This window comes from Bolinopsis microptera, chromosome 8, assembly GCF_026151205.1.
Source record: "Bolinopsis microptera isolate Bmic1 chromosome 8, MBARI_Bmic_1.0, whole genome shotgun sequence".
In the NCBI taxonomy this organism is placed as follows: Eukaryota; Metazoa; Ctenophora; class Tentaculata; order Lobata; family Bolinopsidae; genus Bolinopsis; species Bolinopsis microptera.
In genome coordinates this window covers 6,847,085-6,991,263 of record NC_087079.1, presented here as the reverse complement: position 1 = coordinate 6,991,263, position 144,179 = coordinate 6,847,085, and the positions used below count along the sequence as shown (strand labels likewise).

The 144,179-nt window shown below is 39.1% G+C and overlaps 5 protein-coding genes across 7 annotated transcripts in view; 2 read left to right on the top strand and 3 right to left on the bottom strand.

Moving 5' to 3' along the window:
- The window catches only part of LOC134819132 (ras guanine nucleotide exchange factor Y-like), a 55,801-nt gene extending 8,192 nt beyond the window's left edge, over positions 1-47,609 (top strand). Inside the window, exons 3-30 of one of the 2 annotated variants that reach the window (XM_063828906.1) lie at positions 10,421-10,510; positions 11,616-11,803; positions 13,054-13,204; positions 17,942-18,104; positions 27,168-27,278; positions 29,071-29,142; positions 34,837-34,896; positions 35,042-35,176; positions 35,311-35,396; positions 35,622-35,685; positions 36,141-36,256; positions 36,661-36,799; positions 37,317-37,468; positions 37,677-37,827; positions 38,694-38,798; positions 38,959-39,068; positions 39,231-39,332; positions 39,568-39,992; positions 40,112-40,287; positions 40,964-41,059; positions 41,887-42,052; positions 42,663-42,826; positions 43,121-43,331; positions 43,501-43,670; positions 44,166-44,258; positions 45,848-45,997; positions 46,208-46,326; positions 46,536-47,609. In XM_063828906.1, coding sequence (XP_063684976.1) covers positions 10,421-10,510; positions 11,616-11,803; positions 13,054-13,204; positions 17,942-18,104; positions 27,168-27,278; positions 29,071-29,142; positions 34,837-34,896; positions 35,042-35,176; positions 35,311-35,396; positions 35,622-35,685; positions 36,141-36,256; positions 36,661-36,799; positions 37,317-37,468; positions 37,677-37,827; positions 38,694-38,798; positions 38,959-39,068; positions 39,231-39,332; positions 39,568-39,992; positions 40,112-40,287; positions 40,964-41,059; positions 41,887-42,052; positions 42,663-42,826; positions 43,121-43,331; positions 43,501-43,670; positions 44,166-44,258; positions 45,848-45,997; positions 46,208-46,326; positions 46,536-46,539 — 3,769 coding nt within the window. In that variant the 3' untranslated portion in view covers positions 46,540-47,609. Of the gene's footprint in view, positions 1-10,420; positions 10,511-11,615; positions 11,804-13,053; positions 13,205-17,941; positions 18,105-25,722; positions 25,913-27,167; positions 27,279-29,070; positions 29,143-34,836; positions 34,897-35,041; positions 35,177-35,310; positions 35,397-35,621; positions 35,686-36,140; positions 36,257-36,660; positions 36,800-37,316; positions 37,469-37,676; positions 37,828-38,693; positions 38,799-38,958; positions 39,069-39,230; positions 39,333-39,567; positions 39,993-40,111; positions 40,288-40,963; positions 41,060-41,886; positions 42,053-42,662; positions 42,827-43,120; positions 43,332-43,500; positions 43,671-44,165; positions 44,259-45,847; positions 45,998-46,207; positions 46,327-46,535 lie in introns of those variants that run through there. The other variant, XM_063828907.1, reaches the window with a different exon arrangement.
- Positions 47,610-58,814: 11,205 nt separating this feature from the next.
- On the bottom strand, positions 58,815-64,813 carry LOC134819428 (homeobox protein ceh-9-like). The gene is made up of 5 exons (XM_063829376.1): positions 64,651-64,813; positions 62,674-62,779; positions 60,693-60,771; positions 60,321-60,553; positions 58,815-60,049 (listed from the first exon to the last, which is right to left on the bottom strand). Exons 1-4 carry the CDS (start codon positions 64,805-64,807, stop codon positions 60,413-60,415), a joined length of 483 nt encoding a protein of 160 aa, XP_063685446.1. The 5' UTR covers positions 64,808-64,813; the 3' UTR covers positions 58,815-60,049; positions 60,321-60,412.
- A 15,017-nt stretch (positions 64,814-79,830) lies between these two features.
- LOC134820121 (zinc finger protein 771-like) lies at positions 79,831-89,223 on the bottom strand. The gene is made up of 2 exons (XM_063830342.1): positions 86,475-89,223; positions 79,831-79,952 (listed from the first exon to the last, which is right to left on the bottom strand). Exons 1-2 carry the CDS (start codon positions 87,382-87,384, stop codon positions 79,831-79,833), a joined length of 1,032 nt encoding a protein of 343 aa, XP_063686412.1. The 5' UTR covers positions 87,385-89,223.
- Positions 89,224-89,412: 189 nt separating this feature from the next.
- On the bottom strand, positions 89,413-140,409 carry LOC134820243 (glucose-6-phosphate 1-dehydrogenase-like). Of its 2 annotated transcripts, XM_063830468.1 has the most exons (14): positions 140,315-140,409; positions 100,720-100,866; positions 99,506-99,642; positions 95,951-96,037; positions 95,085-95,117; positions 94,582-94,674; positions 94,343-94,411; positions 93,990-94,115; positions 93,582-93,675; positions 92,400-92,499; positions 92,027-92,140; positions 91,680-91,798; positions 91,403-91,572; positions 89,414-91,211 (listed from the first exon to the last, which is right to left on the bottom strand). In XM_063830468.1, exons 1-14 carry the CDS (start codon positions 140,405-140,407, stop codon positions 91,031-91,033), a joined length of 1,563 nt encoding a protein of 520 aa, XP_063686538.1. In that variant the 5' UTR covers positions 140,408-140,409; the 3' UTR covers positions 89,414-91,030. The 2 variants fall into 2 exon arrangements, with proteins under 2 accessions (XP_063686539.1, XP_063686538.1); XM_063830469.1 differs by lacking the exon at positions 95,085-95,117 and having other exon boundaries at positions 89,413-91,211.
- LOC134820245 (keratinocyte proline-rich protein-like) lies at positions 97,329-99,279 on the top strand. Its single transcript, XM_063830470.1, has 4 exons — positions 97,329-97,439; positions 98,207-98,313; positions 98,644-98,770; positions 99,052-99,279. The coding sequence occupies exons 1-4, from the start codon at positions 97,370-97,372 to the stop codon at positions 99,153-99,155; spliced, it is 408 nt and encodes a 135-aa protein (XP_063686540.1). The 5' UTR covers positions 97,329-97,369; the 3' UTR covers positions 99,156-99,279.
- Positions 140,410-144,179: the final 3,770 nt, after the last annotated feature.

The window sequence follows — 144,179 nt, the reverse complement described above, 5'->3', positions numbered from 1 at the left end:
ATACAAAACCCATTTTTAATAGACTAAAGATTCTAACGGCTCAAAACTTGTACAAATATCACTGCATTTTAGAATTCTCTAAGATTATCAAGTACCACTGCCCCTACTCCCTTTATGAGGCCATCAACATTTCAAACCGTGCAACGAGTCTAACTGTTATTCTTCTAAATAAATCAAATACCTTTTTGTTTAATGCAGCCAAGCTTTGGAACACAGTTCATAAAAAATTTTAACTTCAAGCAATTGCCTAGAAACTTCCATTAACTTGATAAAATTGAGAACCAAAGCACTATTAGTACAATCACAGGCAGCTGACTTAAAAGATACCTGGACTCCAACCAATTTTAAATTGCAGTAATTAAATTGCACAATGTGCAATTTAATTACTGCAATTTAAAATTTGTAGTAATATTAGGTGTGTGCTGCTGCATGTGCAATGCACATGCAGCAGCACACACCTAATATTACTATCATGATTGAACTATAAGCTGATAAGCTTTCAGATCCATTTTTAACCACTTGATGTAATGTTTTTAATAATTAAATATTTTATTTTACAAATTTATATCAGATCGAACCTATATTTGATAATCGAACCTATATTCGATAATCAAACCTGTATTCGATAGTTAAATTTATGCGATAAATTGATATTGATATTATTATTGTTGAATGAAGTTAACTCCTGAGATAAATTTTATTAATTTTTAACAAAGGGACTTGGAGTATAAACGACCAAGTTCGCATAAATGCCTACCCAACCAAGAATTTAGGAGGCAAGGGTGGGTGCGTAAACTTTACGGTCTGCACTCTCCGATCCTGTATCACCCTGGATTCTTTTTGACGTATTTTTGTATTAGGTATATACCTTCTATCCATTCTCTTGCTACTCCAAGTCCCCTAAGATATCTGGTAAAAAGGTCCTGCTACTTGCTAGTTATATATAAAATATATTTATGTTTGCTTTAATTGATACTAAATAAAATTGCTGTTTTCTTGAAATTGTTGTTTTCTTGGTATAGTATCCCCTAGTTACCTCTAGTTACCCCCAGTTACCCCTAGTTACCCCTAGTTACCCCTAGTTACCCGGTATAGTATCCCCTAGTTACCCCTAGTTACCCCTAGTTACCTCTAGTATCCCCTAGTTACCTCTAGTTACCTCTAGTTACCCAGTATAGTATCCCCTAGTTACCTCTAGTTACCCCCAGTTACCCCTAGTTACCCCTAGTTACCCGGTATAGTATCCCCTAGTTACCCCTAGTTACCTCTAGTATCCCCTAGTTACCTCTAGTTACCTCTAGTTACCCGGTATAGAATCCCCTAGTTACCCCTAGTTACCTCTAGTTACCCCCAGTTACCCCTAGTTACCCCTAGTTACCCCTAGTTACCAGGTATAGTATCCCCTAGTTACCCCTAGTTACCCCTAGTTACCTCTAGTATCCCCTAGCTACCTCTAGTTACCTCTAGTTACCCGGTATAGTATCCCCTAGTTACCTCTAGTATCCCCTAGTTACCTCTAGTTACCTCTAGTTACCCGGTATAGTATCCCCTAGTTACCTCTAGTTACCCCCAGTTACCCCTAGTTACCCCTAGTTACCCCTAGTTACCCGGTATAGTATCCCCTAGTTACCCCTAGTTACCTCTAGTATCCCCTAGTTACCTCTAGTTACCTTTAGTTACCCGGTATAGTATCCCCTAGTTACCCCGAGTTACCTCTAGTTACCCGGTATAGTATCCCCTAGTTACCTCTAGTTACCCCTAGTTACCTCTAGTTACCCCTTGTTACCCCTAGTTACCCCTAGTTACCCCTAGTTACCTCTAGTTACCCCTAGTTACCCCTAGTTACCCCTAGTTACCTCTAGTTACCCCTAGTTACCCCTAGTTACCCCTAGTTACCTCTAGTTACCCCTAGTTACCCCTAGTTACCTCTAGTTACCTCTAGTTACCCCTAGTTACCTCTAGTTGCCCCTAGTTACCCCTAGTTACCTCTAGTTACCCCTAGTTACCCCTAGTTACCCGTAGTTACCCGTAGTTACCCGTAGTTACCCCTATAATACCAGTTATTGTGCAAGGTTGATCATTCCTCTCAAACTTTTTTTAACAATTCCTCCATTCATTCAACACTTAGGTGCGGGATAGAATATATATATGGGAGGGGCGAGGTTTAATAAATATAAAACATTGCGCCCCTCTAAACCTCTAAACGTGAATATCATTAACTATCATAATATTACTGTTAACAATTTACAAGTTGTCAGTGTTATGACCGTGTGACGTCGGTTACAGTTGAGATCCTGCACGACACTGTCACTTGTTACTGTTACTATTTATCACTCTTCAGACTAATATTAAACTACTCAGTATAATTAGTATATTATAATATAATATAATATGTATAATATATTATATTATAATATAGTGTCTAGTCAATATAAGTTATAGTTAGAGATACAGTGACTAGACTATTTAACAGTTAACACGACCAGTATAACTGTAAGTATAACTGCACTGTAAGTATAACTGCACTGTAAGTACATTGTAAGTACTTGTATCTGCTCCTTTATAAATAACATTAATAATACAACTTGTAATCTTGTTTATTACCCTCCACGTGGAATATCACGCCGGAAAGTCTGCTCAACCAATCAAAACGCTGGAATCGCCCACGTGCTCGCGAGGTAGCCAATCAGAATGGAGTAGTGCTTCACACATGATGCCCACGTGCCAGTCAGTGACTGATTTAATGAATAACTCTAAAAGCGAGTGAGCTATAATTAGCTCGCTAAAACTAAATAACTAACATTCTGAACAGAGGCTTTATGTTGGTATTTGGCATTCTAACAGATTAGTAGGTTGTTTTCTCCAAGTTTTTGTAGATTTGGATAGGGGTGGGGTGGTGAACCATATTTGTTGTGACACGTGACGTCATTATGAGTTTTGATTGGTCAATATTTACTGAAAGCTGATTGGTTAACTGCTGTCAAGCGGCCACTTAAAGAGTGGCCTCTTGTTTTCTCCCTTAATGTTTGTACTGCGTTCAATTTCTTTGGTTCCAAATTTCTAATAAACTATACAGAAGCCCGTGAACTAGTAGATATATTTTACCGTTTGAACTTTGAGTGACTAACCAATCACCATTAAGAGCACTGAGCAGTGCGTCTATTTACTTTAAACCTCTCAGACCTCTTTTGTGTCGAGATTCTCCGTTTTTCGTAATAATATGGTTTTGGTGTCTCGATCGTGCGGGAATCCCGGGATTAAAGTTCTCACAGTACAGTTTATATTGTCGTCAGTATTTTATTTTGTGTGCGTCACCAACCAGTATCCTTTAGATTTAGTTAAGGAGATCAAAACGTTTGTAGCTTAGCAATTAGGGAAGATAAAGACTGTGATGCACGGCTGAGCGGTTAAATTCATCGCTTTGGGCAAGAGTCGGCAGGCTTGTTCCAGTACCTTATATGGTTTTGGTTGAAACGTCTCTTGCGAAATATAACTGTAATATGTCAACGAGGTGTCACTTTAAGGAACTGCTTTAGGGGTGAAATCTTCATTTGATGCGTGATATCCGTGATGCTCGGGTTTGTTCAATCGAGCTGGGAGCTGACCCACGAAGCGGCCGATCTACTGCACTGACCACTTGAATACTTGAGCTGTGTAGTTTGCTGTGCTTTTAGTTGTTGTAAGAGAGTGTTGCTCCCCAGAGTTCACAAGATGTTACGTTCTGTCGTTTAAATTTAGATTCTGCGTGCTTTATGGTATCCCAAGTATTCCAGTGGTGGTTATTCTTGATATTTTGTGGGCATTTACCTGAATTGTCATGTTAGGTATTTTGATATTAATTTATTTACCGGAATTGTCCAAGGAAATCTTGATAATTTATGGCAGCTTGCGAGCTACTTGAGCTGATTTGAACTGAGTGGACCAGTCCTGCACAGCTTCTTGAAAATTAAATGGCTCTATTTTTTAGTTTATATAAAACTATGACACTGAGTATTGACCACCGGTAAACTCGAATAAAAATAATCTAACAAAGGCTTCTATCCTAGCGATTGTTATAAATTAATAGTGAACACTAGTGTTGGCATCGAGATAAAGAATCGTGGTAACATTAGCTTATTATCGGACTATTATGCAATGCATGATATTGAGAATCATACTCAGTCACCGTACGAAGTAGATTTATTAAAAAATCTCAGTAGAATTCAGCTCTAGAATACACCACCATTCCATTGTGCCATGACATCAATAATTGTGGTTCATTAGGGGCTAGGGCTCATAAAGTACCTAATAAAATGGTCATTATTTGCACATGTCAACGTAAAATATAGGGTGTCAAGTACTTAGTATACGGGGTGAGCAGTAAAATGTTAGGTGCCTGTCAACATGACGTGTTCTCCCTGCTTTTATTGACAAAACCTGGGAGGGGTGCCCCAAAGGGGGGGGGGGGGGGGGGGGGGGGGGGGTCCACCAAAGCTGGGATGGGTGCCCCAAAGGGGGGGGGGGGGGGGGCCACCAAATAATGACTAGGGAGTTGAGAATGTAACGGGTCCCCCGACTTAACGTTACGCAGTCTTGCTGGCGTCAACAGGTCTGTCAGGTGGTTGTAGCGTATCTCATTGAGATGGTACTGTGTCCCTCACTTTATGAGATATATCCAAAAATATCTTAAAGTAAGGCAGATGAAATGTTATGCTCTATTTTATAGTATTGACTTTGAGGTTTCGTTGTTAAATATTTACTACTGAGCCTATAAAGCCTTAACGCTTAGAATTCCACACTACTTCAGTATTATGGTAGTAATTTGCATTAGCGATAAGTTATTAACATTACTGTAACTTTCTAACTTATACATGTATCATGGAACTATCCAATTAACTGAATAATGAATTTCCTTAAGGAAATTCTCCTTTTCTCTACTCAAAGACAGGATTACACCATGTAAAGCACCACAAAGGCAAACCACAAAGCTAATAGTCTGCGTTTGAGACATGAACTTGTGTCCCGTTTTTGTAGCCCTACCAGCGCTCAAAGAGTCTGTCTACTTGTGTTCTCCGTACCTAGGTCTATCTAGCTTAGAACTGATTCCAACTGTACTCTATCTGTAGATCTATCTGTACTCCCGCTGCATTGTGGTCACGTGGTAGGTTTCATCCAATATTAGAGCTGTCACGTGGTAGGTTTCAGCCGATAGGGGACAGCTGAAAGTCAGTAGGGACGGAGTCTTCCGCGGCTTCGGCACTTCTTTCAGACTGTTCCGTGTCCGTTTATACGCGATCATAGCCGATCATTATACGTAATGTATACGTAATGTATACGTAATGTATACGTAATGTATACGTAATGTATACGTAATGTATACGTAATGTATACGTAATGTATACGTAATGGCTGGAGATGGTTAGTGTGCAGGTTTTATTGCTGCACGATTCCAGCAATAATAAGATGTAAGATGTAACACTAGCAGATGACGTGGTTGGCACGTTCTTTGAAGTAATTTGGAGCAGCTACCAGGCTCTATGTGGCTTCAAATACTTGGTCACTTGGTGTAATCAGGTCGGAATACTTGGTGTAATCAGGTCGGAATTAAAACCATAGTAAAACCCTCGGAGCTTTCAACAGAGTTTGTACTCTAACTTGCAAGTTACCAGATCTCTGCCAGGGTTTAAAGGTAAAGTATGATGTTTGCACTCAACACATTCGCTTTTGCCAACAACATTACAACACTGTCTTCTTCAATCGTAATATTGATCGGACCTACTACCTAGTAACCTAGCGACCTACAGAAATATGTATGTCAATACTATAACTATTCCAAATAACCTAATTATGTATAAACTTGGCGTTTATTCAACGGTAATTTCGGCATCTTCCTCAGAAAAGTAGAACAGATTAGCTAGAAACAGCTGATATTATTTTAACACTGTGTTTGCGACTTGGTCTTCTGATACACATGCCATGTGAACAATATGGGCGTGGCATGTGATCTTCCCCGGTGGAATTGGAACTTGAAAGTTTGTGTGGTTATTATTTAGCCTTTGAATGAACGTCAGATAAGCTTTGTTCAAAAATTATTTGGATATGTTTTGGTTTTATGAACCTACCTACGGTACACATGCTATCCTCAATGGAACTGTTAGTGGTAATTATACACCTATTATAGACAGCATGAGAGTAGGCCCTGCCATCTCGAAGTGATAATAATAATCAAAATGTTTCGCAGATTGGCAATTGATCGGTGTAGTTGGTGTTGTACACACTGCACTGATAATGATATCACGTTGAACGTGTAATGTAAATATAGTGTGGATATATGCGAATATATATTCTAAATAACTGTTAGTGGTACTTGTGTTAGAAGTAGGGTGATACTATTAAGGGGGAGGGGGGGGGGGGGGCCAAGTGGATATTTGTAGATATTTGGATAATGTCATCCACTTTTTTCGTAAATTATCCATTACAATAATCTACAAATATCTACATTTATCTACAAAAAATGTATATCTCAAATATGTGCCCAGAAATTCTACTGAATTTTTGGAGATAAATGTATAAATTTGTAGAATTTGTAGAATTTTCGTGAATTATCCATTGACAATAATCTACAAATATCTACATTTATCTACAAAAAATGTAATCTCAAATATGTGCCCAGAAATTCTACTGAATTTTTGGAGATAAATGTATAAATTTGTAGAATGTCATCCACTTTTTTCGTGGATTATCCATTCTACATTAATCTACAAATATCTACAAATATTCACTTGCCCCCCCCCCCCCTATTAATGGTTATTATTAGTTTAAACAAATAAATGTTGTAGTTCCCTTTCAAGAGTATGTTGTAGTTGCCTTTCAATCTGATAGGGATACGTTGGAGTAAGAGCCACATTAATTAAACCAAGCTGGTGACTTCCTCTATAAAAAGTAAAACATTCATAATTTGCTATTTTAGAAATCTTCATATTTTAAGCTACTAAAAGGAAGTTTTGATTGTAACTAAACCGCATTAGCTTTGATCCCAACATATATCAAATATCTTATCATTGGTCAGAAGAAAGCTGTTACACCCCCAGCAGCTGCAGTACCTCTAGCTGCAGTACCTCTAGCTGCAGTACCTCTAGCTGCAGTACCTCTAGCTGCAGTACCTCTAGCTGCAGTACCTCTAGCTGCAGTACCTCTAGCTGCAGTACCTCTAGCTGCAGTACCTCTAGCTGCAGTACCTCTAGCTGCAGTACCTCTAGCTGCAGTACCTCTAGCTGCAGTACCTCTAGCTGCAGTACCTCTAGCTGCAGTACCTCTAGCTGCAGTACCTCTAGCTGCAGTACCTCTAGCTGCAGTACCTCTAGCTGCAGTACCTCTAGCTGCAGTACCTCTAGCTGCAGTACCTCTAGCTGCAGTACCTCTAGCTGCAGTACCTCTAGCTGCAGTACCTCTAGCTGCAGTACCTCTAGCTGCAGTACCTCTAGCTGCAGTACCTCTAGCTGCAGTACCTCTAGCTGCAGTACCTCTAGCTGCAGTACCTCTAGCTGCAGTACCTCTAGCTGCAGTACCTCTAGCTGCAGTACCTCTAGCTGCAGTACCTCTAGCTGCAGTACCTCTAGCTGCAGTACCTCTAGCTGCAGTACCTCTAGCTGCAGTACCTCTAGCTGCAGGCTCTGTTAGTAATGGAGATTGTATGTAATATCGTAGTAGTGCCCGTCTTTTCGAAACCGTGATATTATAGTACTTTTCCTCGGAAATTGTATTTTCAGTTCTAGTGCTGATCGTATATAAACAGCAAAACCTGCCATTTCACACGTCTTTACTTTGAATTTGTCCCCTGAAAAGGCATGATTGCTCGGATTGGAAGCATCAAATTTAATAAAAATAAGTTTCAACCGGCGCAACTTGTCAAAAATATATTTAGCTGACAACTTGGATTCATCATCCCCCACAGCAATCCCGGAAATAGATTTCAACAAATCTCACTTCGGTCCTGCCCCACCCTCTGCCCCCTCCGCCCCCTCCACCCTGGGATGAGCTGTAGTAAAATGTAGAACAAGTCCGCGAATCTTCTCTTTTTTCTAACATCACGTGATCAGCTGTGCAGCTTTCTTTATATTATGTGTGCGACCTCGGGTTGATTATGCCTTGTAAAGCAAAGATCCGGGATACCAGCCCTGTGATTGGCTGGTTGGTGTCACGTGGTGTCACAATGCTCTGCATTGATTGGGGGATGCGAACTGGGACACCTTACCTGCTCTAGAAACTTACAAACACTGCAGTTTTAATACGCTTATACCCCCGTCGTACTGTGTAGCTATTTTACTCAGTCACAGTTTTAATGTGCTTTTCTATTCAAGTCTATTTTCAGCAAACACAAATTTCCTTATCTCAGTTTTTGGAGGAGACTGATAATTTTTCTAACCACAATTTTAAATTTGTACGGTCTTTCTGTTGGACTTATGTTATCTGCAGGGTAGACAGGGCGGACAGCATCATTCGAAATATGTAATCTTATGATCATGCAATCTCTCTAGGGTGCACACTAATTATTTTGACATGATGTGATGACATGACGTTTCAGTACGGGACTGTGGTTATTTTGAGATCCAATCTTTCTCGCCCCGCCCTCATACCTTGATGATATCATCATTATTATAATTTCATTCCCCAAGTTTCAAACAGCACGAATTAAGAAGGGATGAGGGGACAATAGTCCAGATGCATGTCGCTCCAACATAATTCCAATTTAGAAAATCTGAACATCTGTTTCAACCACGCACTGAATCTAATTTAGAATAGAATTGCCAATTTTTGTCGTTTATCCGTGAGATGTTGGAGTTTAGCCACTGAGGGAGTGGCTAAAGTGGGGAACGATAGAACCAGAAAATAATTGCTTAACCTGATCCGAACTAAACTCAATTTTTGGTTATCCAAAATGCATGTTTTGTATCCTATAAAATATGTAAAATCCAGAATTTTGCAAGAAAATTTAGATAGTGAAAATGGCAATTTCATCAACGGTAAAAATGGCATATATTATATATTATGCTATTTTTGCCGTTGATACCATGCAATTGCCATATTTAGTACATGTACAATATATTTGTTTCACTCTTGCCATTTATTGCCGTCAAAGTATTCGGTAAAAAACGTCATAATTTTCGTGACGGCACAACGACAGCTGGTCCGTCATAATTTAAACAATTAAATCTATTAAAAAACACAACAAAAAACAAAATAGTAGACACGTCACCATCTCCGTTATATATACAGTGTTCCTTACTTACATTATAACTAATAGACAATTCCTGAACCAAGAAACTTGATGGGGGATATGTCAACCGGTAATATTAAAGTATTAATAACTCTCCCCCATTTCTTCTAGTTCAATTACTGTGGTTGCTTTAAATAAGTGACAGGAAATTTTGACATTTTGATGAAGTTCTGAGTTGACAATTTTGATCTCAATTTATTTCCTCGAGGTTGTTGGCACTTGCGTGTGTCCTCTCGTCGTTTGTGCATACTGTTTCATCAGAGAACTATGTATATTGTATAGTTGTATATTATATATAATTTTTTAATTAAATAAGCACTTCCAGGGTTCTAGTTCCATAAAACTTTGAGGTAATCCTTGACAACCAATTCGTTATTCTTAGCCTAGATCGACCTATCAAACGTATTAAACATCAAGCCCCGATAATATTCTAACATCTTTCCTACGAATGAACACATTCTAAAAAACCGTTCTCACGTCCTGTACACAGTGTTTAAACAATAATGTTAAACTTGATAACAACAGTATAGAATATAGATGTATAGCAGTATAGATGAGGGTTAATTACAGGGGTATTAAACGTATTGTCTCACGGTCCATATTTTACAACTACAACTTCTTCTTGGCACAGGCAGAAACTGTCTGTAGCAAGGCTTGAGTCATGTTGTAACAACAAAAATAGTTACCTGTCACCTGAGAATCGATATAATAGGATTACGAAAACTGTGTCAGTTTTTTTTCGCTCTTTCGTAATGGTGCCAAACGTTGGTAGCCCAAGTTCAGGAATAAAGCGACTGTTTTGTCTATATCATCATGAACCAACACCAAGACGTCTGGCGTAATACGCTTTAAATTTGATAATCGCATAACATCGTCATAATCGTTAGATAATTTACTTATGTTAAGCCAGGATCATTAGTGTAATGATAAATGACTTATAATTTTTATTTTGTTTTATCAATTATTAACACGAGTCATGTCTCCAAGGAATTCGATAATCAAAATTCATGGCATAAAATGGCACAAATGGAGAATTACTCAAGGGTTTTTCAATTTTCTCCATAGAAAAAGTCTCCATTTTATGCCGTTTTATGCCATTTTATACCATTGCCCCCCCCCCCCCCCCCCCCCCCCCCCCCCATTATTAACACTCATGTCTCCAAGGTCTACATGGAAGAAGAAGTACCCTTTCATCGCTCGATCGGAGAATAATCTACTCGACCTTTCCTCTCACAAACTCCGAAATGCTTTCCGGTAAATAATCATTAATGTTATATATTTTAATGTAATATTTAATGAACGTTAATGTAATACTGTAGCACTATCTCTCTCTTACTTTCACAGGGATTCTGCATTTATTGAGTGCCAGAATTCACACCTTTGTAGAATGAATATATAATATTTCATCAACGGTCTTCATCTTTACCTCGGCATATTCACTTCCCTCATGTGGATATATTATTAGGACCGGCCTTAATTCACACAGTAGACCCTCTCTCTACCCCCTCTCACGGGTTTCCTTGATCTAGTCCTGTGAAGTCCTCAGTCCTCACCCAGTTGGTTTAGTTCACGGGTCCAGGATAAGAAGTCCACGTTGCTTTAATCTACTGTCTAGTGAAGTCCACACTCAGTTTAGGAGATGGGGGTCTGCTTGTCTGAGCAAGGGCTTCTGTGATGATATTCTGGGCTTGAGTAATGGAATGTTCTGGGCTAGAGTGGGGGATTGTTCTGGGCTAGGGTGGGGGATTGTTCTGGGCTAGGGTGGGGAATTGTTTATTATTTGTTCATTATTACTGTACGTCGTCTAACTGCCCTTCTTCTTCTGCTTGTGTTTCAGGGTGGGAAGATCTTGACCCGTATCCACCAGAATTGTCCAATTCCCGCCAATGAACTGCACAGCGTCGGGAATTTTGATTAAAATTAATTGATTTGTGCTTAAATTGTGTTACTATGCCAGTTAAACTGCCGTTTGCAATTTTTGAATTACCATGCCAGTTGAAATGATAATTCATAAATTATATCAACAAGTTCTACAGTAAGTCGGCACGAAATCGTATTATTTTGTAATTATTCGTATGTTTTTATACAATATGTGCTTAAAAATATAACGTTTAACTCGAAATTCTAACAAAATCTTTCAACGTTCACTACAAAATGAATGGAACGGACGTTCAATACGTCAGAATTAAACGTTCACTACAGTGTACAACTCTCAAGTATCTAAGTATCTAAGTATCTGAGTGTATCTAAGTATCTAAGTATCTAGAAGTATCTAAATATCTAAGTATCTAAGTATCTAAGTATCTAAGTATCTAGAAGTATCTAAGTATCTAGAAGTATCTAAGTATCTTTGTTTCAGGAGAACGATCAGGCTGAACAGTATCACGGGTAAAACATCAGGACGGGGAACAGGAAGTTTCAGTGTTCACAACATGAACGGTAACGAGAAGAAGGCACCTAACAGGCAGTTCCACAGTCTAGATGGGCTGGATACCATTGGGGACCTGATGAGTGAGAGTAAGACTGTCACCGCTGTCGTTTCCAAAGGTAAGACTGTTACCGCTGTCGTTTCCAAAGGTGGGTTTCACAGTTTTTAGATGTTTCACAATTGAGTTTGATACTCGCAAATATTAGAAAAATACGTATAATGATACCTGTTTGGATGGAGTTAATGCTAAAGTTTCCTCTGATGTCCATGATATCTCACCCTACACCCCCACTTAACTCCTTGTCTCCCCAGGTGTTCCAGATCACAACACCCCTTGCACCAGGGACAAAAGGATTTCGCGATTATTTTGGCCAAAAATCGCGGTACCGCGAAATTTAACAGGCTATACATTAAACTATACATAAAATTTGTCGCGGAGAATGGAAAATTTCGTGATTTCGTACATGCCGCGAAATCCTTTTGTCCCTGCCTTGCACCCCTCTCTCCTACTGCACCACCAACTCTCTCCACTTAACTCCTTGTCTCCCCAGGTGTTCCAGATCACAACACCCCTTGCACCCCTCTCTCCTACTGCACCACCAACTCTCTCCACTTAACTCCTTGTCTCCCCAGGTGTTCCAGATCACAACACCCCTTGCACCCCTCTCTCCTACTGCACCACCAACTCTCTCCACTTAACTCCTTGTCTCCCCAGGTGTTCCAGATCACAACACCCCTTGCACCCCTCTCTCCTACTGCACCACCAACTCTCTCCACTTAACTCCTTGTCTCCCCAGGTGTTCCAGATCACAACACCCCTTGCACCCCTCTCTCCTACTGCACCACCAACTCTCTCCACTTAACTCCTTGTCTCCCCAGGTGTTCCAGATCACAACACCCCTTGCACCCCTCTCTCCTACTGCACCACCAACTCTCTCCACTTAACTCCTTGTCTCCCCAGGTGTTCCAGATCACAACACCCCTTGCACCCCTCTCTCCTACTGCACCACCAACTCTCTCCACTTAACTCCTTGTCTCCCCAGGTGTTCCAGATCACAACACCCCTTGCACCCCTCTCTCCTACTGCACCACCAACTCTCTCCACTTAACTCCTTGTCTCCCCAGGTGTTCCAGATCACAACACCCCTTGCACCCCTCTCTCCTACTGCACCACCAACTCTCCACTTAACTCCTTGTCTCCCCAGGTGTTCCAGATCACAACACCCCTTGCACCCCTCTCTCCTACTGCACCACCAACTCTCTCCACTTAACTCCTTGTCTCCCCAGGTGTTCCAGATCACAACACCCCTTGCACCCCTCTCTCCTACTGCACCACCAACTCTCTCCACTTAACTCCTTGTCTCCCCAGGTGTTCCAGATCACAACACCCCTTGCACCCCTCTCTCCTACTGCACCACCAACTCTCTCCACTACCCTGAGAGTCTGACATCCTCCTCCGACTCTCTCTTCATCGGACACAAACAGGACTTCAGATCTATCTGCTGGTCCCAGCAGCGCAGGTAATATTAAAACACTTTCTCGGGAGTTTCTGATGTTGTTTAACCGTTAGTTAGTCTCTTAAGTGTACTACTATCTGCTTATTTCCACCACCTACGGTACTATTGGCTGTGTGAATATTGTCTCTCGGCATGTGAAGGTGTTTAATGTCAAACATATCGCAAAGATAAGGATATGTTTTCCTCAAAACAGTTTCCTCCAGAAATAACAAAACAGCTTGTCAGACATTGTTATTTCTGCTGCAGGATGCGTCGTGATGATTATGATCTAACTATCAACGCTATTAATTTGCAATGTTTGTGTTGTTAAAACCAACAATGTTTTGTTTGTTACAATCCTGTAGTTCTGCACAAACAAACAGATACTGTAAATTTAAGCAACTCCTCTCACTTAAGCTTAGTAACATCAGATACAATCTCGCTCTGATAATGTCGTAGAATAAACAGAGTATTTTAGGAAGGGGGATTGGTTCGCAAATAAATGTAACGAGTTAACTGCAATCCCAGACATGAGATGAGTTATAAAGCCTCTCCAAATTTTGGAGATGGTCTGGCTGAGAGTCCTGATCGATTACACAACGCGTCACAAACCAACCTGTGGAAAACTGTAATTTTAACTGAGTTGCATCATTTCCCAACATTTAACCACTTCCTTTTCGTCATGATGTTGCAATGGTTACCATGGTGTTGCAATGCAATGGTTACCATGGTGTTGCAATGGTTACCACATTTCTTGAGTTACTCGAGTTCTTCCCAGGACCAACTTTATGACGAAACTTACAATATTTCCCCTGTTTTAATGGCTCCTCGTTCAAGGTTCCAAAGTTCATGAAGCTACAAAAATGTCCATATATGGTCACAAACTCCTTGAGTTTTAAAGCAATATTTTTTAATGTCATCAATATCAAATAGCCACAATCGATTTCATAATGAATTGCAATATTTGATGACCTACCTAATTAACGATTTTCTGCCTAGTTTTGTGGGAAAATTCCTAATTTGGTGTGATACTATAGCTTCATTAAATGGGCTTAAGTGGACCTCCATTTTCGAGATCAGGTTCTCAACATTGGATTTTAATATTGGATTTTAATACCCGATAACCTAGATTGGATATGGAGGACTAGCTTGAATTAAGTTACAATCTCATCTATTCAACTTCTTTTCCACCATTTCAAGATATTTATTGAAAAGATTTAAATTGTAATCCAATTTGTATTTATGTAGATATCTAGAATCTAGATGACTCAGGTACACGAGAACACAATTCCCACCATAAATAGAACACAAATATAACCTATGTGCCTTTAACATTTCATTAAAATCTTGATTATGGTACCAGAGTTATTCAGTTCTCATACTAGTTCTCGTACTAGCAAGATCGTTTTATGTCAAAAAAGATTTTTCCATTTTAGACTCCTTTCATAACGACACAATTGATGACGTCAGCAAACTGTCTACCTCCGTCAGCAACCGTTTCCACAGCAACCGTTTCCAATACTCTACCTAAAATATAGTAACCGTTTCCAATACTCTACCTAAAATATAGTAACCGTTTCCAATACTCTACCTAAAATAATGTTTTAATGAAAGGTTACGTCATTACTGAACCTATAATTGCAATCTTCGACGCTGCTGCGATTAAAAATTGTAATAAATATTGCTGCATAATTTTGACCTTGGAGATATTAGTCAATAAATTCTTGATTAAGCTACTGAAGGCCGAATATATCTACTTGCTATAAGGTTGCATGCCTTAATAACCTAATACTTTTCTATTAGTAATCCAAGTCACAAGAAAACAGAATTGTTCGAAGTGAAATATAAAGCAACTTTTTTAAGATGCTAAAATTATATCTCATTTACCAACAGTTAACAAATACTTCATATTATAACACTTCCCCCTTAAGGGTTCCTTCCATTTCAGACCTCAAGATCTAAAATAATTGCTGAAAATTGAGATGATAGCATGTAACTAAGCTTATACAATATCTTGTAAATAAAAGTTGAAACTTATGTTGAAATTGTTAAAATTGAGATGATATCTTGTAACTATCCTACAAAAGGATAACTTGTTGGAAGTAACGGTGTAGTTTGGAAGCCATGGCAATGTACCAATCACACCTCCAGATCTCTACATTACATTGTATTATTATCAGTGTGCATTATAACACAGTCAACAGTACCTGTACACTGTATTGGTACATTGTACCACACAACTATAATAATATAAGTGGGTATATGAGGTTTTGTTAGGACAGTTTCCGGGGGTCGGAGCAGGATGTGTATTGTTCTCCGGCTGCACGTGCTGGGGTGGTATGTTGTGCGAGCGCACGTGCAACATACCTCCCCATCTTGCACGTGCAACATGTAGCAAGATCTTAGACGTAGTGCAGTCCCAAATGCTTCATGTAATAATTTAAAAAGGTTTTTCAAATCCTTCAAATGGGAATTACTCTGCACCCAGCTTGTCACGCAAAACATTTTATCAAGCAATTATTAATTCCGATAAGGAAGCGACATTGCCAATGGAATTACCAGTGATCAGCATAGAATCCGTTGAAGTAGAATGAAGAATTGAAGTCTTCTTAAAAGTCAATCTACTCTCAGAAATGTTTGACTAGTTGTATCCCGTATGTACGTTCATAAACTACATTTCTAAGAGCGATGTACTGCATATTTCATCCGAGATCTCTATACATTTTTAGGGAAACTTCTTCCAAAGAATCCCCAAACTAAAAATAGAGTAGTTGGCTTCTCTGGAGTCGGCTGAATCCGCATTTAGTTGTAATTTTAGGAATCTCAATACGATCCGTAATATCTGTAATCTGTTAAGCAATACTTAATAGCATTTCAAGCGTTAAAATTCAAACGCAATCCATAAAATCAGCTGCTTCGCAAGTTCGCAATGATTTTCAACAATTATCATCATGAATGACCTTATGATAATATCATCTGGATAATATGCAAATTTTATAAAGCAGTGGTTTTAAGTGCACTGAGCATATCGCACATAATAACCATTAAGCACGTTACGCGAGAAGGCGTGTCAATGTAGGATATCTATTTTCTATAAATAATTTATCCTCAATTTTTAAACCCATGATCTGAAAAATATTTTTAATGCATGATCAGAGAAGTCTTAAGAATACATTCAGCTTGAAATCTGAACTTGCAATCAACAGTTATGTCGTTGAGACGAGCTATGGCCAAGAGACTCAAGATTGATGATTAATCACGATACTATGGTATAATCGGCATGATTAGAGCTGCTAATTAGTTAATTAATTGGTCTTATAATTAGAGCGCTGGGAGGGAGATTGTTCTAGAATGCTCTATTTTCATTGTCAATTAACGTATCGTATTGAAGTTCTGACCATGAATGAGTCTAAGTAATCATTAGTTGTGGGACACAATAATACCACAGCTGTGCAGACAGAGAACCTTTTTAAATACTTGCTGGGAGAGGAGCAGCCTAAAATTGGTTCAGCTCCAGCCGTCCGCATTGTCTGAAAAACAGTCCTCTGTCGTCACCAATCCCACTTCTAGACCCCGTACTCGCCCTCCCAATTCTCCAGAATAAAGGTGTACACTATTATACACCACTGATACTGAATACAACACTGATACTATTACTGTTACTGTGGAGAAAGCTTTAAAAGGTTCTTCGGAACTGGACTCCGAAATTATTTGATCGAAAAGAGATCATTCACGGTGTTTTAAAGGACAAGTATAGAGTGTTTGAGAGAGGGCTTCTTAAACGTGTACTAATCAAAAATTCAAACAGTTTTGTAACTGGTATGGGTATGTAAACTGTAAAGTGGATACTAACACTCATAATAATACTAGTATAACACTCATAATATTATGTAAAGACTAAACAGTTGTCCTGCCAATCAATCCTACGAACTGAATACGATAATATATTGCGAGATATTTGATAATTCTATTATGATGTTCCAACAATTGCACAACAATTTATGTGGTGGTACGTGGTTATTCGAGTGAACAGACATATTATATAATATATAATATATGTATACTAGTTCGTGATATCAAATATCGTATCCAATATTTTGAATACATACCCAATTACTAGTCTGTTTAATCCTGGACCCCAAGAAATTAGAATTTCCCAGATAATGAGCACTCTCAAATCGAACATGGGTTCGGTAAATTCAATAATACTTTTTAGATAGCTATAAACCTGTTCATAACTAAATCCGGCGGCTTTTCAACAGTTCAATAAAAAACATAAAAACATCTTTATAAAAACAACAGGTTTTGTTTGACTGCCATCTTTTATAGATAAGAAGATATTAATATTGTGAAGTAAATAAGAGTTTCGAGTATTTAAATAGAGTCAGTTTAATAAATTATTGCATGTAATCAGTCACGTTGAGTGTAGTGAGTCAAGTCACGTGATGCCCAAATAAGGAGATGTAGAGTCACGTGATGCCCAAATAAGGAGATGTCACGTTGAGTGAGTCGAGACAAGGGTATTTGGAATATTCAATATGTGCAGTGTGGTGTCCACGAAGCTGTCGGTTCTCCATTAATGGCAGAATTGACTAACAGATTACAAGTTAATCTCGACAGAAGCGAAGATTGAGCTGGAGCATTGAACTTTTGCACGAACAACATGAACTTTAACAGATGATACAGACCATCAAAAAGTCAATCTTGCAGGCGAGCATTAGATCTAGATGTTTAAATATTGACTAACCGTTTATCTGGCAGGAAGAGCGGGGCATCCTACGTGACCGGCACTACAGACGAACTGCATCTGTCTGGTACAGCGGAGGAGCTGCGGTTTGAGGAGACGGAGCAGGTTCACATGATGAGGAACCGTACCGGGAGGAGACTCAGCGACATTGGGCTCTTCAAGGAGGTCACAGTCAAGGTATGGTTGCGAGAATGTTTCCAGTTTTATGGGTGTTAAATTAGTGTTAATCAGTGTTAAATTAACACTGTTGATAGGTGGTACGTGGTCCGAATTTGTAACTGTTTGTAGTGGTAAGTGTTAAGGTAAATGTTGATCGTTTACTATTCATGAAGTTGAGCTCTGAAAGTTCTTCAGAGCTTGTCTATTAATAGTATTTGTGGTTCTGTAGAAAAAACCGTCCAGATCAAACTTCAGTTGATAGTTCTACTGTGATTGTCCAGTAATGTCCTGATATTGAAACTCAGTTGGAACTGGGCGTCTACTTCCACAACAACAAGTTGGCGCACAATAGATCTTCAATTCTCTAGAAATCGACATTTACCACAAAGGAAATATGATCAAAGCTTCACGCACGTTTAAAGCTTTTAATGACCTATTGCGACATCAGTCGTCAGAAAGGTTTTTAAAAACATCAAGTTTTATTGTTTTTCCCCAAACCACCTCTGTCAAAAATCGATTTATCAATTTGGCAGTTGCTGATAACACTTATTATCCTCTGATATCCTATTGTGAACCAATCTAAACACACTCTGAAAGCCGATATAATTGAATCAACTTGCCACATTTGAAGGAATACGTGTCTCAGAGATAACTTTAAAAGATATTGCGAGTGTATCTGGGAAGATCTGGCGACGCGGACGGCTACATCGTCCATTCAAAGACACAACATCTCGCTCCTAGATATTGTTATATCATTATTAAAGTCACTATTGTGACGGTACATTAGAACTATATCATTAACTGTCAACCTGAGTATTTTATAATATGATGTCTGGGATAGTGCTTTGTTGAAGCTAACTTTTAAATTTAAACCTCTCTCGACGTTAAACCCCACGCTATGTTGTTTTAAATACAGGTGAGGTTCTGGGAATGAGTTAGCCGGTATCTGATATGGACATATGGTTGAGAATAGTGTTATGTTTTGGTTAGATTTAGTTTTAAACCAGGGTAAATAAGAGGTGAAGAGAGGAGGATATTATAAAGTTATGCACTATTTGTTGACAGCTATAAAACTTTATTATCCCTGCATAGTTGGCAGTATCTGACACGGAATTTTATAGCTTACAAAGCTTAGTAGGTTTAACAGAACTATTTAAAATACCGCTGTATTTTCAGTAAGTCCAATGAGAAACTATTCTGCTGAGGATTCTAATGAGTTTACCTTATCATGTTTCCTCTTGATCACGAGCTTGATAAGCGATACAAAGATTGAAATATTTCCTTGATGGTCACTATCTCCTCCTATCACCGACCTAACCTAGTAACCAGGAGCATGTAACCTAGTAACCAGGAGTATGTAACCTAGTAACCTAAGGAGTATGGGTTTCTCTTAAAAGAAGCTCTCTCTCCTCCCGTATTGGGCGTTTCATTTCCTTCAGCTGAACTAAAATAAGACACACACTTCCCACTGTATCGTATTACAACAAGCACTCTCTTAAAAACGCCATCAACTGATAAGAAAACTTGTTGCACGGCCTGATAAGAAAACTACGTCAACAGCACTTTAAGTGTAGGGTAAAGAAGTGAGCGTGAGGTCGTGAGAGTGGGGAATGTGACACCATGTCACATGTGACACCATGTGACCACATGTGGGAAAGTAACGTGAGAGTTACTGACAATATCAGGGACTAATTTAGAATGAGGGTGGGTTGGGAAACCTGTTCTAATGTGAAACACATGGGGATGACAGTGCCAGAGTATCGGGAATTAAAAACATGGTATCCTGAAGTGGAGTGTAAGTTGTACAACCTATCTTGCAGCACAAGGTTCAATCTAATGTATTTATTGTGTTGTTTTAGACTGAAGCTCCAAGTTTCTAGAGACTGTACCAAATTCTTATTCTGCCGTCTGTCAAGGTCAGATGTCACTGAACCATGTCCCATTATTATCTGATTACTGGCAGTACTGAATTGTCTGTCATCCTTTATCTCGTCTGTAATAATGTACAATAATATGTGAAAATGGTTGATATGGGTCATCCTTTAAATTTCGAGCTAAAAATATCAAAAATTTGAGATAGCCACACCGCAGTTTTAACGATTTAACTCATGAAAAATTTTGTATCGTACACTCGGCTGATATGATCCACATTCCTTTAAGATTCTGATTAAATTTGATGAAATATAGAAATATAATGAAATTAGAATCCGTACAAATAAAATGTATAATCCATTCAGTATCAACATAAGAATGCACAGTTCACATACAGAATATACAAATACAATATGTACACACTACATAATATATACGAGACAATATGTACGACATAATATGTACGACACAATATGTACGACGTACATTGTACATCACCACCTGGTCTCCATACAATGTACACACATACTCCTAATAACATAACATATCCGGTGAGATATGCACATTTGATGCATGTCGAGGAATTCAGTGAATGTAAACAGATTTTCTCTCCCTGCTGGCTGCGCCACAATAATATTACAATGTATACAGTAGCTTCTCACTCCCGGTGTCTCATCAACTGATGCATGCTAAAGTTGGAGAGTTACCTGGGTGGTGGGAGAGTGGTCTCTCTTGTGCAGGGGTATGTCTGTTATAAATGGACCTGTAGTGGGACCTGTAAAGGGACCTGTAGTGGGACCTGTAGTGGGGACCTGTAGCTGCTTACATGAGAGTGGAGGGTGAATGTCTCAGCCTGCTTGAGAAAAAACGTGGTTCTTTAAGTGGGTACGTGATGGGTACTGTAGGGTATCTGCCGCGGCCTACATTAGAAAAGTTATTGTCCACCACACTCGCGTACAGAGTTTTTACTTTGAAAACTACATGTATGTTACTTTGACGTTTGACAGTAGCGCAGATTTCTAAAGAATTGCACATAAGCGACCAGGCCACTACTTTTACCGTAGAAAGAAGCTCGGTACTGAATACTAGGGAGATATTCATCAGTCTGCCGAGCTCCTGACTTGGAACCCACCGTTCTGCTATAATGCGCCCACATGTGCAGAAGCAGCTAGCAGAGACCTACATTTCATGCTATAATGTTCTGCTATAATGCGCCCACATGTGCAGAAGCAGCTAGCAGAGACCTACATTTCATAAATCTAATGAAACCCTGGTATCAGCAGGGATCCTGGTAACCCTGGTAACCCTGGTAACCCTGGTATCAGCAGGGATTGCCTATAACTACTTGATCTGTCAAAGCTAGCTTTGCCAACTAAGGCTGCAGCATTCTACTGCAGGGTCTGAAACTACCCAACTAAGGTTTCTCTTTGACAGCCAAGTTAGACATTGAGTTAGAATGAAGGCTCGAGTTAAATGCTGACAAGGGTTGTAGTGCTTTGTGCTGAGCAGCCAGCATGCAGGGGAAAGAAAGGAATTTGTTATTAATTATGCTTAATTATATGAGTGATTATGCGTGGTATGTGATTATGCGTGTATGTGATTACATGTGGTAGCGGGTTAATCTTCCTTCTCAGCCTATTAATACCTCGTTAATGTTCATGGCTCCATTGTCCAAACAATTCACTTGGACCACTGCCAAGTAGAGCACTAATACGGTCGAGTAATCTAGAGCTCATCACTGCAGCTCTGTTTAAATAACAAAAGCTGCCAGAAGCTCAGGATTTCATTATCAAACTGCAGCACACACACGCTGATCTGACGTCATCATCGCCACCACTATATGAAATTAAGCTTGTCACTGACACTACCAATTTAGGTGTTGTCACTGGTGAAGCGGCCGACTGGCTGGCGGTACACAGTGCTCAGTGGTTAGAACGGTTAAAACACAGTGGTTATTGGTTAGAACGGTGCAGGACTATTGATATAATTTGAAGGTTTATAACCGCTTGGTTTCTGATATTATGTCGTCAGAGTCTGTGCCCTAGAAAACCTTGCCGACTAATGAAGGTTAAAATATTGGATACTACAGTATGGTAGCTTCACAGTTTTACGGCGTCAACACAACAAATTTAAACTTCCGTTTCTGACAATTGTGTGAATTTGACAAATTAACACTTCCAATCTCAGATTCAACCTACTAAAACTCTAACTTTTATTGTAAGCTGAGATTATTTTTGTGTCAAAGCCAACTGACCAAACACAGGGGGAACATTCTGAAGAATCCGAAGAATTTAGCAGGAATTGACACCCGTGTGGCTGACGTGAACTTTGCGGTTTCCCAGTGAGTTCTGACTTTGCACAGACTACAAGTGCAGTGTTACAACTATCAATTGGGCAAATTTTAAAGTATTTGTTAATCGGACAACACACAGTCTGCAGTTATCCTGCCTCACTACTAGTGACATTAGCTGCTGAGTGAGCTGTTATCCTGTCTCACTACTAGTGACATTAGCTGCTTAGTGAGCTGTTATCCTGCCTCACTACTAGTGACATTAGCTGCTGAGTGAGCTGTTATCCTGCCTCACTACTAGTGACATTAGCTGCTGAGTGAGCTGTTATCCTGCCTCACTACTAGTGACATTAGCTGCTTAGTGAGCTTTTATCCTGTCTCACTACTAGTGACATTAGTTGCTGAGTGAGCTGTTATCCTGCCTCACTACTAGTGACATTAGCTGCTGAGTGAGCTGTTATCCTGCCTCACTACTAGTGACATTAGCTGCTGAGTGAGCTGTTATCCTGCCTCACTACTAGTGACATTAGCTGCTGAGTGAGCTGTTATCCTGTCTCACTACTAGTGACATTAGCTGCTGAGTGAGCTGTTATCCTGCCTCACTACTAGTGACATTAGCTGCTGAGTGAGCTGTTATCCTGCCTCACTACTAGTGACATTAGCTGCTGAGTGAGCTGTTATCCTGTCTCACTACTAGTGACATTAGCTGCTGAGTGAGCTGTTATCCTGCCTCACTACTAGTGACATTAGCTGCTGAGTGAGCTGTTATCCTGCCTCACTACTAGTGACATTAGCTGCTGAGTGAGCTGTTATCCTGTCTCACTACTAGTGACATTAGCTGCTGAGTGAGCTGTTATCCTGCCTCACTACTAGTGACATTAGAAAAAAAAATACTAGTGTACGGTATATAGGATAAATCTTTGTCATAATAATATGCAAAATGCATTATATAATAGTCCCAGTGGAATAATACCTGCCTCCCCACTTCTAGCTAATCAAACTACCTGTCAGTAATGACATGGGATAGCACTTACTTTGACCTGTAGTAGTAGTAGTGAGTAGTTGTGACATCTGCCAGATACCATCACGTGCCTTGTGCCCATGGTAATCTCTCTAATTGATATTGGTAACCATGGTAACCTCTCTAATTGATATTGGTAACCATGGTAAGCTCTCTAATTGATATTCCTTAATTTGGTTTTACTGAGCATTACATTCAGGATGGAATTAGATTCTAAAGTAATGTGGGGTAGATAGAGGGAACGAGAGGTTCAGTTAAATACCTTAAATAGTTTGGAGTATGTTGGACAGCTCCAATATAATATAGTTATTAGAGGGGCCGAATCATTCAAATAACCAATATAGCTCTTCTGTAACATTGTGCAGGAACTGACGTACATATTGTGTGAATGTTTGGAACCCATAGACTGGCAGAGAAGCGCTCAAAATCTTGTGATGAAGTACTCTGTGATGTGATAGTATCTTGTAATGCAGCTGGTACTAGAGATACAGTGTAGTAATGTGTGAGACATGATTAAGGACGGAAGTTGCAAAAACATACGAGGTACCAGGGTTACAGAGGTGAAGTTACTATTTGCCACTTTATGTAGGGCTACATACGAGGTACCAGGGTTACAGGGGTGAAGTTACTATTTGCCACTTTATGTAGGGCTACATACGAGGTACCAGGGTTACAGAGGTGAAGTTACTATTTGCCACTTTATGTAGGGCTACATACGAGGTACCAGGGTTACAGATGTGAAGTTACTATTCGCCACTTTATGTAGGGCTACATACGAGGTACCAGGGTTACAGGGGTGAAGTTACTATTTGCCACTTTATGTAGGGCTACATACGAGGTACCAGGGTTACAGAGGTGAAGTTACTATTTGCCACTTTATGTAGGGCTACATACGAGGTACCAGGGTTACAGGGGTGAAGTTACTATTTGCCACTTTATGTAGGGCTACATACGAGGTACCAGGGTTACAGGGGTGAAGTTACTATTTTCCACTTTATGTAGGGCTACATACGAGGTACCAGGGTTACAGAGGTGAAGTTACTATTTGCCACTTTATGTAGGGCTACATACGAGGTACCAGGGTTACAGGGGTGAAGTTACTATTTGCCACTTTATGTAGGGCTACATACGAGGTACCAGGGTTACAGGGGTGAAGTTACTATTTGCCACTTTATGTAGGGCTTGGTCGGTGGTGCTGTTTAAAGTGTTTGTGGAGTATTTGTGGTGAAATGTTTGAGGTATATATAATATAGTGTTTTAACCGAGTGTGAGGCGTGTAGAATCTCCAGTGAAGATTATCTTACACGTGTACTGAAGGTGAAATGTTGGTGATGTTGGTGGTAATTTGATGAAACTAAGAGAGGGTTGTTTGAGAGGTAGCGCCAGTTTCAGACAAGTCAGGGCGTGTTTATCACAGTTTGCAGACTAGCAGTCAGGGCGTGTTTATCACAGTTTGCAATATCTTCAATGCGCTGATGGTTTCTGCCAGACAGTGGGAAAAATTAATGGTTTTAATATCTTTATATAATATATTATATTATATATCAATTAATAGGATCTGTAAACTGGAATAACTCCTGTAAATTTCTTTAAACGATGATAACAAAATTAACAATTGGGCGTAAATTCCATACTGAAATCATCGCGTTGGCTTGTTTCAGTGCACTTTAAATTTAAAAATAACACGTATTTTTAAAACACAGAACCAAAATACAGACTTGAAGCACGCGCGGCAGCAGTCTGTTAAAGATTAGACAAGTCATTACCCTGCCAATAGATAACAGTAGTTATCACCGCCCACGTGCGATATAGTTAACACTCTCATTACAGCAGCCTACAAAGTAATCTGTATCCCCGGCTCTATTGATAACCACTCTCTCAGTCTCTCTCAGTTCCCTCTATTACACCCTGTTATAGTAATATCAAGTTAGCTTCTCCACCACATCCCTGATATTTACCTGTAAACCACCTTTCAACACGCCCCAACCACTACCCTCAATCACCTGTAATGTAAGCGATGATGCCAATCTCCATATTCCTACCAATCAGATGGTAGATTGGTTGTCACGTGACTAATTAGAGCTGTATCACGTGGTATCGTGTCACGTGGTAACAGGACTCGTTGCTATGGTAACTATGGTACTCGTTGTAATCAAGATTTGACGAGATGTCAGGTTAAACCTGGTTATGTAAACAATAGTACTCATACAGTCACCTGGCAGATGTTACGTCTGGCACGGTGTGAAGTCTTACAAGACTTCTGGCGGCAAGTACCACGTGGTATGAGATAATCAACATCACGTGACACTATAAACCCTGTCACGTGGTGTGCAAAAACCGCCCACGTGCAAAACCACCCACGTGCTCGGAGATATCAAACAAGGTGGTAAAAGTTCTGACTTTTGGGTAGCCGGGATCCACAGGACTTTCTGGCTAGGTAAAGTGAGTGGGTTAATTAGGGTGGTTAGGTTAAGTGTCAAGTGTGTACGTTTACTGGGTCCTGTGGAGAAGAGTCTGTCAGTGTTTAGCAGTACTTTACCTGTGCAGTAGTAGTGTGTTCTGTTTTGTTAGTGCGGAAGTTTGTTGGCACGCTGCCAAATAGCGCTTTTTGTTGACCAGATGAAAATGTATAAGTGTATAAATGTATGTCGTGTCTTGACTCTTTGAAATTTGACATGATCATTTCGCTTCCCCCTTTTTGGGATTTCTAATATCCGAATTTCTCTGTCTGACATGAAACTTGAAAGTAGCTACTATGAACCAAAAAACTACCACAGTTTGAAATCACTGCTAGCAAAATAACAACCATAATTATTTACTAAACCATAACGAGACGGAAAGTAAAATGTTTTCCTCTTTCAGGTGAAAGTTCCCCTCAGTAAAATGATTTCTTCTTTCAGGTGAAAGTGCCGGCCTCAGTAAAATGTTTTCTTCTTTCAGGTGAAAGTGCCGGCCTCAGTAAAATGTTTTCTTCTTTCAGGTGAAAGTGCCGGCCTCAGTAAAATGTTTTCTTCTTTCAGGTGAAAGTGCCGGCCTCAGTAAAATGTTTTCCTCTTTCAGGTGAAAGTGCCGGCCTCAGTAAAATGTTTTCCTCTTTCAGGTGAAAGTGCCGGCCTCAGTAAAATGTTTTCTTCTTTCAGGTGAAAGTGCCGGCCTCAGTAAAATGTTTTCTTCTTTCAGGTGAAAGTGCCGGCCTCAGTAAAATGTTTTCCTCTTTCAGGTGAAAGTGCCGGCCTCAGTAAAATGTTTTCTTCTTTCAGGTGAAAGTGCCGGCCTCAGTAAAATGTTTTCTTCTTTCAGGTGAAAGTGCCGGCCTCAGTAAAATGTTTTCTTCTTTCAGTTGAAAGTGCCAGCCTCAGTATAATGTTTTCCTCTTTCAGGTGAAAGTGCCAGCCTCAGTAAAATGTTTTCCTCTTTCAGGTGAAAGTTCCCCTCAGTAAAATGTTTTCCTCTTTCAGGTGAAAGTGCCGGCCTCAGTAAAATGATTTCTTCTTTCAGGTGAAAGTGCCGGCCTCAGTAAAATGTTTTCTTCTTTCAGGTGAAAGTGCCGGCCTCAGTAAAATGTTTTCCTCTTTCAGGTGAAAGTGCCGGCCTCAGTAAAATGTTTTCTTCTTTCAGGTGAAAGTGCCGGCCTCAGTAAAATGTTTTCTTCTTTCAGGTGAAAGTGCCGGCCTCAGTAAAATGTTTTCTTCTTTCAGGTGAAAGTGCCGGCCTCAGTAAAATGTTTTCCTCTTTCAGGTGTAAGTGCCGGCCTCAGTAAAATGTTTTCTTCTTTCAGGTGAAAGTGCCGGCCTCAGTAAAATGTTTTCTTCTTTCAGGTGAAAGTGCCGGCCTCAGTAAAATGTTTTCCTCTTTCAGTTGAAAGTGCCGGCCTCAGTAAAATGTTTTCCTCTTTCAGGTGAAAGTGCCGGCCTCAGTGCTGTGCTCGAAAAAGGGTTTCGGAAAGGAGATCTTGTTCACATTAGCACCAACAGTAAAGCTTTATCATCTTATCGCTGAGATTGAAAAGGTTAGTTTCACATTAGCACCCACAGTAAAGCTCTATCATCTTATCGCTGAGATTGAAAAGGTTAGTTTTATTTTTAACATGATAATTTTAATAACAATAACATGTAGAGTAATGATGTCATTTTTACTGTGACCACTTTATAAATTTATAAAAGGCATAAGTATTATTAATACATTAGATACACTTTTAAAATGGAATAACTATTATTATTAATACATTAGATACACTTTTAAAATGGTATAATCAAGAATATCTCGCGGTACCGCTTACTAAGTACCTATGTTAAAATGGATTTGTTCAAAGCACTAGCTCGCTATTTCTAGTCAAACCGTCACCTGATATATATATGAAATGTATATATATATACATTTCATAGACCGATTTAACCGGGCCATATTGATTAACACATTAGATTAGTCCACATTATATCTCGTGAGTATGTGGGCGGAAGTAACCATAGTAACCACATCTTATTAACACTAAGTTGTCTTCTTTAATTGGTTAGCGGAAAAAACGGTCTGAAGAACTTGGCAACCGTTTGTGGAGCCGACTAAAATATGTAAACAGGAAAAATCAGCTGAAAAGAGCGATAATATGTGATATTACACGTGATATTACTCGTGTTACTGTTCACAATAATTGGAATCCTCACAAATACCAGTAACTAACTATAATTTCACCGGATGTAAATTGCAATTAATGAATTAGTTGCCCCAGTTACTGTTACGTTCTAACTTTTCTTGTTAACCATGAAAACTGTACAACATTCTCCCGCCGCGGCACTCGGGATAATTTATATAATATCATAAAGTAACTTCGTTAGTATCTCTGGAATTTGCTAGATCAAGCTGAAATATGACACATTTACTAATTGGGTATGAAAAACAAGTTGCAACTTATCGTACGAGAGGGTTTGACACACAACGCTTACATTGCATGCGGAGCTGAGTGTATCTTGATATACTCACCTCCGCATGCAATATTAATATACTAGGTCCTTGATTCTGGAGATCCAAGCTTAAGAAATGTTGTGGAATCTTTAAGACTTAGAAACTTTGCCACGAAAGGAACAAGTAGCGAGTACTTGCTAATTGCGAGTTTCAATTAAACTTTATTAAATGATTATTTAATGTAAGTGCATAGTTACTTTTAAATCATTATATTATTTATGATGATAAAATATAAATACTCTGTGGAATTAAGAAGTAACGGTAATTGTGGTGTTCAGTATAAATTATGAACTTGTCCTTATATGGTATCATATTCTTCATATTCTTCATATTCTTCATATTCTTCAGAAGGACTGATGTAATCCTGAAAATAGGTCACTTTCTCATACAAATAACTATTTTTACACGAATCAGCTGATAGACCACGGTGCATTAGACTTGCGAAAAACCTTTCGGCTTTCAAAGCCAACAAATCATTTGCAGTATCTAAAAACAGCTTTGAATGAACTTGATATAGACTGAATGTGATGGATCGAGAGGTCCACTATCTCGCAACTTGTACTCTTTGTTTAATGGTAGAAATATTCCGCGGAGTTACTTAGAAATGATGAGGTATTTAGAAAGTTAGAAATCCAACAGCTTCGCTTAATACCAGATACGGTCTTAAAGTTCGATCAACATATTTCTCGGAATTTCATAAACATCTTCTATTTTAGTTCAGTTATTCTAATTCATTCATTATGTTATACTGAAATATTTCTAAAGATTTCTAAATATTTCTAAAGATTTGTAAGTATTTCTAAAGATTTCTAAATATTTCTAAAGATTTCTAAATCTTGCAGTTTACGAACATGCCTCTGATGAGGTACAAGCTGTGTCCGGGGCTGGTTCTGCAGGACTGTCTTGATTTCTGGGTAAGATTAAATTAAGATTAGATCTAACCTTTAACCTCTTTTCCTCATCTTTAATTTCTCTACGTTTTGGTATGCGCCGGACTAAATTTTGCTCCGTCCTGAAAATTTACAATTTCGCGGGGTTTCGTACTTCCCTTCATGAGTCGCGCCTGTCTTGCTCTTTAAACCGCAAAATACTTTTAATTACCTTAACTTAAAACTTCGTAACTTACTACTTAGTCCCTACTCCTTACACCCATATATGATGGTAAATACTTGCGGCTATTTTACGACTAATACGCTAACTTGCTCGGACTGCACATATATTAGCATGATATCTTAATTAGATAACCAAAATAGAGACTTCCTCAGTCCTTTAACAACATAGACTGACATAATTTGTCAGTCAAATCGTTTAAAGCTACAGATTGGGAGTGGTAGCGAAGTTTAAAGCTTAAGTTGTAGCGAATTATTCTGCGGTGCAAAAATATAATTATATTTTTTCTCAACTGCTCCCACTTCCCAGTCAGCTGGTATCTTAGAGGGTCTGGATTGTGACATTGAGGACGCTGTTGAAACGTGGACTGGTTGTGATGTAAGCAGGTGGTGACTTTTTGTCAGCCACCCGTTGAAAATGGCGTGCCAGTTCTGCAGCAAAAATCAGTAAAACTGCGCGAACTTTAGCTTTCTGCAGATAATATAATTTAGGTCATTACATAGCAAGTTTTGTAAACTGATATTACTGTGTTAATTTTATAGTCGAATGTTAATATGATAAGTCAGGACGAGGGTGTTTCTGAATTCTGACGAATTATTGCACTCCCGTGTTCATTGATTGCCATGCACGATCCACCATTAAACCACAGCCAGAATAAGCTCAGTCGAGGAACATGGGATACTCTTATCTAATAAGTAATAGCTACAGTCTCAATACTGCATCTCTTATCTAATAAGTAATAGCTACAGTTTCAATACTGCAGGTTGCAGACTGACCCAGCAGAGTAATTAACTTTAAGTCCTTTCGTATGCTGCACAGAACTCTATTTTAGGATCAAATATAACCTACTTCCTCTACCAAAGCAACATTTGATTGATAAACGGCTCTAAGCGGTCATTCCAAAGACCCTCTATATGGATTACAACTTTCGAAAATTACTGTTCGTAAATTGTACCCATAATCCGGATTTTACACGTCCCCTTTATTGATTGTCAAAATTGTAATTATGCGGATTTTGGAATAATATTCAAAGTAAAGTCTCTCAGACGGGCATCCACTTTCTAGGTGTGTATTAGGTTGGATTATGTGGATGTAGTAAGATATAGTATTATTTGAACAGTTTTAAGTGCAAAATATGTCATCCCGGCATTATAACTAGTAGCATTCTGGCTCTGAAATTTCTTTAAAATCGTGAACTCTATTTTTGGATCAAATGTAAATTTTAGAATAGGAATTATGAATGGTAAAGTGGTATATTCCGTCATTATGCTACTCAAAATAATATCCACTCAGACTAGCTGCATCATTACATGGTGTTAACTGTTAATGCGGCTACATTCTGCCGTATTGGTAGTAAAACTACTGAAATATCTGATTTGAAGAATGTATTTTGGATATTTTGAGAGGTTGCATTCTAAATTCAGCAGTGCAATTGTATTAGGATACTAAATTGATGCACATTTTTTTGAGGTACTAAGTGCTTACATCCATATTCATTATTCATGCACTTCAAATATTTTGAATTCTTATGAATATTATTCGAATATTTTTATTATTACTGAGGTATGTCGATCTATTTCTTGGCCACGATTGGTTGGACAGTTATCACGCTCCCCTGATGTGCGTTAATTGACGTTGGACATCTAGCAAATTCTCGCTATTTGTACAATATGGTCTTGTGATACAGTGTGTGAAAGGTAAATTGTACTATTAACTATAATATTTATAAAGGAGCTATAATAATAATCTACTCGTTATCCAACTCCCTATCTTATAATAATATATTTTGTTGATGCTCATATATTATGTGCAACTATACATTTGTATTTCATATACACATTTTACAATGCAATGCTCCTATGGGTTCCCAAAATAAACTGCTTTTCTCAAACTAGACCTTTCCTTTACTTTTCAGTAAACTCGTGGCCTGGCAATCAAATATCAGCAACATTTCTCACCATTTTACCAATCTAATCAAATTGTTCTTGTGACAAAAGCTCTCCTCAGAATAATATTCCCCACGCGCCACGTCATGTAATTTAGATACACGAAAACATCATGATCACGTTGTATGTAATATTATGTAACATAAGAACTTGTACTGTAATATCACCTTCACTCTTACTACTCCTTCTCTCAAAGAAGAAATCAGCCGTTTTCTGTGGAAAATCAAAAGTTTTCACTAGAGAAGAATTCATACGTCATGACCATGTATTTTGTATATTGTGACGTAATAAGACGTACTACTCCTCCTCTCATATAACAGAAACTCTACTGTATACAATAATCTCCTCAGTAACTACTACTGTTACTACTACTGTTACTACTACTGTTACTACTACTGTTACTACTACTGTTACTACTGTTACTACTACTGTTACTACTACTGTTACTACTACTGTTACTACTACTGTTACTACTACTGTTACTACTACTGTTACTACTACTGTTACTACTACTGTTACTACTACTGTTACTACTACTGTTACTACTACTGTTTCTACTACTGTTACTACTAAGTACTACTCCTCACTCTACAGGCAACTATCGCCACTCCAAAGAATGAGCTAAAGTGTAAAATAGTTTTAATTTTTACATAAAATCATACAGTGTCACGCGATATCACGTGATATCGTACTCATCACTCAGTTTAACAAGACAGAAGTGTATGTCTGCTAACACTAACAGTAGTAGGTAGTACTGTAGTAACACCGCACCTACTGTCTTTACAATAATACGTGTCGACAACATGTCTACTACAGAACATGTCTAGTGTCAGAGGCAAAGTCCACTATTATTACATCTCACTTTCCTAGCTCCTATAGTTCCATCTACAGAACATGTCTAGTGAACAACACGGTAGAATACTGTTTACTAGTAGAGTAATGTCTAATAAAGTAGTGAACTGAGAGAGAGTTACTGTTAACTGAGAGACATACTGTCTAGTAAACAGCATGAGAGAGAGAGTTTACTTGTTCCTACTGTCAGCTGTACTTGTAGGTCTGCTACAGAGATACAGAAACTAGTTACCGTCAGACGTATAATACTGTCAGTATACACTATACAGGTGGTATCAAGGTGGGTATTATTACTGCTCTAACTGTGTAGCTGTGTGTTTACGTCTGGTAGCAGGAGATATGGTGCTTTAGTTAGCATGTCATATTATAATAGATACCACTATAGTTATATTATAAGCATGGGTGGGGCGGCGGTCACCAGAGCATGCCACTGCAAAGCGAAAGTAGTTACTGCTAGACATATTGACGATTACGGTAGTGTATTACAAGTCATGGTCGTCTGACTGTACCGTGGTACAAGTGGTGCAGTGTGCAGTGTGCAGTGTGCAGTGTGCAGTGTGCAGTGTGCAGTGTGCAGTGTGCAGTGTGCAGTGTGCAGTGTGCAGTGTGCAGTGTGCAGTGTGCAGTGTGCAGCACAAGTGGTGCAGTGTGTAGTGTGCACTGTAGTGTCCCAGTTAGCACAATATGGCTGCAGTGTTTACTGATGTGGCCACTAGACCATTTCATGGTTGATACTGCTCAGTATCAGACATCTACTTCAGTTTACAGTAGTATTAAGTCTCGCTGTGACTTATTAACGTCTGGTAACGGAAAAGGCGCTGTGTAGTGAGCTCACGATAACATGCACCATAAGACGTGGGGGGGGGGGCGGGGGTATTGGTCACCAGAGAGCATGTCATTGTGCTCATAGTATGACTGTTTAAGTCTGACTGCACGTAAATAGTGCTGTACTGTTGCTGGGTAGGATCCAAGAAGCCCGACACACAGCTGAACCATTAAATACTGTATAGTGGTCGACAAATCATGTCATGGCCGCACTTGCATATAATGCTTTAATGCAGCAGTACAAATAGTATAGTACTACTGCTACTACAAGAGTTTTAGTATGGAGTTATGCGGAGTAGAGTTATGCGGAATAGATTGAGCGTGCAATAGGTGACGTGAGGGTCAGGAATAGTACGAGAGAGGGGGGAGCTGGTTTAAAACAGAGTGTGGTTAGTAAATAGTGAGAGTGACTTATTGTGTGTTACTAACTGAATGTGTGTGAGTTATTTTTGAGGGGGTGTAATGTTTAGTGACCATTATTTTAGATTAAGTTAACTAAGAGGACAAAATCTATCTTTGGAGAATGCTTGATAATTTTTAAATGTCGACAGTGTCAAGTTGTGAATACTTTTAAAATTTAAATGTATGTATGTCAGAAGCAAAGTCCACTATTATTACATCTCACTTTCCTAGCTCCTATAGTTCCATCTCTGGTAATGTATAATCGGTTTTTTGATTGTATTACCCTCTCAAACTCCTTGGTAGAATCCAGCCTGCAACACGATTGGTCAGTTCATCACTCGTGACCCCAGCAACTCACCCTGATTGGCTGAACACGTGGATGATTGCCACGTGTGTGCTGCTGACGCGATAATTTATAAAGGCGAGGTTTCACAATGCCGATTAATGAGTATTTAATTTTAGTGAGCCGATATCAGACACTCTGCCTGGATGCTGGCTAAATTCATTAGTTATCTTGTGGTTCATTAGCAGCAAAAAGGTCTCACCCGCACATAGCAATAGTGCAAAGATTTCGGTGCAGTGGCTGCTATTGATGTGTAACCGAATTGGTACAAAGTGCAATATATATATATATAGTGCACTTTCTGTTTCATTGCAACCACGTGAGGAACCAGATTAAACAGAGATATAATTCAAGCTTTCAAGATAAATAAGGACTCGATTGATTCATCACTAAATTTCACTGTCAGTTTATCTTTAGCTTTCTTATCATCTTGATATTGTCTTATAACCACAGTCGTTTAGGGTTCAGTCTCTCATGACAGGATATGCTGAAAATAGCCTTGCTTCCTTTTGTCTGTTATTGCACTTGACTCGTGTTTTATAACTTTGAAGTCAAAATAAGGTCCATAATTTGCACCCAATCTTCGGTACCAAATATTCATCAATCGGTCAGTATTATGCTACTGCAAAACGTATAACTCTAAGTTCTAACCATTATTATGAACAAAGTGAAATAAATTTGCTATGTTCGGATATTATACCATGCTATATCCTGAGCCCAAACTGCCACACTTTGAAAACTCCCTAGATGGAATCGTGAGATATTGTACATCCGGTGTTGGAGTGACTATAAGAAGTGTTAGTGTAGAAGTTCGGAGGCTGCAGACGTCGGTTTAACCAAGTTACCGGAAGCCACAAACCATACAAAATTATGGTGATTTGACCGCTCGGAAGGACTTGGGACAAGGAAACGTCTTCTGTGTTTTTATGCGGCACGCGCGGATGATATAAAACTAATATTTGTAGCGCAAAATACGCGCGCAGTAGGGCGCGCGCCATGTGCTTTATCTCCAAAGGATGCAAAACAAAGCCAGTAGCGGTAAATGACCCAGCTGTTTGCAATCAGTCCCTAATTAACTCGTTAAGGGTGGCCATTTACCACTTAGCGCCCTAATCATTCGATTATCTCAGCGAAGTGAAGAAGATCTAAATCTAAACAAAGAGCTCCAACTCTGCACAGCAATGGAGGAGGTACGTTTTAACCACAAATTAAGTCACTTGTCATCAATCACCACTGACCCTACCCTAATGATACTGTCACCGTTTACGGAGAATCGCATGATTCTAAATATATAATGACTTATTTATTCATGTGATATTAAAAACATAATCGCAGGCTCCGACGTTGCATTTCCGAGTGATCTCGAAAGAAACGAGTGAGATGGAGGTTAAGGTAGCCATAGCATTGCCTCCTATGGTTATAACTGCAAATTACAAGACTGATAGCACCACAGCAGATCTATTGTCTACCGTAAGAAATTACTTTTCTTATTTAAAGTATTTATTATTCCTACTATGACTGTTGATTTCGCACTGATGTACCGTAAAGTCACCAGCTGGCAGGGTTTTTTGATAATTATCCGTTTACAAAATAGTTTATTACAGATTATCAACTCGCCCAAACTCAAAGAGACGCACATAAAAAGAAATATGCAAAAGTTTGGTCTATATCATCCTAAATACAAAGTTTTGTAAGTACATATTTTTCTTCACAATTTTATGAAACGTTTTCTGTGTTTCAGTTGATAATTTTTGCAGTTTTAAACTAGTCATTAGCTTTAGTGATAAAGAACTGGGTTACTATTTTTAACACCAATATAATTTGATTTTCATAACTTGATGAACACGCAGCAAATATACTGCATTATCACATAATATATGAGTGTTAAATTGTAACCTTTACGCTTACTTCACAGCTTGAGAACGGATGAGTTGGTGTCATTTTACAATATAACGAATTATGACGTCTTGGAGCTAAAGGTAGGAAGTGTTACTGTCTTCATTATTCTAAAGTCCATAATATTAGTTATTGAGCGCAACTTATTAACAGATGAAGTTCAGGTCGTAGGTCCTTCTTTTGGGAGAAGTCATGATATATGTAGTTAGATTGTGAAAATAGTTCAAGATGTCCCGAGGCTGTCGGCACCAGACCCTATCAAATAGGGCTCAGTTTCCTTAGGGCCAAGGTTTGGTATTGCATCCTTACTGGACAGAATCAACTCAGTCGAGTTACTTCCGTGGCAAGGTGCGTTATTTTTGATCAATGAAGAATCTGTAAAATGGGGTACAATGGATACAAATATGATATTTCCTTGTGTTTGAAATTTAACATAGATCATCTGTCCAAATGCCCAACAAATATTTTCTTTTGTCCACATTAAATAACTACTCTCACATCTAATCAATAACTAACCCACACGGCCCTCTTTTTGCAGACGCGTACGCAAGGAGTAGGCGGACAGTCCCTCTACCTGCATGTTATGATTCCAGATGAGAACAGAACTGTGCTAGTCGTTATCAACAGTGACGCTAGTGTTGCAGACCTTATCAGGTTTGTACTGTTTCAAATTAGGGAACTAGATAAAAGATAAGGTAGTTCTCTGGTGGGAATTTGAACCGGGAAGTGGTTTGGAAATGTGGCTATTTTGGTGTTTCACATACCGGAAGTTGGAAAAGTGACATGTCGTTAGTATGATATGAGTCCAGTCACCTGTAAAATATCAACCTCAATACATTAACTCGATCGATATTCAAACAGTGATGAATAAATTTGTCAATAAGTAATAATTGATTTGTAAATTAATATTTAATTAATTATATTTTTAAAACTTATTTAAATATTTGATAAATAACTTTTTAAAATATTTGATAAATATTTAATTAATTTGTAAATCAATATTCAATTAATCAATCAAATATTTAATTATTCAATTAAATTAATCCCTTGTATTACAGTAAGATATTGCTGGAGGTAGAGTCACGCGATGACTCCAAATGGAACTACTACGGAGTGTACCTCCCCTCTAACGAGGAGAGACAAGGAGGCTGGATGGACGACTACAAGATGCTGCACTCTTACTCTCTCAACTCTGTGGTATGTGTAGTACAGTTACACATATTACACATTCTACACATTTTACACATTTTACACATTTTACACATTTTACACATTTTACACATTTTACACATTTTACATATTTTACACAGTTACACATTTTGTTACAGCTGTTTAGAATCTCTCCTCGTATATGGATTCGGAAATATGGATTATGGTGTGGAGGTGAAGCATATATCTTCTATCGCGTGATAGTGATTCTTGGGTTCGATTGGTCAATAGTGGAAGCTGACTGGTTATTGGTTTATTGCTGTCACGTGACAAAAACATGCTTCACTTCCAGAATCGACATCTATTGCTCGATAAGAGGCTCAGATGATGGCCATCATCTACTGCATTATTTAACAACTTCAACAACTATTCTGTCCGAGTCAAAACATATTATGAATACATAATTGAAATTTTTGAACCTATTATTCCTGTTTTAATCCAACTATCATATCTTTCTGTAACTCTTATCTCACTCTTATCTCACTTATCCCCCCCTTTTCTTCAGGACAAAGTAGAGCTGCGAGCCCGGTTCCGGATGTTTATATTCGACCTACAAGTGTACAGTACATCCCAACAGTACACCAGACACTTTGTAAACATGTACATCTCAGATAAGATAACAGCTGGGGAAGTACTCCGCATTATTACCAGTACCAAGTGAGTGAACAATGTGTGGATTTGTTGCATTTTTAGTTGATGTCCAGTTGTCCATTATTAATTATCAGATATTAGCAATCCATGAGAAATTCCCGGAAAAAATATGTTTTCTATCCGTTACATTATTTTGTTTTTAGAAAAGGGACCACATTGTACCTCATACATTTTCATTATTACTACCTATCTAAAATATTTCCTTGTGTTTCAGTTGTCTGGACTACCCTACCTCATGGTACGGTATCTACCTGCACGATAACGAGCGTATCCAGGACAACATGAAGTTGTGTGCTGCTCTGGAGGATAAGGGGACTAGTAAACAGGACTCACTGGTCGTTCACATGATACATCAGCCGATACATGTGAGTACACTTTACATTTTACACGTGTTTACATTGTTACACGTGGTGCGCTTTACACTTACTTAACTGTTCATAGTTTACACTTGCTTACTTGTACTTGATAAGGTCTCCTCCTAGTCGTTAGAGGGGCCTGCACCACACAGTAACTCCTTATTTCGATGTATGAGACCTCTCCAATGTACCCTGTTTGTTGCTTGTTTGTTACTTTACATTGTTAACTGTAAATTGAGAATGTTAGCTGTTCATAGCTAACTGTTGTTAACTCATTAACTGTTACATTTTAATTGATTAATGATGAATCTCCTATCGTTTGATCATTATCCTCTACGAGCCTTCAAGTCTAGATAATATTTGTTTGATCTTGTATGCGGTAAAGTTGTTTGGATGTACGAGTTTGTATCTTTAATAAATCCTACTTTGAAACACTGTATTAATACTGTGGTTGTTTTAACAAGGTCAACAAGCAAATCAATGGAATTAAAAGGCTTTTAACTTTTAACATCTGTTGAATGTTATTTAACAACAGCAATCGGTTTGTCGCAAAAAGTAACAAAATGAATTTTAGCGACTGACAGCATTGTAGCAATTTGTGGATCTTTGTCATCAATTGTTCAATAAAAGTTCTAAACTAGGGATAGAAAATGAAGGAAGAAAATGTTGTTATCAATATAAACAATAATCACGTAACTGCTTACATGAATTGCAGATAAAATCTTCAGCAGAAAGTAAAAAAATCAACAGAAAGTAAAGATTAGAACTTCACCATAAACTAAATTTACTGGTTACTAGGTTACTGGGTTACTAGGTTACTGGTTACTATTTACTGGTAGCGCCTGAATATGAACTAAGGAAACTTTCTCTTTCAGGTTTCTTTACACGGTGAAGAGGAAACATCTCACACGTTTATGGTTGACTTCAGCATGCCTTTACAGCAACTCCACGCCATCTTCTGTAGATACTACGGAATCAGGGTCAGTCTGTTACATTGCAATATGTGTTTGATAACCAATAACAAATAAGCTAAACCTTAGGTACTTATTGACATGAATGTAGCCGTTCTTCTGAGATGACGTGATAGTGTATTCAAGTATTACATTAAGGATATCTAAATGTAACACCTCCTCTCTACAGGTTCCAGCAGCCTCCACTTTAGAACACAATGAAACCACACTGGATCTCACAATGTGTGCTATCAAAAACAAGATCAGTCCTAATTCATCCATCGCTATCAAATTCAAAAGGTAAGAGACACATTTTGATGAAATTGTGATCAATTTCATCGCAAATCAGCTGCTACTAGGATGAAAATAACTTAAATTTTAATAACAAACTCAGTAAATCTCTCTCTTAAAAGTATAATTACTTTTTTTCAATCACCTCTAACAATAATAACCTTGTTGCAGGATCTTAAGTTCGAGTCCCTGCAATGACAACAGAAATTCTGTCATGATGGGACGTGGTAGAGCAAAGAAACGGCACGAAAGCACTGATAGCACTGATTTGAAGTAAGTCAGCCTAGTTTAGGTATAGTGTACAATGTATAACTATAATGTATAATCAGTGTTATAGTTGAATGCTATTGGTTGAGCACTTCATCATGGCTTGAACCAGTGAAACACATATTTAATGGTGCTACAAAAACCCAGATACATAACTCCGCAAACTAAATCGAAGTTATAAAAGATAACCGCTAACTTTGTACCCCCTTCAGCTCAGTTCACTAACTTTGTACCACTTCAGCTCAGTTCGAAGCTTCAGCGACTGTTCTGGCTCAGAAAACAACACCCCCATCATGTCCCCATTCTCTCCTCGTCCTAACGACTGTCTTACTCCAACACTAAACCTGATAGACAAGATCCTTGCGGAGACAGCCACACGAGGGGAGGTCACCTCGTATGAATCTACTAACGGGGTAGAAACAAACGGGGGTGAGCCGGATATAGGTGGTCTGGTTATCAGGGACGATACTGGTTCTCCAACTTCACCGGTATCGGCGCCCATGTTAGCTGATATTAGCCCCATGTTGGTATCGTGTCCCACATCTCCTACCTCTCCTACCTCTCCCACCTCTCCTACCTCTCCCACCTCTCCTACCTCTCCCACCTCTCCTACCTCTCCAACCTCTCCTACCTCTCCAACGTCCCCAATACCAATCCTGTCAACTCGTGAGTTTTACAGTCGATAGGATTGTGCCTTATTTGAACAATTGCATGGTGGTATTTTTCAGAGAAGTGAATTTTAACCATTCTAGGCAAAGTTTTAAAAGTTATTTACTTTTTTTCAGGACGAATTGAGCCATCAAATAGATTTGACCCAAAAGGGCCAGAGGCTGTTATCCTTCGAAAACCATTAGAAAGGGTAAAACGAGCGCAGAGTAAGATATATGAGGAAGATGATATTAATATTTGGGACGACGACTCCAAGATAGAGGCCACCCTTATCAAGGAGCAAAACGGACAGGTTCGTCTTGGGATTTTCTCCTGGTTAAGCAGGAATGTTTGGTTTATCTGCATGTTTTCTCTTTCACAGTTTGACAGAATTAAACCATTGAGTTGAACAGTATACCCGAAATGCAAAGACAAGCATGCTTGATTCATACGTGCTTTCCTTATAAATTGTATCTCTGTTCCGCGGAACTTCAACGCATCCAGTTTCTTACCGACTTGATTAATATCTGAGCCACTAAGACAGAAGTGGTCTAGACTCTTGCAATTTATCCTTCCCTTTCGCTAAGTATTACGAACTTACTTTCAATAAGTTTCTGCCATATTAATATTAGTGAAGCTTACACATGATCTAACCATGTTTTTGAGTGGTTTGGTTAGGATTTCGGCAACATTAAACCCACTAAAATGAAGAAGGGATTGACAGATAATAGTCTAGACTAGTGGATATTTATAGTACGGTGGAATTACTCCTTACTTAACTTATAAACCATGTGGACTCGGGTGTGCCATGAGACTTCCGAGCAACTGTTTTAATGATATTTTATCGTTTGGATGGGGATTACCTTATCGTTTGAATTTTGAGCTAAATTCCACCATTTAAAATATAGAGTAAAGAGGAGCAATCCTTTAAATAACCAGACATTATGTTATCTTTAACGGCTGACAGGTTCTAATAACTGCTATTTCAGATCAAGAGTGGGACGTTTAACCGGTTCGTTGAGCTGCTCACTGATACGCGGAGTTATCGGATAAACTTTGTTAAAGTCTTCCTCCTTACCTACCAGGTAATACTGATAAATGATCACCCCTAACTTATAGATTTGTTAGCTTTATCGCTATAATCACTACTGTGAGATTATAATGAAGTCATGTTAAATGAATCAAATAAAACTTGACTAACAAACAGTTTAACTAAGCGGGACCTGTCTCACTTTGGTTACCGTCCCGACCGTTTAGACCGCACGAAATGATTTTGTCTATTTGCAAAATGTCTAGTCAGACAGTTTGTGTGGAAAAACGCAGTGTTTTAAAAAGGGTAAAGTGTTTAAAGAGAGTTGGGTGCCGGCTTAATACTCGTGAATAAGTTTACTCATTAATATATTATTAAAGTATGGACCAGACCAGCGTTGTGCAGCCTCGCAACCCACTGTTTGCACCGCAAACCTCAAATTGTTGCCATTTCTAAATGTAACAATTTGTGCGCTATTATGATCGTTAAGAATGGGATTGTGAAAAGTGTTAATATGTCCAGGACGTGTCTGTCACCGTTTTTCACGATATTTTAGACTTTAAAATGCTTTTAATTATGCATGCTTAATTTTGATGATTGTCATGATCGAAATTATTCAAGCTAAACGAAATTTAGAGAGATTCCCAGCGCTCAATGCCCCCAAAAAATGCGAAGTTATAGGATCTACTTTACAAGTTGACAGGCTAACTGCTTATTAAATCAGCCTTTGACGACAAATCAACAGAAAAGATTACTTAAACACCGAGTATTTATAAGAAGGAAAATAAATACCGTAAAAAAAGGTAAACGGGAAATTACTAAAATACTTTATAAAAATAAGTTTTTGCCCCCATAAAACTGGAATCTAACCGCTCGTTTCAGGCGTTCACAACTCCGAAGCAGTTGTTACGGAAACTGGTACAACGGTACAATGTACCACGTGATCCGAACATGACTATGGAGGAGTTTGTCAAGTACCGGATAGGAATCCAGAACGGTGTTATCAACTGCCTCAAGTTGTGGGTCACGGACGGAGACGATTTCGAGAGTAAGTTCGGAGATGAAAGTGACACAAAAAAGCGCACGTCAACCTTTTTAGTGTCCTGACGGGGGGGGGGGGGGGGGGGCCAATGACTACTTTTGGGGACTTGGGAAATTACGTCAACGATTTTACCCCGAGTCCCCATGATTTTTAGTCCCCATTAGTCCCCAAAAGTCTCCATTAGTCCCCATTTAGATGATTTTTAGTCCCCAAAAGTCTCCATTAGTCCCCATTTAGATTTATCCTACTCTTATCTTGGACAAAACATCTCGATCGTATCGTTATTAAACTAACTTGAAAACCATAAATAACTGTCAAAAATTCTGGGGACTTATGGGGACAAATGGTGAATTACGTCAACGAGTTGACCTCTAGTCCCCATGATTTTTAGTCTCCAAAAGTCTCCATTGGTAGTCATTGGCCCCCCCCCCCCCCCCCCCCCGTCCTGACTCTTGCTTCCTCCTCCTCATCTTCTCACCCTTTACTTAGTCTCATCTTCCTACTGTATCTACAAATTCCACTAATAATAATACTCCTGAAACCTCCGTTCTAACACCTCCTTTCTAACACCTTTCTAACACCTTTCTAACACCTTTCTAACACCTCCCTGTTTCAGATAACCCGCACCTCCAGAAGGAGTTTATGTCCTTTATACACACGTGTGTGTCACATGACAACCCCCAACAGTACCGGATATTACGGCAGAAGTTACTGGTTGTGAGGGGGATGGTGCAGGTTCCAGTTTCTAAGAAGGAAGATAACCGTACCCCGCCTCTTAAAGTAAGCTGCACTAAGGTGTTACTAACACCATTTAAACACCGTGTACAAGGTGTTACTAAAACCATTTAAATGAGACTTATTGGGGGTCTAGTTATGTTAGCAGTTAGGTGTTACTAACACTCTTACAAAGGTTGCATTAACACTACCTTTGGAGGTGTTAGTCGTGAGGTATACCGATAAGTAGAGTTTTACAACTTCCTATTACATTGGTCTCACTGGAGAATGGAGATAACATAGCCTGTATTTCTCGGAATTTCCATTATATTCTTGTTAATAACCATCCTCTCCTCTCAGCTGCCTCCCAACCTCTCTGCTAACGCCACCTTGTTCGACCACGGTCCCCCAGAGATCGCAAGACAATTAACCATGCTGGATTTCGCTTTGTTTGCCAAGATAAAGCCAATAGAGCTGGTTAACCAAGCGTGGGTCAAGCCAAAGTACTCCCACCAAGCCAAGAACATTCTTCACTTCGCAGAGAGAATGAATACCCTTACTAGATGGGCTGGTAAGAGAGCTGATTTTTGATATTTGTGTTTAGATTGAGACCATTTTCGGGCCAATATTTTAATAATCACTACTTCAAGGTAAGATTATTTCCATAACTGAGTATAGATACACATCAATCGAATTTAAGGACCCCTCACCCAATACTCTAATACTTGCTACTATTTCAGCCACGTCAATCTTAGCCCAGAAAGACAAAGCCAACAGAGCGAAGCTGATCACAGACTTCATTTCAATCGCGGACGAACTGTACAAGCTGAACAACTTCAGCTCCTTTATAGCTATTATAAACGCTCTGGAGGGAAGCGCCATCAGCCGGCTACATGCTAGCTGGAATAAGGTGGGGTTATCTTTTAGCAGGGTAATTAGGGTAATTAGGGGATTAGATCTGGATACTGGGTTATCCTGATCTTTAGTAATCTTACTACTGCGCTTTACATTAGTTTACAATTTCTCTGCTATTAGAATCCACGTGCGTCTAGAGGGTCCGAACTATCGGATTAATTAATCAACATTTAGCGAGTTGATGTTAATTGCATTGCTATAGTTCAGCGACTGATAACTGTATGGAGGTGCTAATTAAGCCATGTGTGTCGGTTGCTATAGTTTAATAATTAATCACACGGTAATCCTTTTGTTTACAGATTTATTGATTAATAATTATCTAATGCAAGTAATTTGATTGTTAACAAATTTATAGATTAATAATCATCTAATACAAGTAGTTTGATTGTTAACAAATTTATAGATTAAATTTAATAATCATCTAATACAAGTAGTTTGATTGTTTACAAATTTATAGATTAGTACTCATCTAATTTTCGTCCACCACCAGGTCGAGAGGAAGGTATGTCAGAGGAATGACGAGCTGTACGAGATTATCCTGCCCAACAGTAACTTCAGGAACCTCCGCAAGAAAGTCTCCCAGGTGACAGATAAACACTCACAGACTTTTTAAGATTTAAAGAAATTCTTCAAGCTTATTTGTTCCCATGAAGAGCGCGAAGATCCATTAGTGCAGACCAAGACCAGACGTTTAGAAGACACCTAACTCGCTGTCTGGCCCACAAAACCTCAATTTGTTGCCATTTCTGAATGTATCAATTTGTGCGCGATCACGATCGCTTAGAAATAGATATCCACATGTCTGTCAGAGTTTTTCACAATCTATCAAACTTTAGACTTCTTTCAATTATGCATGCTTAATTTTCACGACGGTCTAATTATAATATACTCAAGTTAAACGAAATTTAACGATATTAGACTCTCTATATTTTTTAGAGTTTCTAAAAGTATGGAAAATCACGAACTGGTTTACAGATAAAGGAACCCTTTACTGATTGAACTAATTTAACCCATTCCGATAAAAAACTACTAATTGATTACTAATAATTTATAATTAACAACCCATTAATTAATAATTAAACTAATAATTAAACTAATAATTAAACTAATAATTAAACCAATAATGAAACTAACAATACCCTCCCCCCTCAGTCTAACCCACCCTGTATCCCCTACGTTAACTAACAATACCCACCCCCTCAGTCTAACCCACCCTGTATCCCCTACGTTAACTAACAATACCCTCCCCCTCAGTCTAACCCACCCTGTATCCCCTACGTTAACTAACAATACCCTCCCCCTCAGTCTAACCCACCCTGTATCCCCTACGTTAACTAACAATACCCTCCCCCTCAGTCTAACCCACCCTGTATCCCCTACGTTAACTAACAATACCCTCCCCCTCAGTCTAACCCACCCTGTATCCCCTACGTTAACTAACAATACCCTCCCCCTCAGTCTAACCCACCCTGTATCCCCTACGTTAACTAACAATACCCTCCCCCTCAGTCTAACCCACCCTGTATCCCCTACGTTAACTAACAATACCCTCCCCCTCAGTCTAACCCACCCTGTATCCCCTACGTTAACTAACAATACCCTCCCCCTCAGTCTAACCCACCCTGTATCCCCTACGTTAACTAACAATACCCTCCCCCTCAGTCTAACCCACCCTGTATCCCCTACGTTAACTAACAATACCTTCCCCCTCAGTCTAACCCACCCTGTATCCCCTACGTTAACTAACAATACCCTCCCCCTCAGTCTAACCCACCCTGTATCCCCTACGTTAACTAACAATACCCTCCCCCTCAGTCTAACCCACCCTGTATCCCCTACGTTAACTAACAATACCCTCCCCCTCAGTCTAACCCACCCTGTATCCCCTACGTTAACTAACAATACCTTCCCCCTCAGTCTAACCCACCCTGTATCCCCTACGTTAACTAACAATACCCTCCCCCTCAGTCTAACCCACCCTGTATCCCCTACGTTAACTAACAATACCCTCCCCCTCAGTCTAACCCACCCTGTATCCCCTACGTTAACTAACAATACCCTCCCCCTCAGTCTAACCCACCCTGTATCCCCTACGTTAACTAACAATACCCTCCCCCTCAGTCTAACCCACCCTGTATCCCCTACGTTAACTAACAATACCCTCCCCCTCAGTCTAACCCACCCTGTATCCCCTACGTTGGACTCTTCATGTCAGACCTCACTTTCGCTACGGAGTGTAACCCTACAGTAGTTAATGGCATGATCAACTTCATGAAGTGTACCTACATTAATGACATTATTAACCGTCTCCGACTTTACCAGGTAAAATATAGTTAGGTAAATTTTTATTTAGGTTAATAATAAATTATAATTGTATTAGGTCCAGATCCCTTCCCGGTACTGTTCAGTGTTCGTGTGGTTTTATAACAAACTTTACCCAACAAAAGTCTTATTATTTATTTTAAAGTCCTGAGTTAACATTTAAAGAAGTAAATAACACATGAACAGTTTATTCTAATTTGTCACCCCCAGCACACGCCCTACCATTTCGAAGTTGTCCCCTCAATAGTAGCTCCTCTACAACAACTAAACGCACTGGACGAGGAGACCCTCTACGAGATGTCCTTACAGATCGAGCCCAAGAAACCCAAGTTAGTTTAATGATAGCAATAATTTATAAGATCCCTGAACATGTGAAGAGGCATTTAAGTGTTAGTTGGCATGTTGCCACAACAATGTTGGCATGTTGCCACAACATGCCCACTAACAACATGATGTTCTGCAAAGTCGATTGAATACCATTGAAATTTGAGTTCTATAACCCTGACCTTCTGTATAAACTAATTCCCGGTTCCCCCAGATAAAGAACATACAACCAAAAATATCAGACTTCAGACTATCTTCCTACACCAGAGTGATTTGAGCGGACTAAACCCCACAGTCTGACGAGACTTATCACTTCAGATTATTATTATCATAACTACCGAAGAACAATAATTACCCCTGTTATGTAGGATACAGAACATCATAATCTGACAGATAGGGCGTACTAGAAGATACCTATCGGGCGTACTTGAAGATACATATCGTGCGTACTAGAAGATACCTATGGGGCGTACTAGAAGATACCTAGGAACTGAAGACGCCAGACACTGATAATCAGAACTCTGTTTTTAGATTTTACTGTCCGTACTGTAGACGTTATCTGAATAATAATATAGGAAGCAATCGTTATTTTGTTGGTTATTTTTGTATATGCGATTATGAATAAGATAGTATATTGTAACACACCACCGCAACCGTGGTAACCATGGCAACCGTGGTAACCATGGCAACCGTGGACACGTTTATGGAGATGATAACTCGCTTTTTACCACCGCCCACCTTAATTAAAGTGTTTTGGCAGTGTTCAAGAAGTCTGACCAGCGAATCCGCTTGAACCATAACCTTACCCCACCCCTGCACGTAACCCTAACCCTAGCCCTAACCCTAACCATATCCCACTTCGAGATGTTCCTGTGGAATTCCGCTGGTCGGTCTTCTTGGATAGTGTTTTTGTTTTATACTGACAGATTAGTCAACTCCCCCTTTTGATATGTCTAAATTCTAATTTGTATATCTAAATTCGATGTTGTAACTTTTCTTAGGTCTAGGTGTTATTTTAGATTACAATTAGGTGTAATGATAGTCTAGGAATTAAAACAGTAATAGTATAATCTACCACAATTTGTTCACTGATAAAGTTTCTGTCGTTTCAAGGAGAGTAATTGAATACCCTAGTTTGTGTCAAAATTTTAAAATTGTTTGTAAGAATGTAAGAGCTCAGCTTCTCGATCACCCTTAGCATTATAAATGGACAGAGAAAAATGTTTTGCGTAGTTTCGTGAACCATATAATATGTGAATATCTACATTATGTCTTGAAAATATCTTAATCAGTGTTCTCATTTGTTGTAAAAAATCAAAAATTAAAATATTTCTCAGACACAAACGCTTCACATCTCCTACTTCCAAAGTAACTGCTACGGGCTACCGATCATTTGTGTAAATGTATAACGGTTACAATTTATCATCCCATAATCCGATAATCATCCCAGTCCATCGTAACTGGATGATGAAATTGACCCTGACAACATCCCTTCCTTTGATTCTGACACTGACATCTACAGTACTCACTACTGCTACACACTGTAGAACTAGTTGTAGTCCCTGTCCTACACTCATCCACACTCTTAGTCTTACTTCTAGACCGATTTGGTTTAGAGGGAGCAAGATTACTCATGACGTCACCAATGTTTGTGACGTCATAGCATGACGTGACAGACCTACTGAGGCTGGTAAGGGAAGATGTGCTGCTGGAATGGAGTGTATTTTCGCGCGGTCCTCCCTTGGTTATGGTGCAGGATTCTGAGCCAGACTCGTGGTCTGATCCTGAGGTTGAGTTGTGGCTGAATTTACGTCTCCTTTTCAAACCAAACTTTTTCACAAAGTTCTTAATCGTCTTTCCAATCGTCTGCTTCTTGTCTGGCTTATCTTCATCGTCGCCCGACGAATCACGGACCTTATCGTAGATATTTGAGGGTTTCTTCTGTCGCTTTGTAAAGAATGACGGTGCCCTAACTCTCGCTTTTGGTTTGGTTGAATGAACACTAAAATCAAGGCAGATTGATCTAGGGTTAGATTTAGGTCCCTGGTATATAGGCTCAGGAGAAACTGTTTTGATCTGATCAAGGTTGGAAACAGTTCTCATTATTTCATATTCACTCTCGAACACTACTCCTGGGTATCTCTCCTTGACCACCTGATCGTGATGACACACATCCCGGTCTCTTAACATGGTGTATGATTCCAGGATATTGTTGTTGTTAATGGTAATCTTAACCTGCTCTACCTCCAGCGATTCCCCAAGAGTTGTGACGTCATCACCCTGTGTGATGACGTCATTACTCGAATTATCACTGTTCTTTAGCTTGTCTGTTCTTGACGCTGCGGGAGTTATAATATGATCGATAATGAGTTTAATAGATTGATTTGAGATGTTTAAACATATGGTTGGCAGTTGGATTATCTAAGTGACCCACATGCTTGAGTGTGTGATCATTGTTTGAACTTTAAAACTGCTCCGATTGATATATTATGTGGCACTACAATTTTATAATTTACTTGAAGTGCTCCACGATCACAGCTTTAAAATAAAAGGGAGGGTAGCTCCCACGATAACAAATAATGGATATAACTGCCATTTAATGAGTGTGCTAAATCACTCTGCACAGTTGCACACGAATGTCATGTCGAGATTATTCTAAAACTCTAAAGCCGAAATCAACTTGAATATCGATGTATTTTTGGACGCAAATTTTGAATCATTCTAAACTTCCTATTATTATAATAAGGTTAAAATGGCAAAATGCTCCCCTGTCGAGTTATCGGCGAAAAACTGTTTCGATCACGTGACAAGATGAAGACTGTCGGGGCCGTCTAAAGAACGTGTTTAAATAAGTCACGTGATAGTCACGTGTAGTATAAAGTGATTACTATCATCATCCTTCATTTAATCGGTGAGATCTGTCGAGATCTAAATTTACAACATGAACTTGAAGTAGATATGTAGCGAGGTGATCAAAAGTGAAAGGTGAAAGTCTTGTCAAAAATGCAAAAATTAAATACCTCCTTGCAGTTGCACTTGCAAAGTTAAGATTAAATACTTTAAATTTAATCAAAAATCAAAACCAACTTTGCGCTTCGAGGGAATAGCACCTCGTGAGATTTTTTAATTTGTAGGTAAATTCCCACCAAGTTTTTGACATGAACTAATCATTTCCGTACATAAAGTTAAATACTTAACGTGCTAGAGCTCTCGAGAGATTGATTGCTTTTTGACTACGACTACGAGGACACTCTTTACGTTTAGTTTAAACGGGAATTAATTTTTAGACGAAAGAAATCAACTTTTCCCTAACACAAACAGTAAGTGTAACTATTGAAAGGAGTTTAAAGGCATTTCTTTTCCAACTTCGACAGAGACTGACTTTATTAAGCTTCGTAAAGAAATAATGTAAACTTACCCATGAGATTGAGATCACTTTGGCACTCCTCTTCATTTTCTGAGGTTGCAATACAATCACATTCATATCCCGCCATGCATTGGTGGACACATTTTTCCTCTGCCTCTAACCCATCAAAACCATTCTTCAGCGTTATCTGTCTACACACAGATAGGCTTATCTCCTCTGAATGTTCATGTAAATATTCCGGTATGGCATGACGTAGATTATTATGAAAATGCAAAAGCAAATCATCTTCAGGACAGTCATCATCAGAAATATAATCGAACGCCTGTGTAGGGTCGATATCAGTACATTTGTTATCTTCCACTATCTCTGAATCCGAGTTACACTCGCATAGTTGTAGACCAGTTATTCGCTGCTTTGGTTCCAGGAAGAAGTCGATCGGGTAATCTTGATCAGATTCGTTGTCAACTGGTTTAAAGTGATGCAAGGATGGTAAGTCAGTCTTTTCCGGGACCTCTTTTTTGGGAATTGGATTGCTGCAAAATGTTGATAATCTCTGCTGAGCCATCACATCACAAGAAGTTCTCACAGCATCGCGATCTGTATCTGGTAATGTTACAATGGGGTGAGTTGAATGTGATGGTGAAATAACCCCAAATGATGGTGTGATAACATCTAAAGAAGCTATCGGATCCTTATATGCTTGAACAGTTGTAGTTTTAGGGCCCAGCGAAGATGTTGTCCACGCTATGGGCTGAGCGCCGCAACCTATGACTGAGTGATGATGTCTCATCATGTCATCGTATCTCAATCTGATTTCATCCTCCTGGCTGGCTACCCTTTTCCTGTCCACAGCTGTGTTGTTGTGACGTTTTGAGTTGATAACTTCACACGATTCACTTATCAAGACTCTCTTCTTGAGCGTGTCCTTGGTGTTGAACCTCAAGGTGTCTGCTGAGTGGGCGGGACCGGATAATTTATTGAGAGCCTTTACAAATGAGTCAGTGTTGGAATTTTCTGTAGTGTTATCGGTTGATGTGATTGAAGAACTGTTTGAAGTCTCATCTATCTCGTCTAGGACTGGAGCTCGAATATTCAGGATTGGATAATTTGGTTTGTTATTTACAGGGTCCGCCGACAGAGCGAAAGTAACTTCATCCCTTTGGTGCAAACCTACCGCAAATCCAGTTCTGCTAAAGTCTGCTTCACTCGACCTCTCACCAATACACGAGCAGTTAAATCCGGCCTGATCACAAGAACAAATTAAACATCCGCCTGAAGTACCAGGAAGTGTTGCTTTGTTGTCTTCCCACTCTGAAGGGTCTCCAGGTTCAGTCACTTCATTTTCTTTGCTTGATGGTGAGCGCCTTCCTTTGTCCGAAGAAGAACTTTTTTCGTGTTTTCTAAACGGTTTGTTGATCACAAGAACAGGAGACTTAGCTTTAAGTTTCTCAGCTGATGGTAACCTCAGTCTTGTTCTTGAGCTCGGTCGTTTCGGTTGCATTTCACACACATGACAACAGTTTCCTTGTGGCATCGTAGCACAATGAATACATAGCTCACCAGTAAAGCTAACAGGTTTGTTGACCTGATTTTTGTCTAATGATAAGATTGGTGCTCTGGGTCTGAGATATTGGGTGTTAATATTAACATCTGGGGTTTTGGGTCTAAGTGGTTTAGCATTGTAATCCAATTCGATACAAATGTTTGGATTGTATGGTATTTCTTCCTGGCACCTAGTAGCAGGTAAATTAGGTTCAGACAAACCACCACGTGGCTCACTCCACCTCTTTTGTCCTGAAGTAGCCCTGATTAAGGATGGTGTTTGCTTGTGTCTGTTGTTGCCCTGGTAACGGTGTCTGTTGCACGGTAATGAGCGTGAGGGTGATGTCATGATTGTGGTGCACAGAGGAACGGTATAAGCTGGCTGTTCCCGGTGAAGCTCTGCTGTATTCCTGAAAAAGGGACAGGTGGTTGGGTCGCACACGCTCACTGCTGGGTTGCACACACTTATTTTAGGCTGTGTATCTTTTTCCAAACTGGGAGTTGTTAGCGAATCTAATGACTCAGCGGGATCAACCGGACCAAACGACCTGGACATTCGTGGATCAACAGGAGGATCTGTTTTGTCTTGGCTAGGATATTTATTGAATAGCCTTCCGACTGAATCCTGGGTATTTATTTTACAGCCGAACATAAGTGTCGAATCCGGAAAAGGCGATAGTGGGCGGCAAGGTCGTGGTTCTTTATTAATTGGTTTAATCAGACATGAGGATGATTCCTGGGGCGTGGGACATGACAATTTTGTTATATCGGATGATGGTATTGTATGTAGTTGACCTGGCAATTCCTGTTGACTTGGAAATGCCTGTTGACTTGGACATGGTCGTTGATCTGGATACTGCGCTGGCAATGGTTGAGGCCCTGACGATGGCTGTTGACCTGGCAATTGTTGTTGAACTGGTTGTTGTCCTGGAAATGGATGGTGCCCTGGTTGTTGGCCTGGCAATGGTTGTTGGCCTGGATACTGCGCTGACAATGGTTGTTGCCCTGGTTGTTGATCTGGAAATGGCTGTTGCCCTGGATGTTGACTTGTACATGGCTGTTGCCCTGGTTGTTCACCTGACAATGGTTGATAATCTGGCCGTGGTTGTTGCTGTGGTTGTTGCCTTGGACATGGTTGTTGGCCTGGATTCTGCGCTGACAATGGTTGTTGCCCTGGTTGCTGTCCTGGCAATGGATGTTGCCCTGATTGTTGACCTGGCAATGGATGTTGCCCTGGTTGTTGACCTGGCAATGGATGTTGCCCTGGTTGTTGTCCTGGCACTGGATGTTGCCCTGTTTGTTGTCCTGGCAATGGATGTTGCCCTGGTTGTTGTCCTGGCAAAGGATGTTGCCCTGGTTGTTGTCCTGGCAATGGATGTTGCCCTGGTTGTTGTCCTGGCAATGGATGTTGCCCTGGTTGTTTTCCTGGCAATGGATGTTGCCCCGGATGATGTCCTGGCAATGGATGTTGCCATGGTTGTTGAACTGGCAATAGATGTTGCCCTGTTTGTTGTCCTGGCAAAGGATGTTGCCCTGGTTGTTGTCCTGGCAATGGATGTTGCCCTGGTTGTTGTCCTGGCAATGGATGTTGCCCTGGTTGTTGTCCTGGCAATGGATGTTGCCCCGGATGATGTCCTGGCAATGGATGTTGCCCTGGTTGTTGTCCTGGCAATGGATGTTGCCCTGGTTGTTTTCCTGGCAATGGATGTTGTCCTGGTTGTTGTCCTGGGAATGGTTGTTGCTGTGGTTGTTGAACTGGCAATAAATGTTGCCCTGTTTGTTGTCCTGGCAAAGGATGTTGCCCTGGTTGTGGTCCTGGCAAAGGATGTTGCCCTGGTTGTTGTTCTGGCAATGGATGTTGCCCTGGTTGTTGTCCTGGCAATGGATGTTGCCCCGGATGATGTCCTGGCAATGGATGTTGCCCTGGTTGTTGAACTGGCAATGGATGTTGCCTTGGTTGTTGTCCTGGCAATGGATGTTGCCCTGGTTGTTGTCCTGGCAAAGGATGTTGCCCTGGTTGTTGTTCTGGCAATGGATGTTGCCCTGGTTGTTGTCCTGGCAATGGATGTTCTCCTGGTTGTTGAACTGGCCATGGTTGTTGTCCTGGTTGTTGACCTGGCAATGGTTGTTGTCCTGGTTGTTGTCCTGGCAAAGGATGTTGCCCTGGTTGTTGTTCTGGCAATGGATGTTGCCCTGGTTGTTGTCCTGACAATGGTTGATAATCTGGCCGTGGTTGCTGCTGTGGTTGTTGCCTTGGACATGGTTGTTGGCCTGGATTCTGCGCTGACAATGGTTGTTGCCCTGGTTGCTGTCCTGGCAATGGATGTTGCCCTGATTGTTGACCTGGCAATGGATGTTGCCCTGGTTGTTGACCTGGCAATGGATGTTGCCCTGGTTGTTGTCCTGGCACTGGATGTTGCCCTGTTTGTTGTCCTGGCAATGGATGTTGCCCTGGTTGTTGTCCTGGCAAAGGATGTTGCCCTGGTTGTTGTCCTGGCAATGGATGTTGCCCTGGTTGTTGTCCTGGCAATGGATGTTGCCCTGGTTGTTTTCCTGGCAATGGATGTTGCCCCGGATGATGTCCTGGCAATGGATGTTGCCATGGTTGTTGAACTGGCAATAGATGTTGCCCTGTTTGTTGTCCTGGCAAAGGATGTTGCCCTGGTTGTTGTCCTGGCAATGGATGTTGCCCTGGTTGTTGTCCTGGCAATGGATGTTGCCCTGGTTGTTGTCCTGGCAATGGATGTTGCCCCGGATGATGTCCTGGCAATGGATGTTGCCCTGGTTGTTGTCCTGGCAATGGATGTTGCCCCGGATGATGTCCTGGCAATGGATGTTGTCCTGGTTGTTGTCCTGGGAATGGTTGTTGCTGTGGTTGTTGAACTGGCAATAAATGTTGCCCTGTTTGTTGTCCTGGCAAAGGATGTTGCCCTGGTTGTGGTCCTGGCAAAGGATGTTGCCCTGGTTGTGGTCCTGGCAAAGGATGTTGCCCTGGTTGTTGTTCTGGCAATGGATGTTGCCCTGGTTGTTGTCCTGGCAATGGATGTTGCCCCGGATGATGTCCTGGCAATGGATGTTGCCCTGGTTGTTGAACTGGCAATGGATGTTGCCTTGGTTGTTGTCCTGGCAATGGATGTTGCCCTGGTTGTTGTCCTGGCAAAGGATGTTGCCCTGGTTGTTGTTCTGGCAATGGATGTTGCCCTGGTTGTTGTCCTGGCAATGGATGTTCTCCTGGTTGTTGAACTGGCCATGGTTGTTGTCCTGGTTGTTGACCTGGCAATGGTTGTTGTCCTGGTTGTTGTCCTGGCAAAGGATGTTGCCCTGGTTGTTGTTCTGGCAATGGATGTTGCCCTGGTTGTTGTCCTGGCAATGGATGTTGCCCTGGTTGTTGAACTGGCAATGGATGTTGCCCTGTTTGTTGACTTGGACATGGCTGTTGGTATGGACATGGCTGTTGACTTGGACATGGCTGTTGGTCTGGATGCTGACCTGGAAATGCTTGTTGTGCTGGCCATGGTTGCTGCTGTGGTTGTTGACTTGGACATGGTTGTTGGCCTGGATACTGCGCTGACAATGGTTGTTGCCCTGGTTGTTTACCTGGCAATGGATGTTGCCCTGGTTGTTGTCTTGGCAATAGATGTTGCCCTGGTTGTTGATCTGGCAATGGATGTTGCCCTGTTTGTTGACTTGGACATGATTGTTGGTCTGGATATGGCTGTTGACTTGGACATGGCTGTTGGTCTGGATGCTGACCTGGCAATGGTTGTTCATCTGGCCGTGGTTGCTGCTGTGGTTGTTGCATTGGACATGGTTGTTGGCCTGGATACTGTGCTGACAATGGTTGAGGCCCTGGTTGTTTACCTGGCCATGATTGTTGGTCTGGACATGGCTGTTGACTTTGACATGATTGTTGGTCTGGACATGGCTGTTGACTTTGACATGGTTGTTGGTCTGGATGCTGACCTGGTAATGGTTGATAATCTGGCCGTGGTTGCTGCTGTGGTTGTTGACTTGGACAAGGTCGTTGATCTGGATACTGCGCTGGCAATGGTTGATGCCCTGACGATGGCTGTTGACCTGGCAATGGTTGTTGAATTGGCCGTAGTTGCTGCCCTGGCAATGGCTGTTGACTTGAACGTTGACCCGTCGATTTTAAAGAATGGCCATCATCTGACAGTTCACAATAAGGTGGTAGCATTGAATCCGGTGACGATCCATTAATAGTTGATTGTGCTGAAGAAAGTGTAGATTCTGGATATTGATGAGGTGAATCTTCAGGAACTTGATTAAGTCCAGGAAAGATATGATGTTGTGGATTGTGATGAGGTGATTCTTCAGGAACTTGATTAAGTCTAGAGGTAAAAAGATGTGGTAGATCTTGCAGATAAGGCGATGCTTGTTCATAATTGTCAGTCCCAGGATGTGATTGAGAACCGGAGATTGAGGACCCGTGTTTATCACTGCAGCTGTTGGAATGATTGTTCTCTACGGGGATATTTGGTCTACTCTGCTCTGATACACAAGTGAGCAATGGGTTTGCTGGTGAAGGTGTGCGAGGCTTGGTGACTGCAGGGTTTGGAGACCCTGGTGTTGCTGGTGAAGGTGTGCGAGGTTTGGTGACTGCAGGGTTTGGAGACCCTGAGAGGAGTCTTCCTTGTCCTCTGTAGACTTTCAGACTAAGAAACTTATTTGCCTGATCGTTACTGTGAAGACTATCGGAGATGTCTACCCTTGGGTCTGTCAGCTCGTCTTTAAGTGAATTATATTGAAGTTTTTCAGTTACTTTCTCGTTATCTGAGCTCTGATCAATCATTGTGCGATTCTTTGCTAGCGGGTCATTTTCTCGTTTCATTGCAGTTCCATGTGTGATGCAGTCATATCCAAGTTTATTTTCCCATCGGTTATTCCACCATATGTAAGCATTCCAGTTGCAATTGCAAAACGTTTCCTTGCAGTCACATTTGCAGTCGCAGAACTTTTTGTCTTTGCATTCGCATCTAAATTTAGACCATTTCTTGGTCTTGGAATTGCATTCGCATTTGCACTGACAAAATTCTTTGTTTATGCATTCGCATTTGCACTGACAAAATTCTTTGTTCTTGCATTCGCATTTGCACTGACAAAATTCTTTGACTTTGCACTTGCAGGTGCAATGACTGTTCCCTTTCACTTCACTCAGACAGGACCCCAACTGACCTGCACGCTGGAAGTGTTGGAGCTGTGAGTTACTGTGTTGGAGCTGATACCAGTTCAGAAACTGGGCGCTTTGCTTGCCAGACTGGGAGCTTGGTTTGCCAGACTGGGCGCTTTGATTGCCAGACTGGGCGCTTTGTTTGCCAGACTGGGCGCTTTGTTTGCCAGACTGGGCGCTTTGTTTGTCAGACTGGGCGCTTTGTTTGTCAGACTGGGCGCTTTGTTTGCCAGACTGGGCGCTTTGTTTGCCAGACTGGGCGCTTTGTTTTCCTGACTGGGCGCTTTGTTTGCCAGACTGGGCGCTTTGTTTTCCTGACTGGGCGCTTTGTTTGCCAGACTGGGCGCTTTGTTTGCCAGACTGGGCGCTTTGTTTGCCAGACTGGGCGCTTTGTTTGCCAGACTGGGCGCTTTGTTTGCCAGACTGGGCGCTTTGTTTGCCAGACTGGGCGCTTTGTTTGCCAGACTGGGCGCTTTGATTGCTTGACTCAGCTTTATTTGTCCTTGTGTAATTGCTGTCACGTTCCCGGCCAATTCTCTTAGGTTTTACTTTCCCAGAGGGAGCCCTTTTTCTAGTCCTTTGGGTGACTTGATATCCTGACTTCGTTTTACTATCACACTGATTCTGGTCATACTTTACTTTTTGTGGTTTGACTGGGCGAGCTTTTGTTTTGTCTTTAGTTTGTTTGACATTTACTTTTAAGGTTTTCTGAAGCTTTCTCCGTACATTTTCTCTGATTCGATGTTTCAAGTTTACTGACTTTTTAGGACGTTTACTTCCCGTTCCAGACAAACTGCTTTCGGACTGAGTTTTTCGAACAATAGGTTTTGCTTTCGGGATGATTATCTGATCATAGTGTGGTTTACATAGGCAAGTAGTGGAGATATTAGCTCCTGAGGTGGTTCTCATCACATCATTAGTATTACTGGTGGAGGTTTACCGTTTATTGCATGCTATTCATGAGTCGGAATAATGATAATGAGCGGTTAATGGCGGCAAAAGAGGCAGCAAAATATGAACAAGCAATAGCTGAATGGATATTTTTAGCTCAATTACCGTTCACTTCTCATTTTAATTAGGATAATGGACAAAACCCGAGTTAGCTTACACTTTTTTTTTTCAATCCAGCTGCAATTATGCAAACCTTCGAGCCTATTACAAGCACGCGTCATTTATAATGTGTGTGTGTTATTTCTGCTAAAAACTGTACAGCTATATTGTGAATGTGATCATCACCTCTTTAACACCTTTAGTTGTTCCAGTGTTCAGAATACAATAAGGTCCTTAATATCAAACATGTAAATTGATATTCATAAGTGTCACAGTATATCTGAAAGAATGAAAAATATTAAAACAAATAGATGTACACGTAAGATTACGACATGCTTGACGCTGGTCTTGTCGTGTTATTGTATTTATATTCAAAGAAATGGATTCTTAAAACATTTGAATCTGAACTCTCCAACGTGGGCATTAATGCCTCTATGATGTCTATGCTGTAGGTGTCAAATAACCAGTTTAGTGGGAATTTTTGTATCCCTTTGAATCGATCAAGCTAGATAATTTGTTGTAAATACTGCTATCAAACTATCAATTTACAGGCTATCGTCAAACGTGTTGCAAGGCGTCATCTTCAGTGCGACATAAGCCCTCAAATTATTTGTTATATAGTAGTGTTGAAAGTATTGAAAATGGGGATATTCTAGACTACTAATTCTGTATCCTAGTTGAGGTTTCTCCTTATCACTTGTCTGCTCACATGATATGCTGTAGTACTAGTAAGATATTGTGATTTCATCAGTGACAGTATCACAACAAGAATGATGAAGTAAACTGACACACTAGCGAAATCAACCCAGGCTACGTCTTCTTCTATTTTTGTTAAGGTAGAGCTAAGTAATTACGTAACTCAACCAGTTCAGAGCCCATTGTTTCCGTTTGCGTAATATTTATTTGCCATTAAATTATTGGTTACGTCTTACTTCAATAATAGATACCGTCCCCGATCTCCTATCAGAGAATAATCCAACTCAATTCTGAATGCGAATACGGGTGGTTACAAATAACACTTCCTGCAGGGGTGTTTAACAAGCATTTAGAGTTCTTCAAAACTGCAGCCAAAATATTCACTTTCAGTAACCCGGGTCGATATCAAAATAGTGGTACTTGTACCCAAACCTCACGATTTACTTTAACTTTAAGGGTTCTGTAAATAAAGAACATTGCCATGATATGTCATAATATTGATTTAATTTATCTAAATGCTCAATTCCAAATTTGATACTTTTAAGAAATAGTGGCCGAGAACACACCCCCACATTTCCGCGATTTATAGTTCACATTTTTTAGCAATTATGCAATGAAGGTTTCTGACAAATGAAAAAGGCAAATTTATTGAATTCAACATAAAACATGTCACCATTGCATATAACATTTTGTACAAATAAACAAATATAATATACTCAGAATATCGAATTTATTTCGGGCCACAAAGCTCGTATGTTGGGACTAATTTAAAATATTTCAATAACTCAGTGTAATTCATTGCCACGTACTTCGAATTTAACTTCAGTTTATACATTATGAAGATCCATTCAATTCTCTCAACTTAGAATTCCTTAAATGCTAAATTTGAAATATTTTTTAGTTGTACTTCTGTTCTAATATAACAGACAGTTTAATGTTGTACAGATCCAAAAGGCTGATCAAAAAGTTTCCAGAATCTTAATAATCGTAGAATACACTAGAATAAGTTTCAGAAAATATTATTTTTATGGGAATTAAGATTACAATTCACTGCAGTGAATTGTAATGATAGCAAAGTAAATTTCGAAATAACAATAACTAAGGTTCGTTAAAATGTACAGGATTTATAGACCAAAGGTCACCTCCTAACATTCTTACATTAAAATAAATTTTATCCATGCCAAAGTAACAGATCCAATACAGCTACACATATTCTTATCAATACAGTCTTATTCCTGAGTTCATGCTTCAACATATAAGAAGGTTCTACATTACGGGATGCAATATGGCCCAAAATATTCACATCAAACAGTCCAGACTGACTACGATTAAAAAATAAGAATTTTATAAGAGATAAATACACAGCATAGTAACTCAAACCGTATTTTTCAAAAACTCCAAGCTCAACAATCAAATCAGAGAGCTCAAATCAAATCATAACAGCGAAACGATATATGGTCGAAACAAATTTCAACAGGATTCCCTCCCTTTCATCTGCGTGATGTCAGATGATCAATGGAGAACCTGTGGATTGCACTGTTTCTAAGTTTGTCCGTCTGATTGTCCAGTGGTTTAGTTGAGACAGGAGTGGTGAGGACTCTATTAGCGACGGAGGAGGGAGAGATGATGTCACCACCCACTGAACTGCACATAGAGACCAGTCTCATAACAGGTGAGATGAGAGGAGCTGAGGATATCAGTGAGGTAGGGGAGATGAGTGAGGTAGAGATAAGGGGCGAGGTGGACACAAAGGGAGAGGTGGGGATAAGAGGAGATCTCGAGATGAGGGGAGAAGTTGTAGATATGAGGGGAGTGGGGGGAGGTGAGGATACTAGGGAGGTCCCGACTGGAGAGAGCCTAGTGCCGGCTGTCGGGGATTCTTCTGAGGAAATTCAGGCATGTTAGCAAACGTATAGAGTAAAAATTAGGCATTCCATTACATTTTAAAACCTTTTGTTTTGGTCTTGGTTTTAACTCTCCAAGTTTAAAAACTTTGCGGTCAACATGGAGTATAATATAAAATTAAATGGAAAATAAGCAAACGATCAAATCCGACCACAAATTCCAACTCTAAAGATTCATGGTCACACAAATAAATATTTATGAAATATTAAAAATTTGTAAGATCCTATTTAGGTTTTTAAAGTACCGACCTCCACGCGGAGACTGGAGTCTGGAGGGAGACAGAGGACTACCGGTCAGAGTATTATCAGAGAGCATTCCATATCCGGAAGAGGTGGGTGTGTCAGCATCTACTTCGAAAGATCCCCCAGGGGATGAGGATGAAGGAGGTGGGGAGGAGCCGATGGATTTGCCCACTTGTTTCTTCTTTTTCTCTCTCCTCTCGCTTTGCTTTAGCTCGGCGGTTCTGAAACCACGTTTGAACCTGAAGAGATATCGATCAGGAATAGTTATCTTGGATTATATAGAGGGGCTAACCTAACTTATGAATGAAAATAAAAAGCAAGATTTGGTCTTGTAATTTGTTACACACTGCAAGTGAAAATGCTAAATTATAAACTAACCTGTTGTTGAGTCAACTGGAGTGAGTGAGCAATCAGAGCTTTTTCGTACGAGGACAGGTACTTCTGATCGTGGAATCTCCTGAAAAATAAACCTGGTTAGTGGTTAATAAACAGACTAAACAAGCCCGGTTAAAACCAGACTAAACAAGCTGCCACGCATCTGAACCACTGTCACTGTGTGACTGTAGTGGCTAGGGTTTTTCCGGGGCTGCACGCCGATGGCACGCTGTCCGGCCCGGAGAGGGACACTCCCATGACTCTTACATCACCTCAGCCTGGATACGAGCTCTCTTTTAGACAACAGCATAGACTGGAATTTGTCAAGCCCAGCGCCAGGAAGTCTGTGGCGACACGGCGACGGGGACAGAAGTTTTAACTCTTCAATCGTGCCGGTATCTACTTCCCATGTTGTTCCGGACCGGTTGTGTGATCGAAGTGAAGCTTAAACGTTGACGTGTAGCGGTGAAATTAATCGGTACTAAATTATAAATTATGTTAGTAGGTCGCTTTACCGGTTCACCGCGACTCACTTATTCAGAGGATTGGTAACCGCCGAGGCATATTATGCAAACTTTAGAAAAGTCGTTACATTGTAGCGTGTTTTAATTAAATGTTGCAATTTGTCAAGCAAGGGAAAGTGAATATAATCGACGCGGTGCCTAGCTCCTAGCCGTACAGAATACTTTATTATTCAATCAGAGGCATTGGGATAATATTTAATTTAGCAATCCCAGTAAGAGCTTAATATGGCAAACAAGCAACTGTATCGCTCATTTCCAGTAGTTAAGGTAATTAATTTGTCAGTAAAGCTTGTCTAGAAGCGAGAGGGGTGAGTATATCAGCAATCTGGTGATCGGTTGAATGCCCAATTTGTCACCTGCGGTTATCACCCCCACAAACTGAGAGGTAGAGAAGGAATTGGACACATCGCTATATATTCAGGCAAAAATCTACATAGAATCTCCGTCTAAATGAAGGTTCAGTCAGGCCATGCCGTCAGATTGCAGGCTGACTTCAGGTCTGACCGAGGGTAAGACCGTCTACCCAGCTGACAAATATGTTTGCCGACTATTTTGACCGTTATAGAGGACTAAGCTTGCGTTTCAGTGACCGTCCCCCGGTGGTCATGTGACGAGTCTGTGACGAGTCTGGGCCGTGGGAGGCGTTGACACAGTACTTTGACTAGACGGGACCAATCAAGACGTTGCAAGCCAGCTGACGACGTGCTCTCAAATTAACTTTTAATGCTCCCCGAATTAGCCCACCCTTGCTTGTTATCAGAGTCCGGGATACCTTCTCTCTGAGTAGGAACCTCTGCCTCGTCTCGTATAAATTGTGTGACAGTAACCACATTTTCACGCTCTCTAGTGTGATGGTGCGGTCTAATCGGCTTGTTTCTGTCAAGGGAAGTGGAGGAGGTGAGTAGGAGTTGACAGGGAGAAAAGGAGTGAGAAGAGGAGAGAGTGATGGTGACAAGGTAAATAGCCTGTGGGGTAATCAGACGTGATGACGCTGATTTACTGTAGATTACCTCCGGGTACTCAACAGTCAAACAGTTGCAGAAAAGGAGGAGCTGAGTAGCCTGATTACATGTGATAGTGTGATGTCACGTGATAGTGTGATGCTGATACAATCAGACCTGGCCTCTACTACCCTGTTGACAGAGTCATCATGTGAAGTACGGTTCCAAAGTAATGCCAAATTAGTATGAACTCAATGACTATGACTCGCTCTGGAATGCATGTTTCATAGACAAGAATGCCTACTTGATAATCTAGCTAGGCACAGATGGGGCACAGCTGGGGCACAAAATTGAAATTCCCGGGGCACACCTGGGGCACAGTGGGAGCGACTTATGGTCTTACTTCCTGGTTATGAATCACGTGATCGGGGCTAAACCGGAAACAAAGAATGAGGATATAGAAATTCGGAGAAATATTGATGATTTCAGGATTTTTGGCCGACTGAAGATGGAACTCACCTTTCTAAGCGGAAGAGCTGTATCTTGCTGAATATGGTTCTGTCTTTTCTCGGTCCTCTGATACGTTTTCCATCTAGCCGCATTTTGTCGTAACAGTTTACTTCACCTGAAAAAGATATTTGTTAAATTCAGTGGAACGTTTATTGACCTCCAACGGAACTTTGATCAATCATCAAACTTATGATGCCCCATTGTGATGATTGTAATGACTGGGCAGCCATACTGATACTTGTAACAACATTTTAAACAAATTCTGTAACGACTTGCATGTTCACAATTCACTTCGCAAGTTCAATTTGTCAATTATTTGTGTAAAACTCGCAAAAAAACTCTCATCCATTCTGTTGCTGGCTGAAACAAAAGCCTTGATCGCGTGACATATCACAACCAATCAGAACACCCCATTTCTAGACAATTCCAGCTCAATTTCATCTCACTTTCTTCTCAATTTTCACGCAAGGGTTCACTAACACTACAGTCTGCCCTAATCTAAACAGCATCTTTAGAGCCGAATAATCGCATGCTGGCCTCTACACCTCTGCTCCTTTATAAAATACTCTGCTCTAATTTAATTAAGATTTAACAAGCACTTTTCCCGTGTGCTTTGGCGAAATTAATGTAAAGAATGGACCGGGCTCAAGAGTGTTTAACAAGTTATTAAATGTAACAATTGTTGAGTGCAGGATATTATTAAAATGGTTACAGTGTTTGAACTGAGATCTGTTGATTAAAACATACAGAATGGGAAAGTTTAAGAAGGAGCATGTGGTTATAAGGCAGATGGAACTGGTTGCATATTGATTTGTAATCAGACTTTTAAAAGCACATAAACTGTTTAATTCATAAAAATCGGTTTTCAACCACCAAGGCCATAATATGTTGGTTCCATTTTTCCACAAGTTCTAAAAGTTTGATTGCAGGCAGTGATCCACTGATCCTCTCCCACCATGAAATTTAAATTGACGAAGTGATGAGAAAAGTTTTTAACAGAGCACTCCAACACTTCTCCAAGTACCTCTACAGAATTAGGGTACTTTTTATTATATACTGGTTACCATGACTACAGTAGTACTCATATATTGGTACTTGTGCTACTATTTAAACTGATGAGGTAATCAATAACGTCTTACTACAGAAGTAGTATTCTACTGTAGGTGTGAAAATACATGGATTTGTGTGAAAGTACCCCTATTTTCCCAGAACTAGCAGCGCCAGGGGCTGGTTTTCAGACGTATCTAGTTGCCCCTGTAACTCAACCCAAATAGCGTAATAATTGAAGGTGAGGAATCCAGGGTCGTGTTTCAAAACGATTTCTGATAAGATCAATTAGATTTTTACACCTACCAATTTTCAAATCAGACGTGACACTGACACAAGACTGGGAGAGCTAATTTTAGCGGTACAATAAAAGATAAACCCAAAACCCTGAACCTTTTGAGACCTGTTCTGATCTAAACGATAGAGATCAAGTCTTAGCAAATATGAAATTTTAATCCCCCTAAAACCCTGGTGTCTCAAGCAACCGCCGGATCAGCACCTTGTTTACAGTGAAAGGCGGGCCTGATAACGTAACAACACGCTCTCCCCCTCCAGCAACAACACCGCCTCGTCCCATAAGTATCAGATTTGGAGATCTAATTGAGTGACAATCGACCAGATAGGAAGGGTGCGAAAAACTGCCTTATAAGGGCAAAGAGACGATTAGATGAGCAGGATTGGTGTTATGTTGCCACTAAATTATAGGATGGTGGTTTAGTGTACACGATCTAAGATCTTCAAGAGTTGTGGACTTGTCATCAATCAAGTGCGAATTGCGGATCAAAGATCGTAGAGAATAGTAAGCAATAAAAGAAGTCCAATAACACCCATATTTTACACAAACATCCACCAGGCTTAACTCAATATTTTAACTAACAGGAGTCGCTCAAAGAAAAGAAAGAAAGAGCTTAAAATTAGACGAACAGAGCGCTAACTTACATTCAGCCCTGACCCCGGTGTAGATCTGGTCTTGTTGGTCCCGGATGTCCAGGATGTCCTCTATTCGGAAGCTCTTGGTCTTAGTCTGCATCTTCTGGAGGCTGGCAAGGTTTGTTCCAAGGTAACTCGCGTAGTCGGACATTGTTGGAATCATCATATGTTGTAACCTATAACAAGTGGTCGTTAAAATTATTTAAACTTTTCGCTATTGTATAAATACGTGTAACACTAACTTTAAAGATTTTTTAGGCTTGGTCACGCTAATGCAAAGTTACGAGAGATTATAAAGTACACAACGCGAATTTATTAGGTAACAAAATCAAAATCAAAATTGGTCGAGGTGACAGTTGAAACATTCTTATAGGATCCCAAATTAATTGCTTTGCAATCAAACAAATTGCTTTGCAATCAAAGATTTATAAAATGGTTTTTGACGTTCCCAACAAATGAGTTATTTCTCTCAATATCGTTTGCAACAATATTTGACAAATGACTTAACTGCTCCCATCATCCCAAAACAACGCATGCTATAATTAAATGTTTAAATATTCGATCAATATTTACTACATCCATGATAAGCAGGCACATCACCTTACTACTGCACTACACCTCTGCTCCTTTATAAAATACTCTGTAGCAGTAGCACTTCAACGAAAGCCTCTGAAAAGCAATGGGAACGTTTCACTAACTTCCTCCTGTATTTATAAGCCCCCTAGTCAGGTGCCAGCTGTAATGGGACGTCCCGTGAACCAGCAAATGAGGAGGAAGACTTACTGAAGGAGACTGTCGCAGACCCCCCAGTTCACCTCTACTTTACACCGACCAGTGAGGTGCAGGACAACATGGCCTCCACCAATCAGAGCGCAGTATTGCAGTCACGTGACCCCAAAATGAGGAGAGAATTTGATAACTATAAACGACCTCTATATTGACTGCTGACGGGTACTAAGCAGGTTCTAATGCGGGGTCTCGAGTATGAAAATAATTGGGGGAGTCTGGGATTATTTGGGCATAGTCTGACTGGGCACGTGGGCCCTGTTTTTGGGTAATTGCACGTGCGCCAGGTAATTGCACGTGCGCCAGGTAATTGCACGTGCGCCATGTTTATGCTCTGCCCATTCGTACAGGTATCAGGATTGCAGCAATGCTACAAGTACAATTGGCTTAACTCCGGAAAGTGTTTTTACAAGATTAATTTTCATATAATACCGGGCTAACGAACGATACTGGTAAATGTTCCTGAAAATCAGTGTTGAACTAATACTATAGGGGGTTATATGTGTTGAATTATACGGGGTATAAACACAGCATTATATGTGATTATGTTGAACAACATCATACTGCAGCGTAAAAATGATCAAGATAATGATTTACCTGAGGATCTCAGCAAGATAATGATAAGCTCTATACCCTAACTGTACGATTAATATAACGGCAGATTTATTACGTTATACCTCCCCGCGTGAGATGTTAAGATATTAACGGGAGGGCAACTTAACTGGGCACTTATTGGACATTTTCACCTTCCCATATGTGATTATAAAGTACGGGTTAAACAGTTAGAACTTGTCATTTTTTACGGCAAAATCTGTTCAATTGCCACTGGACACTGGTACAAGATAGAAATCATGGACCGTAGAAAACAAAATATCGTTAATTTTTCATCTTGGTAAGTTTATACTTTATAAATGACTAGTTGGTAAACCCGCAGTCTTAAATCGCCCATTTTTGATTTTAATAAGAACGGGTTAACGTTTATGAATCCATCCAAGTCAAGAACAGTTTAAGTGATGATAACATGATGAATGACCGAAATATAAAAGTTCCCGAAAACAATTTCCGGCATAGGATTGGAGTTTTGACCCCCACCCCTACCCAGCCTTCAGCAGTATTAAACCAAACTACGAGGTAAATGAGGTAAAATGAGGTTGACTAAAAATAGTCTTTCACAAGACCCGAGTTCGACCATAACCTCTTTAATCTATCTAATCGATGGAGATGGTTATACTTTTGAAAACGCGTGATAAAACCGACGGTTAAGATAGAAAATCACTCCCAATGATTACTGGAGAGTGGATAATGAGAACTGACCAGATCACCACAAAACTAGTATCAATGTTCATGTTGTGACAACCGAGATAAACTGGGACCCGATCAAGTGGCTTGCGTAAATCAATCAGTAATAATCCCGGCAGCCAATCATAGGACGTAAATATAAACTAATTTACGGCTGGTTACTTCTTGTCAGGAAGTATCGCATATAAACTCTTAGCATATAGTAAGGATACTAAGCTGATGATTTAAATCGGCGAAAGAACCCCATATCTTCATCAGACGGTCTCATCTCACCGTATAAATAAGTATGATTAAAAGATAACCAGACTACTTACAAACTGACGGGAAGTTTAGAGTTTATATGTCAGGTGATATACTGTAATATACTGTCCACAGCTAACATACTAATCGTCCTTTTAGTAAATATAATGTGATTGTCGGCGAAGTTATCAAAATTATTATAAAGGTATGAACTCCACGGATGAACTCAACGAAGTAACGAAGTAAGTATACAAATATTATAATATCCATGTAAACGTCGGAGAAGTTATCAAGACCCAGCTAACCCCAAAATGGTGTTTTGAGACAACAATATTTAATTATTTCGTGATTTTGACACCACTTGCGGGTCCAAATTTCGGGACCTAAAGTTCTTATTCCTTGGCCAATTTTTAATTTCTTCATACTGGTCAAAAAGGCAATAAGTCATCCAACTCAGCCAAAAAGGTTTCAATTATATATCTCTCGCGGTTTCCGCAGAAAAATTCGTTTTACAGTTCATGTCGTTGTGTCAGTAAAATAGCAACAGATATGTGTCGTCTCGCTTTATATATATACCAAGATATCAAGGTAGTATAATTTGCTAGGAATATTATTTAAAGATCGTAGAATTAGTGATAGTTTTAGTAATAAGCTTCATTATCTTGGCTTTTATATTGTTACATGTTGCAGAACGAATAAGGGCACGTTTTATCTATTTCCCTCGTGTAAACCTTATATTAGGAAATTGTTAAAAACATTGCAATTAAGCAACTTAAAAATTCGGTAAAATTTTAAAAGTTCGTTTAATTCGTAGTAAATACAACACTTCAAAATATCACCATTTTCGGAGTGGTGGATCGGAAACTAACGGTAACAAATTACAAATAACTAAATCAGATGTGCGCTTAAAGTCGCCACGTAAATGCCGATATCTTCAGACGATACTGGACGAAGCTGCAACGAATCACAAGTTGTAGACCCGGATAAAAGTCTGCTAAGAGTCAATGATAGAAGGGACGGGATTATCTCAACTCACAAGTCCCTGCATCAGTTCAGTCTGCACTATGTTTTTAGACTTCACAATAGAGAACAATAGGGTTCATGGGGCAAAATACAGGCTCTGGATCAAGCCAAAGCAGATATGATCGGTCACGTGACCGCGCATAACACCCAATGAAACCGCAGGAAACAGGTCAGCCGAGAGTCAAGTAGCTGACGACATGGTTGGCAAGCAAGTGCTGAGTAGAGCTAACAGGATTTTGATTGAGAGGGCTTGTCAGAACTTTATAACTGTTATTGATTTAGTGGCCTGGTCATTCGTGGGACCTGGCTAGACTCGAGCTCTGAAATTCCGACCTCAGCCCAGTGGTGCTCTCTGGTTGGTTGGAATGGAGAACTGGGTGATTTTATTGGTTAAAGTATCGTGACGTATGGATAGACCTGTAATTGACAGACCGTTGAGACTGTAAATTGAGAGAGGTGCTGGGCTGACACCTTGGGCTAAGGGAGATCAGACACCAATACAGCTGTAAAATCTAGAGCGCTTATCAAATCGGATCTATCTATTCATAAGGATTGGGTAATGGGTTTTGGGATTGGTTTATTGAGTTGGTTAAAGTATTAACGTATTTAAACACAATACAATTAGTTGAGACTTAAGATAGATGGTATTTACTGTTTCCCTACTTTTAGACGTAAAAACGGACTCGTCTTACTTTTAGATGAAACATCGCTCACAGAATAGTGAGATTAGGTAGTGTAACTTGTCACCCACAATAATCTGGAAACTTTGTTGATGCTGGCAGTCAATTTGAACATGAGCTCACTCAAAAAGCACTCAACAAGCACTCCCAAAATAACCAGTCAGTCCCGGAGTGCCATCCCAAGTAATTTTACCGACCTCCCCGGCAAAGGCAAATAATTATCGACAGTGGGAAAATGCATGGCCATCGCACACTCTGCCACACTTCGCACTTCTATTGTTAATTTTTCATTACTTCCCATTTGATTAACGTATTATCTATAATTGATACAAGCTGAGAGGCAAATGGGAACTTCCCTTCATTTTGCAAGAAAGGGAAGTAACGTTGTCGTCAGGAAACTTTCCGAGAAACAGATATGTGGAAACCAGTATCGACATGAGTTGAAAATAATGCATATTTGACGACAATCATCTGGCTAATTTAAATTAGTGTGATATCGAAGGGGGTTTACGGTATTGTTTTTCCTGGTAAAGTCGCGGAGGTTCAAAGTGATAATTAACCCTTGTTATATTAATAAATTCTTGCTCCAACTTTCCAGTTAAAATTCTCGCTGTAACGACAAGACAATTAAAATGTTGGATAATAATTGCTGAATTATATTAAATATTATAAATCGAGCAGGGAAACTACTGATTAACTGGTTCACTAATTACTGGGGATACAACGGAGGAGAAAGCACGTGGTCCTGTGGAAAAAGCAAGTGACACCACAAGTTCTCGGTATTCACGGTATTCACTGTTTATAACCAAGACAATGTTTATGATTTATGGTGCTCAACTACGGATTGAATAAGCTGATTTTCTCGTGAGATCAAAGCCATTGGAACGTCAAACATTTTAAATAGCTTGTGCCAATAAACGAGTGAAACCTTAATTTCTTGTTAATTGTTGAAGTGTGCTTAGAATTACAGAAAGTAAACGGAAAAGCAATTATAGATAGGCAAATTATTTCTCACTTGAGCCACGTGGAGATGCTGTGTCACGCTGGATTTTCCTTGGAACATTCAAAAGTGTTGATCAGTTTCAAATTAAGAAACAAACGGACGGAATGGCTTGAAACGGTTTATTTCCCAAACCAATGGCTTGAAAAATCAAACCCTGTACTCTGTAGGCAAGGGTACGCTTTCACCTCGATATAAGTACCATTACCAGCGCTTCATCAAGTGTTGCCAAACAAATATTGGAGTTTTTGACGGAGGACACGGAAAGTATGGCAATATATAAGTGGCTAGTTTTCATTGCTTTTATACGTGCAGTTCAAAATGTACGACCCGAACTACGTTCCCAAGACACTAAACTGTTAGCAAAAGCAGAAAATCAGACGGTTTTTCTTGAAATAGAACCTAAGTCAGGTGGTCCACACTGCTGATTTTATTGAATACGATTGAGTTGAATTAAATACAATTGTCTTAATCGCCGCACTGTCATGCAGTTGATCTGAGGGAAGGTGTCCGCCAGAAGGTAGACCTCAAGAAATTAAATTAAGAAGGCCTCGAAATTAACAAAAACAAACTCTCATAGCATGGAATAAGGAAATGCATAGAAAGACTGTAACTAATTGGACTACGCAGCAACAACAGAAGGGTGGGCGATCCTGGAGAGTCTGAAATCAGTAAAACCCTTATTATTTTCGGAATATATTGCCCTAGGTTTCCATTCAATCAAGCTGATTAAACAGCTCAGCCAATAGCAAACCAGATACGAAACCACGTGATAGTTGAACAAATTGCTTGACCAAGTGCAGTTGTATGGCATCAAGAAGGTGGCCGCATCATTCCCTCTGATCTAACTATCTGCTGTCTGGGTGGGTAAGGTTTCTGTCCTCCATCTCTGCTTATTGCTTATCTGATACACTCACTGTTATACAATCGGCTTCTTAACTGAGTGAAGTTTGAAATTCTACTCGGAAGTGATGTGAGAACGTAAGGGGAATTGAGCTAAATTGCGAGGTAATGAGGTGTCTTTTATATGGAGAAGCAAGGTTTCAGTAAAACTATTAACAAGTACTACAATATGTTGGCAGGCTTAGTTTGACTGTTACAATTTATACCGAAGTAGGCTGAAAACCGAACCACACAAAAACAGTTAGAACCCAACGGCATTGCTTGATAAGTAGAAGATGTCAAAAATATCACAAGGTCAAATATCAAGCACTGAATCGTTAAACTAAACAATAAACATGTATTTCATCTGAATTTTGAGGCTTTTAATCAAACAAAGTAACTCAACATCATGGGCTTGGTGAAGCAAAACGGAGCACAAATCCTACTCAAGAACCACAGAAACAAGTTGGGCTATCTCAGCTGAGTTGCGAGCTAGCGCGCGCTGCTCCCGCGGTCACGTGACGTCACATTATGAGATCACGTGGTCTAGGCAACGCCGCGCTCGTACTCGTAATGGGCACGTGTCGCCGGGTTTCAGAGGTAGTGGGGTAGTCTGGGAAAGTCCAGACCTGACAATTGGGCCAGACCGCCCCGGACTGTGGGGTGATAGTCGCTATAAGCAGCCAAATATTCCTACTGACAAGTCGCACCAGATAAGAGACGACTGGGGGAAATCAATGATCGAAATTGATTTTCAATGGAATTAAGATGAGCTGACCGGTGGAGTCTAGATGGCTGAGATTCACAAGTCATTGAGGGGTCAATACTTCAATACCGATCAGGGAAAAAATGCAAGCACCAAGTTGAACAAGACAATTCGGTCGGAGATAATGAATAATCCCACTCCCAGAAAGTCAAGTTCAACGAATAAAACATTTAACTGACTACACGGCAATAATCCAACTGAATTTAACGGAACTGTGAGAATAGTTATGCAAATTTGACGATCATCTAATAGACCATCAGGAGCTTATCAATCATCTAGTCAACAGTGTTCCGCTACAAAACCAATCAATCTCTCTCAAAGTACCTCCAGGCCCATTAAGTAATTACTTCTTAATTAATGGGCTGATTGGGGTGAGAAGAAGAAACCCGTGCTGTTTGTAAGAGTAACAGGTAGTTGGGATCACGTGATCCAATAGAAGAAGATTACGTGGTATTGGTTGATTACCGTGTCCATGATAACCAGAAATCCATCTGACCCGAAGCCCGACATAAAGCAGGGAATAACTGATAGTTATAGCTGTAATCAGAGATAATACTTATCAACTGCATCAAGATTTGTTACTCAATATTCAGATTCATAATTCGGCTACCAATCACCTGCTTCCCATACATCATGTTAACGATTGAAAGCTAATTGAAACCATTTGTCCTACCATAATAGAGTCACCGTCTAATCACTTAACTAATCGGTTTCTAGGACTCCTCTGGAAAATGATTTGCCGATTTACACCAGCTGCGACAATAATAGAAAGAACTGGATGAAAAATTATGAAATAAGTAGTCTGCTGATAGTAAAGAAACCAGGACAAATTATTACAATTATAGGAAAAACAGCTGCCTATAATAATAATCAGTGCTACCAAATTCGTACTTGAAATCAGAATTAATCGCGATACTCCCAAGAGCAAATATGACAGTTTTTGGACAGTTAAAATTAAATCTAATAAGCTCCTTGATCAATTTAACTGTTGGGGTTCATACCAAAAACTAATGACAGGTGCATGACCTAGGTCAATTTAACCTTCACCTAAACTCCCGAGACTTCACCTAAACTACCGAGACATTTCATATACGAAATGACAGCGTCGTCCTGGACGGCAGTTAACTGTCAGTTTTGTCTGTGAAAATATTGAAACTACGTAGGTAAGTCACCCGAAACAAGCATAAACAGCAATACTCTATAAACAAGATAAATAGCGGTACTCAATAAACAAGATAATTAAAATAGCGGTGGTTAATAAATAAAATAAATATCAAACAGCAAAACTTAGTAAATCAGTTGAGCGATTTATAACTACCAGAAAGTTGATACTTGAAATGATAAAGTTTTAAAAGCTCGGTCAATCAATTATAATCAAGAGTAAGCAAACTTGTTTCAAAATCTAATGACTTCAGACGATTATTCGATAAAACGTCTCAGACTTCAGACGACCAAATTCACGAGGACGGTCCCGTAAGCGATGCGCCAGTAGAATGAGTGATTGAAGCTCAATTCTGGAATTAATTATGTGCTTCGAACCCTGGTGATAAAGTGATAGTGATCATTCACCCTGACAGATTGGGGAACACAGGATCATACCACGTGACCCACAAGGACCAATGGTGTTCCCGGATGCTACAACTACTGAAAATATGCCTAATCAAAGGGGCAATGCGGTAATGGTGGACCGGAGATAGATCTATTGGGGAATAAGAATCAAACGAGCTCAGCGGCCCGTAATCGACTCAATTTGTCACTTTGTAGGAACTTAGCGAGTTCGTAATCTCAAAAGGCTTTGTAGTTGGACGGGCGCAAATTTAAAAAACGTTAAGTAAATAATTGGAACTGAAGCTCTTCTGAGAGCACCCTGCTCTTTGAGGGAGATCTCTGATCTGGGAATCAGTTCCAGTCTTATCCTAATAATGTCGGAGTATAAGAGTATAAGTATAGTAGTACAGATCAAATTCAGCTAATAAGTTTGAGTAATGGCGAGATGCCTGAGGTGGGAACTCGCACTCTGAAGCCTAGCCCTCCCCTATATTTATATTACTTATCAACAAATATAATCAATCTTGGAGAACAATGGTCAATGGCATTCAATCCGGTTTTCTAGACAAAACGGCCAATCTGCTCAATGGCCACATGATAGACACAGGGTGTTTTAAAGCAAATGACCTGCCCATCGGCAGTCAAGAGTTCCCAATTTTTGTAGACAATTGTCAAAATCTCATTCCTCCTAATGGGTAGCCGTGCAGCCTATTGAGACCTGTTTAGCGGCTTATTATGCCTACAGAATGGCGGTAAACGATGAGATTGATTACAGTAACAAACGGTTGATAATGTGCAGCCACCTTCCGTCAAAAGGTCTATGATCAGTTGGTGTCGACGCATGATATTCACAATTTACAACTGCAACTATATTATTCTATTGGTGGTTTGGGGCGGGATCACACATAGGCGAGAGTGTTTAACTTCAAATTTGCTAAACGGTTGGCTAAAAGTCCATAGCGGGTCCGTACTCAACCAACAATCGCCATGCGGCGCAATAAGTCCGTTATGCTTTAACTATAACTACAAATCAATTTGGCCACCCGCACGATCATTGCTCTGCAACTATTCGCAAGTTTATACGAGGTTATCATGCCCCCTAACACTGTGTTTATATACGGATAATAATTTGAACAGCGAATTACAACGATGAGTGAAGAACAGAAGAAGTGGGAGCCTATAATTTATTGGTCCTTCGTGTTGAGTCATGAGTCGTTACAAGCCGCCAGCTTGTAGCAGAGATACGATCAGCTGCTGTGTTGTATCGTATTATCAGGGCTTACTATTTGATGGTCATGGTTCCTTGTCATGCAATGTATTACAAGGCACTGATCTCAGTGAGTAGGATATCCTGGTTATGCTGCAGTGGATCAGAAACTAATCTAAGCACGATTTAACCTGAAGGAAACCTCATCTGGTACGTTGTAACAGGAATCCAATTAAAATCAGGATCAGGAAATCATCCGATAACATCAGGCCTCAAGCTGACTTTCCCAGAGACATAAATAAGCTGATTAGAAGCTGATCACCCTCCCTTGATAAGGAAGTTGTCAACGTAAGCTCGGTCAATCACCACGAAGGGCGGACAAACCTAAAAACATGTTCAGGAAACCAGTAAACTGTAAAATTCCGGCAAAGATCGACAAGCAACGGACAATAAGTAATTGAATATTAATAAGTGTAATAGATCGTAGCCGATGAGATCTCATCGTCATTTGCGGATGATGCGGGGGCAGTTGATTGAAATGGTTTTCAATGAAAAAGTAAAACCGCAACTTAATTGTTAAACTGAATTACTGAATAGATTTAATTCAAATATTTCAAGCAAACTTTAAACCGTAATGAGATTCAGGCCACTTTAAACAATTCCCCAGTCAAGTATCTCATTAAACCGGACCACATCAACTAAACCTTGCTTACTCAATACTCACTGAATACATACGACTTCTAGATCGACCATTTGTAGAGGCAGAGTCGAGTTAAAACTAACAAATAAAACTAAAATAGCAGTGGTTACACAGTTGGAAGCACAGCACGGTAACTGGTAAGCTATCTGGAGAATGGTTAGCAGGTTCCATTTCTAACGGTTTCCTATAACCGAGCCTAACAATCTAATGGTATTGTTATCTGCAGGAATGTCAAGCAGATAGGATACTACTTGTACTATACCGGAAAACTTAGCCAATAAAATCACATTATGGAGCCTATAAAACATTAAACATTAAAGCAGGGTTCGAATGGTGAAGGGTATAAAGTTGTAACTATAGAGTATACTATCTAAGGTACTCTGATATGGTAAGGATCTGTTGTGGTACTCTGGTTGTAAGATGTAATCAGTATGGTAAGGATCTGCGTTGAGTAGCATACCTGTGGTTAAGAAGTGCAAGAGAACTGCGGTCAGTAAGATATGAGACTGCAGGACTCCGATCCCAAAGGCGTCAAGACGGGACACTTCTTGACAAATATATCTTTAATTCCTGTTCTAATATTTATTACTCCAGGGGATTGGATATGGAATATTTGTTCGAAAAGTTGACAGGACTGAGAGTTTTTCTAGCTTAAGTTGATATTACGAGATTCATTGTTTTGTGGGTCGGAGTTCTCACTTTAACTCCCCTATTGCTACAAAAGGGCCAAAAGGCAACATCCGCTATGCCTATAGCTAGTAGTACAGTAAAACCCCGATTTACCGCAAACCCTGATTTATCGCGGCTGTTTCCTTTCCCCCAAACTCCGCGGTAAATCGGGGTTTTACTGTAGTAAGCTAATGGGACGTTCACGAGGATGGGTATCTGATAAAACTGATTACTTAATCTAGATTACTATTAGAACTGCTAATAACACAATATGTCCGACAAGGCAAACAATATCCTTTCAAGATAAGAGTTTCATTTCCTTGTACGCACGTGCATTTCCTTGCGCACACGTGCATTTGTACGCACGTGAAGGTCGGATGTGCGGAGCAGTTCCCCGCACAAATATTGCGATTAATAAGGTATGTTCTATCAGAAAACTAAACGAAATACAAAGAGTGCCTGCATAATTTTGATGACAAATTCGTATTGTCGTGATTGTACGAACTTTTCCCGGATTCAGCTGTAGTCACAGCACTCCAATTTTACGATTGGAAATTGAAAATACACAATATTCATGTGTGAACATTGTCGTTATTTTATTGTGGTTACTGGGCGGAGCTCAGCCTGTCATTCCGCCGAATCTCTATGTTTATGAACATTATAGCCAGGGGTCCCAGGTAATATTGTGCATGAGTCATGTTGGGCAATTTTTCCTTGCAATTGATCTTCTGGTAGACTATCTAAACTGTAACAATATTTAATCGTCTATTCCAGTAGACTACAACGACATAACATTATTTATGAAGGAGCAATTCATATGACAAAGTATGATGATGCTGTCTCCATTCATGGATCACAAGAGTGCTACAGTCAGTTTACCATATACAAGCAGCATAGTTCTAAAACTCTAATTCCACGACTCAAGCTCATTAAATTCTACGATCGAACTCAGCGACAGAGCAAATGCAGGAATCATACCGTTTTTTCGCTGATACAAACTGGCAAAGAACTGCATTTTGGCAGGGTACCAAGTAGTATATATCATGCTGAATATCAATAAATTACCAATTAATATTTGACCAAAACCCATAATCACGGGCTAAGATGGCAAGTACGTACGGTACGTACCTTTAAAAATAGCTGTACGGTACGTACTTTTAAACTTGGGCTGAAAGGTACAATGCTTGCAATTGCAAAAAGATGCACAAAAACCACGTTCACACGACAACTTTCATGGAAGCTGAATTCGCTCATCGCTGCATTTCAATTTATACCATTAGATTTAGAGCAGTTGTACAAAAATGTTCCAGAAGCAAGAAGGGTTGGGCCATGTTACATTGGATTTGGCGCTTTGAATAATGTTGGTTGAAAAAGTTGGCAGATGTTGTTTACGCGATTTTTAGCGCATCCTCATTAATGTGTGAAACAAACTTTATATGAATAAAAGAAGGCTGAGGCTGAAGCCTCAGCTTGCTGAAAAACTAGTGTTTATATACTCCAATAAGCACATTAAAATGTGATACTGATTTTATCTGTCACTGTCCATTCACTGTTAATTTACTATCTTAATAATTCATGTTCCTCTTCGACTACTACCTCAAATAAAATTATGATAATACTAAAGGAACATTGCAAGTACTCCACTAACTTTGAAAAAGTTTCATTTTTTTCCCAAAAAAGTCTGTACCCTATAGGGCCTGTACGGTACGTACCTTTAAAAGTAGCTGTACCGTACGTACTTAAAGCCCTGTACCGTACGTACTTACCATCTTAGATCACGGGTAGTCGAGTGGACCGCAACAGTGTCTCTCTTTCTATCTTCCAAACAAAAGGAAATGATATTAATTTGAATAACCGTCCGCAAATGCAAATTGATACCGATAATGAAATAGGTCGCTCGCTTTTCCCATTCATTTACAATTGTAATAGATTAATTAAGAAGAACTACCCGAAGGCAACTGTACTCGGCAATAAAGATTAATGAATAAACAACAGCTAATTGGACACTAACTACCACCCTTATCCCGAAATACTGGCTGCACGACTTCCAGGCCCCCTCTATTATTAGGGGTCAGATCATATGACGTATAATTAGTGATGTGACGTATAATTAGTGATGTGATCCACCAACTACGATTTACAGAACATGTGAACTCTACCCTATCTAGGGATGTGATACGTACGTGCCAAAGGCATGCAACGGGAGTGAGCCGATCAAGTGTTCTTAGGTATATATACGGGAAGATGATAGACAATAACATAAACCCGCCACGCAAAGGGTTTATATAACAGATCATCCCGCGCTAGCGGGATGATCTGATAAACACATACGAGTGCGCGCAGCGCACAAGTTTTGTGTTAATATGTAATCCCGAAGCGCCAGCTGAGGGATTACATTTATTTAGCCCTGAGCGTGAAGTGTTTATGGATTATAATTATCTCCGGCGATTTCGACAAGGGATTTATACTTACCGATCTGTCATAGTGGAGCAATAGCTTGAACGTTAGCAGGAACAAGAGCTGGAAGGAGAGCAAGCAAAACAATACTATTTTTAGGGCACGGACAAGGGTAGCTGGCTAGTCGCCAACTTCTCACGCCACGCGTTGGAGAAATTCCAAGAATTAGCTGCTTTGGCAACGTTCCCAGGAATTTGCGTGTAAAAGCAGTGGACGGTTACGATGTTTCATATCACGTGGTGCGCTTTCGTGTCACGTGGTATAGACTCGGCGTATGCTATTGGTGGCACGTGGTACGCACGTGACGCGCTCACGTGATCGCGCGTCTAACTGTTCTACTATTATCGAGTTCTAATCAGCAGTATCATTGATTATTGTAAGTCGGAGAATTGAATGATAAACATCAGTTACGACTAAAAAGCGGGCCGGGTTTATACAAATTTCCGGGGCGGGATGATATCAGCTTGAGATGTTTATCTAACAGCGGGCCGGGCTGAGTGATAATATGATCCCGCGTCGAAATCCCGGAGATATTTATAATAGTATCACATTCTATCAAAGGCATCATGTAGCCGGTGGGCCGGACATGATACGACATATCTCGACACGTCGGGGTTTGTCGGGGTTTGTCAGGGTTCGTCGGGGTTTGTCGGGGTTTGTCGGGGTTTGTCAGGGTTTGTCGGCTGTGTCGGGGTTTGTCGGGGTTTGTCGAGCCTGGAGGCTTTTTTTTTTCTTTTTTTTTGAGTCTCCCAACAAAAAGCCGATACGGAGTCATCAAGCTTTACGTGGAAAAACACTACACAAGAAGGCCTCATGTAGCCGTCTGTCGGGGTTTGTCGGGGTTTGTCGGGGTTTGTCGAGCCTGGAGGCTACATGATGCCTTATCAACATGCCTACCTTCTCCAAATGCTTTTTTGAAGAGTTTGCCAGGGTGGGATGTTAGCAATTGCTTCTTCCACCTCTGTCAAGCTGTTCAAAAGAACATCCAGAAAAATTTTAAGAAGATTTATTTTGCAGATAAATTGTTTGCCAACTGGTATAACTGTTTAGAAAACTATAATTGATGTATTCAGTATTCAGTATTCAGTATTCAGTATTCAGTATTCAGTATTCAGTATTCAGTATTCAGTATTCAGTATTCAGTATTCAGTATTCAGTATTCAGTATTCAGTATTCTCAAATCTTAAAGATCATGTTTACTTCTTAATGAACTGCTATGATGTACATGTGAACTCTAGCCCATTTCTAGGTCAGTTAAATCCTACTGATGGATCACATCACTAATTATACGTCACTAATTAGTGATATGATCTGATCTCCCTGGGTCCCCTAGTAATGAGGGGGCCTGGCCGTCGGCCTCCCGAAATACTAGGTATCGACCCGAAAGCAACCCAGAGAAATTTTAACTTTATTACAATTGGTAGGATTTCATTCTCGGTATCAATATGCATTTGCGGACGGTTATTCAAATTGATATTACTTCCTTTTGTTTGGGAGAGAGAGAGAGAGACACTGTTGCGGTCCACTCTACCCATGATTATGGGTTTTGGTCAAATATCATCTCTTTTTGATTATCATGTCAGGATAATAATAAGTCGAAGTGTAAGGAAAATGGTTGAGAATATTAGTAATAAGGTTCTCAATTCAACAAGATCACTGTTACGCAAAGTTCAGACTCCTGAGGACCAGACATCTTTACACCTTCCAATCAGGGTCATATCTACTTATGGTAGTGATGATGATCTGGTGTCTGTGACTAAGAAGTATGAAGAACACCTCTAAAGAACAAGGAGTTTCAGTGAAAGTGACACTGTTGAAACATCCCAAGAGACCTCCTCAACACCTTCCGCGCCTAGGAAGAAAATATTCAGTTACACCAAGAAAACAGGGCCAAGCCTAAAATCTCGCCTCGTCAAATTGAAAGAACTTGCTTTAGGAGCTAAACATGGTCCAACCAGCAAATGCCATATGCCAAGATGCAAATGCTGCGAACTTGTCAAAGGCAGCCATGAATTCAAAGTGAACGGCAAGAAGGTTAAAGCTTCCCCTGGAAACTGCCTGAGTTACAACATCATTTAACTGTTCCGATGTAGTTTCTGTGGAAAGGCTTACGTCGGTCGCACTACTCGCTCTCTACGGGTTAGGACTGGAGAACATAGAGTCAAATATTATAAACTTTTAAATGGTGATAAGGTAGATGAAACAAGTGATGAATATAGTTTGGGCTTACATTTGTTGGATCATGGTTTTAGACAAAGGTCAAAGGGAGAATTTTAACAAAATTTTTAATGTGTCAATTATTGATAATTATAGTCCTAAAACTTTAGAAGTTCGTGAACATAAATATATTCAACAACTCAAGACTTTAAAACCTTTGGGAATAAACACTATAAATCTTTTTGGCCTTCCCTTATCCCTAACATTTTAATTTTAATTATATAACCGTTTTAAGAGTGTTCAGATTTTTAAAGGAATTTTGGGTTTACTAACTTTTTACAATTTGTAGGCTTATGTCACTGAAGATGACGCCTTGCAACCTAAGATGGCAAGTACGTACGGTACGTACCTTTAAAAATAGCTGTACGGTACGTACTTTTAAACTTGGGCTGAAAGGTACAATGCTTGCAATTGCAAAAAGATGCACAAAAACCACGTTCACACGACAACTTTCATGGAAGCTGAATTCGCTCATCGCTGCATTTCAATTTATACCATTAGATTTAGAGCAGTTGTACAAAAATGTTCCAGAAGCAAGAAGGGTTGGGCCATGTTACATTGGATTTGGCGCTTTGAATAATGTTGGTTGAAAAAGTTGGCAGATGTTGTTTACGCGATTTTTAGCGCATCCTCATTAATGTGTGAAACAAACTTTATATGAATAAAAGAAGGCTGAGGCTGAAGCCTCAGCTTGCTGAAAAACTAGTGTTTATATACTCCAATAAGCACATTAAAATGTGATACTGATTTTATCTGTCACTGTCCATTCACTGTTAATTTACTATCTTAATAATTCATGTTCCTCTTCGACTACTACCTCAAATAAAATTATGATAATACTAAAGGAACATTGCAAGTACTCCACTAACTTTGAAAAAGTTTCATTTTTTTCCCAAAAAAGTCTGTACCCTATAGGGCCTGTACGGTACGTACCTTTAAAAGTAGCTGTACCGTACGTACTTAAAGCCCTGTACCGTACGTACTTACCATCTTAGCTTGCAACATGTTTGACGATAGCCTGTAAATTGATAGTTTGATCTCAGTATTTACAACAAATCATCTAGCTTGATTGATTCAAAAGGAGAATTAAATTCCTCTGTCGAAGTGTAAACTCATAACTTCATTAATAAGGAGGTAATTTCAACGATTTCGAAACTTTACTTTTGAAAAAATTTCCTTGTGTTTAGGTAGGCATATCTGTCGATAACTGACTAAATATGGCACTTTTTACTCAGTATCATCATTCATCTATCTGAACTGAAGCATCTAAAAAACCTATTCGAATTAGCTTCTGGTGAAAGACTGGCTCTACGACGAAATATTTCAATATTTACCATATAAAATTGAGTCTGTCAATCTTCTAAAGAGCTCTTTAATCAAGTCGAATGTTTGGTAGCGGCACTGGAACCACTCAAAGGAGTGCAATGTAAATGAGTCTCAGTAATAACAACTTATTAATATTAATATCTTATCTTTACGTCAAAGCTTAAACGCTCTATAAAGTGGCAAACTAGCGAGTTGGTTAAATAAGTGAAATCATGAGGTATAAAGATGTTCAATACTGCTTTTTCGTCGTGGCAATACAAGAGACAAGATTGGATAGTCGGTCTCGATGCGACCCTTAAACTAAATACGTGATAAGAAACTCCCAGAAGTAGCTACTTAACATGTTAATCATATATCTTACCAAGTAATACTGATCCACGAATAATCAGCAAGTAACCAATCAAAACTATCAAAACTATCTTACCATGATCCATAATACAAGAGCAGTTAAGCACAATATGATTTAAAACACGGAGTCAAGTACAGGTTCATTATTTCAACGCTCGTCAGTGCATTTAATTAGAATTGAACTCATGCTAGGCTAACTTGCGTATCAAAGCGCATTTCATTGCACTCCTTTGAGCTTATGAAAAAGGTTTAAATGTAGGACACATGGCTTGGACCTTTTTATTCGTTTGACAGATCACAGATGATGCGTTAATAACCACAAACCGATTTAAACACAAACTTTTGCTTTAAAAACTATAATTGAAACTTACGAGATTCCACACACCTCCTCCTCCTTTTTATCAAATTCCAGTCTCCTCACGTTTCGGTTTAAACCGGGTGTTAATACTACTGCACAGCTTTAGATCATCTTGTATCTGTTGGTTAAGCATGCTGGATGCTTGACTTTTAGTGACTTTTACCTGCCCCTGAATAGTGCATAATTGATCGTTTTAAACGAATATTTATTCAAATTCAATTATATACTGTTTTTGGAAGAACACGCTGGATTATTGTGATGCACTCTAAATCTCCAACGAAGGTTTTAAATGAAGCTGATTCTGAGTGTGGTTGTTGTTATATTTATTGGTAAGCAACCGACACGACAGCCGGGATATCAAAAAGCGATTATATTCAATTCCAGATCACTTACTATGACTAGACGCTACAATTGTAATAAAAAGATACATGTTACTTTCTCTAACTCGTTACATTTAATTAAATTCACCTCCCCGACCAACCACACAGAGGTCGCGGTATCACGTGACGGAGCACTAACCCATAGTAGCTCAAGGAGCTGGCACGTGACTGTCACGTGACGCGCAGAGAACTAATTGCACGTGGGCAGGCGTGCTTGTGATGCAGGGGGACGGGCCGGCCACCTCATCGCACGTTGTCTAGTTCTATTCAATTACAGGACTGATGCATTCCAAGAAGTTTGATTTTCATAGTTCATCAAAAGAGGCAAAATATAGTGATCTCAGCTATCTTGTGTTGCGGCGGATACAGAATATGATATCTGATTCCGATCAGGGCGCATTAGGGTGGTGTTTACGCTTTCCTGCCTAATTGGGTTCGTTTGCTGACGCCTGCATAATTAATCATTCATAATAACAGGGTGCTTAATTTATAAAACTATCGATGGGATTAACCTCATCACGAAGTTACATTTGGACACTTCTTCTTACTTATAATTCAGAGAATTCTTTCTGTACACTGTACACTGTACGACCGCCCACGTGCAAATTAAATGAAAAATAGGAATTTAGGTAACAACCAAAACGTTCCATAGCAACGGTGTTTTAATGCACACATGCACGTGCCAAGATTGTTTTAACGTCATTTTGATCGGTTTTGTGGTAATTACGTTGTGTTTAAAGTGTTTTATATTTAAATCGGCTGTATCTTCGGTTGGGGTGGATATTTTTTGATGCGATCATTAAAACTTTCTTTCCAAGAATACTACTAGCTTCGTTCCTGTTACCACGGGCTTTCTAGTAGTATTATATAATCTGTAACGACTCAATCATCAAAAATAATATTCAGCCGACCAAAAGTTTGCCGATATGGTATAGAAAAGTAGTTTTAAAATCGATACATTTGATGAAGTCGAGCTCTGGTAGCCATTACTGATTTAATACTGTTCTATTTATACGATAATTTATTTTATAAATCCAGTTTAATCAAATCTTAATGTAAATTTTGCAATTAATGCCAAAAATATCAATTTAAATCTGAATGTATCTAAATTATCCTATTTTACTAAATCTCACAGTATCGGTATAATTCGAGAATATCGTGATAAGTAAGACAACCATAACACCCAATTTGATGAAATAAAGAAGTCCTACTTTTAAATACTATTACTCATATAACGAATTGCTTAATGATATTTACTCATTAAGCCTCAGGGACAAAAAAAGGTATTTCATAGCGTGTAAGGAACTAAATATCCTTCCACTCTTATCTCGGTAAGGGTTGATTACAATGATATATTATATTTTCATAATATTTTTTATGACATGTCAGTTGTGACATTTCCACCTTACTTACGACGTTTCATGGGAAGTAGGTTAAGGCGATCACATCTAGACGATCTCAGTATGATTAGTGATATTTCTCCTCAAGTTCCACAAAACCTTACGTCAAGCCAGACCAGATGTTCAGGCATATCCAAGTCTTACTTTTACAGAGCACACATTCTTTGGAATAAACTCCCTTATGAATTAAGAGAAATCTCACGACCATCTGTGTTTAAAACCCATTTATTAAAGTACCTCTGGACAGTTCTAAACGACCATATAACATCTTCTGACAGTTAAACAATTTACCTAAACTTTCACGATGATCAGACACACAAGCTTTGATAACAATAACGAAACAATACTTTACTATCAAGACGAATTATGAATAACCTCGAGCAGTTTTACAATACTATTACTAAACACCTTAGTACAATTTCACTGTCATTTTACCGATTAAAGATCTGTGCGCATTCCCGACATTAATCTCACGAATTTATCTTTTTGTACTTTACAACCCCGTACAAATGCTGCAAATCCTTAATCAGTAATTATAATCTCTTGTTATAGATCACGATATTATATATTTTGATAATTTGAAAGTTTTCGTTATCTTTAATGTAACTATATTATCTAAATATAAATTGATAAAAAGTATAATTAATAAAATATGTTCAATAAAGTGTGTTTATAATTATGATTCATGGTACGGGTAAATGCCTCACAGAATGGCTAGCCTCACAGAATGGCCAAATTTGTAAATGTTTTTGTAACTAATTTTTTATAAAAGACTGGTAGGTTTTGTGGATACCATATGAAACAAAAGTCTTCTGGCAACACTTCCTGTGGTGAAATCATTAACTAGGACCACATTTTCTGGCATAAATATGACTGTTTATGTAGAAATTTTGAGCACTGAAAAATTTGTTTTCAAATTTTTGAACTAAGTTTACATTTTGGTGAGAACTTCTGGCACCAGTATGACAGAAGATGTTCAAAGAATAGTATTCATCAAAAAAAACGAACATTGTTCAATATAGGAAGAAAAAAATGCTAAAATGGCTACACGCCTCACAAAATGGCCAAAATATGCCTCACAAAATCTGTTTTCAAATTTTTGAACTAAGTTTGCATTTTGGTGAGAACTTCTGGCACCAGTATGACAGAAGATGTTTAAAGAATAGTATTCATCAAACAAAACGAACATTGTTCAATTTAGGAAGAAACAAAATGTTAAAATGGCTAAACGCCTCACAAAATGGCCAAAACATGCCTCACAAAATGGCCAAAATTTAAAACTCCTTTTATTCAATGAAACCATAAGTCTAAAGTATTCACAAGCTATTTATTATACAATAACACCCCAGATGGAGTGTTTTTACAGCTCCGAATGAAGGTTATAAATCATGAAATCAGGGAATATGAACAACGCCACACAAAATGGCCATTTTTGGTGTAGGAAATTATGCCCTTTTTATTCAGTTCTAAGAAATTTTACCTATATGGGGGTGTTAACAAGGCATATTAATACCAGCAGCATGCCTGAAACAAGAGCCAAAGGTTTTAGAAAAATAAAATTTTCTCGTTTTCTTTTTTTTTTGCCATTTTGTCAGGCATTTTTTCTTTTTTTGTGAAATAATTTTTCACAGCTCAGTTTTTTTCGTGAGTTTTAGGTTATTACCCCATTCCTTAATAGGTTTTCTAAGAACGTGTGGTGATAGAAATTTAAAAAGTATCTCCATCAACAAAATTATAGAAATTCAGATTTGGCCATTCTGTGAGGCATGTTTTTTTCGAGGAAGATTTTCCGGCCAATTTTTCTCAAAGAAAAAATGGTTATGAGATTAAATGAACCCCCGGGAAGAAAAATATGAGTGTCAACTTAGCTTCTTATGAGATAAAAACTGGAATAAAGTGTGTTTTGTGACTTTGAGAGACCTTCCTTTTTTTTGGCCATTCTGTGAGGCAAATACCCGTACATTGTTATTTATCATATTTATATTTTTGGCTGTAACCTTATTAGTTCAATGGAATAAACCTAGCATGCCTTGGTTGCAGCATCGCTTCACTTATAGGTGCATATAGGGCCCGATGTAATTGCTATGACCAGTTTACTGGTCAAATGGTGTTTCGGTGTCCCTAATTTTGTTTACACTCGGTCACTTGTCAAGGCATGTAAGGTCATTCGGCGATATTTTCTTTGAAATAAAATGATGTATTTGTGTAACAATTTGAAAGTTTATTGATAAAAAATAGTCGACTATTCGTAAAGTGTTCGATCAACAACTCTATCTTAAATCTATCATTTACATGCTTTTAATAATAATTCCTATCAATAAATTAACCAACAAAGTTCTATCATATATGGCCCATTCCAGACATTTCTTTGGATTTAATTGTATTAATGATTATGACCTTTGTTTAGGTGAGGTAGAATATGCCTCGATCTTATATGTTTTAACAAAGCGTCCTTTGACCTAGGATTACAGTCACAATATTCACAGCTATACTGCCTTCTATGAGTCAACATATGCTTTTTCAAATTTCCAGCTGTCCTCGTTTTACAGTCGCAGACAGTACAGTGGTGAGGTCTCTCTCCGGTGTGTGACAGTTTGTGTCTAGCAAGATTGCTCGATTGATTCGATTTAAAATCACACAAACTGCATGAATATGGTTTTTCTCCAGTATGTGTCCGTTTGTGAGTAGCAAGATGGCTCGATCTCTTTGATTTAAAATCACACAAACTGCATGAATATGGTTTTTCTCCAGTATGTGTCCGTTTGTGAGTAGCAAGATTGCTCGATTGACTCGATTTAAAATCACACAAACTGCATGCATATGGTTTTTCTCCTGTGTGTGTCCGTTTGTGTCTAGCAAGATGGCTCGATCTCTTTGATTCAAAATCACACAAACTGCATGAATATGGTTTCTCTCCAGTGTGTGTCCGTTTGTGTCTTTTCAACATTGCAGTAGTATTAGTCATGTAGTCACACATTTCACATTTCTGCCGTTTGTTAGCAAGCTTGGCAGACTTTTTAGCGGACGGAGTGGCTTCTCCAATAGTGTCACACACATTGCCACGATCAGGCTCGGTATGTACAGGAACAGAAGAGGACTTTCCTGTAACAGGCCTTGTGTTCGATGGAGTGAGCGGAAGATTGCAATTATCACACTGAAATTCTTTGCAGTCCAAAGGTTCAGCATTAGTCAGGGCACCACAGAAAATATTGACATCTTCCATTTTTACAACGTTACCGTTTGCAACTTGGTTTTTTAGGTGTTCTGAATTAAATTCATCCTGATCAGCCGGTACTCCTTCAAGTTCAGCCTTCAGATTGTTATTTTCGGCATCCTTCCCACATTTACAAGTGCATACTGATGATAACCAGGTTGAAATAGTGCTAACTTGCTGGTCGTCTGTCATCTCCTCTTTGATATCAACCTCCTCAAACTTTTCTGTTTTTTGAACTGACATTGCTGATTGAAAGTTTCAAATGAATGTTGTTTACGTTTTTAGCAAGCACAATAACAAATATTTTTGCAGCTCGAAAGGAATGTGAAGCTATTAGTATTACTATTAATTACTGTTGTGATGCCTGAACGACACTTGATGAAATAATGTATTATGCACAATGCACATTGAAACAATAAAACTATAGTATTACAATCTGTAACAACTCAATCATCAAAAATAGTGAACATTCAATCGCAAACAAATTTTATTTAGCAATTAACGGGAAATCAAGTTTACTCGTCTACACTGATCCGTAATAAACTTTTAACAACGAAAACTATGGGTAAGAACGTAGTCGTTATAGCGCTCATAATATTCTAGCCGACCAAAAGTTTGCCGATATGGAATAGAAAAATATACTAATTAAAAATTGATAAACTGGATTAGTTCGAGCTCTGGTAGCCATTACTGATTTAATACTGTTTTATTTATACGATAATTTATTTTATAAATCCAGTTCAATCAAATCTTAATGTAAATTTTGCAATTAATGCCAAAAATATCAATTTAAATCTGAATGTATCTAAATTATCATATTCTACTAAATCTCACGGTATCGGTATAATACGAAAATATCATCATAAGTAAGACAACCATACCACCTAATTTGATGAAATAAAGAAGTCCTACTTTTAAATATTATTACTCATATAACGAATAGTCGACTATTCGAAAAGTGTTCGATCAACAACTCTATCTTAAATCTATCAGTTACATGCTTTTAATAATAATTCCTATCAATAAATTAACCAACAAAGTTCTATCATATATGGCCCATTCCAGACATTTCTTTGGATTTAATTGTATTAATGATTATGACCTTTGTTTAGGTGAGGTAGAATATGCCTCGATCTTATATGTTTTAACAAAGCGTCCTTTGACCTAGGATTACAGTCACAATATTCACAGCTATACTGCCTATTATGTGTCAACATATGCTTTTTCAAATTTCCAGCTGTCCTCGTTTTATAGTCGCAGACAGTACAGTGGTGAGGTTTCTCTCCGGTGTGTGACAGTTTGTGAGTTGCAAGATGGCTCGATTGATTCGATTTAAAATCACACAAACTGCATGAATATGGTTTTTCTCCTGTGTGTGTCCGTTTGTGAGTTGCAAGATCGCTCGATGTACTTGATTTGTAATCACACAAACTGCAAGAATAAGGTCTCTCTCCAGTGTGTGTCCGTTTGTGTCTAGCAAGATCACTCGATCTCTTCGATTTAAAATCACACAAACCGCATGAATATGGTTTCTCTCCAGTGTGTGTCCGTTTGTGTCTTTTCAACATTGCAGTAGTATTAGTCATGTAGTCACACATTTCACATTTCTGCCGTTTGTTAGCAAGCTTGGCAGACTTTTTAACGGACGGAGTACTGGCTTCTCCAATAGTGTCACACACATTGCCACGATCAGGCTCGGTATGTACAGGAACAGAAGAGGACTTTCCTGTAACAGGCCTTGTGTTCGATGGAGTGAGCGGAAGATTGCAATTATCACACTGAAATTCTTTGCAGTCCAAAGGTTCAGTATTAGTCAGGGCACCACAGAAAATATTGACATCTTCCATTTTTACAACGTACTTACCGTTTGCAACTTGGTTTTTTAGGTGTTCTGAATTAAATTCATCCTGATCAGCCGGTCCTCCTTCAAGTTTAGCCTTCAGATTGTTATTTTCGGCATCCTTCTCAAATTTACAAGTGCATACTGATGATAACCAGGTTGAAGTAGTGCTAACTTGCTGGTCGTCTGTCATCTCCTCTTTGATATCAACCTCCTCAAACGTTTCTGTTTTTTGAACTGACATTGCTGATTGAAAGTTTCAAATGAATGTTGTTTACGTTTTTAGCAAGCACAATAACAAATATTTTTGCAGCTCGAAAGGAATGTGAAGCTATTAGTATTACTATTAATTACTGTTGTGATGCCTGAACGACACTTGATGAAATAATGTATTATGCACAATGCACATTGGAACAATAAAACTATAGTATTATAATCTGTAACGACTCAATCATCAGAAATACTGAACATTCAATCGCAAACAAATTTTATTTAGCAATTAACGGGAAATCAAGTTTACTCGTCTACACTGATCCGTAATAAACTTTTAACAACGAAAACTATGGGTAAGAACGTAGTCGTTATAGCGCTCATAATATTCTAGCCGACCAAAAGTTTGCCGACATGGTATAGAAAAATATACTAATTAAAAATTGATAAACTGGATTAATTCGAGCTCTGGGAGCCATTACTGATTTAATACGGTTTTATTAATATGATCTGTTATTTTATAAATCATGTTTAATCAAATCTTAACGTAGATCTTGCAATTAATCATGCTAAAAATATCAATTTAAATTTGAATGTGTCTAAATTATCCTATTTTACTAAATCTCACAGTATCGGTATAATACGAAAATATCGTGATAAGTAAGACAACCATACCACCCAATAAAATGAAATAGAGAAGTCCAACTTTTAAATATTATTACTCATATAACGAATAATCGACTTTTCGCATAGTGTTCGTTCAACAACTCTATCTTAAATCTATCAAACATGCTTTTAATGATAATTCCTATCAATAAATTAACTATTATGAGTCAACATAATTTGCTTTTTCAAAATTCCAGCTGACCTCGTTTTAAAGTCGCAGACAGTACAGTGGCGAGGTAGCTCTCTACGGTGTGTGACAGTTTGTGAATAGCAAGACTGCTCGATGTACTTGATTTGTAATCACAAAAACTGCACGAATAAGGTTTCTCTCCAGTATGTGTCCGTTTGTGAATAGCTAGTTATATTATAATTGCGATGGCAAATTTCATCAAACCTAATTGTTGTAGTAATGATGACAAATTATTCTTGGAATTTGTTCAAATATTATCATATTTATAGGTATTACATTTACATCATAATCATAACACCAAATAAACATTTAAATTTCTTAAAAGGCTTGGTGTCCCTAACTCTAACTTATGATACAATTCCTAAAATATCCTGTTCCAATACATGAAATAAGTCAAATAAATCTATTGAATTTAAAAACATAATCGTCAAAGTGGTAAAATAAACTAATAACAATAACAATGTTAAATATTGATTGATCAAGTTTATGAGATCAATTATCATGGCCCTTCAATCGCCATCCAACTGGGTCAGATTGGATAACATTTTGTTCAAAATCAGATTTCTATATTCGTCTAACAAGTTTTAGGTAGCAGAAAAAAACTGCATCAATGAAGAGTATAAATATTTTATAATATCAAAGTTATCTAAACTCATAGAGTAAAACTTTACAAATAAAATCAACATTCCACATACTACTAAGTTAACAAACATTCCAACTCTTGATCTAATTCTATTGTTCCTATACATCATGGTTCAACAAACGTAGGCTTAAAGGTTTCACCAAACATCTAAAACCACCATAACATTACACTACTCCCACTCCAGATTCCTGAGCCCAGACTTTGAATTACTACCGCACTTGGAATCTAGGCTCAATCCCCAGAGTCAAGATTCAAGAGTCTGAACCCCAGAATCCTCAGACTCCAGAACCCCACACGTGCCGGAGTGCGCGCACAGGAGAGTTCAAATACCAGAAACCCATTACTTCTTCTCTGCTTTCCACTTGTAAGTGCCGGAGAACTTGAAGCCACTGGCCCTGATGAACTCATCAGCTGCAGCTACTCCACGACTACCGTAGGGATAGTCCACCGGGCACTTGGCTCCTGCGTCCAGTTTGTGGAGAAGGGGAGTGAAGATACGCCACGCCTCAGCTAACTCGTCACTGAAAATATAAGACGTTATTTAGGATCACAGTACTCCTTATAACATTTAAATGTTAGGTTTAGGAAAGAGGAAAGGGTAAAGGTTAAATCGGGATCAATGCTTGGGTTAGCTTTAGACTTAACATATGTAATGCTTACACTGCACAATACACAATACACGTGCACAACAAAACAACAAAAAGTAACCCACGTTCTGACGAAGTTAGTTTGGGTTCCCAGGATAAAGTCGAGGATGAGCCGCTCGTAAGCATCAGGGAGGTCTATATCCTCGAATCTCTCGTGATAGGTCAGGTTCAACTCAGACTCCTCCGCCGCAAATGTCATGCCCGGGGACTTGACGTTCATCTTACAGTAGACTGCCTGTAGGAATTTGAGAATTGGAATACTGATCATAGATTTTGAAATTATATTAATTATTATAGATAACACGATAACGACTATATTGCTGGAAACATAAAATAGTTAACCTCATTTGGCTGAACCCTAATAACAAGCTCGTTCCTCTGACAGTTCCCCCCGAATATATCACTGGGAGTGTCCCTGAACTGAATTCTTATCTCCGCCTTCCTCTCGTTCATTGCTTTACCTGGGATACACGTGTTATTTGCCGGATAGAATAACTAATTACAACATGTAGAGTAGTCAATCAGGGCTAAAAACGTGACGGAAATGTTATAATGCGCATACGACACACAGTAACCACCTCATCCTCCGTCCCCACTAGTGACCACTATTAAAGAAGAAGGAGTTTATTATAACATCTAATTCCTATAACAAAGAAAGAGTTAGTAAGAGAAGTAATTTATCAATTTACCGCATTTCATGATGAAAGGAACGCCCGCCCATCTGTCGTTATCTATCTGCAACTTAGCGCAGGCGTAGGTAGCCGTCTTGGAGTCGTTAGGAACACCTGGATCATCTCGGTAACCTGCAGCGAAAAGGAAAATTAGGGAAATCTGTTTAGGTGAATGTGAAATTACAGACTTTAATAATTTCTTCTATTCTGATTCTCTTACGACTCCTGTTTCCATTCTGCTCAATCATATACGGAATGTTTTGATCAGCCCCTTTTCTGAACTAATCGTAAAGAATTTAATTAGCTTAATGGATGGAATTGAATAGTTGAATAAAATAAATGTCTCGAGAAAAGCAGTAACAGAGCTTGATCTGTGTACTCAGGTACATACCAAGCTTGGAATCCTCTGTTTTACCGTCAGGGTTACCAACATACTGTCCCAGAACAACATCGTCCAAATCTAATGGCTTGATGAACTTCAGTACTTTCACCTGCAGAATTAGTCAGTCTTAAATAATTGTGTGTAATAAAGATGTAAATCGTCGTAGAGTACTGTATCTCACTTTAATGAGAATCCAATTTGAGCATTGCTCAGTTATATATGGAGACCGGTCACAAAATCCCAGATAAGCAAGCTGGAGGGCCTCCAAAAGCGTGCTATTAAGTGGATTCTTCACGAGGAGTTTATGAGTTATCCACCATCCACATACATTCAAAAATGCAGACAGCTTAAGATTATGCCCATAGAAGACCGCTTCGACTTTCTTGACCTTATTTTCTTCTTTAAAATTGTGAAGCAACATATACCTCTCACTTTACCCTCATATTTGCAACCATTTCAAGGCCACTCAAGGTTAAGAAATAGCCACATGGACCCCTTATGTTTTGTAAGCTCAATCTTACCACGAGCAAGCTCTAACGCTTTTGCTAAGAACTTTTATTTTAGGACCCATTCCAAATGGAATCATATTCCTCTAGCTATACGTGAGATAGAGACTATTTCTGAGTTCAAAAGCAAATTGACCTCCTACATGTGGGATAAAATTCTGCCGGAGGACTTTGATTATGATCTACATTATTCCCTCGAGACAGAGATGTGAGGCAGTCTACCTAAAGCTAACAATATGTTCATAAAAGCTTAAATCCCTGTTGTCTGTATTTCTCATTTCTCATTTTAGTGCATATCATCACATCATGGATTTCACTTTATTATATGATTTGATTGCTTTTGATATTTTTGTGTGATTCTATTTGAAATTCTATTTAAAATTTAAGATTTTCGTGGGCCCATACTTGTGCAGGAGGTGCATTTTGCTCTCAACATCTGTGTTTTGGTGACCCTCAGGTCCTTTGATTACATACATTTTGTCCTAGAAAATCTGATTTTATCGGAGTCTTATACTTTTTAGAAAATTTAATGTTGTTCATTCATTGTGTAAATGTGTATGTAATTGATCGATTTGAAAGATTTCAATAAAAAAAATTGGAATCAATTTTAATTTTTATGATCGATTCGTTAACGAGTTGATAGCTGACACTTATTTTATTATTGTCAATGTTCCAATAAGTTTACCTTCTCGTCCCTGATATCAGAAGCATCAACACTGACAGGTCGCTCCATAGCAACCAAACATAGGATCTGCAGCAGGTGATTCTGCATCACATCCCTGGAAAATTAATGTTATTGAGGGAAATGTACACCGAGACTAATGAGTAATGACATGTAGGACGAAAGCCATTCATATACAATTTATAGAGCACAATGTGATATCAACAATTCCACACGCCATGTGATGAGAACTGTCGTGCGCGGGAATCCCGGTCTCATGATAATAGCTTTAATGTCGTTTGGCGACCGCGCGCAAGGTAAACAAAAATATGGGAATATGTCCCCAGAACCACGCCGTAGTCTTACTAGTCATCCATGATAACTCTCGAAACAAGGAAGTGCAATTTCCTTCGAAGAAAGTTTACGACAAACCTGACAATTCCGTTGGTATCAAAGTATCCACCTCTACCATATGTCCCGAAAGGTTCTTTAAATGTTATAACCACGCATGCAATACGTTCACGATTCCAAACAGAACGGAATAGCTCATTTCCAAATCTGAAAATAATTCAATTGTACAAAACGTACGATGCAAGTATTATACAAAGACCTTCCAACAAGCATGAAATAACATAATATTATTTCTTGCACACTAAAATTAAAGCAGTTTAGTGGACTGATAGAAGAATAACATCCGCAAGCAGCTTGTCGTCGCCACTCCGCTATGTTTGCCACATCGTGTAAAAACTAAAAATAACATTGCACAACGTTGCTAATATGCGAACCTCAGAATCATGAGATTTAGCACCATCTCCTTTCCAAGGTAGTGGTCAATTCGGTAGATTTCCATTTCACTGAAACAGAAGTCTTTAGTTATTCAAAGTATTTTCATATATAGATATTCCAAATTAATTGAATTGAGTCAATTAAAAACAGTCAAATTTAATAGCTGTCTAAGCAAAGTTTGAGAAGTTCAGCAACCATTTGCCGATCAATAGGAAACAAGGGTGCAAAATTATCATACTTGAATAAGGCAGTAATAGCTTGAGACAGTTCGTTTGATGTGTCCAAGTCCCTCCCAAATGGTTTCTCAACGATGACTCTGCATTCGGAATTGCTGGGGTAGAACAATTATAAATTGACAATTATCGTTTCACCTCGATATAAACTCAGCAAGGTATGATCTCAAGAATGTTAAGTCTAAAATTCAATCTAAAACAGTTTGGCATCTCCTGATCTTGTAGGTTTAAACAATATTAACTAATAAATAAAACTTGTTTTATATAAAAATATGTTTAAGATATGTTTAAAACAGCTTGAATATTGAAGTAGAGGCCCCTTCGTTAAAAGGTTAAACATAGACAGCAACCAAAACATTCAACACTCCAAACTTCTAGCTTAAAAAGTTTTTTTAAACAGTCTTAAAACTGTTTAAAGCTAATAGTAATATATAAACTGCCACTCCACATTTCATATAATAAGCGAAAACATAACATACGTCATTATAAACACAAATTCCAAGCTTACAATAAGTTAGTGAATTTCCCGAGTGACTTGTTCCTAGAAATAGTAAGTCTAAGAATGTAATTCTTAAGTTAAATAGCTCACAATTACCTGGACGTATACAGACGAAGCTATTAGAACAATTTTTGAGTCAAGAAATATTTCTGCACAAATTTTTTTCCAAAGAACCATTTGGTTGAGTTTGTAGGAGTTTCATAATAAGTTTTGTCTTTCTGTCACGTGTCCATTTTATCCACACAAAATGGAGTAGTAAGACATACTGAGCAAACTATTTCTAAATATCTCATATTTTCCGTGATTAGTTCACATTTTCTATTTATGCCTTCCAGCAGAACATTTCTGAAGATAATACGACTAACAGTGTGTATTTTAACAAGACAACTCTCGTCAGAAAATAGTAGTTTAAGATTTATAATGGCAGTGTTTACGCTATTTACAAAGTCATATATCTAATTACCAACGGCGCATACCGGCGCTTGTAACCAAATAATTATAGTTTCACAAGTTAGACATTTCCGGCTTATAAGGCACCTTTTGAACAAAAACAACCGCAAACACTGTTCATGATATTACGGATGTTTATCTAGATATCTAATTTGTTTAAATACTAGTGCGGACTGCGGACAGAGCCATTAACTAACCAGCCTCCAGCTGTTTAAATAAATCTCACTGTCTTGAGCTTACCGCCTCCCTAGTTACCATAGTTACACTACTAGTTACCATAGTTACCTCCTCCCGGCATGAGAGTCTACTTATTTACCAACTAATTACCATACCAATTAATGAGACTAAGGTGTAATTGTTTATATTAACAACTCAAATTAGAATTATTATTTTCCAAACACAAAATCAAAGAGAGTGTCACTAACTTGGACGCGAGCCAGCAGTTGTGTTTCAGTTGGGTGCAGACAGGGATAAAGACGGAGGGTGGCAGAGCCAGATAGAATAATCGGAACCTGGGGAGAAGCATGTTAGTTTTTAATTAATTAATTAATTAATTAATTAATTAATTAATTAATTAATTAATTAATTAATTAAATAATTAATTAATTAGTTTCAGAAACAATTGTTTGGGTAACCACAGCACTGCAGAGTGCTTAACTGGAGTACATTCATTAATAGTAACATAGAGATATCCGGACAGAAAATGTTTTTTTCAAGCAATTTGTATCCTATAAATGGATTTTAACAAAATTTTTAATGTTTCAATTATTGATAATTCTAGTCCTAAAACTTTAGAAGTTCGTGAACATAAATATATTCAACAACTCAAGACCTTAAAACCTTTGGGAATAAACACTATAAATCCTTTTGGCCTTCCGTTACTCCTAACCTCTTAATTTTAATTATTATATAACCGTTTTAGGAGTGTTCAGATTTTTAAAGGAATTTTGGGTTTTACTAACTTTTTACAATTTTTAGGCTTATGTCACTGAAGATGACGCCTTGCAACATGTTTGACGATAGCCTGTAAATTGATAGTTTGATCTCAGTATTTACAACAAATCATCTAGCTTGATTGATTCAAAGGGAGAATTAAATTCCTCTATATCCTATAAAGCCAGTTCGAAACCATGGTCAGTGTTTTGTGCCAGAGTCACCCGGCACCCCATAATGTAAGGTAAACAACCTGGACACTGTGGACAATGAGTTTCTTTATAGTTTTAACTTTTAGCTGATAGTTTTAACTTTTAACTGATTACTGAGACACAGCTATTTGACATATTTTGTCTATGTTACTGAAGATAGATGGATTATCTGGCCTACATTAGACTTACTGTAGTTCCGAACTTGTTGTAGTTTAACTTTGTTTTGCAGTTCTAAGAAAAGTTAAGTTAAAAGAAAGAATTTTGTATTCCAATTACAAACCCCTCAACTGCTTTCATGTAATAACAGCTCACTGCAAACCACACGTCATATTGAACCAGTGCAGAACTAACTAGCTCAGAATAGACTGGGAATTAGTACGGTTGTCCAAGAGGGCGTTTTCCCCTGTCATTACAGTGGAAGTCTGATCACGTGACCCCTCTGAACCAATCATGATGAGGTATATAATGGGTTTAACCAATCACATGGCAACATACATCAAAGTAAAAACACCTCTTTGTAATGGTTGTAATAAAACAAATCAACAGTTGAAAGGTTTAGTTCCCCAGCTGGTGACTAACAACGCAAGCCCCCCAATTGACACACTGTCTACTGGTCACTTTTCAGTCTCACAACGTTAGCCCCAATAGACATACTTAGTCTACTACTATTGGTCACTTTTCACTTTTCTACCGGCAGTCATGTTAACCGTTTATCTTCTTCTGACGTTCCTTCTCCCATTGAGCACTGCCTTCACATGCCCTCGAGACGGTACGTAACTTAGTAACTAGTATTAGTAACCTAGTAACGGTACGTGTACGTCAACTACTTGGAATGTTGCCTTTTACTGACTATTCTAGGATTCCCAATGTGAGTTGTTTACTATAAGCAGGGAAACAGCTAAACGGGAACGACACTGTTAATATCACATCTCCAACTTTAAAATAATTGTTATGAGGGAGGTCAGACGGTGGGGACGTGATCATATGACATACCGATAATATTCAATATTCATATCAAATATAATCATATTGTGGGAATGTGTTATCTTCCAAATCATTCAACCATGAAATGAGAAGCCATCTGAATAATAATGTCAGCTTTATCACCGACAATTTCATTAGTCATTCAACCAATAAATCGAATTTTTGTAAATCACAAAAAAAAGTTTCTGCAGAAAATTTGTCTGAGAGACGTTGCTATTTTCTCAAAGAACACATCCGGCTTCTTGAGTAATTTGTGGCGTGACGTCATAACACGTGTAATGACGTCATGTCACGTGTAATGACGTCATGTCACGTGTTTTGACGTCGCTATTTTCTCAAAGAACACATCTGGCTTCTTGAGTAATTTGCAGACTTTCCAGTACCTGACAGTGCAGATATCGTGCCGTCCTTACAATATTACTACAAAGATTCCAGTCAAGGTGCATAGGATTCTTATAATTTAAAATTCCAACTGTGAAAATGTTTCGCACAGAATTCTCCAGAAGTCAAAAGGTCATTATCTTGCAAAATATGCAACATCACATATTTCAGGAACGTTCAAGGACCCAGCAAACTGTGCAAAGTTCTACACTTGTTTATATGGACAAGTTTGGCACAAAACCTGTTCTCCGGGCACACTTTACAACCCCAAAAATATGGTGGGTACTGAGTATTGAAACCTTATAAATTATGAAACTCTCTGACTTCTGTAGTGTTGCATTATGTTATAGTTAATAACTACGCGTACGCCAGATTTGGGAATGACGGCCGCACCGGTCGTTCTGAAAAAAAATTTCCGTACCTGGTCAACAAGGATCTAAATGCTTATAATTATAATTATCCTTTATATCAAGGCCCTAAATGCTTATATCCTTTATATCATTCGTCTTCTGGAGAGTTTCCCTAAATTAGTCTTACAATAATTCTGTCGTTAACTTGATAACCGCGTTATGACGTCAGAGTAAATACTTTAATACTTTTTCCGACAGATATGTGACTGGCCGCATAATGTAAAGTGTAAACCAACTCCTAAACCTGATCCTAAACCTACTCCTAAACCGGATCCTAAACCTACTCCTAAACCTACTCCCAAACCCGCCCCTGAGCCTACTCAAGGTACGCAATAATTTTAATTATATATTTTATTCTTACCAAAAGAAAGTTAAGTGATGCTCATTGTGTATGTTATTGTAACACGGTTATAGTTCAATAGTTTAACAGCTTCAAGCTGGGATTATATATTGTGTATTTTACAATAAATTATCATCCTCTACCTTGATTAAACTTGTATTTTTATGGGTAAACAAAAAAGGATGGGGCTGGCTCTATATAAAAACATGGGTTTGCCCCGACATGGCAGCGTTCTTATTCCTATTACAATGATCGCCTCCCCCCAGACCCCGACTGTGTGGACGAGTGGCCGGAGTGTGTAGACTACAACCCCTGTGACGACGAGGAGATAGCTACATTGTTCTGTCAGCGCACGTGCAACACATGCTGATAGTGCCCACGTGCGGTCATTGTAAACACGTGATCATTATTAACACGTGACAAGGCGAAGATATAAATCATACAATTGTAACTAGAATATTGTTGTGATTGTTATATTATTATCATATTTTGAATTACAGTGTTTTCAATTGAAGCTGGTTGACTAAATATAAGTGGTTGCCATGACAATAAATAAAGCCATTCCTATGAACAGATGGTGAAATTGCACTATTTGAAAAATCAGCCAACAACGTAAACAGTTGGCAATAACTCACCTGTGGCCGGGGGGGGGGGGGGGGGGGGGGGGGGGGGGGGAGGAGCAGGGCCCAGGGGGCAGGGGGGTTGGCAATAATAACTCACCTTTTCTCACTACCATGTGCCTTCTCCAACTCCTCTATCTTCTCGTTCAGCTTGATGAAGCCGTCAGGAGTGTCGTACGTTCCACTTACGTAGCTCACGTGACTCCAGAAAGACGATAACACGTCCTTGTTCTTCGCCTGTAGTAGTTACCAGGGTTACCAAGGTTACCAGGGTTACCAAGGTTACCAAGGTTACCAGGGTTACCAAGGTTACCAGGGTTACCAGGGTTACCAGGGTTACCAAGGTTACCAGGGTTACCAAGGTTACCAAGGTTACCAGGGTTACCAAGGTTACCAGGGTTACCAGGGTTACCAGGGTTACCAGGGTTACCAAGGTTACCAGGGTTACCAGGGTTACCAGAGTTACCAGGGTTACCAAGGTTACCAGGGTTACCAAGGTTACCAAGGTTACCAAGGTTACCAGGGTTACCAGGGTTACCAGGGTTAACAGGGTTACCAGGGTTACCAAGGTTACCAGGGTTACCAGGGTTACCAGGGTTACCAAGGTTACCAAGGTTAACAGGGTTACCAAGGTTACCAGGGTTACCAGGGTTACCAGGGTTACCAAGGTTACCAGGGTTACCAGGGTTACCAGGGTTAACAGGGTTACCAGTGTTAACAGGGTTACCAGTGTTGCACTTTTCTTTATGGTATAAAAATACGAATTTTCAGCTAAAGTTTATCCTAATATTTAGCTACAAACTGACAGTCAGATTTAACAGCTTACTACATGCATTCAAACTGTTCGATTTAGTGACCACGACTTGATAAGAAGGCGTGGCTCGGTAGATAATTATTTGTGCATTACATTATAAAATCGACCACCACACTAAAATTACATGATACAAATAATATAATATAACTTATAACTGTACACACCACAACTCATAAGTGTTATCATTTCTTTTCAAGTTTCTTAACACGCTTCAAACTTTCAAACACACCAACTTCAAACACTCGCTCATAATATGTGTGTATTATTGTGAAATGTTGTACCTTCATAAAGGTACGACATTTTACAAATAGTACACAAGTTATTTGTTATATATAATAATATGTTGAAAGTATTAAAAATGTTGAAAGTATTAAAACTATATAAACTTGTATAATGTATAATGTATAGTGTATAAAGGTATAATGTATAATAGTATAATGTATAGCACTATTGTGAAATGTATAATGTATAATGTATAGCACTATTGTGAAATGTCATACCTTCATGAAGGGGTTAGATTTATCAGCAAGTTGTTTGGTAGTGAGGGAGGACCGGGCATATCCTATGATCTGACAGGTTGGGGGCAGGATCTTCTTTTCGAACAGGTTGCAGAGGGAGGGGAATATCTTCTTCTTCGCTAAATCGCCCTGAGATGGGGAATGTTTAGAAATTTAGAATTTCAGAGGTTGTGTGGCATTTATTTAAGGTTTGTCAGGAACCTTGGATGGAAGAGTTTGAAGACTTGTTGTCCTCATTACATATAATTTACATTGACATTAAATTTACATTGAGATTGTTTCTAAAATTTACATTTACGATAATTTTCTACTGCTGGAAGAAATTTCAATCCTACAGTTCAATATTGTTCAAAACCACAAAAGAATAGACAATATTAGAGAAAAATTGTCTTCTAGACATTGGAAGAATTGGTAACAATAAAGATGTACATTTCGAAACATTATTTTTGTCAATTGAGGTCTGACATTCATTAAATATAAAATAACATTAAAATTATCGACATACTATATATATATTATTACAATTTTCTGTAAGATATCAGATTTTGTCTTTTCTGAACGTCATGTATTCTACATACCGTTCACAAATTACGTAATCAGCCGAGGGGGAGGGGGGGGGAGTTTCCAAATGATTGAGCTATTGTAACTTTAACATAAAATGACGTAAACGACCTATATAGTATATACCGGATATATTTACCGGATATTATAGTCTAATAAGCAAAGGTGCAAAAAGTGTAAAAATCAGGGACCACCATTAAGATAATGCTCGACGGGACACCCTGTGAAGAAGGGATCTTGAGGACATCCAGTACTTAAAACAAAGTATTTCCTCAGACAGACATCCTGTGGACATCCAGTGGCTGCGCCTTTAGCATCCAGACGTAGGAGTCTGCATTTCTTCTTTTTAGCCAATGATAGAGAGCACATTTGTTCGGAGGTAGGTTGAGTTTGTCCACAAGTGAGTTCTCGGCAGGCTCTAGCGAGAGAGCCATCACCGTAGATTTCAAATTCAGCACACTGAGGGGCGGCTTCTTCACATTCTGGGATGACTGGAGAAATGGCGCAGTCCTGATTTCTCCTGTATTGATTTCCGATCTGCCAGTTTAATCGTCTACCTCGGCTGTTCGCAAAACAGAGCCCAACATTAAGTTCTGATCGTTCGAACAGTTCAATGTGAGCCAGCATGTATCCGTCATAGTGGATAACAAACGGGAAACCTCCAGGCCTGCAGTCCACTGTCACATGAAGATTTTTAAGGAGTACCACACAGCCCGTATCTGCTATACTCACTTCCTTGCCTTCCATATATTTTATCTTCTGTCCTCTGTAGTTTATCAGCCATCCCCGTTGTACTTCGAGAGCCCCAGACGCTACAAATACTGTTACGGCTCCGCAGGATACTTTACCGTCAGATTGATCGAATGCCCCATAGATAAACCAAGAGGGAGAGCCCAAACTAGCGGCTAGCACGTGATAGCACTTGAGATCGTAGTGTTCAGATTTCTTGTCAAAAGTGTCAATAACACCATTGGGGTAGACACTGCAAATCTCTCCGGTGCTAGCAGCAGGTGCCTCTGTTGCTTCAATAACAAGATTATTAACCCAAGTAGGTGTAGCCGAGGAAGTGTCTTCTGGTGTTGTCGTCGGCGGGACAGTTGTCGTCAGCGGGACAGTTGTTGTCGGTGGCACAGTTGTCGCAATATATTTACTTATCATTCTGTATTCAATATTCATTTGTCCGGAGGCTTTCTTATTGGTGTCAAAGAGAGCAATCTCTGCGGTCGTAATTCTTTCAATTTCGAGCATTTTCCTCCAATGGTCGCAATACTTTTGTTCAGCAAATGTTGGTGAAGTTGAGTTGTTGATGAGGTATACGCTCGGATCAGCTAGGTCTAGAAGTAAAGTATCAGGGACTTCTCCATTTAGCGTCTTCTTATCATAGCAATGATCGTAAGAAGAATGCCCCTTTCTAGTACTAATTTTAAGGAAGTTTTTGATGACCTTTTTGCCTTTCATCTGGAACCGAAAGGAAGTCATGGCTATCATTTTGTCGGATTCATCAAAAAACCTAGTCATTAGGTTTATATTCAGGCTAGCCAGTGCCTTCTTGGGTATAATCCTGAATTCCACGGTCATGAACTTGGGGTCCAACTCAAATGTATCAGTAGTTCCCAGTTTTATGGGCATCCACACTTCAGCCTCAGGAGTGAGAAATAGGACTGAACAAATTGCAAGCACCAACCATTTCATCCTAATATTTTAAGTTTCAAATTTAAGTCCAAGTTTTACCAACATCATGGAGTCGTAAGGAAATATCAAATAAATATTGTCGAAAAATATTGAGAAATGAAAATTAAAAAGTACGGGTATCGGCCTTACAAAATGACACGAAAAAGGAGATGGCTCTGAAATGCACAAAAATGAGTTTTGTTCATGTTTTATTATCCAGATAGGTAGTTCAACAAGTATATTTTTCTTCCCAGGGGTTGATTTGATTGAAAAACCGTAAATTTTGCGATAAAAATTGTCATCTTTGAAATCTTCCAAAAAAACATGCCTTACAAAATGACAATTTCGTCACGGCTGTCATTTTTTAACAGCAGCCTATAGAAATTTGATTTCACCTAGGACAGTTAGATAAATATAATAGATTGAAGATTAGAATAGCTTTTACAGGAAAAAGGATGGGTAAAAAAAGTTGGGCAACTTCGCGTGAGATAGTGCCTTACAAAATGACAACCCAAAACGGCATCACTCCAAATCCGATTTGGGAAAAAGTTTCATTATTCTTTCACGTGTCTTACTGTTAGATATATATGTTGTTTATATTATACCAGTTCTGTTTTTACCAGAATATATTAAAAAAGGAACATTTTTTATACTTTTTTTATACAAAAATGTCATTTTGTGAGGCGTAAAAATCATTTTTTGTTTTCATACTTGAACACAGTATTTGGTTATATTTGATATCTTCTATGCCTTTTTCAGTGTTTAGTTAACGTTTGACATGTTTTAGGAGTTGTTATTACTCTCTGCTTTCACAAAATAGAAGCTTTATTTCGTTGAGTTTTGAAATCAGAGTTTGAAATCAAAGATTTTGAAATCAAAGTTTTGATATCAGAGCTGCACTTTTGTAATGCTACTTGATTGTTAACTGTCAGATTATGATTATTTTTAACTCCTTCTTTTATTGACTGTTTCTGATCCATTTTAGATGATGAAAGTAATTCAATCTGAAACATTGTCATTTTGTAAGGCTTTTCGGTGTCATTTTGTGAGGCATTTTGATCAAAATTGATGATCAAACAAACACATTTAGGTTCATCATAAGCTTACTGGGTTTTAGAATACCAATAATAAGGCAAGGGGCATCCAATATAAATATGCCATCTTTGTATCATAAAATAAAACTGTCATTTTGTGAGGCATAACACTGTCATTTTGTGAGGCTAGGTCATTTTTTTGTCATTTTTTCTACCAAAGTCACTAAATCAGTTTTTTAATTTGACCAGAGTAGTCTTTGATTGACATAAGTCGTGGTAGTACCTGGTTTCCTGGGGTTAAATTCTAAACTTTGATCTCCATTCTGGGTAACAGTTAGGCGGGGCAATGACTGAACAGCAAAAACGTCCATATTTAAGTAAGAAATATAGATTCTATGTCATTATCATTCCTTGGGAAGTGTTAATTAATGCTTTTTCTTTCATACAGTAAAAGGAATAGGGTTCAATGTATAGGGAACCTAAGCTACAGCATGGTCTATGTGGACTGTCATTTTGTGAGGCCTGTCATTTTGTAAGGCCGATACCCGTAGCAGAACTGTACTAAATAGACGATAGGTATTCAAAAATACCAAAAACGTGTGTTAAAACAAATTGGAAGTGTTGTAACGGAAAAGCGAAAAGTTATTACTTTATTATTAATTTTTGACAAAATGAGTAATACAAATGGCACGAATATAATTATAATAATATAATGATCTAATCAAGGATCTACTACAAATATGTAGTTAATTTACAAAGGCTGCTCTCCTAAGTAATCATTGACTCCGATTTACGAACGATAATAAATGCTATAAATAATATTATTAATTTAATTATTGATACGTGTACGTGCTTAGGTGCTTTCAGAAAGAATGTTTAATCCTGTTTATAAAATATCAATTATAACTTATTAATTATTTATTAATTACAGTTACACCAATTTACCAGAAGAGTGCAAAGAAGCTAAAGATATTTCCGGGAATAACTACTATACCGGGGTACAGTGAATACTACGATTCAGGTTATTCATTAACCCACTTCTTGGTGATTTTATTTATCTTTTTCTAGTAGTTGAAACGACAGTTACTTCCATAATTTATCGTATGGATACTGACTTTTGGCCCCCCTGTAATATTTACGAAAAATAAGACGACTGGAAGTCCCTGTTCTCTTTCTTTAACCCGACGGGATTGCACCAGGGGCGGTGGTAACAGAGCTTCAAGACTTCAGGAGTCTGTTGTCGATATCTATGTTTAATATATTTATGATATTATATACTTTGTTACTTTGTAACTCTCTAACAGCAGGAGTAGGAGACATATGGACGTGTTGTGAAAGCCGCCGAAAGGAAGGCTGACAGTCAACGCTGACCAATCAGAGGACGACTTTATGACACACCAACAAACGAATATTACATTTTTATCGTATAAAAAGTTCTTGAACTGACTCATGATCTTTAATAAAGCTGTCACTGGTAAATATAAACAATAAACATGACCATCTTGATGATGACCTGATAAAGCTTCACTGATTAGATGCAAAGAAAAGGATTGTCTCAATAAAAGTTTAAACGTGTTCAATCAATTCATCAGACCGAACTCTTTCAGAATTCGAAGAGAAGAGGGAAATTTGTTCGCTAATTGAGGGATAATGAGGCTAACAAGTCATTACTAAGTTATGAATTATGTTTGAATAATAACGTCTATCAAAGTATCCTCTGACCTAAAATACATGAGATGGATGCTCTAGGTCGAAGGCTGGCCCAGCCGACCCCTTTTTTCCTTCTAATAGAGGGTAAAGTGAGGCTAACAAATCTTTTCTAATTTTTGAGTTATGTTTGAACAATAACGTCCTTTAAACTATCCTTTGCCCTGGTATACATTATATGGATACTTTTTTTGGGTTTTGAGGTTTTTTTTCCCTTTTTTTGGGTTTAAAAAAAAATTTCTTTTTTTTGTAACTTTTTATTTTATTCGACTACATTGAAAAAAAAACCCCTACTAAATAGTGGGTATAATTTGCCCATTTCCCAATGTTTAATGAGCTGTTTAAAGCAATTTATGGGTGGGTATCATATTTTATATACCAAGACACAGTTAGTACCGTGATTTCTCAACAGTTAGTACCTCAAAAGCCGGCAAAAGGGGGTGGGTGTCCTAAATATTATCCGAAAAAGCAGTTAGTACCGTGAAGGGGGTGACTCTTGGGCCATGATGTTACTAATACTGGGACAACATCTCTAGGGCCCAAGATCGTTGGCGTGATGTTTGAAACCTATTTCGGTAGTATTGCACATTTTTTGAAGAAACTGCATTCCCTTCCAGTAAAATTCCACAGCAAACCCCCATTTCCCGCTGAGTTTGGGGGAAATTAAACAGGTAAAGTAAGGCGGGGTTTTACTGCATAAGTATTGTATTACGACAATAACTGTATTTTTGCTCTTTGAATTTATCAAAATCTGGATTGGTCTTAACCGAATAATTCAAGACTTCATGACGATAAATTTGTGTTAAAAGTGAAGATACCACCTAGGTTTAACATTTGCAGATCTTAGGTCGTATTTCCACACGATGGTCTAAAAGAATAGTATGGGGTGCAATTTGTGCAGACTGCAGGGTAATTGTTGTAAGGAATCAATAGCATTATGTTGACTTTAAAACTTGATATTCAACGTCATTACAATGAATGTTAGTGATTGGAGACAGCTAGAGACTGTATGGCTGAATCCCGATTTATTTTGTAACTGAATTAGTTAGGTGCTGTGAGCATGATCTAGCATAAGACAGGATAAACTTTCTTGAAATATACATAAATATAAAAGACAATAAAAACGATTCGTTTGTAAGAGTTAAAAAGAATTAAATATTGAATACATAAATTGTATTCTTCGATAGAGTGTATTGCTGTCAATTGAGGTTAGACTATCATAGATTGAAAGTACAATAATAAAATATTCAGCTGAATTTCACAAATCAAGAGAATATTGATAAACAACTATTTTGTGGGAAACGAACTACGAAGTTCGGTGTCATTGCACGCGTCGTGCCGACTGGCCGAATGAACTTAGATAATGTAAAATAATTTACCTATAGAATATATTGGATATTTATTAATCACATACCATTATCATAATAATATTTATATTATTATTTCAAAAGACTTATAAGTCTTTTGAAATACCATGTACCAAGCTCGACAGGAAAGAATGATCCGATTGTCCAAACATATGGTACCGTTCACATATTACGTAATCAGCCGAGGGGGAGGACGGGGGAGGTTTCCAAATGATTAAGCTAGTGTAGCTTTGCCATAATATGTGAACGACCCCTATAGTATTATATACCGGGTACCCTCTTATAAGCAAAGGTGCAAAAATTGTAAAAATCAGGGACCATTATTAAGATAATTCTCGACAGGACACTCAGTGAAGAAGGGATCTTGAGGACTTCCAGCATTTAGAACAAAGTATTTCCTCAGACAGACATCCTGCGGACATCCAGTTAGGGCGCCTTGGACATTGGAGCCTCGGAGGTGGCATTTCTTCTTTTTAGCCATTGACAGAGAGCAGATTTGTTCAGAGGTAGGTTTGTTTTGTCCACACGAGAGTTCTCGGCAGGCTCGAGCAAGAGAGCCATCACAGGCATTTTCAAATTCAGTACACTGAGGGGCAGCTTCAGCACAGTTGGAGATAGCTGGAGAAATATCACAATTCTGATTTTGATTGCTTTGGTTCCTGATCTGCCAGTTTACCCTACTCTTGCTATTCTCAAAACAGAGTCCAATCTCATTCTGTGATCGCTCGAACAGTTCAATGTGAGCCAGCATGTATCCGTCATAATGGACAACGAACGGGAAACCTCCAGGCCTGCAGTCCACAGTCAGATGGAGATTTGTGAGAGACATCACACATCCCGTATCTCCAATCGCCTTTTCCTCGCCTTCTGTATATTCATACTTTTGTCCTCCGTAATTAACTAGCCACCCTCGTGCTACTTCAAAAGCTTTTGAGCCAACATAGACCGCTAAGGACCTGCAGGACCCTTTACCATCGCTTGCATCGTATGCCCCGTAGATAAACCAGGAGGGAGAAGCGCGACTAGCAGCTAGCACGTGGTAGCACTTGAGGTCGTAGTGTTCAGATTTCCTGTCAAACGTGTCGATGACACCGTCAGGGTAGACGCTGCAGATCTCACCGGTGCTAGCAGCAGGTGCCTTCGTGGCTCGAGATTCTAGGTTAGCAAGTCCCGAGGATGTCGGGGTGGTGGAAGATTCAAGTGGTAAGAAAGTAGTGGGAACAGTCTCCGTACTTATCACCCTGTACTTTATATCAAGGTGTTGAAGGGTGTTCCTACCGTTATCCCAAAGAGCAACATCTGCGGACACAATTCCGTTTTTTACCAACATGTCCCTCCAATGGTCACAAAATCGTTGTCCAGCAAAGTTGGGTGATTTGGAGTTGTTGATGAGGTACACGTCTGGATCTGTTAGGTCTACAAACATATTTTCGGGAACTATTCCTCCGATAATCTTCCTATCGTAGCAATGATCATAAGAAGTTTGCCCCTTTTTAGTGCTCAGTCTAAGGAATTCCTTGGTCACTTTTTTTCCCTTCATTTGGAAGCGGAAGGAAGTCATGGCCACCATTTTGTTGGATCTGTCTAATAACCTAGTCACAAGGTTGAAATTTAAGTATTCCAGCGCCTTCTTGGGTACCATCTCGTATTCCACAGCCATGGACTCGGGATCAAAATCGAATGAGTCGGATATTCCAACTTTAATGGGTATCCATTCTTTAGCCACGGAGGTGAGAGATATGATTGACCAAACTGCGACCACCAACAACTTCATTCTAAGATTTTGAATTTAGACTATTAGTGTTATTAACAGCATAAATTAAATGTAATGTTAGCGTACAGAATTAAATATTTTCAAAGAAATAGTGAAGAATTAGATTTAAAAAAGCAGTATAAAATCTTAACCTAATGAACAATGCATCGGTGAAAATGTATCAAGAAACTGACTACTCGAAGAAGGGCCTTCCGTAGGGTGGATAATTGTTATGCCTGAAATCATCCATGGTTCATTACAGATGTCATGTTTGTGGAACTGGTAATTGAATATATTTAAAATTTAATTCAGTTGGACGTATAGGTTCTAGAAAACAACTGGGTGGAGCTGAAAATTTACAGAACTTCAAAATTTCATAATGACTTTAATGTAAGTCCTGACAGACATCCAGTGCCTGTTAGAATTGGATATATTAATATGTCCGCTAGATTCTGGGACTTTCTCGCGCGGGGTTTTCATTTAGACTCATATCTTCCAGAGGAAGATAAAACGGTATATAAATATATAAATATAAGTCAAACCTGCCCAAGCATGGCAGGGCCAGTAGGTAAAGACCAGACCAAAACACACTGAACCGACTAGGTATATAAATTAACAATATGTAAATAATAGAAAATATAATAAAGGTATATAGATAATACGGTAATACAATTGTCATTGGGTATTTCAGGGCTATATTATGTCAGTAAATTAATCGGGATTTCTTCAAAAATCTTATCTCGAGCAAGAGATGCCTTTTAAGTGTAGGTGAAATATTGCAAAAATGAGTATGCAAAAATAATAAGGTCTCTCTAAAGGAAGGATATATTCTGTAGACAGTAATTTTTAATAATGTGGCAGCACTGCGTGAAAATCGTCTTATAAATAGGGGTGGGCACGGATAGCAATATTTTTGGGTGATGTCATGAATTTTTAAACGGCCCTGTTTTTTGGGTAAAGGGACCTCCAAAATGAAAAAATAACTTGGTTTGGGGTCAAAAAAGCCCAAAATAAATATTTCCCGCCCCGTTTTCGGTTAGCGGGAGGGTCATTTTTGACGTTTTTGACTAAAATTGGCTTTATTTAATTCATTTTCACCTTTTACACCTCATTGTTACCCATGATTGTGAATCATTATTGACAAACCAGGTAGGGTGAATGATTTCAGCCATCTAAAAATTTTCTGAAGACCCCCAGGGTGCCCGTATCCATGGAAACGGGTCGTTTTGAAAAAAAATTAAGCGAAATCAGCCAAAATGTTTGTTTTTACCCCTTTTTGCCATTCCAAGACTTTTAACATGGCCAAAGTATCCAGAAAGACCATAATTGTACATTGTAACTTGTATGTCAACTATAAAAGGTATAAAAACATGATGTTAGGTGTTTTAGTGGTATTTTTGGGCCTTAGCAACGCCTAGCAACGGGGCGTTTTAGGCATTTTAGAGGTTAATACATGTCATTTTAATATCTTACACTCTATTGTTACTAATGAATGTTGATTATTATTAACATACCAGGTAGGGTTGATGATTTCAAGCTTCCAGAGCTCATCTGGAGGCATATTGGGTGCCCGTAACCATGAAAACTCGTCTTTTTTACGAAAAATTGAGATTTCGGTGTAAATTAGGGTTTTTTACAACTTTATCCATAAATATTATACTAGTTATCCTTTATAAACCCTATGACAGTTGTGTATTGGGAGATAAAATGGTAACTAATGTCTAACACTTCAGGGAGATAAGTTTTCCCACTATTTAGGCCCCTAGCAACCCATAGCAACGACGATTTACATGCAAAATAAGGCATAAAATACCACTATTTGACCCAAAACTGCTGAAAATTGACCTGGGTCATGGTAACAACGGTTTAAAACAGTAAAGTGATTACAATTAAACTATTGATGTTAGGGTTCCTCACTATGTAGGCCCCTAGCAACCCATAGCAACACCTAGTTACGTGAGTCTTGGTCGTACCTTCATATCAATACCGATTGTCTGTAAGGTGTGAGTGCCTTTCCTAACTTGCCAAATCCTTGCAAATCCAGTAACGTGTAGATCCTTTAACAGAACTCATGAAAGTTATGGTTGCAATTAAACTATTGATGTTAGGGTTCCTCACTATGTAGGCCCCTAGCAACCCATAGCAACACCTAGTTACGTGAGTCTTGGTCGTACCTTCAATACCGATTGTCTGTAAGGTGTGAGTGCCTTTCCTAACTTGCCAAATCCTGGCAAATCCAGTAACGTGTAGATCCTTTAACAGAACTCATGAAAGTTATGGTTGCAATTAAACTATTGATGTTAGGGTTCCTCACTATGTAGGCCCCTAGCAACCCATAGCAACACCTAGTTACGTGAGTCTTGGTCGTACCTTCAATACCGATTGTCTGTAAGGTGTGAGTGCCTTTCCTAACTTGCCAAATCCTGGCAAATCCAGTAACGTGTAGATCCTTTAACAGAACTCATGAAAGTTATGGTTGCAATTAAACTATTGATGTTAGGGTTCCTCACTATGTAGGCCCCTAGCAACCCATAGCAACACCTAGTTACGTGAGTCTTGGTCGTACCTTCAATACCGATTGTCTGTAAGGTGTGAGTGCCTTTCCTAACTTGCCAAATCCTGGCAAATCCAGTAACGTGTAGATCCTTTAACAGAACTCATGAAAGTTATGGTTGCAATTGAACTATTGATGTTAGGGTTCCTCACTATGTAGGGCATAGGCCCATAGCAACCAATAGCAGCACCTAGTTACGTGACACGAGTAAAAACTAGAATGTCAAATTTTCAACAATTGTTAAATTTTATGTTACAATATCAAATTTAAAACTATTTTAGAACTTGACTTTAATTGCTTTCAATCGAAATTTGAAATTAAAAGTTTTAACTTTTGACCATTTTTGAACATAGTCATGGTTAACAAAATCAAATATGACAAAATGGACCGTATTCATTTGTGAGACCTCCAGTCTTGGTCGTACCTTCAATACTGATTGTCTCTGTAAGGTCTACGTCTGGGTGCCTTTCCTAGCTGGCCAAATCCTGGCAAATCCAGTAACGTGTAGATCCTTAAACATAACTCATGAAAGTTATGGTTGCAGAATCCCCATTCACACTGAGGACCTCCCCTGGGTAAGATGTATCCTCAAACAGCCCTATTACACAGTTGTTCTTCTTACATGGCAAACTCTCATCAGTATTACCAAACTGAACTTGATCTGGATTACCATGACCAATAGAATGGGGCTGTAAGGGTTCTCACTGCTCTTCGACAACTCTGGGGCTTTTCTGATACCGGTTTAGCTAGCCAATTGTTTAAACAAGATCTTGTAGAACGTGTGAAGCTTTACATTTTGTAATAACTTCCACCACCTTGGTTTCTTCACACAGCAAGTCAGCTTTCTGCTGGAACACACTCTTGAGTGACTGCTTCTGTTCCCCTTCAAATTTGAATGTCTTAAAATGTAACTTACAAACATCGACCTCGTAAGGATGGTCTTCTGATCGAATTGATACAGCCAGTATGACTGGAGGAAAGGAGGGCACGAACGAAAATCAAGCGATGTCAAATCCTTTGGGTAAGTTAATAGGACATGATATAGGCCAGGAAGGATATGAAGTAGACGATCTGGAGGCTGCTATCATTGGCTATCAGGGTAAAAGAATTGCCCCAGTAAATGTAGAGGATCTCCCAGTTACCAAGTCAAGCCCCAGAGTTGTTGAAGAGCAGTTAGAACCCTTACAGACCCATTCTATTGGTCATAGTTATCCAGATCAAGTTTAGTGTGGTGAAACTGATGAGAGTTCGCCTCCTAAGAAGAACAACTGTGTAATAGGGCTGTTTGAGGATACATCTTACCCAAGGGAGGTCCTCAGTGTGAATGGGGATTCTGCAACCATAACTTTCATGAGTTTTGTTAAAGGATCTACACGTTACTGGATTTGCAAGGATTTGGCAAGTTAGGAAAGGCACTCACACCTTACAGACAATCGGTATTGATATGAAGGTACGACCAAGACTCACGTAACTAGGTGTTGCTATGGGTTGCTAGGGGCCTACATAGTGAGGAACCCTAACATCAATAGTTTAATTGTAATCACTTTACTGTTTTAAACCGTTGTTACCATGACCCAGGTCAATTTTCAGCAGTTTTGGGTCAAATAGTGGTATTTTATGCCTTATTTTGCATGTAAATCGTCGTTGCTATGGGTTGCTAGGGGCCTAAATAGTGGGAAAACTTATCTCCCTGAAGTGTTAGACATTAGTTACCATTTTATCTCCCAATACACAACTGTCATAGGGTTTATAAAGGATAACTAGTATAATATTTATGGATAAAGTTATAAAAAACCCTAATTTTCACCGAAATCTCAATTTTTCGTAAAAAAGACGAGTTTTCATGGTTACGGGCACCCAATATGCCTCCAGATGAGCTCTGGAAGCTTGAAATCATCAACCCTACCTGGTATGTTAATAATAATCAACATTCATTAGTAACAATAGAGTGTAAGATATTAAAATGACATGTATTAACCTCTAAAATGCCTAAAACGCCCCGTTGCTAGGCGTTGCTAAGGCCCAAAAATACCACTAAAACACCTAACATCATGTTTTTATACCTTTTATAGTTGACATACAAGTTACAATATACAATAATGGTCTTTCTGGATACTTTGGCCATGTTAAAAGTCTTTGAATGGCAAAAAGGGGTAAAAACAAACATTTTGGCTGATTTCGCTTAATTTTTTTTCAAAACGACCCGTTTCCATGGATACGGGCACCCTGGGGATCTTCAGAAAATTTTTAGATGGCTGAAATCATTCACCCTACCTGGTTTGTCAATAATGATTCACAATCATGGGTAACAATGAGGTGTAAAAGGTGAAAATGAATTAAATAAAGCTAATTTTAGTCAAAAACGTCTAAAATGACCCTCCCGCTAACCGAAAACGGGGCGGGAAATATTTATTTTGGGCTTTTTTGACCCTAAACCAAGTTATTTTTTCATTTTGGAGGTCCCTTTACCCAAAAAAACAGGGCCGTTTAAAAATTTGGAAAATTTGCATTTTCGTGCCCACCCCTATTATAAACGAATTCGGAGATGATTTTCCAAGGCCGGTGTTTATGTGTAAAAGTGTGAAGACTAAAGATAACAACGTATTTGTGTGACAAGGTGTATCAATTGTTCACAACTGACAAAGAATCTGAAGGTAGAACTAGAAGTTCGACCAAAGAATCGACGAAGAAAGATAAAGCTTAAAACGAAAAGGATACAACAGGAAGTGCCCCGCCCGCAGTGCCCCACCTGCTGGAATGCAGGGTGTATCACTATAAAAGTGTTTGTGGAGGTCATGGACGGTCGTCATGATCATAATTACAATGATCTAAACTAAATTTAGCACCATACTAGACGATATAGCGCTAATGGTAACCAGAAATGCATAGGAAAACAGATTACATTGTTTAGTTTACTATCATACAGTTTTATTTGATTTCGAATGAATGCTCGAAAAATCCCAGCCAAATGTGATTAGTGGTTCGTAGTATATGTGTAACCTACTAATGATAAGTCCTGAGAACATGCACAATCTGCTCAATTTGGTTGCTGACCTCATTTATTTGAAACATCTTTATTGCTTTAAATCAATTTATCAATTTCAAACTTCACTCTTGATTTCATTTGTGAATTGCGCCTGGTACGCTCCAATGAATCGGGACCGATTGCAGGGTTATAAAAGCGACTTTTTTATAGTCGCGAATTATTTCTAAATTTTGCGCAATTCTATTATAATTTGTTGTCGGCTGATGTCTTACAGAATCACAATTTCCCTGCCTCAGACCACGGCGAGATAATAGTAATAGTATTATAGATAACCAATTCAGGAACTTAACGAGACTTTATAATGCATTAGATACTAACTTTCAATAACATTAAAATATGAGCGGCTTATAGTAGCTATCTATGCGGCTAGCTCACCCCTCAATAATTGAGTACACCTGACTGGGGAAAAAGTTAAAAGTTAGTAAATGTTTGTACTTAACCTACTAGATTAACTCTTTATGCAAATTTTAAACTGTTCGTGGTTTTGAGAATTGATTGATTCATCAGGTTGAAGTTTAAGTCTTGTATATCTTGTCTTTGCGTCTTGGGCATAATATCGAATTTGACGGCCATGGTCTCAGGGTCCCCTTTGACAGATACCGATTCTTTGGCCTCGGAAGTGAAATTCACTGATGCTTTATAAAGCATGGACTATTTCATGCACGAAAACCCTTTTGATGAAGATGATATGTGATATTAGACACTGATCATGTACACATATTTTAACATTTTTACTGCTTAACGACTGCTTTTCTTATTTACTGTATAAAAATAGATTTTAAAATCATTTGAGTTTGTAGCGTATATATGACGCTTTGCCCTTGTCAGAGGGTCTATCATTATGAGTTTAGATTGAAATTGGCTAATCTCCTCTGAATTGAATACAAATAACACACGTTATTGCCGACGTTTCGCCCCCATGGCTTCTTCAAGGCGGAACAAAAACTTTGTTACATAGTGACCTGGTAAATATCCAAATTAATACATAAAACTCTGAGAAACATTAAAAATAAATGGGAAGATTCTAAGCGGTAGAAAATTTTTAAAGCAAAAGATAGATGTTAGGCCAAAGAATCTAGAACTGTCCAATATTTGAGAGCTAGACCAACGTACACAGAACAGCAACGAAAATAGCTTCCTACTCCCTAACATTTTCGGGGAAACTGAAAGGGTGCCACGTACATATATTTTGATGACATTTACATAATAGCCCATGTGGTCTTTTGCCACGAGTCTGCTTCAGGTGAGAGCTGAGTGTTTATTTTAGGAAGTAACTGCTTGATATACAGTGATTGCCAGATCATTCGGTCTGCATAATCCTTACATACTTTGAGGACTTCAAATTTAAATGGTTCGATAGGAATTTCTTTTATTTCAGGGCAGGGACAAAAGGATTTCGCGGCATGTACGAAACCGCGAAATTTCCCTTTCTCCGCGACAAATCGCGATTTTTTACGTTTTCCGCGACAGACCGCGAAATCTCCCATTCTCCGCGACAAATCGCGATTTTTTCAGTTTTTCGCGAAAAATCGCGCATTTTCCTTTAAATCTGAAGACCAAATTTGTGCATTATCTTTTAAATCTGGGGACCAATCACCAAATTTGCGCATTTTCCTTAAAATCTGAGGACCAAGTTTGCGTATTTTCCATAAAATCTGCGGGCCAAATGTCACGTTTTCTACAACTACAAGTATATGAAACCAATCACATTTTCAGCCTTCCGTGAGTTCTGATTGTAGGTACATTCTCGATACATATAACATACCTCTGAAAGTGAAGGCGGAGCTCCCGCTTCCGAGCTCATATTGCGAAAGGCCAGGGAGGCCTGCCTTCCGAGATCGCATTACAAGGGGAGCCCTCGAGTCCAATATCGTGTATCGAAGGGTATGTGTGACCTTTGAAAAACGAAAAAAAATTTTCGGTCCGAGTCATTCTCGATACATACTTCTGAAGGCGGATCTCCCGCTTCCGAGCTCATATTGCGAAGGGGAGGCCTACCTTCTGAGATCGCATTACAAGGGGAGCCCTCGAGTCCAAAATCGTGTATCGAAGGGTATGTGTGACTTTTGAAAACCGAAAAAATATTTTTGGCTCATAATGATCAGGGTAGCATGAAACATGAACAAAAGTAGTTTGCAGAAAAACTTTGAAAAAATTTTGACTTAGAAAATTTTCGGTCGGAGTCATTCTCGATACATACATCTGAAGGCGGATCTCCCGCTTCCGAGCTCATATTGCGAAGGGGAGGCCTGCCTTCTGAGATCGCATTACAAGGGGAGCCCTCGAGTCCAATATCGTGTATCGAAGGGTATGTGTGACTTTTGAAAACCGAAAAAATATTTTTGGCTCATAATGATCAGGGTAGCATGAAACATGAACAAAAGTAGTTTCCAGAAAAACTTTGAAAAAATTTAGACTTTTTCGAAAATTTTCTGTCCGAGTCATTCTCGATACGTACATCTGAAGGCGGAGCTCCCGCTTCCGAGCTCGTATTGCGAAGGGGAGGTCTGACTTCCGAGATCGTATATGGAAGTTGACCAGTAGACATATAAAACTTGACCAGACGACATAAAGTTGACCAGTAGACATATAAAACTTGACCAGACGACATAAAGTTGACCAAACGACATATAAAACTTGACCAAACGACATAAAGTTGACCAGACGACATAAAGTTGACCAGTAGACATACAAAACTTGACCAAACGACATAAAGTTGACCAGAAGACATACAATGGATTAGGAAATCGAACAGTAGGTTAAATCAGTGTTGTTATTCAATCGTCACTTGTCAGATATTTCGTCATCGATAACGTCATCGTTATTTGCTTGGTATTGTAAGTGACGTGCAGCCCATGTCTTTTCTTATGTTTCTCTAGACTGTTAGGGCTTCTGTCCGGATGGTTGTGGGGCCCGTTGAAACTTAGAAGAAGACTTCTGTTCTTGTCTGTGGTAATGGTGGCAGGACAATTTCCATTCCTCGCGTGGTATTGGTTACATCTGTAACTGATGTTGTTTTTCAGCTCCGATCGTTGCTGAAACAGGTTGTCTTCGTGAACAACCATGGGCTTACCACGGGATGTGGTTAAAACTTCAAGAAGGTTCGTGCAAGGGACTGGGGAAAGGATGTCGTCAAGGTTTATATAAGCTTCGAGGGGTAGAGGTTCGATGCTAGGTAGGGATAGAGGAATAGGATTGAGAAGGTCGTAGTATTCCATTGCTATCGTTGTGAATTGCAGATGGTCGAATGATGATGTCTCCTGTCGTCTGTTGAAAGTTATATAGTATTGATAACGAGATTCGTCATACAGTACGTATGACATTGCAACATTTGAGATCATGTCAAAGTTATGGTAGCTCTCGTAACTCGTTGTTATGGACCCCCATCAGCCTGTATCACATCATATGATGAGATCACATCCTCATGGGACATGAGCCGATCAAATAGAATAGTCAAAGAATATGTGAACTCTAACTAAGCACTGTAAATACATTATTTTTTGCCGCGAATTCGCCGCGATTTTTCGATTTGTTGCCGCGAATATGCCGCGATTTTCGGAATTCCCGCCGCGAAATAGCCGCGAATTAGCCTAGTTTGGCTTGTCGCGGTGCCGCGATTTTTGGCCAAAATTACCGCGAAATCCTTTTGTCCCTGTTTCAGGGTGTGACATGAGATAATGTTTCCCCATGGCTGTCTTGTTATTTTTATTCCTTACAGATTTTAGGTGTTCCCAGCATCTGTTGCGTTTGAACCTGCCTGTTTCACCACAGTACTTTGCATTGCAGATATTGCATGTCAGTTTGTACGCTATGTTCTTCTGCATACATAGATCATCACAATCATAGCACTTTGAAGCACTCTGTTTGTTACATGGTGTAGGGTGTAGTGCTGATCTAGTGAGTATTTCTCCCAGTTTCTTGTCCGGATAAAATGATACTTTGGTTTTGTCCAATAGATCATTTTGACGTAGAATCTGATATACTTTCCGTTTGTGGTATTCATTAACATATGGGAGGCTTAGGTACTGTGTGATTCTCAGTCGTGTCTGGTTAGGTGGTTTATCTTTGTTTATTTCCCTCGTCAACCTCTCTATAACACTGGGTGTAAAATCGTTGGAGAGTAACATGTCTTTGATTTTATTTACACCACGTTGTTTGACGATTTTACACCCAGTGTTATAGAGAGGTTGACGAGGGAAATAAACAAAGATAAACCACCTAACCAGACACGACTGAGAATCACACAGTACCTAAGCCTCCCATATGTTAATGAATACCACAAACGGAAAGTATATCAGATTCTACGTCAAAATGATCTATTGGACAAAACCAAAGTATCATTTTATCCGGACAAGAAACTGGGAGAAATACTCACTAGATCAGCACTACACCCTACACCATGTAACAAACAGAGTGCTTCAAAGTGCTATGATTGTGATGATCTATGTATGCAGAAGAACATAGCGTACAAACTGACATGCAATATCTGCAATGCAAAGTACTGTGGTGAAACAGGCAGGTTCAAACGCAACAGATGCTGGGAACACCTAAAATCTGTAAGGAATAAAAATAACAAGACAGCCATGGGGAAACATTATCTCATGTCACACCCTGAAATAAAAGAAATTCCTATCGAACCATTTAAATTTGAAGTCCTCAAAGTATGTAAGGATTATGCAGACCGAATGATCTGGCAATCACTGTATATCAAGCAGTTACTTCCTAAAATAAACACTCAGCTCTCACCTGAAGCAGACTCGTGGCAAAAGACCACATGGGCTATTATGTAAATGTCATCAAAATATATGTACGTGGCACCCTTTCAGTTTCCCCGAAAATGTTAGGGAGTAGGAAGCTATTTTCGTTGCTGTTCTGTGTACGTTGGTCTAGCTCTCAAATATTGGACAGTTCTAGATTCTTTGGCCTAACATCTATCTTTTGCTTTAAAAAATTTTCTACCGCTTAGAATCTTCCCATTTATTTTTAATGTTTCTCAGAGTTTTATGTATTAATTTGGATATTTACCAGGTCACTATGTAACAAAGTTTTTGTTCCGCCTTGAAGAAGCCATGGGGGCGAAACGTCGGCAATAACGTGTGTTATTTGTATTCAATTCAGAGGAGATTAGCCAATTTCAATTTAAAATCATTTGCTGAAATTAAAAAAAGTCAAACATATTCGGATTTTTGATGGTTTTGAATACCTTCTAGCGTTCATATTAATGTCCGTTCATAATTATGTCCGTTCATTTAATGTCCGTCCAAATAAGGTGGGGGGGGGTCCAACCCGATCATTTCCGATCATTCCGATCCCGATTTTGGCCTCATCAACCCTCATATCGGAAAAATCGGGAAAATTTAAATCTTCCCTCTGAGGTTTCTAGGCGATATAGGTAGCTATTTCTGTACTTAAATATGACAAGAAATCGATTGGTGGTGGTCCCAGAACCCCAAAATGGTATCTTGTTCCAAACAAGAATCGTTTCGTCCGAAAAAAACAACACACTGTCGTATCAACTCTTGTTTGACAGAAACATCCACCCCGGTCCACAATTGAAAGAGGTACGGTTGGTAATAACAATCGTAACAAATAGCGAACGCTTTAGTAACTTTTGATTTAAATTGTCTCCACAATTTGTAACAGGCTATCTGCAGAAATGGGTAGCACGGTTAATGACCATGGTCCTTTCTCAAACTTCCAATCCTCAGTTAGATACAAAGAATAGTCTACACAATTTTTGATAACATTAAAAGGGATGAAAATCACTTTATTTATCAAAATCTTTATTTATCATGTAACAACTTTTCCATAGTACTGGAGAGTAAAACTCTGTTAAACAAAAATATTCTCGAGCACATTTTGAGTCAGTAACAGTAACATGTCAATATGTTACAGACTCAAATGCGTTTAAAAACATTTTAGTAACAATAAATTGTGTTAACTGATGAGGAGGAGGAGGAGGACTGAGGAGAAGGAGGACTGAGGAGGACAGAGGAGGAAGACTGAGGAGGACCAGGACGAGGACTAGGAGGATGAGGACGAGGACTAAGGACGAGGACTAGGAGGATGAGGACGAGGACTAAGGACGATGAGGATGAGGACGAGGACTAAGGACGAGGAGGAGGACGACTGAGGAGGAGGACTGATTAGGAGGAGGACTGATTAGGAGGAGAAGGAAGAGAAGAAGGAGGAGGAGGATGAGGATGAGAACTGAGGAGGAGGAGGAGAAGGAGGAAGACTGAGGAGAAAGAGGAGGACCGAGGAGGACTGAGGAGGAGGAGGACTGAAGAGGAGAGGGAGGACTGAAGAAGAGGAGCAGGATTGTTGTGGAGGAAGACGAGAAGAAAGAGAAGGAGGAGGACGAGAGCGAGGACGAGGAGGAAGACTGAGGAGGAGGACTGTTAAAAAGGAGAAGAACGAGGACTGAGGAGGAGGACTGAGGATGAGGAGGAGGAAAAGGAGGACTGGGGGAGGACTAAGGACGAGGAGGACTGAGGAGGAGGACTGAGGATGAGGAGGAGGACTGAGGATGAGGAGGAGGAGAAGGAGGACTGGGGAGGACTGAGGAAGAGGAGAACTTGGGGAGAAGGATGAGGAGGAGGAGACTGACGAGGACGAAGAGGACTGAGGAGGAAGACTGAGGAGGATGAGGACGTGGACTAAGGACGAGGACTAGGAGGATGAGGACAAGGGCTAATGAATAGGAGGAGGACGACTGAGGAGGAGGACTGATTAGGAGGAGAAGGAAGAGGAGAAGGAGGAGGAGGATGAGGACTGAGGAGGAGGAGGATAAGGAGGAGAATGAGGAGGAGGATGAGGAGGACTGAGGAGGAGGAGGATAAGGAGGAGAATGAGGAGGAGGAGGAGGATGACTCAGGAGGAGGACTCAGGAGGTGGAGGAGGACGAGGAGGAGGACTCAGGAGGAAGACTGAAGAGGAGGAGGAGGACTGATGAGGAGGAGGAGGACTAAGAGGACGCGAGGACTAAGGACGAAGAGGACTGAGGAGGAGGACGAGAGCGAGGACGAGGAGGAGGACTGAGAGGAGGACTGATCAGAAGGAGAAGGAGGAGGAGGAGGACTGAGGAGGAGGACTGAGGATGAGGAGAAGGAGAAGGAGGACTGGGGCCGGGGAGGACTGAGGAAGAGGAGGACTTGGGAAGGACTGAGGAGGAGGAGGACTTGGGTAGGACTGGGGAGGAGGAGGAGGAGGAGGAGGATGAGGAGGAGGAGAAGGAGGACTGGGGGAGGACTGATGAGGAGGAGGACTGGGGGAGGAGGAGGACTTAGGAGTAGGGGGAGAAGGAGGAAAAGGAGGAGAAGGAGGAGAAGGAGGAGAAGGAGGAGGAGGACTGGGGACTGAGGAGGAGGAGGACTGAGGAGGAAGAAGATGAGAAAGAGGACTGAAGAGGATGAGGAGGAGGAGAAGGAGGACTGGGGGAGGACTGAGAAAGAGGAGGACTTGGGGAGAAGGATGAGGAGGAGGAGACTGATGAGGAGTAGGAGGACTGAGGAGGAAGACTGAGGAGGATGAGGACGAGGACTAAGGACGAGGACTAGGAGGATAAGGACAAGGGCTAATCTAGAGGAGGAAGATGACTGAGGAGGAGGACTGATTAGGAGGATAAGGAAGAGGAGAAGGAGGAGGAGGACTGATGAGGAGGAGGATAAGGAGGAGAATTAGGAGGAGGATGAGGAGGACTGAGGATAAGGAGGAGAATGAGGAGGAGGAGGATGACTCAGGAGGAGGACTCAGGAGGTGGAGGAGGATGAGGAGGAGGACTTAGGAGGAGGACTGAAGAGGATCAGGAGGAGGAGGACTGATGAGGAGGAGGAGGAGGACTCCAGAGGAGGAGGACTCAGGAGGAGGAGAGGAGGAGGAGGAGGAGGACTGAGGACGGGGCGGAGGAGGAGGACTAAGAGGACGCGAGGACTAAGGACGAGGAGGACTGAGGAGGAGGAAGAAAGCGAAGAAGGAGGAGGACTGAAGAGGAGGACTGAGGATGAGGAGAAGGAGAAGGAGGACTGGGGGAGGACTGAGGAAGAGGAGGACTTGGGGAGGACTGAGGAGGAGGAGGAGGAGAAGGAGGACTGGGAAGGACTGAGGAAGAGGAGGACTTGGGGAGGAGGAGGACTGGGGTAGGACTGAGGAGGATGATGAGGATCAGGAGGAGGACTGAGGATGAGGAGGAGGAGGAGGACTGGGGAGGACTAATGAGGAGGAGGACTGGGGGAGGACTGAGGAGGAGGAGGACTTAGGAGTAGGAGGAGAAGGAGGAAAAGGAGGAAAAGGAGGAGAAGGAGGAGAAGGAGGAGGACTGAGGAGGAGGAGGAGGATGAGGACTAAGAAGGAGGATGAGGAGGAGGCTGAGGAGGAGGAGGACTGATGAGAAGAAGAAGGAGGAGGACTGAGGAGGAAGACTGAGGAGGAGAAGGAGGAGGACTTAGGAGTAGGAGAAGGAGAAGGAGGACTGAGGAGGACTGAGGAGGAGGAGGACTGACGATGAGGAGAAGGACTGAGGAGGAGGAGAAGGACTGACGAGGAGGACTGACGAGGAGGATGAGGACTAAGGAGGAGGATGAGGAGGAGGAGGCTGAGGAGGAGGAGGACTGATGAGAAGGAGAAGGAGGCGGAGGACTGAGGAGGAATACTGAGGAGAAGAAGGAGGAGGATTTAGGAGTAGGAGAAGGAGGAGGAGGACTGAGGAGGAGGAGACTGAGGAGGAGGAGGAGGACTGTTGAGGAGGATGATGAAGATGAGGACTGATGAGGACTGAGGAGGAATACTGAGGAGGACGAGGACGAGGACTAAGGACGAGGAGGAGGAGGAGGAATGATTAGGAGGAGAAGAAAGAGGAGAAGGAGGAGGAGGAGGATCAGGAGGAGGAGAAGGAGGAGGATGAGGAGGAGGACTGGGGGAGGACTAAGGAGGAGGATAAGGAGGACGAGGACTAAGGACGAGGATGAGGACGAGGACGATCATGAGGAGGACAGAGGATGAGGACTGATGAGGAGGAGAAGGAGGAGGAGGATGAGGAGGAGGAGAAGGAGAAGGAGGACTGGGGGAGGACTGAGGAGGAAGAGGAGGATGACTGAGGAGGAGGATCAGGATCAGGAGGAGGACTCAGGAGGTGGAGGAGGATGAGGAGGAGGACTCAGGAGGAGGAGGACGACTATGAGGAGGACTGAGGAGGACGGATGGGGAGGAGAAGGAGGATCAGGAGGAGGATGAGGAGGAGAAATGAGGATGAGGAGGAGGAGAACTGAGAAGGAGAAGGAGAAGGAGGAGGACTGGGAGTAGGACTGAGGAGGAGAAGGGGATAGAGGAGGAGGGTGAGGAGGACTGAGGAGAAGGAGGAGGACGAGGACGAGGAGTCAGGAAGAGGACTGAAGAGGACTGAGGAGGAGAAGGACTCAGGAGGAGGAAGACTTAAGAGGAGGAGGAGGAGGACATCTAAATGTTTTGTCTGTTTTTGTCCGTTTTTGTCCGCCCTACTTTTTGTCCGTTTTGAAAATACAGGGTACCGAACGGACACAAAACATGATCCCCCAGCCAAGCATGTGTTACGATACAAATGTACTTGACTATACATTTAAGGTGCAGTGTACTAGTGATTTTATGGTATGTTTAAAGACCAGACCACAAAATATAACCCGGTACCTAGTGTTGTACTAATACATAATAACAAGCAACAGGGATAAAATTAATGAGCAGAAACAATCGATCTCACGTCAAGAGGCCAAAGCACTAGGGTCTGGGAGTACATGACAACTCCAACTAGTAGTGAGCATACTAGCCCCTGCAGTGGAAAAACACATAAAACATACTATTGGAATGTCCAATTGGTTTGTTTTCTCATAACAATATAGCATTATATGTAGGGGTTCTGGTTGAATTATTTCACTTCTGAGAGGTTTTAGAATTTAGAGATCGATTCTGTAAATTTCTCAATTTTCCGATTTTTCCGATTTTTCCGATTCCGATTTTGGCCTCATCAACCCTCATATCGGACATCGGGTTGGACCCCCCCCCCCCAATAAGGTCCGATAAGGTATTTTACTTTCTATGCATCGGTAAAGGAAAATCTGGGTGGGAGAAGTTGCTGTAGTCCATTAAAGCGAAATCCGCTTTGTAAATGTGGTACAACCCATTAATGACCTGGTGATCCTGTTGAGATAGCCACTCCCTCGCCAGAACAGCTGAGGACTGCAATCTAGGATCACTAACAGAGTCATATGCAACAGACAGCTGCAGAGTAGTGTTTATCTTACACTGCTGTATCTGCCACTTTGTGTTCCTCCGATCTTTGCTTTAAGTTGAAACTCACTCCGCGGACGCTGCCAGTGCCCAAACTCGTGAAGACCTGAGTCAAACTTCTCAGCCTCACACGCACTTTTCCGAGGATAGATTTCTTAACAAACTCTCCGAAGCTGTTCACCGAAATCATGTAGATAAACACATTGGACATGCCATTCAGGAAGGTAATGAAGAAGGCAAACCTGGCAAAGACCACAAAGAAGAACCTGCGGGTTTCAACATCTATGATTGGGTAGAGATTAATGATAATGCTCTGGTTTACAGCAACGGGTCCGAAAGAGAGAACGTACGCTACTCCCACGTAGAGTGACGTCAGGGCTCCTTACAGGTTTACAGTTCCTATCTTCACCCGAACAAAGACCAGCAGAGCTATGGTGGTGGCGAAGACGATGAAGTTGGGGATAACCATTATGGAGGTGATGAGCAGCGGGCGAGCCCACTTCCAGACTGGGGCTCTAAAGACGTAGTGGCATCTGTACAACCTGTAGTCAAACGTCACACTGTCCTTGTCAACGTAGAGTTGGACCGCAGGAATTATACAAGCGATGAACCACATAGCAGCGGCTATGTAATTACCCGTTATTTTCTTCCTGTTAATGGACCGCAAAGGGAAGGCAATACACATCAGCTTGCTTATATGCATGGCACAGATGAGAAGCTCCGCCGCTATGAATATTGGTGCCTTGAGTAAGTTCTGAATGGAGCACAAATAGTCCCCAAAGATCCATCCGTCAGAGATCAGAGACACCAGAATTGGAAAAATTGTGTTCAGTCCCATGAGGATATCACTGATGGCTATGTTTTTTATCAAGGCCACACTCACCCTATCCAGTTTTATTGCTTTGTACCGGACGGTTGCCAGCAAGATGATGATATTCCCGACCAGGTTTACAAGGAGGGCTAACGAAGACCAGGTGATGAGGACGTATCTTTCAGTCGTGGTCTTGAAGGCGTATAGAGTGTGGTTGGAGATAGGAACTTTGATGACCATCCTTCTTGTCGAGCTGCGATTATGATGAAATCTTTGAAATTACTAGTATGCGATTATCCATCGTATTTATAGTAAATAGTTCTCGTATTAAGTGCCTGGTATCTTATTTCAGATAAAGACTTTTCATATGACGTCGTTTTTCTGACTGAAAATAATTGGGTGAAATAAACAAATAAGTGGATATTTATCAGAAGTATAAAGTAATCAAGTTGGCTAAGAAGTAAGAATGACGATCACACTAAATATAATCAAAGCTGGACAAAGTTCTTGTCATTCTAATATAAAAATCGTGCTTTCAGAAATTGTCCAACTATTGGCTGTGTCAATCATTTACAATCACATGGTACACGTTACGGCTTACCATGGAAAATAAATTTTCTAGAACATGAATCTTGAATTACTCATATCATTATTAACGTAACTGAAGACTAGCATGATGGAGTGACAGAGAGATGTACAGCGAAAATTACCTAAAATTACCTAATAATGCCTAATGGAACTATAAGCTCTTAAAGAACTAAATATCATATCAGATCTGAATAATTATATTTTTTATAATCGGGCGAGAGAAACAAGTTGAAGTGTAAATTACTGAGTTTATGGCTCCAGGTTCTACAAACTTTAACGTAGTTTTTAAGTGCTTATACTTTACGTTAATGCCGTCAGTGGGATTACCTTAAAACGGGATAATAAATATATCAATAGTGCCTCCCAGCCAGGGGAAGCAGAAACTTCACAGCATTTACTCTGTGAATGTGTACAGCTGATGACTATCAGAATGAGGATATTTGGTAAACCTCTACTCACAATGGAGGAAATTATCAACAGCAAAATCAACCACATCATCAAACAGTCAAAAAGATTAGAAAAGGAAGACCTCTTCGGGTAACCTTCTAGAATTTAACATCAGTAAATATCTAAGCACGTGCAAAGATTTTCGAGCAATATTTTGATCGGTTTTGTGGTAATTACGTTGTGTTCAGTGCGAGCTACCTTTTAATCGGCTGTATCTTCGGTTGTGACGGATATTTGTTGATGCTATAAAAACTGACTACTAAAGAATACTATAACTATTAGCTTCCTCCCTGTGACCACGGGCTTTCTAGTCTATGTATAAAATAAAAGTATTGAGATTAAATTTGAATAAAATGTAAACTCATTTATGGCGGGGGTTTGAACTTTGAGCGTATCCTCCTGACATATGCGTACGTAGAAGGGGTTCTTGCTCGGGTAGATAGTTGGATGGTCTAACTACATTGAATGACACCGCCGAAAAGTTGGGGTTCGTCCCTTATATACGTTGATAAGGAAGGTGTTCCAAGTGATCCAGGAGGGCGTTCCTGTACATCATCAACATCTCAACCTGTGTGCTTTATATACTTCAAAAATCAATTTGATGGTAAATAATAATTTATGATCTTGATTGTTGTAGATTTTTAATTTGTTTTGAGCTTGAGCTTAATTATTTTCATTCGTAAATCGCAATCTGCTCAAAAATTACAAGATCGGGGCGATCAGGATGGAATGTTTCCACTTCAATTCTGATTGTAATTTGAAAACAGAGTGAAAATTTCTCAACGTGTTTGTACAGTAATAGATTTACCAACTTTATCTTTTTGCCTGTATGATGATTTTTATTTTCTCCACAGAACACTTAACTATCGGCTCTTAATAATGGGTTATTTGATTTTAAACGCTGAGTAATTTTTCATCACAATCAGATGCGTCTCATATAAAAATCAACTCTAAACAATACATCTGTTAAATCTTAAAAAGCCACTTTTCCAAAAACATGATAAAGGTAAAATGGATGGAAAAAGGGGGAAACTTAAAACATACAAAAATAAAAAGTTTTGTTTTACATTGAAGTTTTAGACACCCTGTCGAAATTTATTAGGTCGGACATTGAGTGGGTACTGGAGGGCGTAATCATGCCTGCTCACGTAATGCCCTTAACGCCCAAAATCTTGTAATGTCCGTCCTTCTTGTGTTCCCCGAAATTAAATTCCGATAAGGAAATAACACAATTAAACAGTTTTACTGTATTAAATATAAGTTTCTAGACATACCCTAACAGATTTTATTTTGTCGGACATTACATGGGCATTAAAACTTTAAAAGTCTCAGCACCCATAATTATGATGCAATAATCAGTGCATTAGATTTTGATTATAACTATTCTATCAAACTGAAATACGAGTAATTATAATGATCATCATGTACTAATCTTGCATGAAATAGTTTGCCTTCATCACCTTTAAGTTTTATGATAGTTTACAAATATCTCACCGTACCTTGGATCAGTAGACAGTAACCACTTGATCAGTAACCACTAGGATATTTGGTAAACCTCTTCTCACAATGGAGGAAATTATCAACAGCAAAATCAACCACATCATAAAATTTGTGGAACAGTCAAAAAGATTAGAAAAGAAAGACCTCTTCGGGTAACCTTCTAGAATTTAACCTCAGTAAAGATCTAAAATCGATCCATAGATACAGGATACAGCTCATAGTGTTTAACTAAGTGTTTTTCTCTTGTTAAATCAAAGAAACATGCTCCAGCAACGTCCTCGTGACGTAGAATTTCTAGTATCACCATTAGGGTGTTAACCATGGAGACCACGATAACACCATTAGGGCGCCTCCACTCCGTCAAATCGTAGTTCATAGATCTTTGGATTTCGTCTTGCATAGGTTACCGGCTGAATAGTAGTAGGTAGTCAAGGTCTCCATGGTTACCACTTTATAATATTCTATATCCAGCTGTCTGAGCGTGTTCCTACCGTTGTCCCAAAGAGCAATATCTGCAGCTGCAATTCCTTTCTTAGCCAACATGTTTTTCCAGTGGTTGCAAAGTTTTTGCCCTGCAAAGTTTGGTGATTTCGAGTCGTTGATAAAGTACACGTTTGGATCCGATAGATCTAGATAAATGGTCCTGGGTACCTGTCCTCCGATAACACTCCTATCGTAGCAGCGCTCATCAAAAGTACGCCCTTTTTTAGTGTGTACAGTGCTTAGTCTCAGAAAGTCCTTGGTAACAGTTTTTTCTTTCATTTGGAAACGGAATGAAGCCATGGCCACCATGTTGTCGGATTCGTCAAAAAACCTTGTCATCAGGTTGAAGTTTAAGTCCTGTATTTCTTGTCTTTGCGTCTTAGGCATAATATCGAATTTGACGGCCATGGTCTCAGGGTCGAACTTGAATTTATCGGACGTTCCCGCTATGACAGATACCGATTCTTTCGGCCTCGGAAGTGAAAAGTAGGACTGTGCAAACCACAAGCACTAGGAACTTCATTCTAAGAATGTAAATTTAAAATTTTAATTGCAAAAAGCAATAAGATCACAAGGTCAAGATAAAGAAATACAGTAAAACCCCGATTTACTTTACACTTTTAAAGAAAGGTAAACAGTGATTTGTGAATTCTAGTTGGATCACATGTTTTCTCTCAGTGCTGGTCCGCAATGAGGGGTTTATGTCGACAAGCACTCAAGGGAACTACCAAAGTAGAACATAAAGGTATTTTTCAAAACTTTTGGGAAGGGTAAAAGGTACGGGGTTTTACTGTATATCGTCAACGAAATAGTGTAATAATTTGATTTTAGCATCATCAACAGATTTGTACTAGATCAACTGTAGACACTCAAAAGCATTAACAAAATTTTAAATAAATATTCAAAGCTTTTCGATAAAAATTGATCAGCGGCAACCACAGCAACTCAAACAACTCCCTTCTGAAAAAGGGCAGAGCATATGGTGCATGATGCACCGGCCAGGGTGCATCTTTTTACGCCTGGAATAACCTCTGGAATAATCTCTGGAGTTATTAAAATCTACAGATGTCAGGTTAACGGAGCTGGTAAGTAGTGATAATATTAAAAATTTAACAAATTAATTCGTTTTTAAGTTGTGTAAATTAAGAAGGTGACAGACGAGGATATTAGTCCCTGAAAGTCGCGAGGGTTTTAATTAGGAGCGAATTTTCTAGAAGAAGATAACATGATACTAGCCTGGGGAATCTTAGTAATTCAGTGAGTTAATCGAGGTTCATTAATATAATAGAAGTATCTAGAAACATATTTATTAAGTTATACTAACTTGTATTTTAGTATTTTTAGTGGTTTAATTTGTTTACAATTTTCAACAGCTTACACAAAGATCTAACGCAAACAGCTTGTTTTTAACATTTTGCAATATTTTGACACTCGAGAAAGTTTATGAACAATAATAATTAACATTTATTTATAGTTATTATTAGAAAATTGAAGTTCCATTTCGATAGTGTTAAATTTATCGTTTTATTTTATAGAGGTCTAATTAAAATAAGTTTACGGATATTGGATATGCAAGGTAATATAACATGCTACAGTCTGAATGTGTTCTTTCCTCTCATCAAATAAAGGAATAAAGTAAACTCCAGCAACACACTCATGAGATATAATATATTGTAAAAGTGTTGCGACACGATCAGGGCGCCTCAATTGCCTCAAATACTAGATTACCAGCTCCGCCTGGCATTGGTGTAGACGTAGTTCCAAGGGGTAAAAAAGTAGAGGGAGCAGTCTCCGTACTTATCACCCTGTACTTTATATCAAGGTGTTGAAGAGTGTTCCTACCGTTATCCCAAAGAGCAACATCTGCGGACACAATTCCTTCTTTTGCCAACATGTCCCTCCAGTGGTTGCACAATTTATTCCCAGCAATGTTTGCTGATTTTGAGTTGTTGATGAGGAACACATTTGGATCCGTTAAATCTAGAAAAATGTTTTCAGGGACTTGTCCTCCGATGATTTTTCCTCCAAAACAACGTTCAAAGGTTTTCCCTTTTTTGGTACTCAGTGTAAGGGAATCCTTGGTAACGTCTTCTCCTTTCATCTGGAAGCGGAACGAAGTCGTAGCCAGCAATTTGTTGGATTTGTCAAAAAACCTAGTCAAAAGGTTGAAATCCAAGTTTGCCAGCGCCTTCTTGGCTACTATTTCGAACTCAACAGCCATGGACTCTGGGTTGAATTTGAACGAATCGGACTTTCCCGCTTTGATCATGGGTATCCATACGTTGGCCTCAGAAGTGAGAATAGAATTGAGCAGACCGCAAGTATAACGAACTTCATCCTAGTAAGAATACTGAATAATTTATATCAATTCAACATTTTCTTAAAATCGTTTTGCAACGAGAATGTACATGACAGCGATGCATATTATTATCAACAAACAAGTGTAAAATTGAAATTAAAAAGCAGAACCAGTTTGTACGAGATCAACGGTAGGTACTCAAAAGTATTATAAATATTACAGTTCTAACGATGGAAGTACGTCGGTGAAAACTTATCAGCGGAAACTGCAGTCACTAAACAGTCACTAAAGCACTGAAACAAACAGTATCCTGAAGCAGGACACCGCGTATTGCATCCGGTGACTGTGAGTGTGGGGAGAAGGTATTTCCTCATTACCGTACGTGTTTTTAGAAGGAGATCAAACGATAATAACCTGAGTTAACTAGGTCAGCAGGATATAATAATCAAGTTTTCTTTGACAAGGAAATAGAATTACAGCAAAGCTTTAGTATAATGAGCTTCTTGGGGAGACGAAATACATGGTAAACTAATAAAGATTCTAGAAACTTCTAGAAAATTCCCGGTATAGAGTTTTATAGAATCCCATTTTATCACGTTTTGTGTCTTATTGTGTCTTATAATTGTTAGTTGTACTTTAATCACAACCCGAAGATATGTGAGATCTGATATTGTATTACATATTTCATTGTACCAACACGGTCTTCAGTGCTAATGTACAAGTTTTAAGTAGTTTTGAATTTTGGTCCAGTATTTTGGTTTTAGCGGTTAATTTATTCGAACATCTAACGGAAAAAATAGCCATTATTTCGACACTGATCGTGAGAGTTATAGAACAAATCGACAAGTCACTATCATTATTAATTGAACCGCCATTTCAATTGATTTAACTTTATCTTTAGTAATGGTCTAAGATTAGATCGTAAATACGCTAAGTTATACCCGAGCTTAACAGTCCAAAGTGTTCTTTTTTGCACAAGCAACGTCCTAGCCTCGTGAGGTAAAATTTGTACAATTTTGAAGTTTAATTATATAGTTATATTAATACTTATTATTGATAATTGTATTAGTACTGATTGTACGAGTTGCAGTTGTGTGTCTTATGATACTTGGGACGATATAGGAAACAAATGAATAATCAAGTTATGAAAATATAAAAAGGCGTGAAAATTATTCTGTATTCACCAATTATTTTTTAGAGCGATTTTCACTCAATGAAACAGTCATATTTTAATCACAAAAATAATGAGTTTTGAGTTTCTGCTTTGCCAATTGTTTATTGTTTTTTAATGCAATGATATTTTATTCTACACGGTAGAATAAAATTTCCAGATACACAGACGGACCCACCAATAATAACCACAAATAGTATTAGTGCACTCGCTAATCACTAATAGTAATAGTGCACTCGCTGACACGCAGAGAGGCAGTCATTGTAACGAAGTCAAACATCGTACTTCATCGGTTCGTCAACATCATAATATCTCATCTTGTTTTTTCTCAATCTTCTGTACAAATTGCTTTCGGATAAAGAGTTTTTCAGGCAATCAAGGAGTTTTACCGTCGTTGAGATAATTCTCAACAGGACATCCAGTGAAGAAATGATCTTGAGGACATCCAGCACCAAGCACAAAGAATTTTCTCAGACAGACATCATCCGGACATCCCGTGAGTTTTTCTCTTGAATTGGAGCCGAGGAGGTGGCATTTCTTCTTCCTGGCCAGTGACAGAGAGCAGATCTGTTCGGAGGTAGGTTGAGTTTGTCCACACGAGAGTTCTCGGCAGGCTCGAGCAAGAGCTCCATCACAAGCATTTTCAAATTCAGCACACTGAGGGGCGGCTTCTTCGCATTCCGAGATTACCGGAGAAATGGAGCAGTCCTGATTTCTGCTGTTTTGATTTCCGATCTGCCAGTTTAATCGTCTACCTCGGCTGTTCTCAAAACAGAGCCCCATCTCATTTCCAGTTCGCTCGAACAGTTCCACGTGAGCCAGCATGTATCCGTCATAGTGGACAACGAACGGGAAACCTCCAGGTCTACAGTCCACAGTCAGATGGAGATTTGTGAGAGACATCACACATCCCGTATCCGCGATCGTCTTTTCCTCGCCTCTGTATACTTCAACTTTTCTCCTCCATAATTTATCATCCACCCCCGGACTATCTCGAAAGCTTTAGATCCCACGTAGACTGCCATAGCCCTGCACGACTTCTTGCCATCGAACTTGTCGTATGCTCCGTAGATAAACCATGAGGGAGAGCCAAAACTAGCGGCTAGCACGTGGTAGCACTTGAGGTCGTAGTGTTCAGATTTCTTGTCAAACGTGTCGATGACTCCATTAGGATAGACACTGCAGATGTCACCGGAGCTAGCTACAGGTGCCTCTGTTGCTTCAAGTAGTTCCAAGTTTTGGATGCCCTCGCTCGTAGCATAGTAGGTGATCGGTTCGTACGTTGTTGTGGCTGTCTCCACGTTTATTATTCTGAACTGGATGTCAAGCTGTTCAACTGTGTTCCCGCCCTTATCCGAAAAAACAAGTTCTGCGGAGACAATGTTCTTCTTGGCTATCAGGTTTCTCCAAGGGCTGCAACCTTTGTTTCCAGCAAAGTTGGGAGATCTTGCCTTGTTGATAACGTACACCGCCGGATCCATCAGGTCTTGGAAAATGTTCCCAGGGACCTGCCCTCTGAGGACACGTCTATCGTAGCAGTACTTCAGTACGTTCCCGTTCCTTGCGCCAATCCTAAGTAGGTTCTTTATAACCTTCTTCCCCTTCATCTGGTATAGGAATGAGGTCACACCCACTAGCCTGTTGTTTTCGTCGAACACCCTTGCGGCCACATTAAAGTCCAAGTCCTCCAGTGTTGCTTTTGGCACGATCCCGAACTCGAAGACCATGGACTCGGGGTCGAACTTGAATTTATCGGTGTCCCCTACTTTCAGAGGTTTCCATATTCCAGCCTCGGAGGTGACGTAGAGGGCTAAAAGCACCACTGGCAGTAGGTACTTCATCCTAGGGTAATGAGTTTATTTATTTTATAAAAGTAAGGAACTATAAACTACTATTAAATTATGGAAAGATGCAAAAAAACCGAAGACTACATCAACAGTTATCATTTGAAAATAGATCAGCAAACAAAAATGACTAAACATTGTCATCAGAGAAAAGCAAAGGTATACTAAGCAGACCGTCGAAAATTAACACCTGACGTCCGTACATATATTGATTAGGAGGCAGTAAAACAGCGGGCTTCGATGTACAATATCGTATAATATATTCGGGAAAATCTTGTACCAACAACTTTAAGATAAGGTAACCGCTGTGATCTCTGAATTACGCCAACTAAACGTTCGACAACTGAGTCTGACGTGCATTTTCACGCGCCAGGAACCAACGCATATAATATTTTATATTCGTATTATAAAGCACTCGTGATACTGTTATATTTATATATTATTATATTATATCTGTTTAAACTAATCATCAACCATGGGTATTCAACTTAATAATACGGCTGCAGGGAACTTACTATGCCAAGATAGAGCTCAGAATGATATTCAAAATAACTGAAAGTTATGTAAATAATATTTTTGTATAAATAATATGACAACACATAGGATATCACCGAATAAAAGGAGACATTTACAAAGCCGGCGGAAAAGAACAGAATATCGAGGGAGTGAAGGGACCCAAAGGAATGTAATACAGATAGAGTTAATGTTATCTTATCCCTATATCTTATACACGTAAGGAAAGTATGACACCAATAAGTATGACACCAATAATCAAATATAATTTGTGGGGGTTCTAAGGCGGCCCGGGGTTGGCATATAAACCGTTTTAAAAGTAGGCGGATACCCTCAAAGTGATTCGTTAATGACAGGCACGTATTAGCACCGAAACCTAAGATTATCTGCGTCAATACGTCACATATAAAGTCATATAATGCCGCGTAGAGATAGAACCTAGAATTGAGAAAATAAATGCCAGTGGAATCATAGTAGAAGAGAATTAAAAATAGCGCGGCTTTAATTGAACTCTATCAACGGTCAGTGCTGGAACATTAGAAATTTCCCAATTCTACTAGAATAGAGAAATTAGGTTAATCTGCGATGAAAGTACCTACTTAGTTAACAGCTAGGAACTGAACCTAAAACTTTGGGTCATATTATACTGAGTGCCTTAATCTTATTTAACGTTCATCCATACTTTCAAGTGCCCGTAATTATAAAAGAAGGCCAAAGGACGGAGTTGAAATATTCTGGTGAAATTTAAACCGGGAGTGGAATGAAAATTGGTGTTGAAATCGTTACACCAATTTATGAATTATGCCAGTATACCAGTAAATGAGTAACACCAAACGGTAACTGAGTAACACCAAACAGGGAGTGTTATTCTATATCTGAATCATTATCACAAGAAGTCAGAACCGAACTGTTTACTGACGGAAGACAGAGTAATCAATATTTTAAAACTTAGCACGGTTAATGTTATTGAATGATTATAAAAAGGGTTTTACAGGTGGTGCACAATATAAATTATCAGAAATATACGACTGAAGTTGTCTACCGAGAATAAAGATTTACCGGCATTACATTACATCGTTATTGACAAAGAAATAACGCGGATTTTAATTTACCGACTGGATCCTAAGAAAGAGACGTAAATAAAAAATATGTTTAATAAAAGCAAAAACTTCAATGGATGGTTACCGAAATGGGTGCCACAGGTCTAGCATGAAATATTTATCTATTACTTGCACTTGTGTCGTTCTGTTATTAAAAAAAATTATTAAAACTAAAAATATGTTTATGTATGCACTTACATTAAAATAGGTAGTTAAAGAAGTTGCGAGAAGTGGCTGATGAAAAATGTTCCCCCAAAATACCTACTCAAAAAATATCAATCGATGCCAAATTTTCGAGTACATTGTTTACTCTGGAGTTGGGCCAACACGGAACTTAAAGAGAGACGAAGGGCAATATTGAAACAACACTTCATTCTGGCGAAAGTCTAAACCGGTAGTAGAATGAAACAGATACATCAAATGAAATAGGCCTGCGATTAGAAACTTCTAGAGTTCTAGTAAGAATAATAAAATATGCCAGTATACTGTTTTACAGTTTTACAAAAATAGATCTATAATATTACAATGAAGATAATGTCAGATCTGAGATCAGCGGTACTAAAACAAAATTTAAAAACCTAAAAGAAATCCGTTTCCAGTTTATGTGTTCTAATAGAAACAATACCGGTTATTGAGGAGGGTGCAAATCGATCAAGCCAATAGCTTCCATAAAACATAATATATAATATATATATATTATGCGAATGGCAGGAACAATGAAAACCGGGAGCGTAATTCTGCATCAGAAGTATTACCGGCAAGGCCCAAGAGTGAGGAATGAGGAGTGAGGTGTTAGTGGTTACTAGCTGTTACTGGCTGTTACTGGCTGGACATGAGAGTTATTTGAATAATAAGTGTTTTAAAAGTTGGCGTGGTAAACCCCACTGTATGCCAGCCGGCAGGGTATGCTGAGTTGCTGGTGTCAAATAAAAGATCATCACAATCCGGCAGAAGTTGTAGCCAGGTAGGATTAGCGGAGGATATAAGCGGAGGATTAGACTGCATATCAGTATTATATCGATGAGAACGCAGCAAAGAAACAGGACGGTTTATAATTTATGAACTGAATCCTGAGAAAGGGTCGTAAATTTAAAACATTACAATACTTAATGTATTGTTATATATAATTAATTCAATAGGTTCCGAGCGACTGTAAAACGCGGGGCATTATAAATTTAGCTTGGCAGTATACTAGTATATATATAATGAACCAACACCATTTTATTTTTAACACTCTAAAGTGTTAAACACGGCCCACACGGAGTCTACTAAAATACTATAAAATATTCACACTTAACAATGTTAAACGCTAACAAGGAACACTGGAAGTACGGGATGAACAAATGAAATGTTATTAGTCAACGTCAGCAAGATCACGGGTAATTATAAACATCACGACTCACGACTTCACAGGACGGAAGAGACAGGTATCAACACGAAATACTGAGAGCCAGCCTTAATGATCGGTTTAAGACGCATATTTAAAGTTAAAGTCGGCCAAATCTCCACAAAGGCGACACTGAAGAGGCGGCCATCACTAAACGATTATCTTGACAAGTTGTTTTTTTGAGTGGGAAAACAAATGGCCTGCTTGATTGCTTGAAGAAGATACACTTTAGGATAGTGAGATCAGAGTGAAAATGTGAGAACAGTGTGCGGTCTTAGTCTTTCTAGAGTAAAAAAGCTGCGGCAATAGGTAGGTCAAGCTGCTTAACAAGAGGTTCACAAATTACAAATAATAACCGATTTATGAATTGTCATTCAAATTTGGAAAGACTGCTGGCGCCGATAAACACATTTATATGATAGTTATGGTATAAGATTAGCAACCAAAACGACTTGTTATTCAAGATTATACGAAAAGCCACCGACGAAGCGAAAGGGCGAGGGAAATGAGAAACTAAAGTTCAAAGAATTGTCAACACTGAAAGTGCAACGGCAAAATGAGTTATATTTAACATACCACTTTTTGAGGCTTCAAAACGACCAGAGGAATGCTCATTTCACCACGTACGGCTTTAAAAAACGCTGAGGTAGGAACACGCACGGTAGTGTTAAATCATCTTTCTGGAATATTCATCCTGTCTGGTATGTGGTCGGGAGGTGAAGATAGATATATTTGCACCTCAAACTTCAAAGACATATGATGAAATCTAAAATTTACACCAAGTGAAAATGTGGCTCACATTTTAACAGTACACGCCCGCGAGGGCGGTGTTATTAGGGTTAAATAATTACCCTAATTTAGGGGAAATTATCCAATTTTCCTGAACCTTTTTTGAGTATTAACAACTGTAAAATGTGTAAATAAAGTCAAACCTCTCGATACCCGGGCTCTTCTTTTCTCCCAAACTTTAAATTAATTAGCTAGTTTTGTTTTGGAAGAAACGTGATTTGTCATAGGTTATTTCGCATTTGATGGTGATCTGAGTACAGATTCCATCGCAATCTGACGCAATTTGAGAGGCTTTGGACTGAGAAAAGACAGACTCTAATTATGTTTATTCCGTCTAGCTTTAATCTAATTTCACCACCAATCTTCGAACAATGACCAGTGATTGTCTATTATCTCATTCTTCAGTCTTCAGTCTAGTTTCATGGTCAGCTGCAGCTGTTGTTACTTACCAAATCATAATACACGAGTACCTTATCAGCAGCAAGCTAGCCACTTCACTGAACTCCCTAATTAAAAACGAGTGATCTGTTGATGAAAATCAGTTCACAGTTTACTTTTTCAGTTTTTCCACGCTCCGTTTTTAAACTCCGTTTCTAAACTCACTTATAAGTTCAATGAATAATAATTAATGATAAAATTAATATAAGAAATTAAATTACTTAGCACTTCTAAGCTAACAGTCGGACTAGCAATAAATTGTACGTGACTCATAAGTAATAGGTAGACGGTATCATAAATACCTCCAATATTTGGTCATATATAGTAGCGTTGAAGGTACCAAATAGTTTAATAATTATCTTGGTATTTTGCGTCACGTCTCAGACTTTCAGGTATGAATATTTTCCTATTAGACTGACTATACTCTCTTGTAAGACTACTGACGTGCGTAGCCACATAAATGCTCCCCATCCTATTTTACTATGTGTTAAAACTAGATATTTTACTAAGTATTTTACTTTGATACACATTAAAAAATTGTATACGTTTCTAAAGAAATTATATTGGTAGGATCTAAGTAACAACTTACAATGTTGACCCAAGCCAGTACCCCAACATTGTTACTGGCTTATTTTCACGGAGGCTGTGAATCTGTGGACATATTGACAAGGAAGCCATCTCGGGGGGAAGGGAAGCCTAGATGTTCACCTCGTACAGCCCATTCTCAATGTCACATACTTGCAAAGGTTCGGAGACCTCAAATAACTAGCTCTCTCCGATGAGAGGTCTGGCAGATACCCGTGCCCAGACTGCGTCGCCTCCCCCCTGCGCACGCCCATGTTTCCAGTGACCCTCCACGCGTGACCCAGGGTTTGGTATGCACAGTAGCAACTGAACACTATAATATACACACAATACTATTATCTTCTATTACTAATATTATCTTAGAGAATTTTAAACTTATTATTATTAACATTGTAAATGTAACCGCTTAACTCCAGCCGAACATTATAATATTAGTTTACGATTATTTGCATTTGAGATTCTGCGATTAAATTTATTTTGTTGATTGTAATGTTATGATATTGCATAATTTATTGTAAATGTAATATATGTTTCAGAAAATTATGTAATGTAACGTGATGGAGGTTCTTTAAGCGGGAAATTCCAGTCCAAACCCTGGAAACATGACATAAAGGATTTGTTTTACTTGTTGCATGAAAAGCACTAATACACACAATACTATTATAAATTATAGTATCAAATAACTTTAAAGTTTAAACCTATTATTATTAACGTTATAAATTTAACATTTTATTTTCTGCGCTTTTCAAACTCACTGTACCGTGATGAATTATTGATATAAAAATAAAATTTGTTTTGTTATTTTGCCGGTACTAGCAAGTACAAATATTTTACCGTATTATAGAGACATCATATTGGAATGTGGTGGTGAGTGACCACGTTCTAAAATTGGAGGTACTTGCTAATTATAGCGGGTACTTATTTACTAAAGCATTATATTTATATAGTCCGATATAAATACAATCCAATATTCGTAAGACAGATTCTTTTTGTTGACAGAACATTAATTACACTAATCTCAATAAGTACATAACTAATAGGGTCAGTAATCATAATTTAGTTACTGATTACTAATACGCTAGTAATAATTTGACAAGCTGAACTCTTTTACAATACAGTTAGTAGTCCAGCAGACTAATTGATGTTCACTGATACTTACGGAGACAGACAAATATGTAAATATTACTAATCGGCACTTACCAAACCTAATCAATACTAACTTTAACTTACCAAGACAGACTAATTAATACTAACATTGACTTACTAAAACAGACTAATTAATACCAACATTGACTTACTAAAACAGACTAATTAATACCAACATTGACTTACTAAAACAGACTAATTAATACCAACATTGACTTACTAAAACATACTAATTAATACCAACATTGACTTACTAAAACAGACTAATTAATACCAACATTGACTTACTAAAACAGACTAATTAATACCAACATTGATTTACTAAAACAGACTAATTAATACCAACATTGACTTACTAAAACAGACTAATTAATACCAACATTGACTTACTAAAACAGACTAATTAATACCAACATTGACTTACTAAAACAGACTAATTAATACCAACATTGACTTACTAAAACAGACTAATTAATACTAACATTGACTTACTAAAACAGACTAATTAATACCAACATTGACTTACCGACGCTCCAAGGACGGTGAAGACCACGCAGGAGTCTTTAGAGAATATGGGTTTGGAAGCCGCTCCATTCTGTATAGCTTCTAGTGCCTCCATGTTAATCTAGAGAGATAACGGAGTGGTTTAATTTTTGAGAACATCTTTACAAGTAGAGGTTTTAGAAACGAATAACAATATTAAAGAATTTAAAGAAATGCTTGTGTCATGCTGATAAATTCTTACAGTATAAACTGCAGGTAAGATAAGCAAAATTAACAATACTGCAAAGGGATATAAAAGTCAAAACGACACAAATTACCCTTCACTCACAACTTTATGGTTTCAGTAAACTTATAACAGGGAGAACACGTACGACAAATTGGTTTGTTTAAATCCCTTGGCGGAGGGTGGCAATGCATAATTAAATAATAAATAAATTCTAGTATTTACACGCTTCAAAATTAAAGGCATACCCAAGAAACACGGACTAACGAAAGATATCAATACCTATATTGAAATAGAAAATAGAAGCAAAATATGTGATTGCACAGATTGCTGTGAAAAAAAGCCAAAAGGTGGGAATAAAATCTAGCTTTCTTGATACGATAATAAATAAATTAAAAATTCGATGATGGTTTTTGTTCATCAATTATTCAAATTACTGAAGTCAATAGTCATGCAAATATATTTCCGAACGTCACAGTATGATTTATCAAAACGTTGATCAAACCGCTCAGGTCTCTCCTATAGAAATTCTCAATTTAAACTGCCGAGGGTAACAAGTAACATAAACAATCCAAATATATTATATGCTATTTCACAGATAAAATACACAAAATACGAATTATATGGGCCATTTCACAGATACAATACACAAAATAAGAATATGCCATTTGACGGAGGTACGTTCAAATAAAATGGGTCCAGTAAGTGAAATAAAACACCCCGCCACTAACAGGCCAGTTTTTATCACCAGCAATAAACACAATAGCTTGCTAATTACTTCGGAGGCGGGGTACAATGCCTCCCAGGTATTAGCCTCAAGGCAGCTGCCAAACGTTAAGCACCTGTGTACAGTGGCTATCGTCTAGCTCTTTTCAGCTGACAAAAGTTTGTGAAATAGCTGTTAACTGGTTCCCTGGGCTGGGTCCATTGTGCTTCGAGAATTTCTTACAGTTAACCAGTAAGTAGCGGGGACAAAGAACTCGAACAAAACATTTAGGGAGAAAAACATTCATGAAAAAATGTTTAAAAGTGACAAAGCAGGGAGTGCGATCACGTGTTCACCCGGACAACCATATCACCCAGGCAACTATATCACCCAGACAACCATATTATCGCAGGACAATAGTGGGTCGCGTGTGTTGTTGTAAGGTTATTATAACAATATAACGCTATGGTGGGTTGTGGTCAACATAAAGCATATATTTCTTAAGAAGGAAGGGTCAGCCATAGCCGCATAGCGTTTCAGTGCTACTTGTAACAATAACAGTCAGATATTATATACTCCAATCAATACTACGGCCACAACTCATGTTATTATCAGTATTATACAGTTAGCTTTAGAGTAATATCTGACGACTATTATGATGCTAGAGATGCTGGATCATTTCCTAAGTAACCGAACATTTACTGAAGAGAGGATACCTTGCACATGTAATTAAAGAACCCAACAATGGTGATATAAAATGCTATGAACTGACAAGATTGCAGTATTTAGTAACGATCACGATGACAACATTTATAACTGTGCTGAGATACCCACCTGTTTGGAAGTGTGCATGGTAACCATGGTAACACTGAGCTCTGATACACATCACTGATGACGCATTCCTTATCTTAGAAAGGTATAGTAATGATAAATATTGTGTTTAGTAAGTATCATGTTTCAAATTGTGTTATACAAACATGACAGAAAGATAAATATTAGGGTTCATGTGATGGAGCACTGGTTCTACTGAAGCAACTGCTTATCTTAGTTTTTATTTTACTTCAGTATTCAGAATATTGGTATTTGGCAGCCCTGTTGTTTAAATGACTTACAGAATATATATTGAATGCCAGGAGGGATTTCTGAAGTTCTACTCTATTCCCCAAATCGTGTTATATACATATTATGTATTGTTACCTCAACAGATTTATTAGACAGAGCATCAAAACATCAAATATTGAGTAGGAATCATCGCCAATTTCACGATAAACCTTTTTATTTGATTTGCAAAGAATCAATAAAACTCATGATAAATGACAAAGATGTTTTTCTATTCTTGCCGTTGTCGCCATTTTCACCATGACAAACTATTCAGAAAATTACAAATAAGTCGTCAGTGGCAACAAAAATTGTGAACAAAAGCATGCCTTTATTGCCATGAAGAAATTCACAGGATTATACATATAACACAAATCAATGATGGATCCAAACAATTCATAAGACACATAATTTGATTAATAAATGACATGCAATTCATTGACGTACTAATAACTCACATAAGCTGGCCACTGGCCCAAACTTTATGCAGTCATAAGATAATATTATGTTAATTATAAGAGAATACCTGTTCAACTCTTCTTCATGCTACTTTACAGATTCATAAAATGTTTTTTTTTTAATGTTTTTTAAGTATACAATGAATATAATACACTCACCTCAAGGGAGATCATAGTTCTTCTTTTTTACAGAAAACTTCAGATGTAATGGTGGCAAAAAGAATGCTCAGAAATATAACAGAAAATCACACAGTGGTACAAAATTGTTTCTTAAAAGCTCGCTAGATAGAAAATAGTGAAATCTAAACCATTGATAGGCTCAAAGAACATGAATGTAGCTTTATGTCCATAGAGATTCTAATGCTACTGTACAAATGATTTAGTAACTTAGAGTAAACAATTATAAATACTGTGGCAGATTTTGATACCATTATGATTTAAATACTAAGCAAAGGATAATCTGACTGCTTTGAGCAACCAAATTATTCCCCCAAATGTTTAAAATTAACGATTTTCTCCCATTTTTGTTTTTCAACCCAGTATAGGAACTATTAGAATCTATAAGCTACAACAAAATAGTTTAAAGCATCTTTTTTGCTGTGAATTTCCTATATTAGAGTTTATCATATGTATTGATTGAATAATTGGTAATAAATTTAACTTTTGTTCAATCAACTTTTGTTTTATTACTTTTTGCCAATGTAATATATCACAAACAAACCTTTTTCCAGGTATGAAAAAGCTTAAAACATTGGACAAAATAGAATAAACTAATTAATCCATCAAATAAATCTATCTAAGTCCTGAAACTTACTAACTTGTACTTGAAAAGGTCTCCTTTTAATCGTTGAAGTGGCCTGCACCAATGTACCCCAGTACCCTGTCTGTTGCTTGTTGCTCTGCTTCCATTGTGATATTAGCCTCATTCTCTAGGGCAGTACATGATAACCAGTTCTTGCGAGGTCTGCCTCTAGACTTTTTGCCATTCTTTGTGATCCAGTGCAGAAGATAGTTGGATATTTTCTCTTCTGGCATCCTCAACACATAACCAAACCATCTGAGCCTAGCTGCTTGTACACAAAAGTATCAACAGGGGCGTTGTTGGTATGCTTGAGTACATCAGCGTTAGATACACGATAGCAGTGGCGTAACGAAGGGACCCGCTGAATTGTCGTTTGAATGTGGGACAATTTTGAAAAAAGTAACTTAAGTACTAGCAAAACTGCACATTTTGCTCTAGAAACATATCTTTTTAGAGATTTTACTGGCGTATCCGCTAAAATCACATAATTTGTCCAATTTTATCTTTCCACTTTATGAGGTGGAGGAGGCTCCAACATGCAACGTTACACCATTTGATTTTCAGGATTCTTCTTTGACACATCTTTGACGGAACCAGTGG

Bases quoted from the DNA above. Each gene is read 5' to 3' on its own strand.
- LOC134819428 (XM_063829376.1), bottom strand. From the start codon at position 64,807: ATGATGATTCCAACAATGTCCGACTACGCGAGTTACCTTGGAACAAAC. The intron at 62,780-64,650 runs GTAAGTTAGCGC...TATCTTTTTCAG, and splicing joins CACCGGGGTCAGGGCTGAAT to GTGAAGTAAACTGTTACGAC. The intron at 60,772-62,673 runs GTGAGTTCCATC...TTTATTTTTCAG, and splicing joins CAGCTCTTCCGCTTAGAAAG to GAGATTCCACGATCAGAAGT.
- LOC134820121 (XM_063830342.1), bottom strand. From the start codon at position 87,384: ATGTCAGTTCAAAAAACAGAAAAGTTTGAGGAGGTTGATATCAAAGAG. The intron at 79,953-86,474 runs GTAAAACGAGGA...TAACTCAGGCAG, and splicing joins CCACTGTACTGTCTGCGACT to TTTCCAGGGGAAGCTTTAAC.
- LOC134820245 (XM_063830470.1), top strand. From the start codon at position 97,370: ATGTTAACCGTTTATCTTCTTCTGACGTTCCTTCTCCCATTGAGCACT. The intron at 97,440-98,206 runs GTACGTAACTTA...CACATATTTCAG, and splicing joins CTTCACATGCCCTCGAGACG to GAACGTTCAAGGACCCAGCA. The intron at 98,314-98,643 runs GTGGGTACTGAG...TTTTTCCGACAG, and splicing joins TTTACAACCCCAAAAATATG to ATATGTGACTGGCCGCATAA.
- LOC134820243 (XM_063830468.1), bottom strand. From the start codon at position 140,407: ATGGAGGCACTAGAAGCTATACAGAATGGAGCGGCTTCCAAACCCATA. The intron at 94,675-95,084 runs GTAAGCTTGGAA...GTTCTACCCCAG, and splicing joins GGGAAATTCACTAACTTATT to CAATTCCGAATGCAGAGTCA. The intron at 93,676-93,989 runs GTTTGTCGTAAA...TTAATTTTCCAG, and splicing joins GATACCAACGGAATTGTCAG to GGATGTGATGCAGAATCACC.